This window comes from Populus alba, chromosome 9 (assembly GCF_005239225.2).
Source record: "Populus alba chromosome 9, ASM523922v2, whole genome shotgun sequence".
Lineage (NCBI taxonomy): Eukaryota > Viridiplantae > Streptophyta > Magnoliopsida > Malpighiales > Salicaceae > Populus > Populus alba.
The window spans coordinates 834520-978698 of NC_133292.1; the positions used below are offsets into that span (position 1 = coordinate 834520).

General features: G+C 32.8%; 7 protein-coding genes, 1 non-coding gene and 1 pseudogene across 21 annotated transcripts; 3 read left to right on the forward strand and 6 right to left on the reverse strand.

Moving 5' to 3' along the window:
- Window positions 1-216: 216 nt before the first annotated feature.
- LOC118034611 (protein DECREASED SIZE EXCLUSION LIMIT 1) lies at window positions 217-8792 on the reverse strand. Of its 4 annotated transcripts, none has more exons than XM_035039948.2 (14): window positions 8474-8792; window positions 8330-8392; window positions 8185-8256; window positions 8021-8077; window positions 7142-7347; window positions 6131-6186; window positions 5938-6031; window positions 5106-5172; window positions 3760-3842; window positions 3594-3685; window positions 2393-2499; window positions 1806-1869; window positions 689-842; window positions 217-595 (listed from the first exon to the last, which is right to left on the reverse strand). In XM_035039948.2, exons 1-13 carry the CDS (start codon window positions 8575-8577, stop codon window positions 816-818), a joined length of 1092 nt encoding a protein of 363 aa, XP_034895839.1. In that variant the 5' UTR covers window positions 8578-8792; the 3' UTR covers window positions 217-595; window positions 689-815. The 4 variants fall into 4 exon arrangements, with proteins under 4 accessions (XP_034895839.1, XP_034895838.1, XP_073267549.1 ...); XM_035039947.2 differs by having other exon boundaries at window positions 689-852; XM_073411448.1 differs by lacking the exons at window positions 217-595; window positions 689-842 and adding an exon at window positions 2799-2953 and having other exon boundaries at window positions 1852-1869.
- A 5393-nt stretch (window positions 8793-14185) lies between these two features.
- Window positions 14186-17397, reverse strand: LOC118034621 (uncharacterized). The gene is made up of 9 exons (XM_035039960.2): window positions 16907-17397; window positions 16615-16801; window positions 16351-16484; window positions 16134-16246; window positions 15783-16026; window positions 14977-15129; window positions 14797-14876; window positions 14637-14686; window positions 14186-14534 (listed from the first exon to the last, which is right to left on the reverse strand). Exons 1-9 carry the CDS (start codon window positions 17312-17314, stop codon window positions 14404-14406), a joined length of 1500 nt encoding a protein of 499 aa, XP_034895851.1. The 5' UTR covers window positions 17315-17397; the 3' UTR covers window positions 14186-14403.
- A 7486-nt stretch (window positions 17398-24883) lies between these two features.
- TRNAC-GCA (transfer RNA cysteine (anticodon GCA)) lies at window positions 24884-24955 on the reverse strand. The gene has a single exon. It is a non-coding gene; the product is annotated as a tRNA-Cys (tRNA).
- An 8648-nt stretch (window positions 24956-33603) lies between these two features.
- LOC118034607 (vacuolar protein sorting-associated protein 41 homolog) lies at window positions 33604-41649 on the reverse strand. The gene is made up of 19 exons (XM_035039942.2): window positions 41307-41649; window positions 40956-41228; window positions 40688-40867; window positions 40283-40543; window positions 39415-39547; window positions 39235-39325; window positions 38699-38801; window positions 37831-37934; window positions 37657-37750; window positions 37414-37569; window positions 37268-37330; window positions 37062-37127; window positions 36459-36659; window positions 35728-35805; window positions 35499-35618; window positions 35319-35399; window positions 35126-35211; window positions 34315-34396; window positions 33604-34230 (listed from the first exon to the last, which is right to left on the reverse strand). The coding sequence occupies exons 1-19, from the start codon at window positions 41550-41552 to the stop codon at window positions 33799-33801; spliced, it is 2850 nt and encodes a 949-aa protein (XP_034895833.1). The 5' UTR covers window positions 41553-41649; the 3' UTR covers window positions 33604-33798.
- An 18080-nt stretch (window positions 41650-59729) lies between these two features.
- Window positions 59730-60799, forward strand: LOC118034602 (L10-interacting MYB domain-containing protein-like; annotated as a pseudogene).
- A 3858-nt stretch (window positions 60800-64657) lies between these two features.
- LOC118034606 (uncharacterized) lies at window positions 64658-92272 on the forward strand. Of its 8 annotated transcripts, XM_035039939.2 has the most exons (25): window positions 64660-65191; window positions 67136-67303; window positions 69963-70037; window positions 72279-72357; window positions 72694-72758; window positions 72970-73059; window positions 73193-73282; window positions 73413-73499; window positions 73826-73909; window positions 74640-74759; window positions 75000-75028; window positions 75124-75256; window positions 76108-76584; window positions 76840-77366; window positions 77477-77540; window positions 77658-77754; window positions 77893-78065; window positions 81576-81701; window positions 82418-82488; window positions 89655-89717; window positions 90191-90263; window positions 91202-91321; window positions 91441-91518; window positions 91715-91765; window positions 91877-92272. In XM_035039939.2, exons 1-25 carry the CDS (start codon window positions 64931-64933, stop codon window positions 91976-91978), a joined length of 3303 nt encoding a protein of 1100 aa, XP_034895830.1. In that variant the 5' UTR covers window positions 64660-64930; the 3' UTR covers window positions 91979-92272. The 8 variants fall into 8 exon arrangements, 7 of the variants coding, with proteins under 7 accessions (XP_073267322.1, XP_034895830.1, XP_073267320.1 ...); XM_073411219.1 differs by lacking the exon at window positions 69963-70037; XM_073411220.1 differs by lacking the exons at window positions 69963-70037; window positions 72279-72357 and having other exon boundaries at window positions 72699-72758.
- A 4970-nt stretch (window positions 92273-97242) lies between these two features.
- Window positions 97243-107622, reverse strand: LOC118034627 (serine carboxypeptidase-like 51). 2 transcript variants are annotated; one of them, XM_035039967.2, is made up of 13 exons: window positions 107206-107622; window positions 107019-107113; window positions 106822-106929; window positions 106496-106742; window positions 106365-106408; window positions 106186-106253; window positions 105993-106098; window positions 105692-105903; window positions 105530-105599; window positions 104944-104994; window positions 104530-104582; window positions 104238-104373; window positions 97243-97529 (listed from the first exon to the last, which is right to left on the reverse strand). In XM_035039967.2, exons 1-13 carry the CDS (start codon window positions 107357-107359, stop codon window positions 97401-97403), a joined length of 1473 nt encoding a protein of 490 aa, XP_034895858.1. In that variant the 5' UTR covers window positions 107360-107622; the 3' UTR covers window positions 97243-97400. The 2 variants fall into 2 exon arrangements, with proteins under 2 accessions (XP_034895858.1, XP_034895859.1); XM_035039968.2 differs by lacking the exon at window positions 97243-97529 and adding an exon at window positions 97797-100856.
- Window positions 107623-113120: 5498 nt separating this feature from the next.
- LOC118034626 (protein RGF1 INDUCIBLE TRANSCRIPTION FACTOR 1) lies at window positions 113121-114945 on the forward strand. 2 transcript variants are annotated; one of them, XM_035039966.2, is made up of 4 exons: window positions 113121-113243; window positions 113335-113511; window positions 113615-113836; window positions 114379-114942. In XM_035039966.2, the coding sequence occupies exons 1-4, from the start codon at window positions 113241-113243 to the stop codon at window positions 114592-114594; spliced, it is 618 nt and encodes a 205-aa protein (XP_034895857.1). In that variant the 5' UTR covers window positions 113121-113240; the 3' UTR covers window positions 114595-114942. The 2 variants fall into 2 exon arrangements, with proteins under 2 accessions (XP_034895857.1, XP_073267328.1); XM_073411227.1 differs by lacking the exon at window positions 113121-113243 and having other exon boundaries at window positions 113254-113511; window positions 114379-114945.
- A 3804-nt stretch (window positions 114946-118749) lies between these two features.
- On the reverse strand, window positions 118750-122036 carry LOC118034625 (beta-glucuronosyltransferase GlcAT14A). Of its 2 annotated transcripts, XM_035039964.2 has the most exons (5): window positions 121625-122034; window positions 121059-121385; window positions 120347-120422; window positions 119812-119927; window positions 118750-119536 (listed from the first exon to the last, which is right to left on the reverse strand). In XM_035039964.2, the coding sequence occupies exons 2-5, from the start codon at window positions 121174-121176 to the stop codon at window positions 118992-118994; spliced, it is 855 nt and encodes a 284-aa protein (XP_034895855.1). In that variant the 5' UTR covers window positions 121177-121385; window positions 121625-122034; the 3' UTR covers window positions 118750-118991. The 2 variants fall into 2 exon arrangements, with proteins under 2 accessions (XP_034895855.1, XP_034895854.1); XM_035039963.2 differs by having other exon boundaries at window positions 121059-122036.
- Window positions 122037-144179: the final 22143 nt, after the last annotated feature.

The following is a 144179-nucleotide window of genomic DNA, read 5'->3' on the forward strand; positions in this document are numbered from 1 at the left end:
AAATGTGTAAATAATGAATTATAGTTTATTAGTTGGAGCATGACATTCTTCAAATGACAACAAAGAAGCTATCTAATATAATGAATTGATTACACCCATCCCTGCTAACCAACTCCCCGGCAAACCTTATAATTCCGAGAAAATTATAGTTTCTAAAATGCAAATAAACCATAATAAAAAAAAATCATGAAAATTATAGTAATGATGACTAAGAAGTGAAAAAACAGTGAATATATTAAGATTGTGATGAGAACATTGCTTTAATTCTTTGCAAGGGGCAAGTTAACACCACCCGGTGTCCTTTACTGGAATCAATAGCAAATCCATTGGGTCTTCTGGTATGAGATCAAAGTCCAACTATGTATTTGGTGATGGACAAAAACTCATGATCTCGGGGTTTTCACCTAGGAATGCTATTAATGCCGCTTTGACACATTTTGACATCCTAAAAGTATATAGCAACAGCATTCCACAATGGAGATAGTGCCAAATTAAGTTGTTTTCAGCCCATAAGAACTTCAAATGCTTGTTTACCGTACAATTCTCTATAACCGCCATAGATGGAGACATGCAACAGGCAATAGATTCTTCATCTCTACAAGAATACCAAAAAAATGAAGATAAAAAGACAATCTTTCAATGCTTTCCATAGCACGAACAGAAATTAAGGAAAAGAACAATGCCATACCCCTGCTGAGATAACTTGTAACTATGGGTCCATGTTGGATTAGCATACATAAATACCATGTCGTCTCAAGTTTGGGGAGGATACAGTTCCCACAATGCAATTGTTGTGTCTTCTGAAGCAGAAGCCATTAACTTGCAATCGGTTGAATATGTAACTGCATTGCACTGCAATAAATGTATTATGTATACTTTCATAGATGTAACAGCAGTAAGAAGTTGTGTCAGAGTAAACCATTAGAAGGAGGACCATACATTACCCAAAATCAAGTTAAAACTCTAAAAAGGCTTCTTGAAGATAGAAATTGACATCTTGGTGAAAAATAGAGGGATCAAATTCATTATTTATCATAGCACACAAATATCTCTTTCCTATTTTCACTGCTATTGCTAAAGAAAGCCCTCTACTATGCTGCTGAAAATCTGATAAAACATAATATGCCATGCAACAAAACAGGGGTGGCCTGTTCTATGAGTTCATATTTTTTCTTCAATCACACAATATTTAGCAATTAGATGAAGTCCTGTGAATGAGGTATCCAGTGATTGCTTAGTTTGGTTGAGCATGAAGAGAACAATCTATAGATAAAGTACATTGTGGTCTCTTGTGGGTTATTTTCTCCAAATGGGCATATATGTCTTGAGGATAGGATACTGGGCATTGTTAAGTTGATTATAAGAAGAGAAATTTTTCTATCAATTTAGGCTCGTATCCGTTGAAAGTTTCAAGGTGTTTTCATCAATGATGCATTCCCTTGTTAGCTTTGATCACCGTAAAAAAGATGGCACACTGTCATATGGACAAAGTTCCAAGCAGAAGTAAATTTATTTTTGAGAGAAAAAGCTACCATATAAGAGAGGGTTCAATTAAAGAGTGACTAACAGGAAGTTCAACAACTCTACAAAGCAAGTCAAGACACAAGAAACATCTAATAAGCATGATCACACATTCACGCAAGTATGGAAAGTCAAATTGAATGAGATAAAAAGATAGTGATGACCAAAGATTCCATTCTCACATTGAAATAAAGAGTGAGTAAAATGCCAAGCCCTTGATTACATAATCGTTACTGAAAAAAAAAAGGTGACATTGTTGCTAATAGGAATTTGGATTTAAATACCGTAGCATGGTGATACTTCAGTATAGCCAAAGCATTTCCTTTGCGATAGTTATATATCCTGACTCTGGCATCAAAGGAAACACATGAGAAATAAGAAAACTAGGACCCCACACTGTACGAGCTGGTATATGTATTATTACCAATCATAATTTTGGTCGCTGATATGTTCTCATATTAGTGCAAGTTGCTGATATATTTAGTGTTCCGAGTTGCTAAAAATCAAAATAAATATAATCAACTCAATTGACAGAAGTTGCTGAGTTAGGTTTAATGAGTTTTGTATAATTTTGTATTCCAATATTTTAAATCTATCGATGAAAATCCTTTGTTTGAATATATCTTCCTGTGACTTCCACAAGCAACTCATGATGGATCTTTAAGGACTTATATGAGATCAATTTGAGCTCAGAACATATTACCTATCAAAACATAGTCAAAGTAAAGATGCAAGATTCAATAGCCAATACCTATAGGGAATATTATTGTTTTTTCCTAAGACTACATGATTTACCTTATAGCTGTGAAACTAGAGCTGTCCCAAAATTACAACAAAAAAGAAGCATATTCTATTCATTTATTTTACCGACCTGTGGTCCCAACCAGCAGTGGCAGCAATTTTGCTATCTGGTCGAATTGAGGTGCCTGATACACCAGGTCGTTCCAAGCTAATCTCTTTCTTCATCACACAAGAGCCCTGAATTAAATAATGGACAATTCAATATGAGGTTATATAATGACACCTAAAATGTGTACAGAAATCAGCAAATCAATCAGCTGGAATTAAGAATAAATGTTTGTGGAAAGAGAAAACAAAAGAATTTCCTTTGCCATAGTTATATATCCTTACTCTGGTATCAAAGGCAAGACATGAGAAATAAGAAAACTAGGATCCCGCACCGTACAAGCTGGTACATGTATTATTACTGATCACAATTTTGGTCACTGATATATTTTGAATTCTGAGTTGCTAAAAATCAAAATAAAGATAATCACCTCAATTGACAGAAGTTGCTGAGTTAGGTTTGATGAGTTTTGTATAATTTTGTAACGTCTTTTCTTTTAATATATCTTCCTATGACTTCCACAAGCAACTCATGATGGATCTTTATGGACTTATAAGCGATCAATTTGAGCTCAGAACATATTACCTATCAAAACATAGTCAAAGTAAAGATGCAAGATTCAATAGCCAATACCTGTAGGGAATATTATCATTTTTTCAAATACCACATGATTTATCTTATTGCTGTGAAACTAGAGCTGTTCCGAAATTACAATAAAAAACAAAGCATATTCTATTCATTTGTTTTACCAACCCGTGGTAAACCAAGTTTCTTCTCAAAACCAGTTCATACTATATCTGACCATTATAGATATAATAATGTCACTCGTGGAAAGGCTGTTTATAGGAACGGGACGAAGCTCATCCCTCTGTTCAATGTAAACAGGAAAGCTGCCAACATTGAAATGAGGCAGACCGTACCAAAACCATGATGCGCACATAGACAGAGGGGCATAGGTGTCATATGTTCTCAACCAAAAAAGAAAATTGATGGTCTGAGTTATTATGGTCAATAATACAAAAGGCAGAAAAAATGATCAATGAATTTTGTCATAACCTGCAAATCGAGAAAAAAATTAAAAGCACATGATTGCTCAAACTTGTACCAAAAGAAAGGTCACATAAAAATAAGAATTCCATCCATCACTTGCAGAACTTTCTTATGCCAAGAAGTGAAAGATTATACGAGTAGATGAACTTCATGAATCACGAACGAAGAAAATTACCACAGAAACATCCAAACTAAATAGGACAATTTTGTCATCAGCAGCTCCTGAAATGCCCCCGCTGCACAACCCATCGACGCATAGGCTTAGAACTGCAGACAGAACATGCAAATATTCAACTTAGTTGTGGGGAAAAGGTGAGAGGCCTCCTGGTATGAGGTTCTACCTGGCTCTGTATGGAACTTAACAGAATTTACAAAAGCCCCTGGATTTCGCATATCCCACAAAAGCATGGAACCATCCTCATAACTGCCACAAGCAGGGAGAAGGAAACACAATTACAGTACAGATATTGAACTCGTAACTGACAACCAACAAAAGGTAAGATAAAAATTCAGTAGTTTCATTTCACTTTAAGGGACTTGATACTCCTTTAGCTATGATTTAAATGTTAAAGACCTGAAGGAGACAAATTTAATTCAAATCTAATTGGTTATAAGAAATATTGAGTGGTGAATTCTCACTCCACTAATTGTTTATCTGCACTCAATATTTTGGAGAAACCTATATAACGTTCTTTTATATGATTTTTCACCAATAAAACATTTATTTGCACATTCATGTACCTCAAAAAACAAGTCTACTCGAGAAGAATAGAACAGCCCAGAGAATTATATAATTATTTTACCATGAAACTCCCCTTTCTAGTTCTACAACATTTTCTAAATAAAATGCTTGCCAACTCCATGGGCTAAGGCTTTTGCATATAGGACTTTTTTGCAAGAATTCCTCTATTTCTTTTTTGCAGATTTGCAAGTGCCGAGCATTCATAACAATGGCTGTCCATTGGTTAAGTTATTTCTCTTATTAAAATCTGATTCATATGGTAGACTAACCATGTAGAATTTGTTGATTCACAAATTCAATTTTCTCTTCGATTTTAGAGGATTCAGGCTACTCTTTTATTCTTTTAAAAGCTACCTCTTCCTTTAGACAATCAAGGAAGTTTTGTTTTGTTTCTATAATCTCTGATAAGAGATTAATTTGATGTGGAATGGTGACAGTAATGAAGGGAAAATGTATTTGAAATCCTAGGATTTCTGAAGTAATACGCTTATTTGTAGTACAATTAGTTGCAAATCAAATCTAAAACAAAAGAAGTATTCATTCATTCAAAAATCAAATCTTGTGAATCATTCACAGTTGTGAATTTGTTTCCACACAATTTTCTTTTTCACAAATTACCACTGTTAAAATTATTTCATAATCCTTTCAAAAAACCAAGCTATTTGATCAACTTGATCCTCTGAATCATCACTCAAGACAGTAGATAATCCTTAGATCAATTCTTCATCACAGATGCACACCATCAAGTCTCAAAATTTCACCTCTCGTAATTATCATTTTGTGTGCACAAGGAAGAATATTGCTTAATGAATAACATGGGTAGAATCCCAAAAGTTTTGATTCATAGGAAAAACGAGCAATATGACTTTTAGTAAGTTTTAAACATGCCAAACTACTAAGGTACTCAGTTAAGATTTAAGAAGAAGAGAAAGGAGAAGTATATACCCAACCAAGATATACAGAAATCCCTGTGATTCTGATGGTAGAAATGCTTGAACTGCCATGCACATTCCTGCAAATAAACACTTGGTAACAACTTTGTTGATGTCTATATGTAGAATAAGGCATGTAATACTTTATAATACAGAAATCCCTATGATTCTGATGGTATCCAATCTAATTGTGTATTTAACCACTGGAAGTTCTGCTATGAAATTTTCTTTTTTTTTTCTATTTTAATTATCAATATGTGGGGTCACGTCCCTACTCTTAAGACTTGTGATAGCACTGATATAATTTCATATCCAACATGATCACACATAATAAATATGTTTTTATGTCCATGCATAAAAAGGCATCTGATGACATGGATAAAATTTCTATTATTGGAATAAAAATGGATCACGATTGGACAATAATCCCTCGGTAGGCCATTGATGCATAAAAAGGAGACTATGATCAGGATCCATTTTAAAATCCCAAGAAACAATTCCTTATAAATTAACTGTAAAAACAATAAGGTATTTCTCACTTGCCAATTAAAATACAGTTTCCTTTTCATCAATCATAAAACCCAAGAAAATATATGAATAGACACAAGTTTGGATGCTGTTGATTTGAGAAACTATAATACCATCTACACTCTCCAAAAAAGAACACTCATCTTAGAAAATTGTTCCACAAACAATAAATTAAACTATTATCTTTCTCTCAGTTTAGAAGCTAGACTGCATATCTTATTAGCAATACATCATTATCAAGTTACTTTGGAGAAGGTGATCCAAAAATTTATGCCGTATTACCATTCTTCAAAATTCATATATTGGCAGAAACAAACCTCTTTTGGTAGTAGAAATATTAGATGAACCACCAATGCAGCTTTGAGGCAATCTTGCAAGCCTTTCTGCAGTATTCAGATCCCATATCTCAACCTTTACATATTTGAAATACAGAAATTATGAGCAACTGGGCAACCAAAGATTCAAAGTAGTAATTATATGGCAAACGATACTCTATGTATGCCTGTTGACCTCGGAAGACTGCTCCCCTGCCACAGCAATGTACTTTGGTCCATCAGCATGCACATCTGATACACATCAATTTGTTAATCCTTATAACAAGAAATTATGCAGCAACAAAGACCAATACAGAGAAAATAAAATAAAAAATAGTATACTGGAGCAATCACTTCCTGGGAAATCTAAAAACATTTTGTCACTTCATAATGACTGATCTTCTGCACATAAAATTCTTAAAATAAGAGTGATCTTTTTTGTGGCACTGAAAATGTTTGCCATGGAAAGCTAGAGAATTTGGATCCAAAGATAAGTGGTTGGTGATCAATTTAATTAGCCTAAACTATACATTATCACCCACAAAATAACACATTGCTTGAGCCCGACTCCATCAACAACAAATCCCAAAACTGAACAGTTTTAAGCAGCAGGCTACTTTCCATATTCATAGGATAGTATAATTATATTTCAAACTTACTTACACAACCAGTACACACCCCCAATTTTGCTTCTTATTTCTGATTTTCTTAAAGAAAAGAAGTCCTAGATTCTCCTTCACATGGCTTGAAAAATAAAACTATCAGCACTCCTCCTCCTCCTCCTCCTCCTCCTTTTTCAGGTAGTAAGTAGATAATAATTGGCTCTCAAGACATCATCTGGTACCACATTCAGGATGCATTACAGACTATTTTCCTTCATCCTGGTAATTAGCAACCAAAATCCTAAAAAGTTTAAATTCCAAAGCTAATTTTGTCTCTTCCGCGTATTTTTTTAAATCAAATGATGACAAATAACATTGCAGCTGTTTTGCCATTTAATAATTCTCTACATCAGATATCCTAACAGCTGTAGACCTGTATCATTCAAAATGAATTTCATCTCTAGTTAGAAGGCATCAACTAAATCAGAGTTGGTTGCCAACTTTGCAACAGTATAATAATTAAGGCATATATAAATAAGTAAAAGGCATCAAGTCTCACAGCATCCCACATAGTAGCAACATTAAGAGTCAAAAGTTGGGTAAACCTTCAAGGGGGTTGGAGCACTCAACTGGATCTTCTTCATAATTTATTCCTTTATCACCCAGAGAATTGGTATCAACAGTTTCTGTAGCATCCTTCTCATGTTTATAATTTGGCCCTTCACCTTGCCTCACACTAGAATTAGGCTTCTTCACTAAAGAGAGCTTGCAAAAGTGGTAAGCGTTTGTTTTGATAGTTAGTGAAGGTTCCCTGTCAAGTAAAAGAAAATCTGAGCTTAGCTTAAGATAACATTCAATGATGATCATTATTAAGTAATGTGAGACATCTAAGGTCAAATCAGCCAGTATAATTTCCAAGATCTAGCAACTTATGCCAATGCCTAAACACATACATGGTTGTTAAATATTTTCAATCATACTGATAAGAAACGTCAAATGCTTAAAGAAGGGAATAGACACAGGCATCAAATGTCTCGCTAGATGTTATTATTCAAATACTACCACAAGATACATTCGTTAGTCAAGTTTTTTTCCAATAAAAGTCAACAAAGCGGATAATAAAAGACACAATTACCCATTCTAACTTGAGATAAAAGCCTATACTAATAGGTTGTTTCCAGTATGACTAGTCCACTAAATTTTCCAAAACAGAGTTGAACTATGCCCAAACAAACACATTTTGACATGCATCTTCAACCATGTTTAGTTGGCTCAAAACTCAAATGATAGGAGAGATTAGAAAATGCCACTTCAAAAGAAGAATGATAGCAATCTTGTTTGCTGGACCATGCAAACATATCACAACCACACATAACTGGTTTAAACAAATAAATAAAAAATCATAAATTCTCTGATAAATCACAACCACACCATGTATAATTCATCTGGCAATTAAAAAAAATATACAAAGAAAAGCTTGCTACCTCGACAAACCACCATTGTCAATATCCCAGCACTTTACAGTTCCATCCCTACCCTGGCTACAAAAAAAATCAAAACCATACGTCCAAAAGAACCTCATGAAACATTACACAAACCTCAAAAGTAAATAAATTATCAAGAAAACAATATAATTAAAAAAAAATACCTGATAACTTTGTTGTCACCAATCAAAGGACTCGCAGCCACAGATATTATCCCATGAGCCGCACTATGCACCCTTCAATCCATACAAAATAAACAATCAAATACCCAGAAAAAAGAGGCTTAAAATTAATTAATAAAATGAATACCGAGAAGATGATACAGTTCGATGCTGTACAGTGTCCCAAATCCGTAACTCTCCGTCTGTAGAACTGCAAATAAATACGTACATGTATAGATAAGTGAAAACATTATATAATTTTTTTTAAGGAATAAAATAGTGAAAATCCTACCCGGTGAAAAGCAAAGGTTTAGAAGGATGGAAAGAAGCGTCCATAACAGAGGCGCGATGGCCTCTAAGGACTGCAACTGGATCAGGTGCTGGCCTTTTGCTCATTCTTTGAATATTGTATACTGTATGGTGTAGCAATGGTAGAGATTATTATTCGTTGTTCGAGAAGCCGCCTCGCCGTCACCGTGGTTGTTTCCGGCGTTGTTTCTGGCTGTCGCTGCTGCTTCAATTTCTGGCGTGGTTGAAATATTTTGAGATTTTTTTGTTTTGGTTTATTTTGGGCTTGCTTTTGTGCTCGGATTTTCTAATTGTACCCAGTTTTGTCGCGCACATAATTAAACATTAGGTACATTTATTTACTGGAAGTATTTAAAAAAAAATAAAAAATTAAATTATTTCATGATATTTGATAATATAATAAAAAATAAGTCTAGTGTTTAGTTATATTATGAAAAATAAATTAGAAAATAACTTATTAATATTTTTTTTCAAGTTTATTAAATAATGAGAAATAAATTTTATAAATTAAAAAATTGAACAAAAATGAAATTGAAAAAAATATAATATCATAAATTATCTCAAATAAAATAAATAATAATCAAAATAATAAAGATCAAACAAATAAAAAAATTTAAGATGAAGAAATTAAAATAATAATAATAATTAACATTTCATAAATTATTTCAAATGAAATAAACAATAATTAAAGCAATGGTGACCAAATTTGATAGATAAAAAATTTCAATTAGAAAATAATAAGAAAAAAACAAATAACAATTATAAAAATACGAATCAACGTTAATATAAAAATCAAATTATAAGGGGTGAAATTAATATATATATATATATATAGCAATCAAAAAATTAAGAACCAAATTTGATATAATTATCAAATAATATAATATTTTTAATTTTTTCACAACTTTCGTAAAGTGTTTTATGCTCAAAATAAAAGGAAAACAATTTCCTATAAACCAAGCCAAATTTTTCTTTGACTGGAAAGTGTTTTTCGTTAACCAACTTTTCTAATGACAAACAAACACATGAAAGTTTGGAAAATGATTTCCATAAAAAATACAAGGCATGGCATTAAAATTAACTATAGGTGATCATTTTTTGTTCGGTTTGATTTTTATCAAGAAAAGTAAACAAACCATTTAAAAAAAAAAAAACAAAATCAAATCAGAATCGGTTCAAACCAACCAGTTTCGGTTTGGTTATTTTAGAACAAAAACTGTTCAAACCAGTTTATCTCGGTATTTTCGGTTTGGCTCGGTTTTTTCTAGTTTGGCTCTGTTTTTTTTGTTTGGGTTTTATTTGATTTTTTTGGTTTCAGCCTTATAAAATCAAAACCGAACCGATCAGTTTTTTTAAAATTCTAATAGGTTTAATCGGTTTTTTTTCACGGTTTGGTTTTTTCAGTTATTTTTTTTCTAGTTTTCTTGATTTAATTGATTTTTTAGTTTTTTTGTTTACCCCTAAAATTAACAGCAAATCAAAAGCATGTGGTTTTTTTTTAATGTGGATTGCATTGCATGAATGAATGTTTGGAAAAGTAATAACAATTATTTTTTAAAAGTTATTTTTATTTAAATAATATTTTTTATATTTTAAAATTTATTTTAATATCTGTGTCAAAATAATTTAAAAACACTAAAAAAATTAATTTAAAGTAAAAACATTCTTAAAAGTTCTTAAAACTTTGGTTAAAATACTATCCTAAATGAACATTAGATGTAAGCTCATTTTACTATGGATTATGATAGTTTAGTAAAGATTTTATCCTTAGTTTGTTAACAGACTTAATCATCTTAGAAGGGTTTTATTGGTTTTCAACTTTGAGTTTTCAAAATCTCAAGGCTCCAACTGCGTTTGTTAAATTAGCAAAGCATAGTTTAAATTTGCTTGTCTCACCTTGAGTGGCTGGCACCATTGTTGTTAAAAAAGCGTTTTAACTCGTAAAATCGTACGATTTTACAAGTTAAAACCAGCAAAACGTGTAGAAACGGAAGCAAAACTCGAAAATGGTCAAACTCGCATAAAACCGGGTCAAACTCGCATAAAACCGGGTTAACTCGTAAAAAACGTTCAAAACGTTACGATTTCACGAGTTCACTAAAATGTCACGCGAGGCGAATGGAAAATTAGAAATGAAACAAATTTGATACTCCGTCTCACTTTCTCTATCTTGAAGAACAACAGAACCAGTATCAACAGCTGCAAAAGAGAACTCGGGATCTAACAAGCTCTTAGTCCTCTTGGATCTTCTTCTTGTAGGATTCTTTGATGACTCCGTCTCACTTTCTCTATCTTGAAGAACAACAGAACCAGTATAAACAGCTGCAAAAGAGAACTCGGGATCTACCAAGCGAGTACATCTTTTTGGGTTTTCTCTTAGCCCATAAAAAACAGCCTTCTCTTCTTCTTGTCCTTTTTCCGCTTCTTCCTCCGAAGATGAAGTTGATTCAGTATCTTCACTAGCTTCAATATGGAACTTTCAATGAGGTGGAAGAAGGAGAGGATTCGCAGAGATCTAGCGGGGAATCTTCTTTTGGTTCTTCAAAGACAAGCAAGATAAGAGACAACTGGGATGAATTGATTGAATGTCTTTTTGACAGAGATGTATATGGTCACATGGCTCTCAAGAAATCACAAAGGGATGGGTGATTGATCATGGAGAGGGAGGGGATATGTTTGCTGCAAAAGACATCAAATTGAAATTATATGTCCCTTGATTCTTGAGTTGGCAAGGAAATCCATATCATAATCTATGCTTCTGTTTCTCTTCGGTGTATTTGCGGGTGGATTTTCATCTTGTAGGTTCTTTTGTTAGGCTGGATTTATTGCAAAAACAAAGAGGTTAAAGAGGGTTATGGTATTTCTTACCTTGTTCTCTGTTTCACTCGAGTTCCTAAGAACTTAGGTGTCTGTTTTACTAGTCAAATTCTCCATTCTATCTTGCTCGGTCTTTGTGGTGCATGTATATTTCTTCAATGAGCCAACAAAATCATTAGTTTAAGTTTAAGAACTATGGCTTCCAGCTCATATAAACTTTGATTAAGAGTCCTAGAGTGGATTGGTGTTTCCTCATGTGGTATTTTAAGATGTTTAGATGTTTATTTTGTGATTTTACGATTTTAGTTAAAATATTTTATTTACGATTTTATGATTTTTAATTAAAAAAATTTACTTTCGATTTTACGATTTTACGATTCGAGTTTACGAGTCGAGTTTATATTGGATGTTCCGTGTCGTGTCAAAAAAGCGTTTTTAACAACCTTGGTTGGCACTGCTTTGATGAGGGAGTCAGACCTGATTGAAGAGTTGTTAAAACTCTGTTTAGGAAGGAGTGTCTGCAACAACAAGAAGACTTGTCCCGTGTGGTGGGCATTGGTTGTGTTCCATGGAATAATCTGAAAATGTCGAAAGCAAACTTTAGGAAGAAATCAATGGCTTATTAACTTGTTTACCATAGACGACACCATTGATGAAGTCCTAAAAATTCAACTAGCTTAGGAATAGGGCTCTTGAGTTGGTTAATTAGTTAATCAATCAGTCCTAGCAATCTCATACATTCTCCCTAATTGAGGTAATTGATAATTTATACTTGGTGCTTGGTAGACTAAGGTGGCTTGTGGTTAATACATGTAAAAGATCTTCTTTGATAAAGGTAAGGACTCTTCGATTCTTAAATAAGTATTTTTTAGAGAGAGAAAATACAAGAATATTCTAGAGAGAGATGATCTGAAAATATATATGCAATGGAGAAAGAAGATTGTGAACTTTTATTCTGAAGATCTCATGGTGTATTTATAACCCATTAGTCTTGTTCTTTTATGAAAAAGAGGGTTTAAAGTGTAATATTACCTTGAAGCATTTAATGATGGATAAATATCTCTTACATTTATATTAATGTTTGATCAGAATATGATAGGTCCCTTTGAGTACTTTTATACACCTAAAAGGTGTAGTGAGAATATGGTCCAAGATGTTAAATGTAGCTAAGCTTATAGAGGTCGAGTTTTTCACTAAAGTTAGACCCAAGGGAGGCTAATCATTCCTCTAGACGTCCTAAGAGAGGATGATCATTCCTTTAATGGATCAAGGAAAGATGATCATTCCCTTGGTTATGCCCAAAGAAAGATAGTTGTTACCTTAGACTTGGGCTTGATATTTTGCCAAATTCATGTTATCTTGAACTCGACTAGCTGCCAAGTTTAAGTACCTTTTAACATGTTTACTAAACCCATATTGTCTTGGACTTGGCTAGCTTCTAAGTCCAAGTGCCAGCCCAATTCAAATGACTTGGTTCTGATATGTTTGTCAAACTCATGATGTCTTAGACGCGGCTGACTACTAGGTCCAAGTGCCTTAAACATGGTAGACTGTCAAGTCCAAGAGCCTTAGTTGTAGTATGTTTGCTAGACTCACGTTGTTTTTCACTTGATTGATTGCCAAGTCCAAATATCATGAGTTTGACATGTTTGTTATATTTGCATTACCTTATTCCTTTAAATGTGTCAAAGGAGGATGATCATTTTCTTAAACGTTCAAAGGAAGGATGTGCATCTCCATAGACATGCCAAGGTCTTGACATACTGTCAAACCTAGCGTGCCTGGAGCTTGGTAGTAGCAATTGGGTCTTGCTAATGCTCGACCTAGGGTGCCCGAGTTTGGCACACTACCAAGCCCAATCATGACTTGGTTTTGTTCGTCTAAAACCCAGCATGCTTGAGACTTGATACATTATCAGAGTATGCTTATTTTCTTAAGTGTTACTAAAAAAAGACAATCATAAAAGTTTTTTAAACCCATTAAAAGTAAATTTATCAACTAGCGACTAGCATGTGGAAGCATTGTATGTGAGTATTTTTATATCCTCTCGTGAATAGATGTTGATGGGGGTTGATGGCAGAGTAGGTGTTCAAGTGTTCTCCTTTCTAAGTGATGTTTTTTGTGGAAGTTGGCCTTGGTTATGAAAGAGTTCCCTGCAACCATTAACCAGGTGGGACAAGATTAAGTATGTTGTTCAAATGGAGGTACTTTCTGACATGATCAATGAGGGGACCTGACGAGTCCAAGCAGCCTTAGAGTTTAGGTTATTAAATAAAGTCTCAAAGTTGATTCATTTATATGTTGTAGTAAATCACTTTTTAAAATCTCTTTTTATTTAGTTGTATATAATTAAAACTTCATTCACTCTTCTAATATATTAACTCAGTATCATTATCATTATCAATTAAGATCCCGAGTCTTTTAATTTTATCAACTTTGTTCATAATATGAATATGGCCATGAAACAATATCACCACCTCTCAGTCAATTAACTCCCATAAATAAATAAATAAATGCTGAAAGAAGTCAATATGCCTTAACAAACAACTTTTGCATCAAATCATAGTAATTTTTTCTTTTATAAAAAAGATTCTCTTTTTGACTTAGCTCTAGCTTGGTTTTAATCAAAATTCTCCTCGAAGTAGCAGTATTCATGAGCCACCCATCGTTCTATTAAATTTTTAAAATAGTTTATTCTTTGTCACTTGTTTTCTTAATGTTTAGTTCTTTCGTCTTCGTTCATTCGTCCTTGGAGACTTAATTTATACACTAATCCTTGAACATATCAAGGGTGCTCTATATATCTAAGAGAACATTAAATGGAATTGTTTTATATAGTTTCATCTTGAGCAACAATCAGCTAAGAACTCTGCAGGCAGAAAAAGAAAAGGAAGTCATAATATAAGGATACGAGGAACTAAATGTTCGATAAAGAAATGTCATCTTGCTGGTGCAATGAAATACAGTAGAATTTGTGTAAAATTGATTTCTACTGCTCAAGATCATACATATAAATCTAAACTGGGAAAATTAAGAAAATGGTATGGTTTCAATTTGCAGTGCCTTTTGTCCTCTTTTGGTCTCCATGATTCATGTCTAAAACCTGCTTAGATCAGCATAGTACTTATTAATCCACTCTTTAATAATCTTGATCTCTGTCTTTCGCTGTGCGACCAGCCATTCTGGATCAGTTTCCTTTGCAAATAGTATATCCAAGCAATGAGACCCTGCAATTAAAGTAATTCATCTAAATTTATATGAACTTCCTTTTAAAAATTTACCTCTTTTCAATTTATCATATTTTATTCTTGCTTTTCAAGCGTGCTTACCATTGACGGTCTTAACAGCAACAACAGTGTCTGAAATGTTCTCCAACACCCTGGAAATTGAGATGATGGAACATGTTAAACTTGGACTGGTGATTGTAATGACATCCCATGCCTCAAAATCATTGAGTTATGTCTTTTCCCAAATTTGTTTGTTTCTTACCCGCCACTACTATAAGGATCTCTTAGCCCATTCGAGAAAATGATATTGCTAGCAAACCTTTGGAGAATCAGTCTTATATTCTACATTCAAAAGAAAACAAGTAAAGAATGATTTAAAATTTGGGGGAAAATGAACAAAAAAAAAAAAAGTGTAAGAATTCCATGAGTTGAGGAAACTTACGTGGCCTCCGTAATAAGTAGTGACCCAATGAAAACGAGGTGTAACATTGTATAAACTCTTGCAGTCCTCTATGTAGGCTTTCAAATCGAAAGGATCAGGTGGAAACATGGAGTCATTGCCATAACCAATAGGTATCACCATCTCACTACACGTCTAAATTAACACAAAATTTAATTTGTCAAATTAAAGTTTTTAAGACTTATTATGTTAATTTGAGAGATTTTATATATCACTCTATTGAAGGTAAATACAAATATAAAATTTAAGATTTTAAAAATTTATTTTCAAATTCCAAAAAACTTACTGAAAGTTACTTTTTTTATATCAATGTTTGTGTTTGTTTTTTTCCTTAAAGTTGGCCGCAAGCATGGGACCGTGAGTGGCCACAACCACCTCTAAACTTTTTGAAATTTTCATATATATCCAAGTTTTTATCCCTCGAAACTTAAGAAATCCCATTTACATCCCCTTGATTTTTAATCCATTAATTTGTGCCTAAAGCTCTTCGGCTTCCTCAGCCCCCCAAGTATTCTTACTGTAGTTTGTCACCGGAAATATCTATTGGTAGTCATTATTAATTAGAGTAGTATAAAATTTCCTACTTAATTCAAATATTGTAATCCAATTAATTTCCCGTTGAATCTTTCTTGTAATGCACGTTTAACTTAATTAATGACAAAATTATTTTAAGGCTTAATCAATAGTTTCTGTCACTTTCCTAACCAGCATCGCCAAACTTAATATCGTGAAGTATGTTACAAGGAGGAGTTACTACACACACACGCACGCACGCACGCACACTGTACCTGCCATCTCCAGCCCACGGATGTTTCAGATTGGTTAGTGGGTTCATTGACGTAGCATGACCTGTTTCCTTTATAAGCAACAAGACCACCAAATACTCTGCCAAGAAGATCATCCCCAAAACCACCGCCATCTATGCCGCCACAGACCTTGTTAACCGGATATGTTGGTGGCTTATTGTACTGAGCAGCACTAGCATACGTTGAGTCCAGGTGGTTCTTGAGCTCACTGGCGTCTGTCAAGGGACTGCATCAACGATATTTACCAAGGTTTTTAGCATGTAAAATTGCATCGAATATTTATTAATTAACTTTAACAAGCTTTTAATTAAAAAGAGCAGCTACTATTATTACTTGCAAGTCTTAAATTTCTTGCTGAGGATTGAGAGACCATCTGGTTTTGAAGCAACTTCATCAATTTCTTCCCATGACTTTCGTATAGTCTGGTAGCAAGTCTCACTGGCTCCCTGCACACCCAACACCACATATTTAACATTTTATTAAAACATTATTCATCTAATTAATTAGAGAAATGAAACTAAATTAAAGATGAAAGCTCAAAATGTATTACTCTAAAATCCTTGCTGACAAGAGCATAGTATCCATATTGTGGCGTAATATCATCAAAATAAAGAACCGGTGCCGATGAGGCAAGAGCTCCAAGGGCTATGTGAGGGTATTTAAGCCGAAACCATGAAGCCAGCACTAGTTAACATGGAAAAAATTTTAAGGAGTTAGATAATAATGATGATGATAAAAAATAATAAATAAATCAAAGTATTCGTCAATATTAATTGGTGTGGTATTCTTGGACAATATAGCAGCAGCCACCTACTTCCACCATATGATCCTCCAATGACGATAACCGGAGAATCTTTAGCCTGTAATGTTTTCTTTATGTGAATGATTATTGCTGCATAGTCTGCTATAGCTTGAGCTGAGTTGAAATATCCTAGCGTGCTTGCATTCTTCAAGGCTTCTTCCCTTGATCCAAATGGAATTGATTTTCCATAATATCTATGCTGATATCATGACATTAATGTATAAAAATCTTTATTATCACCTATTTTAAGCCTATTTCTATGAACCAAAAACAACATTTACAAGTGAAGAGAATATATCCGTACCTCAAGATATACCAAGAGAGAACTGAATTCCACAGCGGTATCAACGAGAAATCCAACTGCATCAAGATCTTCATCAATGGGTGCTTCTGCGCCAAGATATACTAAGATTGGGGCTCTAGCATTGGCACCGCCCCAATACTTAGAATTGATCAAATAACGTTGTAGAAATGTGTCATAGCTTTCAGGTCTATAGTTGAAGTGATCAAGTGTTTGGTTGTAAAAAAAGGTTTCAAGATCTTCTCGAACAGATTCACCCAAAATTTGATCAGGGTGGTCTAGCCAAACTCTCGGTCCTATTGGACTAAGTCTTGGAATAGTACGAAGCCGTTTTGCAGTTGCAGTTGCAGTGGTCAAGGAAAACAGTAAGGGAAGAAGAAATAGGCTTTGAAACACCATGGCACGATGCATTTGTCTAGCGGCTAGTTAGCTAGGTTTTTTGTCGAGGTTTCTCATGTGATTTAAAGCTTGTAACAAGGACATCCTTAAAAAATAAAATCCCGTTTACTTTGAGACGACTTTAGACTTATTACACGCTTATGCTTTATTGCACTCATGGATCACAGAAATTGCAATGATTAAGCTTTGAAGCTTCCACAAAATATTTCATAATGCTAATTTTAATGATAATCCAGGATTTATTAATTCAACAACCCCAATTATAAAATATAAGAACATATCTACACGGCTAACCACGTTTCAAACCATGATTGGCCATAAAAAAAAATATCTGCCGTTGTTTAAAACGTTGGGAACCGTGCAATTTATTGATTTTCTTCGGTGTAGTAATTATAGTACCAATGAACTACAATTTCTTTAGCTATTATATAACGAAAAGGAGTTATTTTATTGTGTAATTCAAGATTCAACATAACCAGAAAAAAACACTGATAGAAAAATTCTTTCAATATATTATGATGATTTTTATCAATATAATTTTCAATCCTTTTATTTATTGGTAAGTATTGATAGAAAAATTATACCAAGAAAATAACGAAAGGTATCATAATGAGATTTAAAAAAGCAAATCATATGGTAACGTGATATTTTTACCAATAAAATAACTAATGAAGTTATTAACGGAATAATTATATTAATAATGTCGTCATTGATATTTAATTTATGACTTGGTAATCGACCCTTCTCCCCCCTTCCTTCATTTCTTTTTTTTTCTTATGTTTTTTCTTCTTCTGCAACAACCAACCATCGCCTCCCCCTAATCTCAACACAATTTAACCTCCCACAACAAATACGACCACCACAACGTTTAATTTGTCAGCATCTGTATTTTGATTCAAATTTTATTAAGAATTATCCATTTTAAGTTAGCAAATCTACCCCTATTTTATTTGAACTCAATTTTAAAATGTTGATTTTTATTTTTTTTGTATATTTTTTGTAGTATATGTATTTTGTTTGAGTGTTTACTTGTTTTATAGTTTTTTCTCTTATAAATTTGTTGTATATATTTATGATTTGTACATATTAAGGTTTCTTTTAGATATGTAAAATTATATTTATTTATAAATTGATGAAACTTATGTCAAATTTTTTATTAGATGTTTTGTGATGAAATAAATAATGACTTATTTAACGAATCCATTTATATTTTATCAATTTTATTGCCAAGTTGAAATTTTTGGTAAATGTGTAGAAATTTGAATTTATGTAGATAATTGATAATGAATTAAGAGTATTGCTAAAATAGATTGAATAAGTTTGAGCCAAATCAATTTTTTACAAATTAATTAGTTAACGTAGTTAATTAATACATATTGCCATCATTATTTTATGTAAATTCAATATAAGCAATTGATAATCGTTCATAAATGTATAGAGATTCACCCCCAAGGGTTGCGGAGGATGGATTATTGTAATGGAGTCCAAGGTTTTATTAATTATGCAGTATCTAGTCCGAGAATATTAGTAAGGGGGTATTAGATGTCCATGCAAGAGGTGTACAAATAAAAAATTTCTCTTTCCAGATATTGTGACGATGCACCTTCTGAAAAAAGAGTTCATGGAAACATATTTTGTGTTGGTATGCACATAAAGAATCATATATTCCTCACAATACCATGGTAGACAAGATGGTTGGGTTAACTTTTAGTTTTAGCAACGTGCATGAAGTTGTAGACGACAATAGTAATTCTTCTAGAAATATGATTGTAAATGCGAGGAGAATGAATCAGGGCAATAACGATCAATTTTCAATCATAGATGAAGAACTTAATGTAGACGGAGTTAGGTTTTTTTATCTTTTGAAAATTCTGACAAACTATTATAGGATTGTAGCACAAATCACAGTAAATTATTAGTCGTTGCACAGGTGTTCAACATCAAGTCGGATCATGGGTTGAGTGAGGTCGATTATAACAGAATTGTTGAATGTGTGATAAGCATTTTACCTAAAAGGAACATGCTGAAAAAAGTTATATGCTGCTAAGTCCATGATGAAACTCTTTGGTCTAGAATACCAGAAAATTAACATATGTCCAAACTTATGCATGTTATACTACCTTGAAAATGCAGAGTTGACCAAGTGCAAAACATATGGTCATTCTCGTTATAAACCTATGACTGACAGGGGAAGGACTTTTGTCGTATACAAAAAACTTAGATACTTTCCAATCACACCTAGATTGTAGAAGTTATTCATGTCACCAAAAACTGTTGAGCATATGACATAGCACCAATCACATGATATGGTAGATGGAATGATGGTGCACTTTTCCAATGGTGAAGCCTGTAAACACTTTAATAATATGCATCTTTAATTTTCGATAGAGACTAAGAATGTTCATCTTGGGTTATCTACAAATAGATTTAATACATTCGAGTGATTTGCTGCTCCTTACTTTTATTGGTCGATGATATTCACGGTTTACAACTTGTCAATAGGGATATGTATGAGGCCGAAGTTCATGTTTCTATCTACGGTTACATATAATCCTAATAGTACAAGTCAGAATATATATATTTTTCTTCGACCATTAATTGATTAGTTGAAGTAATTGTGATCATCTAGAGCTTTGACTTATGATGTATTAAAGAAACAAATTTTTATGATAAAGGTAGCTTTAATGTGGATTATTAATGATTTTCCAGCTTATGAAATGGTCTCGTGGATATACACATATTAATAAAGATTATATAAATGAAATTAATGTACAAGATTGCGATGGATATAAGGATGGGTCAAATGATGAAAAAAAGAAGAAGAGAATTCTGATTAATTTACACAACATAAATGTATAATGCCATAAACTATAATGTAATATTTATCAATGAAATTCATTCAATGTAATGACAATAATTTTAATTTATTATTAAATGACAATGAAATATTTATTTTATTATTGGAATATGAATTGTGTTATTATGTTGTGTGTGCATTTATGAATTTAAGTATTTGTAGCATAGATAGATAGAAAATAAAGATACAATTTGACATCAGACACTATTTTACACCAATGAAAAAATCAACAGAGTATATATTACATATGGATATACCGACAAAATGTATTTGTTGGTATATTCCAAAAACCATGGAAATCATTTCCCTTTACCCTAGCATTATTCACAATGTTCATTACATATGGGTATACTGACAAGATATGTTTATCGGTATATTCTAGAAACCATGAGAATAATGTCCCTTCACCCTAGTACTATTCATGATGTTCATTACATATGGGTATACTGATAGAATGTGTCCATCAATATATTCAACAAACCATGAGAATTGTTCCCCTTCATCCTAGCACTGTTCACAATGTTCATTACATACGAGTATACTAATAAAAATTTATCCATCTATATATTCTAGAGACTATGGAAACTATTCATTTCTCAATATGGTGATAATTAATGATCTTTTGACTATTCACTTTTTTTCCCAACAAAACCACTGATGAAATGAAAAGTATTCAGTAATATTTGGAGGAGCTTTCTAAAAACATTTATGCAAGTTAAAAAAAATTATTTGACTTTACAAACATAATCACCAACAAAAATATTGATATTTAATTGCTCGTAGGTAATCCTATCGATCAAAACTAAAATAAAAGACTGGAATCATGACAGATCGGGGCTTTATCTTCTTCTCTCACACACTTGTTTCTCTCTCCTTCTCTTCTTTTCTCTTCTCTCTGTCCTTCTTACCCACGATCAAACATTATCTTCTCTTCTCATCCTAAGGTATGTTGCCTTTCTTCATTTTTATTTTTTTTTGGTTTATTAACAATGTATTTTTTTTCTTTTTTGTTTTTTTAATTAAGAGACAAAATAAAGCACTTCATTAAGTAATAATTTTTCATTCCTTTTTCTTATTTTTTTGTGTTTTTGTTTTGCATTGTTTTTTTTTTTGTAATTATTTTTGTTCAATTTTGTGTTCTTAATAATTTTATAAATTAATAAATGACATGGATTTTTGTTGTTATTGAAATAACTTTTGCATTATTTTGTTGAATTTTAGTTTTGTTTTTCAAATTTTTTGTTCAATTTCAATTAAATGTGTAGGATTAATTTTAATTATTATTTTGTATTTGTTCCATTTAGAATAAATTTTTTTATAAATTTAGGATAAAAAATATTATCACTTAGAAATAATATTTTTTTTAATTTGTTCCAAATAGGGGAGATGTTGCCGATTTTTTTTTAAAATAGAAATCGTTTATTTTTTTATTCATTAATTTGTGTAGATGCCTAAGTGATAGTCTATTGCAAACACAAGGACATGATTAGTGTCAATTTTTCTAGCAGCGATGTTGACGAGTCATTAGGTGCCAATCAAGAACAGACACCTGAGGCACACATCAATCCACGACATGGGCTCGTCGAATGCGATGCCGTAACATTGAGGGGGAGTCCCTTTACAACAGGATTCATTTACCCTTAAGCATAAGGCTTAGTGGAATGATGACTTTTTAATATAAGTTTATTTTGCTTTCACAACGACATGTTTAATAATATTAGAAAAAAGCAATATTATTTAATGAATGTAATTTCAGATTTACAAACATTGAAACTAATAGAACAATAACATCAGTCTTTAAATTGTCGATAGAAATTTCATTGTATTAATTTTATTATTAAAATTTTCCTTTTATAAATTTTTACTTAAAGGGAAAATTTGAATAGGAGAGAGCTGATAATAATGTTGCGATAAAAGTTTGAGAGAATCACATTGTAATTAGATAAAATCGAATTAAAGATAATTTTTGTATTCCAGTTATTAAAATTTGTCACTGTTGTTTGTGAAAATTAACAACAATATTTTTAACTTGATCAATTTAACCCAATTAGGTAAAATCAAATTAAAGATAAATTTTTTTTTATTCTAGTTATTAAAATTTTATTTTTCATTTACTAACAGGTAATTAATTTATATCATACAGGTTGCATGATTTTTTGTACGTGAGGAAAAAAAGTAAAAAAATATGTGAAATAAAGAGAGACATAATTAATTTGTATCCTATAGGTTGCATGATTTTTTTGCTCACTTTGTCTATCTATAAATCCATCGGTATATTTATTACCAACAAACTCATCGACAATCCATAAATTATTGATGAGAGTTTTTTCAATTAATTGTTTTCCATCCTTGAGTCCATCGGTAACATACGTACTGACAGAATACTAATGTAAATACTAACAAAAGACTGCTAGTGTAAATATATATAAAAAAAATTATCGATAAAACTGTTAAATCTAGTAATGTAAAAACTCTTATTTTATTAGAGTGAGTTTAGATGATCTATATTTTTTAACATTGATATATTTAAATAATAAGTTCCAATATGAAAAATAGATGTTTCCACTGTATTACTAACTAATTAATTATATTTTATTTAATTCATATTTCATAGCAACGTAACTTTCATGAAATATCTTTCTCTTTCTTCTATTATATGAATTTAATTTTTAATTTTATCCAGAAAATATCATATGTTTCTCAACAAAACTTTTGTTATATGATTCAATAGAATATTTGTGTACATAATTAAATCTATAAAGTTATATTCGATCTAATAATCTATATCCAACACATAGATTATGCAACAACTCCGGCTGTATATATGATCCTAGGATTTTAAGAAATTGGAAAATAAAGCTGGCATTGCATTCCTTGTACTGTATAATTTAATTAGCTGTCATTGAGATTAGTGACCATAATTAGCTGTCTTTGTGCATTCTACATGAATCAAGTAACAACAACACGCGGAAGGCATCAATTCTGTGGTCATGCCCAAGATTTATCAGTCAAACACCTCACTTGTTGAAAAGCGATAACACCTCAAAAAATTAAGAAACCGTTTAAAAATATGGTATAAAATTGTTTTTAAAAAAATTTAAATTTTTTTTATAAAAAATTTAATATAGTTTGTATTTCTGAATTATTTTGATTTGTTGATATTAAAAATAAATTTTAAAAAATAAAAAAAATATTATTAATATATATTTTAATATATAAAATTATTTAAAACTACTGGTCGCACAAATATAGCTGAGGTATGGAAGTAATTAACTACGCAAGGAAACGGGGAGTACAGGTGGCATGCCGGAGGCATAATTGAATGGTGGAAGCTTTTTGTAGCATCGGCTGCAGAGGGCACTATAGATGGAGGATAGTCAAGAGTGGTGTCACTCACACGATGGAATCGGAATCATGAAGCTTATACTGCGCCACCAAGAGCACCGCACCCCACAAAACAAAAGCCTGTCGGGGATGAACTTTTTGACCAGAAATCTTTTCACTCCAGTTCCTAGACCAACCGAAAGGATCTTTTTCAAAAAGAAAAAAAAGGTATCTAGCAGTCCCCAACAATTAATCTGCTTTCACACTAGGAAATTTCATCTCTGTACCTGCTCAACTTGTTTCAAAAACACTGTTCTGAAGCAAAATTAAAAATTGATTCAACTCACTTTTTAAATTAGCTCTTCAGCCGTCTCTCCTTGATTTTCTCAACTTTTTTACTCTGATTTTTCCTCAAGGCATTCTAGAGCTTCGGTCCAGCTGGTATTTGTAGGAATATTTTGTCTTATTGTCTTTTTGCTGGTTTGTAAAATCTGTTTGATGAGATTTGTGAAGTGTAATATTTAAAAACTTTATTGTAAAGTGAAAAAAATAATCAAAACATAGGAGGGTGGGAATAATTTATCAAAAAAAAAAAAAAAGACTGGAAATTGTGGAACACGAAATGTTTGGAACAATTCTCATTAAGGAGTCGCATGAAGATAAATAGCGTTAGTGTCCGAATCCTTTGATAGCTTTCAATTGTGGGAAAAGCTATAAGGCATTCACACTCACACGCGGGCCGCGTGTAATCACATATCATTATTCCATTCCAAAGACACAAACATGAATTGAAAACACGGTGTCTCTTTTCCAGCTTTAAGGAAAAGCTACAAGTGATATTCCACAATATTAATACCCTCTTTTCTTTTTGTTGAGGAACACGTGTGCAGAAAATAATAATTATTTTTTTTGTTTAAACATGTCACTGTCCAATAATTAGCATTATTTCTAGAGATTAAAATTCGAAGAATAAAAGTGATGACACTTTTTCACAATAGAAGTCCTTATTTGTAATAAAGGTTCAAATGTTACTAGCTTCATTAACAGGTGCAAGCCACCAGATTCCATATTGACAGCGCGATGTACCACGACAATAAACAGGTGCAACCGCAGTACACTGTCTTGACAAACGGGCACTTACAACATTAAACAAGAAAGTTCACCAATTTACCCCTCTATTTATGTTAAATTGATAAATCAATCCCCTAAAATAAACTTCCACGAAGCCCCTACACTTGTCAGTAGGATTGTAAACAGTAGAGTCTCTCTCTCTCTAGGATAAGCTCTTCAAAATTTATTTGCAATCTAGTCCAACTGGGGATAAACTTGAAACAGGGACGGATTTGACATATTATCACAAATAAAAGGACCAAATTGGTTTTCCAGGGGAAAAAATCATAAGGGCCCTACCGGGTTCGAACCGGTGACCTCTTGATCTGCAGTCAAATGCTCTACCACTGAGCTAAGGACCCAACCTTTTTGTTAAAAGAAAATAATTTTTGATAATTGAATCTGAACCTGGATCGTTTCTAACATTGATTCAACTGTTTCGGTAGTGCTTTCTATACGCAATCTTCATTGCAGTAAGAAACAGAGATCATCAACAAATTTAATTTTTCGAGATAGAAAAGGACTGAGTACGTTCTATTTAATTTTTTTTCCCTAAATTACCCTTCAATATATTGATTAGCAATTGGTAAATTTAAATCTTTCATTTTTTATGGAACAAGAAATCAAAGAGATTAAAAAAATATATATATAATAAAAAAAAGACATTTAGATGGAGAGATAATGCATTTAATGTCTTTGAAAAGTAACCACCCGAACAACTTTTCAAGTACAAAAGGTTGAAGATGATGAACAATACCACATGACATGTCATCTAAAGGATTTTTTCTTATTATTTTTTTTTTTATCAAAATGATGTGTTTTAATCCAAAACACATCATTTTGGTCAAAAGAATACCAAAACGCACCGTTTATTTAAATAAAACTGTGTCATTATGATATTTAGGGTTAATTTAAGTTTAAAATCTTATATTTCAATTTCTACCATCAATCTTTTGATTTATTCAATCAAGTCTTCAATTAAATTTTGATTATTAGAATCAATTCAACTTTACCCCTACTAAATCTTAAAATAAGTCTATGAATTTAGTGCCTTTGTCAATTTGGTCATTTGTCTCATATATTTTTGATTTCGTCCTTGATTGACCATTAAACTTCTAATTTCTTTAATTTCACTATTAATTTCATGCAGTTAGGTCCCCAAATCCATGCTCCTTTTGCTATTTTTATTATGTTGTTTCTCTACCAGAAAGTAGCATAACTTTCAAGTTTATTTTTGAAATGATCCATCTCCGCATGTAATTATTGTTATGTTAGTGGGTATAGCAAACAGACTTTAAGGCATGCAGATTATTATTTTTAAAGTATTAATTGCCCTCACTATATTTCTTGTAGGGTTAAAAGCAATATACATTTAGAATATAACAAAGTTATAGACAACAAATTTCTATAAATTTCTTAAGAATTTTTGTTTTTGTTTTGATAAACATAAATAAAGAATTTGTAAAGAAAAAATAGGTAGAGAAAAAGATTGTTTTCTAATTAATTCCTGCCAATATGAAACTGATAATTATATAAAAAAAAATAACACATTTTAAAATCAGCGTATTTGTGGAATTTAAAGACACATCTCTTCAAACTAAAATGTCTATAACATTTTAAAAAAACAACTTTTCAGATAAATTAACTAAATAGCTTTGCAGGAGGTGCCATGCATAATTAATAATATAAAAAATTATTTATTTTACATAATATCAAATACCCAAGTGTCAACTGTAGCTGTTATAAATGAAATGGATAAGGGAAATATGAGTAATATTCCTATGGTCTATATATTATATATTACATGGATATGAATTTCCCTCCAAATCTTCTTTCTAATATTTAAATTTATTGATTTGATGTTCCTTACATTACAATAAACAACAAAACATTTCACCTTTCCAATAAGAAATAAAATTATCTTTGTTCATCCATCTCATATGCAAACTATTTGATAACAATTAGATAACTATTCTCAAAATAGCTTCTTTTGGAGTGGTTCTCGTATCATTGTTAGAAAGCATATTGCTATTTAATATTCGTACATGTTACAGGACGGGCTGAGCTCTGCCTCTCAGCAATAGCTTGGCCTTTTAATGTCATTATTCTAGTTTTATCAAAAAAGAAGAATGAAACTGGTCAAGCACTTGGCCTCCTCGGAAAGAAATTTTGTTGTAAGATACTTGATAAAACTTTATCAATCTGGCCTCATATTATTTCCTCAATAGAATCTAAAAATAAGAATATCCATTTTTGTTGTCACTATTACTTGCAGGCTTAGCATTGCAATCATTGAAATGTTTGTTTTACTCACATGATGATACATTCTTGTTTAATAAAATAATAAAAAAAAAAAACAAGGTAAAATAAAAATTATTTTGTGGCCGCTTTTATTGCAAGGCCTGTTATGGCTAACTAAGCTTGGCATGGTACTCGACAAGCCAAAATGCAATAATTTTATTCTTTTTGTCTCGTAATGCTACCAGCCAGTCAGGATCGCTCGAAGTAGGAGGATAAAGATCCAAACAATGGGATCCTAATCGCCAAAAAAACATAACAATCAAAATTATTGTACCTAACAATGAAATTCAGACACTTTTCGCATAACAAAAAAAGTATTTATTAGAATAGTTTTTATGTGAATGAAAAAGAAAAGATTTATATCCTATATTGAAAAGAAATATTTTTTAATTTTTTTTATAAATATGTATTTTTATTATATAGTGAATTAAGTGAAAATTATTGTAAATGCGCTCTTCTAGTGGGGTTTTTTAAAATTATTATATAAATATTTATAATATCAAAAGATGACACTTGACACTGCAAATTTAATTTGTCAGTGAAATTAATTATTTTTTGAGTTTATTTGTTTAATTTTTATAATTAATTTTGAGTTTTTCTTCTGATTTTCATAATTAATTTTGATATTTGTGACTCTTGGGATAAAACTGAATAATGACAATTCAATTTAATTAAAAATATAACAGTCATATATAGTTAATTAATAGTTATATAGTTTCATTATAATGTTTTAAGTTTATATAAACTTGTTACTATACCAATAAAAAAATATTTTATTTCCTTTTTCCTTTTTTTTATTCTTTCATTTCAAAGATTTAAAAGATTTAGTTGTATCCTAAAAATATTATCTTTGTATAAGATAAATAAACATCTTAAAAATAGTATTTAATTGTTTTCATACCCAAACAATTTACTGATAGTACGGTACCTTGTTTTGTATATAAAACAACAACACTATCTGAAATGTCCTTTGAAACTCTGCAGTTGAGTATATATAAAAAGGAACGAATGAATGAATTGGAAAAGAATAAATTCGCAATATGGCTAAGTAAAAAAGGATCAAAGTTTGATTCCATACCCTCCAACACTCCATGGGTCTCGGAGTCCATATGAGAAAATGATGTTGCTTGCAAAATTTTCTAGTATAGTTTTTATGTCCTAAAAAGATTTTTAAAACAGTGACATTAATTTGTTGCTGAGATAAAAGTTAGGTTTATGCTCTGAATTTCAGAAGGAAAAGCTTACGTGTCCACCGAATTCAACTGTGATCCAATGAGATAAAACAATACATTGAAAAAGTCTAAATATCGCAATATGGCTAAGATTGATCTTAAAAAATAAAATAAAATAAAAAACAAATAAACACCCTAAGAATCCAAATAAACCAATTTATAACCTTAAAATCCATAAATCAGTTAAAAAACACAAAATTAAATCAGATAAAAAAAATCTTCATTAACCTCGATTTACTTTATCCATTGAGATGGAAGATCAAAAACACTTTAATGACACTCTTCTTGTCAAAAGAAAATTCATCAACACCAAAATTAATCTTTTTCATCACCAGAATATGGCCATAGTCTCCTTTCTCTCTTATACTCTATTTTTCAGCCACATTCTCTCTCCTCTTAAATTATATGGACTAAAACATAAAAAAAAAAAAAAACCAAATTGAAAAGTTCCTATTGATGTTGGGTTATTTGAGCTTGGGTTAGCAATACAAATAAGTGAAGTCTTTGGTGATATTTACTGTTAGCCCATAGGCCAAGTTTAAACCCAAGTTCCTATCTCTTAATTACATGGGAAAGTAAGCTTATCCTATATGATCTTCAAATTGAGAATGTGATCTTTTAAGATTGTTTAACCATGCATGCATTGAACTTTCTACAAGAAGTTATGTTTGTTTAAATTTTTAAGCTTTTTAAGTGTTTGTTTGTGTTTCTCATGAGTAAAAAAACAAGTGATATTAATTATTTGTCTAGTTTTGTTTTATCAAAATCATTTATTTGGGTCTCAACTATATCATTTTGGTGTTTTTCTAGGTTTAGAGGGTTGTTTCAAGTATATAATGTTGAATCAAACCATGTATTAGGATCCCTTGTAAAAACTGAATTAAAGTTTTTTACTTGATATTTTAGCAATCTATCAAGTTTTGTATCTTCTTTATAAGTGGTGGAATTTATCCCTTAACTTTATTTCTCTAAAGTGATGATTTGATTTGTATATTTAGAGTTGTAAGTTAATCGTATATATATCTCTTTGACTTTGTACTTTAAAGTGGTGAGCAAAAACTATCACTTGTGTGAGTGATATATTACTTTTCCATATTTATACTAACTCGATATCAAGTTGGTATCAGAGCTTAAGATTTATAATCATGGTTGTTCATAAACATTATTTGCAAGAATTTAAGAGGAACATTCATGCTATAAAAATGGATGAAATGAGAAGGTAAATCCAGTAACTCTAGGAGTGTCTTGAATGATATAGGAATCGAGATGATGATGATGATAAGAATAACACTGAAATCAGTTCCTCTAGCAATAATGAGAAGGATGTTAGTCATTTTCATCACAAACCACATTGTGATGCTAGTGACAGTTCTTCTTCTTAGTATAAAAAAAGAAAAAAAATATAAAACCTTATTAAGATTCTAATATGAAAATTGATATTCTTGAATTCGAAGGTAAAATACAACATGACAAGTTAATTGATTGGCTCTAAATTGTTAAGATGGTTTTTGGTTTCAAAAAGTATCCTAATGAAAGAAAAGTGAAGTTAGTGACTATCTCAGAAAATATGATTTATTATGGTAGGAGAATATTAAGAAGAAAAGGGTTTGTAACGGTAAAAGCAAAGCAAGATCAAGTCTTGGGAGAAGATATATATATATATATATATATATATATATATATATATATATATATATATATATATATATAAAGAGCTTATGAAGAGATTTTTGCTTGAACACTACGATAAAAGAATTTTCTCAAGTTTCATAATATGAGGCAATAATAACCATATAAGTATACTATGAAATTTTAATTGCTAATGCTAAAGTGTGATATTATTGAACTTGAAAAATAAATAATAGTTTGATATTTAGGTGGGTTAAGAAAAGAGATATCTAATATGGTTCAGTTGCAACTTTATTGGACATTTAATGATGTGAGAAGACTAACTAGAAAAAAATGTTAGGGCCAGTCTAACTAGAAAATGATATTACAATAGTGAAGTCTTTTGTTTTTAAGGCTCTAGAGAAGGGAAGTGTTAGGGCTAGTCTAAAAGCAATTGGTTCCTCAAGTTTCAATTCAAAGAAGTGTTTTAAATGTCAAAGGTATGGGCATATTGTTTTTTATTATCAAAATCACAAAATCATTGTTATTATAGAGGAAGAGATAGCTAGGGAAGATGAGTTATTAAATGAATTGGATCAAAAAGATGAATTAACTTACATTGATCAATATGAGTTACTTATCATTCGGTAAAGTTTAAGTGATGTTCATGAGAAAAGTGAAGATTAAGTTCATTGCAGAAATTTTAATACCTGTAATACTGCAAATGGGAAAGTTTATGACATGATGATTTATAGTGGTGCTTGTGCTAATATTGTATCTACTGATATAATGAACAAGTTACAGCTCAAGATAGAAGCACACCTCAACCTTACAAATTGAGGTGGCTGGAAAAGAAGCATGAACGAAAAGTAATGAATATGTGTCTTGTTTCAATTTCCAATTGGAAAAAGTATTCTGATTAGTTTTAGTGTGATGTAATATCTATGGACGCATTCCATTTATGTTTTTGGTGATCCATATCAATATATTATGAATGTTCAACATGATGGCTTCAAGAATATTTATTCTATTGTGAAAGATGGTGTAAAGATTATTGTAGGTCCTTATAAATCTGTATTTATTTCTAAACCTTTTAAAAGGGTTAAAATATTTTTTGTTACTTGTTTTGAAATGAAAAAACTTGTTGATAAAATGCGTTTGGCTTATGCTTTTGTTGTTCTTGAGAAATATGTTGAAATGAATGAGTTGCTTCTAGAATTGCAACATTTGTTTGATGTAGTTTGTGAAGAAATACCACCTGAACTTCCTCCGATAAAGGATATTTAGTATTGTATTGATTTCATTATAGGTGTTAAGCTTTCTGACAAGGTAATTTATCGAATGAGTCCTACCAAACATGTAGAGTTACAAAGATAGGTTGATGAAAATAAAAAATACATGATAAACACCTTAAGAGTCCTAATAAGTCAATTTCTAATCCTTTTTCACTTTTTTTGCTTTTGGCCTTTATTTCATGAGATTTTAACTTTTCAATCCTAAACTTCATTTGTTTTAGATTTATAGTCTCTAGAATTTAAGAAGAGAGAGAATGTGGTTGAAAAATAAAGGAGGAGAAAGAAAGTTCTCTGATGGCTATATTTTAATGATGAAAAAGATCGATTTTGATGTTGAAAGTTTTATATTGACAAGATGAGTGCTATTGAGATGTTTTTAAGTTTCGATCTCGCTAAAAAAGTAAATCAAGGTTAAAGAAGAATTATTTTTTTTATTTAATTTTGTGTTATTTAACCAATTTAGTAGTATTTTGAGGTTAGAAATTGATTTATTAGGTTTCTTAATGTGTTTATCAAGTGTTTTTAGATGAAAATAAATTGAAAAAAATAATTATTAGGTCTAAAAAAACTCTTGCCTTCACTTTTTGACAACATCTACAATAAAGAAAGAAAAAAAAAAAGGTTTGACTCCTTGTTTATGTGTTAAATTTTATCTCTACTTTTTCTAATGTTTTAATTAAAAAATCAAATTCTATTGCACAAAAATTGAGCATCAATTCAAAGTAGAGGCATTCTTCGACACTATAAATACAATGAATCATATGAATTGAAAGGAATTACCAGGTTTTAATTCATCTGTACATAATGTGAGTGGGAGAAATAAAAAAAATATTGTTGAATCGAAACAAATAACTAATAAAAGACCTTAAAAAAAAAAAAAAAAAGGCCACTCATGTACACTATTCATGTCCTTAGTGCACATAAGTGCATGGCCATAGTAAAAGAAATAGGGAAATGTTGTTTTCTTTTAGTTCATAGTGTAATAATATCATCCCCTCCACCTATATAGTTAAAGATAAATGAGCTAGATAAGTGAGCTAGTATTAGCTCAACCTCAAAAATTTCAAAGTATATTTGATATTGGGGGTTATAAATGGATGTGGATACATTGCAATTGAATCATATGAAAATCTTAGTATATATTTTTAGGATAGGTCCAAGTCTAAGAAAGGGTTTGGTTATGCTAAGTGATTTATTTGATGAAAAAACTAATAATTTTTAATTTGATTGTTATATCACACTGAAATTTTATAAAAGATTCTATAAGCTCTGCTCTATAAGAGGTCTACAAGCCTCACTAGCTAAGGTTAGGAAGGCTTTCAAAAAAGGCCTAGAAGATACTAATTTTGTTAGTTTTCTTGTTTTCTTGTTTAATTTTTTATTTTCAACATTAATTTTGAATTTTGTTTTTATTTTGAAATTGTAATTTCCTTTGTTGTTAGGGTCGGTTTTAGACTTGTTTAAAGGATTGTAATTCTTTTTAGGAAGGCAACAATTAGAGAGGAGATTATTCAGTAATAATGCACGGTTAGGATTTCTTGTTCTAGACCCTGTTTTCAGAAATTATCTTCTTTTGTTCTTTGAGTCCTAATCAGATTTGGTTCGATTGAATGTGACAAAACTCTCGAGTTTATGGTTAATATGATCTAATTGGAGGTTCTGTCAATGTATGGCTGTCTTGGTCAGCGACCTTCTCATCAATGTCGCTGAGCTTGGATGTGTTCCCAACACAGATACAGGAGTACTAAGAAGAATTAACACAAACAACAGAACAAATGACAATGATTTTGCCACTTTCATCAGTTGAAATCTGTAAATCATTAGGTATTACTTGGTGGTGATATTCTGAAGTTTCTTGTCTTCAGATTTTGTGATTTTGTTTACTTCATTATTACAACATTACGGAGCAGCTTATTCTCAGACCTTTCCAATCAAGAATTCGCAATCTTGTTGTGACACTGGTGTTTTAATGATCTTTCAAGAGCAGCCGAGGTTTATGTGCCCTAACTACCTGTTAAGAGAGAGTATTCACACACCAAGATTAACAATGAACCACTCAAGATTGGGTTCCTCTCTTTAAATCTCCAGTGTGAAAGATCACGCATTGGAGCCAGCCATACAAAAACACGTCAATCACGCCCCTTATCAGGTTAGAGACTTTTGTGAAATTTAGTTAATTGAAATCTTCCTTATTTCCAACAAACCAGATCTTAGCATTTGAAGGGAAAAAGGAGTTGGAAAGGTAGGGAGAGGTCCCTTGTTAGGACTCCTAATTTTCCCTGCCCACCCCACAGATCATTGCATCAACAATTCGGGCGACTCCAATAAAACGTTTGAGGATAACTCGAGAATTTTCAATCACAATGGAGTCAAATTGTTAATAAAATTTCACGGGTCACGGATTCATCCAATTCCAATCTTTTATACAAATTTAATAATACAATTGAACTAAAAAAAAAAGGCAGCAAATGCGCATACATTGAAATCTCCACAAAACAGCCTAAAAAATAATAATTTAACCTTTTCCGAAAATAACTACAATCCATATGATATATCAATTGACAAAAAACTAGCTCAGCCAAAAATTGAACAATTGATGAATAGCACAACATATGATATATATGAACAGGAAAAAAATAAAAGAAATCACCACCACGAAAAATAAAGCTAAGACTCACAACCACCACCACCTCACCCCCACCACCCACCCGGAGCGAAAAAGGAAAGAGATAAAGAAAAGAAAAAAACTATAGGTAACGCATTACTATCTCAACCTGCAGCAGTAGTACATAAGATGCATCTCAACCGAATTACACCAGAATCGTTGTTGTTTCCTTCATCGGAGTCATCCTCATCATTGCTATCATAGTTATATTCTGACATCCTGGAAGTGGCTCCACTCCCTTTTTTTCCACTTACAGTATGCATAGAATCCATAAGACAAGACATGTGATAAGCATGACAGCAAAAGAATACGACAACCGATACATCTAGTATAGAGAAGGGATCAAAGCACATGCAACATCTTGTGTCTCCCCTAGTTTTTGACTTAACCTCCATGGCTCTTGCACCTACTGTTCTCCAAATTGCTTGAGAATCCCCTCTGCCATCCCTTTTCACTCGAGCTTCTTCTTCATTGCTTAAGCAAAGAGCCCGTCTTGCTTCTTTGTAATATTTGATCAAGAGATTTACACAATCAGTCTGTATGTCTCAAAACAGCATCAGAATGTTAGCAAGTAGAAAAAATTGTTCTATTCAGATGAAAAGGTACATGAAGCATGATACCTTGAGAATATCATTGCACCCATGTCTCAGAGACGTTTCAGTTCTGTAATCGGTGATAATTTTGACAAGACGATCCCTAAGCCTGAAAACAACATTGTATATAGTTAAGAATTACACATGATGAACAGTGTCATCTTGAAGCATAATCTAATTAGCATTTCCATACCCAAACAGACTACAAGGAAGCTAATAGGAAATCAGTCTATCATCAAACATGATGAGCAAATATACAGCTTCCTTTGTGTAGTTGGCTCGGAACTTGGTTCTTAATGCTAAATAAAAACTATTGCAGCTTTCAAAGTATCTAGGCTATTTTATATGTAACACTGATCAATCATAATGAATTTCGCATCCAAAAGGGAGAATAGAAAGTATTCTAATTTGATTAGGACTATGGTTTCCTTAAATCCTACATAGAAAACTGGCTAACTTGGGGCAGGCTATTTCATATTGGATTTTATTAGGTGGGGGGGTCATCAGGAATCAGAATTCCATAGGAGACATGGGGATCATGTGTTTGCAGGTTTAGTCATGTATAATGCCTTCTGTCAATCTGTTTTTGGTGACCGACTTCAGACAAAAAAAATTTAGACTTCAATTATGGCCCTTCTTGTATCTTCTTAATAAGGTTATTTGCAAGCTAGCCTCATTGATTCTAAGCCCTGGGTAATTTACTTTAAAATACATTGGATTACAATGCAGTTAGATGTTGTCCTTGTTTTTCAAAACAGCTAGATTGCAAAACTTTCATTTAAGAGCAGGGGAGGATTGAATGAGACATTAAACAAAACAAGTTATCAGGTGCACTAACCGAGGTATTTCCAAGCCATTGGGGACCATATTTACAATGTATAGAGGATCAAGATTGCCAACGGTGTGCTCCAACAATACCCCTACCTGCCAAGTTGCAGAAAAGAGAAGGAAACTCAACAAACATATAGATATTTTGCATGACAGAATGTGTGAAGAACAACAGCAATTGGTAGAACAAGTCCTAAACGTACCATTTCAGGTTTGTGAAGACATTGCCTAATTAATTCTTCCCAAAGATCATCATCATGCTGCATAGTTACAAATTCTACAGCCTGCAGCCACGATAATGTTTTTTCTTATTGCTGCCAATTCTCACAACAAAAAACAAATAGAAGAACATCTGATGGTTTCAAGCCAAATACAATAAATACCTCTTCAATGTCCCCTAATTTGTTTATGATGACAGCTAGGGCCTTTTTTGAGTTTCCCATTCTTCCAAGTATGAAGACTTGCTCTCTTAAAAGATCTCTTTTGACACAAATGTCATATGCCTGAGATGTGAAGAGTTCAACTGATCAATTCATTAGTAAATAACTACAGGAAGAATTGACATCCATTGACATAAAACATCATTATTGACAGTTTATTGACTGTTCAAACCTTCTCGAGGGTGTAATGTTGGCTGCTCCGGAGAAAAGGAAGTAGCATTTTCAGATCATAATCTGCATAAAGCTCTACCTGTCTCGATAAAAATAAAAAGGTCACATCAATCATTACCTATTGCAGACTGCACAGACATGTCAATCATTAAATATCGAGCAGCTAGAAATAAGACCAAATGCTGAGACATTAACATTTTTGTCAGCAATTGGAATGGGATGAATCGTTTGGGAGAAACCCCTGTCATGGTTCCTCTCAGCAATTAAAAATGGATCTTGTAGCTTAAGAAAGAATAAAAACATGACCCTTACTAAACTGAAGCTTGACAACAAGATGCAGAGTTGCGGAACAAGTAGCTCATTTTTTACGAGTGACTTGATCGTGATGGCACTTAAATTCAAATTGGCAGATAGAACAGCTAAGACAAAAATGATATTGTGACAAGGTGCCATGTACAGTTTACTTGTATCAATGACATCCACAACACATTTTCATGGCATGTCACTATGTATAAATCACTGTAATAAGAATGAGTGAATGTCTCTGTTCATGTCACTTCAATTTTGACACTAAGGTCACAGCATTCAAGATTATCATGTCCTTTTCTACTACTAATAGTAAAACTGTAAAAGTAACCGAAACCTTTACAAAAGGAACTATTCATTGAGTTTAACACATTATAGATAGAAAAAGAAATAGTGTCAAATATAAATAGCCAGCCTTCTCCATACCTGCATATCATGAAAATCCTTTCCAACATGTGGATTTGCTTCAAATAATGCATGAAGATATAAATGTAAGAAATATTTTGAATCACACTTATTGCTGGCATTCAACAGTTTGGAGACAACATCAGGAGGAGAAATTAAGTCCTTGTTCTGGATCAATAGAGGAACTGCGCACTTGCAATCAAGCATCATCAGTTGGACAACCTGTAATTGAACAAGCACAAGCAAAAGAATTAAGAGTGAGTCAATCACATAACGAAATAAGAACAGGTTGAATAATTAAAAAAGCTAGAAAGCAAAAGGAAAAACCATCAATTTTTGCAATAACATGCAGAAAGCATAAAATTTCAGATTCAAAATATCAATAATAAGGCTCCTTTGAGGTTAATTAACTAGCAATATATATTCGTGACAGTCAAAATGTCAGCAGGACTACAGGCATCTAGTAAATATCTAGAAGGTTGTTTTTGGAGACAAAAATTTAGGCTCAAACTCAACATTTCAAATGGAGATACAAATCCAATCTTACATAACAATGACAACAGACTAGGACGACCACAAAAACAAAACATACAACAGCTACTTCACCTTATCTAGCAGTCATACCTTTTCGCGGATGGCATCATTTAAGTCGTGTTTTTCAATGAAATCAAATATATCTGGCTTCATAAGCTGAAAGGTGAAAGCCAACAAAGAAAACAAATAAGAAAAATATGTCAAATAAAATTAATGCAACACCTTGTTTCCTGAATCATCGTAAACAGACAAAACCACTGCTTTGTTTGTGTGCATATTCACAGGAACATACTTACATCAGCATAAAGTGAAAAGGCTTTCTCATATTGCCCATTAATTACATATAACTCTGCTAGTGCCTGAAATCAAAAGGAGTTGTGATTAGAGATATGCAACATCAAATTTCAGAAATCAAACAGCACACACCAGTTCTCTGACCAACCTCCTTGAGTGCGTCAGTCATTGAAGAAGTATTTAGCTGAGAATCTATGGCAGATATAACAGGCAATGCAGAATAAATCACAGGTGGCCAAGATTTGACAGTTGCCAGTAGATCTTTATGAAAAGACGGATTTGTTGCCAGAGCTACAAGAGCAACCTGTGCATTGAAAATACCTAGATCATGAGCCAATGCAATAGAGAAGTTATAAAAGGAACTGTGTGAAGTTATTTTCATTCCGCTAACCTCATAGGCAGTATCACGAAGTCTTGGGTTTTCTGTTGGCATGAATGGGACCAACACAGGAAGCTGACGCAAATGAGCAAAATGGAAAACCCATCTGCAAAAGGAAGCCTCTAGTCAGTTATTAACAAGGAATGCAGAGGAGACATCAAATTACTTGCTTTTCTTAAATCTTACCTCTCCCAAGCTGAAGCAGACCCTCGCAACAATTTGGGACACAAAGATGCAGCTTCACCATATTTCCTTTCCACAATCAAATGATCAAGATAATTGGATCCCACCTGTGCTTATAGCATAAAAATTTAAGCCATTACTCACTTCAAAATAAAATGGATCTCAAAGGACCACATAGGACAAAAAACAAATTAACAAGAAGATATCTATCCCGCATGCTTCTTTTTCTAAAATGAAAGATAATCATTACATGCAACTGCAGCATGAAAGCTTTATAACCTAAAACTGAAAGAACATATTGACGAAAAGAAACGAGTGGGTAAAACAGGGCATCACAATGCTTAAGACTTCAAATACCACCCAAATTGAAGAAACCATTATCCAGAAGAACTGTTTACTATGCATGCATCAATCAATATTGTGCTTCCAATCTTTAAATTCCTGGAAACCAAGCACAAATAAACTGAATGCTTAGCATTATCACACAACGTGTGACTATTGAAATTTACGAGCACATGCAAAGGAAAATTAAAAAACTAGATTTATAACCATAAAGAAAAATGAAACAAAACTCATTTGATCATTTGTGCGCTGATAAGGAAGAGGAGAGGGGAGACAGCTGTATTTTTAAAAAGCAACAGCAAATTATATGCAGAAATTGTTAATTCATAAAGGTGTACTTAAAGAGAGACAATAATGAAAAAATTTAGTTTATGTACTGTAGCAAAAAGGTCTTCCTCTACAATCAAGATCAACAAAATGTTGTCATTTATTCAACTATAACAGAAGTTATATGTTGTATTTGTTGTACGAGACATGGCAAACCTCTAAATCTTTTAAAGTTGTCTAACAGATAAATAAACCAAAATACCTCATCAATGAGTTCACTCCTGCCCTGACCTGCTTCAACTGCTTCTAATGCTTTTTCATGCCAACCATGTTCTAGAAGCCACGCAATATGATCTTCAGTATCCCTAACATAGAAAAATAAATTAGGTTCTCTTGAAAACCAAAAGAGAAAACAAAAACAAACACATGCCCAGGCTGGTGGGTTGAGGAAGTTGTGGAAATTCAGATTGTTTTGATAAATCCAAGCTTAGATGCTTAAAACATAATGCTCATGATAAGCTCATGCTTTGAATCATAAGGTGTCAATTTGGAAGGGTGAATGGGTGAGTTAAATGAACAAACTAGGCACTCACAACACTGTTGATACATTACAGGAGAATAATTCAGGATATAATTCAAACTGCCTATTCTTGAAAAGACAGCAAGAATCATTTAGAACTGAAAGGTGTTCTAAAATTAATTTAGAACACCATCAGAACCATCAATACCTACGAGCTCATAGCAAAGAAATAAAATGACTCTTCAAAAGCTAAAATATGAGAAAGAAACAATGATAACCTAGGCTTTGCAATCACCACATCCTTTGGGGATACGATATAGTATAATGGTTCATCGCCAGCAGCCCATTGACCACCAGCATAGCTGCTACCTGCTTTAACATGAAAAAGTAATGAAGCTATTCAAATGTAGTCCTCTAGTATAAAAGACCATGAATTTCAAATAATCCAATATGTTAACCTGAGAAAGGAGCATGCGCAAGGGAATAGTCCTTCGCCTTGTAATGCTCAAAACGATGTACAGGTAGGGCATCTGTTGCAAGTTCATCATTATTCCATGTAACTACACGTACTTCTGGTCTCTGTGCATTGCCCTGATTAAAATATATAATTTAGCAAATACAGTTTCTACCTATTTCCACAAAAGTGACTTGCAAACAGGTTTTCATCTTTTAAAACTAAAACATTTGCAGAAAGGAGCTACATCACACTGGGAAGAAACATGTCATTATCAACAATCCATTCATAAGCATGCTAACAACATAAATGAAATACAGAAAACATAGAAGCAAGCACTGAAAACCAAAGATTAGGTTCTGAAGAGAACAAGATCAATTAATAAAAACTGCTAAACAGATAAAATATCTACAAGAAACATAAAACTCATGCCTTGTCCTGAAACAAGTAATTGTCAGAGAGAAAAGGAAGAAGCCAAAAAAAAGCAGAACCCTCAAGCCCATGGAAGTGCACAACTCAATGACATAAAAAATGGTTCAGATTGCTAGCATTTTCAAGATGTAAAATACTAAAATTTGAATTTATGATGTTTAAAAAGATGTAGCAAAGTCATGAACCTTAAAAAAACTGTAAAAGCTTGAAGATAAAATGACCCCAGACTAGAATAAAGACCTCAGGAATACACGTACACATATGCAGTGTGTATTTCTCCATAAATGTTTTTTTACTGTTGTCACGGATCTAAACAGGTGAAGAGCTAATTTCATAATAAATTGCTGTCAAGATTCATTTTTTATCTGCAAGAGATGAACTAAGATATGGATCAGAGTTCATAATTCAATAAAGTCCACATAGAATTAAAGAGAAGATACCTGTCTTGATGAAATGGTGCTACTACAATCCTTCTCTCCATCTTCTTCCACAGGAATATAAGCTAGAACAACCAAAGAATCACCAAACGGAGCAATTCCTGAAATATAATAGGTGGTTTGAAATGAAGCCACAATATCCACCTGGTTCATACTAGACATTGGAACATGCCTATATGTCCCATTGGCACCCTTTTGCTCATTAGCTCTTATCGATGCTATTTTCACAAACGTCCCCCACCCAATAACCAAGAGAGTATCATCCTGGATGTGATGGGATGCCACAAAGCCAGAGAGCAAAACATTGTTGTTAATTTTGAAACCAATAGATTCAAAAATATAATAAACACAATGAAAAGAACAGTTGGAAGTATTCAATCAACTTACAGGGTCAACATTTTAACTAACCTGCCAAACCAAATGAGGGAGCAAAAGCTCAGGACGCGGACTCCCCCGCGGTCTTTCAATAAAAGTTATTCTTTGATCATTAGCGGCATCATAAACTTTCACACCCACATCGTTAGCCCACGCAATGAGACTCGTTCTCCACTTCACAGCATGTATTGGACCTTCACCAGAGTGCAAAACCTAATTGCAACAAATAAATTCACAGCAGCATTCAAATAACAAAAACCAGACTCTCAACCAGGTACACAATACTCATACTAGTCCATACCTGGTCGCGGTAGCCTAGCCATTTTTTGGAATTTAAACACAATTGACCAGCTAACCCACCAGCAACAAATCTTTTAGATGTTTTTCTAGAATATCCAGGGTCTAAAGCGATTGCCCTCATCGGCCGATGATATTCAAACTTCAAAACCTTCTCGTCGGTGAAAAGACTATTAATTACAACAGTGCCATCATCTGAACAACTTCCTATATATTCTCCTTCCACATCAAAGCTAAGATCATTAACCACCGCCTTATGTGCCGCAAATTCCTTAACCTAAATGCAGAAATTTGACAAATCAATAAGCAATTGTCTCGAAAGATACAGAGAGAAAGCGATAGAGTGAGGTGTAACCTGGTTGCCGAGGAAATCGAGGATGTGAACGGTGCCGTCGAGAGTTCCAAGAGCGATCATACGTTCGGCAACAGCTATACACGACGCCGCATCACTGGATAAAAGGGTAGGTATGCTACCTCCCATTCTTTGGTACTTGAGTCTCGGTTCCTCTTCTTCCTCTTCTTCCTCTTCTTCGTCTTCCTCATCGTCTTCTTCTCGCTCGTCATCGCCGTCAACGCCATTCTCCGACGGAATTGGAGTCATTTGGAGGATTGTAGGGTGTGTTTGGTAGATAAAAGAAAGGAAGGAAGAAATGATTGAGACAGAGAGATCTGTGTGTTTGGTAGATAAAAGATGGTGGTAGTGCTGACTCTTCTTTTTTCGTTGAACAGTTGTAGTTAAGGAGTAAATTATACCTTGGCCCTATAATTTACAATATGTAATCTAACTAGTCCCTTTATTTTAACAAATGATTATTAAACCTCTATTGTTTGGGATTTGGATCCTCTCTCATGTTTCTAAGAAAACATAACAGTTCATGTTAGCTTTGAAATCGATGATCTATTTTTTATAAGATAAATAGCACATGAGAAATTAAATTGCTTTCATTTTAAACACGTATTAAATCATTTTCATTTAATTTGAGTTTATTAGTTCATATTGAATTAAAATGAGAAAACATAACAAAATGGAAAATGAGAGAGGATCTAGATTTATATTCTTATATTAATCGAAAAGTTAGACTCTTTGCTTATTTTTCATACTAAAACGTTGAATTTATACCAGTTTTTTCATTGATTTCTGTTATTGAATTTAGTCAGATGATTGATTGATTACTTTTAAGACTACAAGGATCAAATTGTTTGTTAAATAAGACTACAAAGACTAGCTGATAATTTAATCTGGTTTAATTATTAATTGACAAATCGACAAAGAAGTGGTGACGAATTATGACGCCACCTGTCTACTGTTTACTATTTTTTTATTTTTTTTTCAACTCGGCACGGACCGAAGTCATTTCTGTCTGGACTAAAAAATGCCCCTTCTGTTTGGGGTTTTCCTTTAATTATATGTGTCAGTTGGTAAGTTAGCACATTTTAAAAAAAATTAATTTATAAAATATTACTCGAGTTAAAATAATTAGAATTTTAGTATAGCTGAAAGTTTCGTAGATTCTATCTATAATTTTTTTAACAGAACTGTCCAGGGATAGTTTATTTTATTATCAACTCTTTGCAAAAAAAAAACAAGTAATTCGTACCAAATAATCAGTTCTCCATTATTAATATACAATTCACATAAGTAGCATTAATATATTAAATCACAAATAATTAACATATGCTATATTTAAAATAATATAATATTTTATTAAAAAATTAATTAATTATACATTTATTTATAATTATCGTAACATATAATAATACGGAATTATATATAATAATCTTCTCATCCCGTCAAACTCAAGATGAGGTCTGGAATATCCATGTAGATTTGAAAAGGACTAATATCGTCCTAGATCGTGAATGGTCCCAAGATGCTCGCGAACGTGCCAACATTCTCAACACTTTCACGATAAATAATCTCATCTTCCGCTAATGCTATTAACTTTAAAATATAAAATCTATATAACCTATCAGAACATATAAAACATTATCTCAAATAATCAATTGAAACTAAACAATTAACTTTAAAATAAAAAAAAATGAATACATTTGTAATATATACCTGATACGGCTATTATGCGCCCAACCTATCCCAATAAAACTCGTGGACATGAGTGAGATTTACTACGGAATGTCTAGCCCTACACCATATGACAAGACAAACCACAAAGTTAGTTGTATATTTTTTTACATTCCAGTTATATAAATAACATGTCTCCTACAATCAATTATATTTTTTCATTACCTGAAACCAATGGAGAGTGGCATTTGTGATGCGAACCTCGTGATAACGCAACCCACAATCAAGATTAAGATATGATCCTGTAAAGCCGAAATAGATCTGGTAAAAGTGTGACACAATGAAAAACCTACCCCAAGGCATCAACACTATTGGAATGAGTAGAATGACGCCATGAAGTCAGTTAATCTTTGATAAGTCAGATTTCAGTTCATTCAAGAACTGAAGAATACAAGAATCACTCTCATGCATTAAAACTAAAAAATTCAGAAGTAATAATCTTTAAAAGCTGCCGAAATTTAGGTTACATGTGTTTAAATAGTTCTTAAAAGTAACCCTAATGGATCTGTCCTTATGGGCTGAACTAACCCAAAAACCCTAAACTGAAAACCCATAACTTGATCCAAACAAACCTTGGATCTTAGCTAAAAAAAAAAGTTTTAATAAAACCCAAACATGAAAGAAAATAATAAAAACAACTAATTGGTCATTAAATACCACCAACCCTTCTTTCCTTGTGTAGTCAGGATGAATAAGGAATCCTTATAAGAAAAGGATTTTGAAACATTAATGAATCATTGCCACACTTATAGATTATATTGCAACTCATTAAAGATCCTTATGCAACTAGGAAATTCTCAAAACCAGCTGCCACATCATTGCAGGAAAAGAATCATAACCAAATAGAAAGTCCACAGGTCAAATAGAAGTAAATAACAAAATTCTAACAACCTTTGTTGACCAGTATTGCGGTGCCTTTCCTAACTCTGATTGAGTTGAAGTTTTAACCCAAAGTAGGAAAAACTGTCTGGAGAGTCCACATAAAATATTAGACCGATCCAACGGTCGGATTGATAATTATGATTGTTGTCGTAAACCTGGACTGTTGCGCTTTTTATGCCAAAATCCGAACCTGACCTTACTTGGGTCGTATCACAAGGCTGAATTGTATCACTTTGAGTACCAATGTCAATCATGTTATCACCATAGCTCTCTCTAAACGCCCGATATGAATATACTCTCATGACTAGAGCTATATTAATGAATATTAAAAATTATAAATTAGTATTTAAAAAGTCATTAATTCTAGTAATCAAATAATTTAAAATACATATACCTGAAGAAATAGAAAACACCAAGTAATTTGTCTTCTCCTTTTTAAACATACTTTGCATAGTTGCCAGTATAGATATACAAGCATGGCTCCCCTTAACTGTAGTTCAGAATGGCCCAAAAATCATCAAGTACCATCAGAAAGTACAACGGAACTACAATGCCAGCAATACTTGTGAAAAAAAGTCTTTCAACATGTGTAATATATATGCTCGAGCATACATAACCAGCTGGTCTGTTGTTGCATCTACTAGGGGACATAAAATTAGCGTCCAACCATGTCAATGTGATGCAATCGGCCCTATAAACACTGGCTGGGGATATTTGTCCTAATAGATGATCATATAATGAATCTCTATCAATCAAGCCTCCATTGTTGGTCACAAGTGTCCTATTTATGAGAAGGCTAGTTAACATCGCCATATCTTAGAGTGTTAGTTTCATCTCAACAACACGTAGATGTGTCTGGAGCCTTTATCGCTTCTCCAATGCTGCAATTAATGCATGGTTAAGATATATGCAAGGCAGTTGACTGATCTCATAAAAAACTAGTTTCAATAACATACAAACGCACACATTCATACAACTCCATCAAGGTATTTTGTCTACATGTCACTGGATTACCGTCTTGAAAATCAAACAACTTAGTTAAATCATCAATAAATATCATTAAAATTATAATAATTTAAATATTTATCTGGCCTCCCCACTCCAGATATCATCGGAATGATGTTAATCCTGCATATGTAACACCAACCTATCATAAGGACTAGTATAAACAGCAAGGTGGCCCTACCTATCAACACTTCTAGAAGAAATCGAACCTTATCTAGTCTGAACAATGTCTATCTCAAGGTCCTGTATAAAAAAATTATTAGTATTTGTAATTTAATTAAAGTTGACATGATTTAAAACAAATATAAAACATAACATACATTGTCTGCTTTCAATATTTTTTTTATTATTCTATATTTTTTTTATTAGGTGGTAATTCAGTCAAGTGTGAAATGTAGAAATTAATGATCAAAATTTCTTATTATTAGATGATATGACTTGTTTTGCTTTAAAAAAGGGGATAAATTAATGTAATTAGGCTAGATAAAATATTATGAGAAGAAAATTAGGACTTGTACCCATGTTATTGTGTTGGGAATTAATTATTAATGAGACATCAATGTTGTGGATAATATTTTAAGTTTTAGTCGTGTTTGAATACATGACTTTGAAGTGATGAGGTGAGTAAATTGGTGATGTAATGAACTTGCAGGGGTGGACGAGACTACATGAACCACTCGACAGACTAGTTTAGCTAGCGGAACGCAAACACTAGGTAGGTGCTTAGCATCTTGAATTTTTAATCTTGAAATTTAATTATATTCTTGCCAAACATAACTTCTGTGTATCCTGATGTTATTTTACTTATGTTAAATTATTTGTATGATGAATGGTTAGCTAGTTATCCTGGTTTGGGTATGGTGTCCTGGGAAATGAACTACAAATGAAATTAAATTCCTAGCCTTGAGTAAAATGTTAACTAAATTGTTTCTAATTAACTATATTTGTTTTCTAAATAATTGTGTGGGTCCATCCTAGTATTGTGCTTTATTGTAGCTTTAGGATGTACTTTTTGGTACATGTAGTTCTTTAGAACATAATTATATAAATGTCTTTTTTATGTATAATTTGATGACTATTTATATGTATATGTATGACTATTAAATTGATTGGTTTTGCTAACTTTTAATTTGATATGTAATTATTTCTACTTATAGAAATCGATGCAATTAATTAGTAGATGTTCCTTGTATTTTAACATTAGAATGGAAACTTAAATGTGATTTAAGATTATAAGAAACAAGAATCTAATTGTTGTATGAAATTAAATTTATTGTTCCTTTTCATTTAGTTAGCATGTATTTTTCTTTAATGGTTATAAATAGAAATGTGTAACAATATTTATTATAAGATGATTGAATAAGTCTAAGACGGTTGGATTGTTGATAAAGAATAGATTGGTGTTGTATTGAAATTATAGATAACTTGGGATATACCATTTATAGGGGAGACTTTGTTGATTTTTTTTACAAAAAAAATTCCTTATGATCTTGAATTCTAGTGTATATTGTTTAAAAATTAGAGTTGTTATAGTTGGTATTAGAGCCCTAGTTGAGGTTTAAGAAGTGAAAAAAAAAAATCATAATTTTTTGGATTATTCCAAGATGGTGCAGACCAGAAAGACTGCGGCTACTGACCTCTCCCCAATAAGGGATGAGCACAGGATAAAGGATTTGTTGATAGACAACAAGAGGATCTTTTAGAGGACACTACTTCGAATGTGCTCCCGAAGTCATATTAGAGAAGTGCTAGGGGTCAACTAGACTTCAGGGTGAAGACAAATCTAGATAGGTTAATGTATTACTGCCTAAAGGATCTGGATTGCAGGAACATGGAGTTATACCCCTACAAACAACAACGCCTATACCATATACAAACCTTGCTTTCCTGGCATAGATTGTTAGAGCAATCATCGAGAGTATATCAAGTATAACAGCTCAAGTATCACCACCAGCAACACCAGTCGCTCCGATTACCTCTGTACCAATGGATAATATAATTATGTTGGTGAGGACATTAAAGAGTATAAGAGAGTTGAGGTGTGAGCCCTTTTTCGAACGAGTATGATATGAAGATTATAGGCATGTGGCTATAAAAGATAAAGAGTAATATGGTACCTATGGACTGATGAGTAAGTTATGCTACCTAGTTATTGTCAAACATAGCCCAATCATGGTGGGAGGTTATAAATTCCCGGAGGACTACAAAGATTTGTATTTGGGGCGAGTTTAGGAGACAATTTGAAATTCAGTTATTCTTTTCTTTCCAATTTAGGGTAAAGGAGCAAGAGTTTTTAGCATTGAAGTATAAGGGCATGTTAGTACTAGATTACAGGAGGAGGTTTCATGATCTCTCTCTATTTGCCCTGTAGTTCACTTTCATTGAGCAATAGATTATTGACAAGTTGTAAGTTGAATTGCACTAGGAGCTGAGATAAGGACCAATTGCTTTACTATTTGAGTCCTCTAGAGAGCTTATTGAGGCAGCTCAGGCCCTTGAGTCATGTATCAGTGAGGGTTAGTAGGGCCAAATTGGATTTGGTAAGAGGAAGGACATTGATTTTTCTCATAGTAAACCTCTTTTCCACAAGAAAAGGAAGTCCTAGTTTAGAAAAAATAAGGGGGCAACATCTAGGACACTGCAAAGTTTTGGGATTAGGCTTATTAGGGGTCAACATAATGGTGGAAGTAGATATGTTTGAGGGACTTTAGAGTAGAGGTTGCTCACATACCCTTAATGTTTCCTATGCGGACATAAGCACCATAAAAGACTGTTTTGTTGCACCTAGACGATGTTGTGTATATCAAGGTGAATATATATGGAGAGAGTGCCCACAATTGGGCAAGGAATGTTATTACTATCATGTACAGGGACACGTTAGGAAAGATTGTCTTAGGAATTCAAAGTTCATACAAGTCTAGTCGCGGGCTCAAAGTCAGCAGCAATCAATCATAGTAGATCGATCGATTAGGTAGAAACAGTCAGAGGCTAATAGAAATCGAGGCCAATTTAGAGCCTAGGGTAACTAAACCCAAGGTCGAGTATTCACTATGACACATGAGGATGCTTGGGTTACCATAAATGATGTTACAGGTACCTTGCTGTTAAATCACCTACATGTATATGTACTTTTTGATATGGGAGCTACTCATTTCTTTGTTGCATATAAATAGTAGGAAATCTGGGTAAGAGTTCACATAAAGTTGATAAGTGGTTTACTAATATTATTCCTCTAGGAAAAAGGTAGACATTGGCATGGTGTATAAGGGTATTAAACTTGACATTACGAAGTGTAAGTTGAGTGTGGATTTGATACCCTTACAATTACACAGTTTTGATGTTATATTGGGAATTGATTAGTTAGGTAGATATAGGGCCCAAATGGATTGTTTTGCAAAAACAATTACCTTCTATGGACCTATGGGTAGGAGGGTAGTTTTTAGGGGAGAAAGAAATGTTATACAAGATTATATTATTTCAGCTTTGACTACATATAAAATGGTGAAAAGGGGATGCGAGGTTTATCTCCTTGTGGTGATGAATTTGAATAATAGGAACGATGAGTTAGCCAATCTTTCTATAGTAAAAGAATTCTTGAATGTGTTTCTAGAAGAATTGCCGGGACTAACCCTATAGAGAGGAATTAGAGGTTTCCATTGATGTACTACTGAGTATAGCAGCTATAGCTCAGACACCATATAGAATGACATCAATGGAACTAGTTAAGCTGAATATATAGTTGCAAGAACTGTTAGATAAAGAGTTTATACGCCTCAACAACTCACTTTGAAGAGCTCTAATGTTATTTATAAAGAGAAAGAATGGAACTATTTGACTTTGTATTGATTACAAACAACTAAATAAAGTGATGATAAAGAACAAATACCTGTTTCCATGAATGAGAGCCAGGGTATTTTTGAAAATAGATCTAAAATTAGGGTATTATCAGTTGAAAAATTCAAGATTTGGATGTGTTAAAAAATTACCTTTTAAAATCTGATATGGACATTACAAATTTTTAGTGATACCTTTTGAGTTGACTAATGTTCTTGAGATATTTATTGATTTAATAAATAGGGTTTTTTGGCCTTATTTAGATATGTCTATTATGGCGTTTATAAATGATATATTGGTGTATTCTAAGTCTTATTTAAAGGATGAAAAGCATTTGAGAGAAGTTTTACAAACTTTAAGGGAACATGAGATATATGTCAAACTGAATAAATGTGAATTCTGGTAAAAAGAGGTGACTTTCTTAGAATATGTCATCTTAGCTGAATGAATCTTTATGGATCCAAGAAAGGTGAAAGTTATGTTAAAGTGGGAGGGGCTCAAAAGTATTATGGAGATTTCTAGTTTTCTTGGGATGATAGGGTATTATCAGAGGTTTATTGAGAGATTTTCCACAATAGCGACTTTGATCACCCAATTGAGTTGGAAAGAAACAAAGTGAGAAGGGATATCAGAATGTGAAAATAGTTTTCAAAAGTTGAAGAATAGACCCACCATTGCTCTAGTGTTAGCTTTACCCTCCAGAATAAAGGGATTTGTAAATGATGTATCCTATAAGGGTCTAGGGTACGTATTGATGTATAAGAGGGCAATTGCCTTTGCCTCTAGATAGTTAAAGCCACATAAGGTTAATTATCTAGTTTATGATTTAGAATTGGCTACAATGGTATTTACCTTGCAGATTTGAAGGCATTATTTATATGGTTCACATGTTCAAATCTTTACTAATCATAAAAGTTTAATATATTTGATGATCCATAAGGAATTAAATATACTGTAGAGAAGATGGATATAATTAATTAATGATTATGACTGTGTTATAGACCATCATCTAGTTAGAGAAAATACGGTGGCGGATGCTCTTAGTCGAAAAGAAAAAGGTTGTAATGGAGAAATATAGTGAATTAGATAAAATAACCATTACAAAGTTAAAGAGGATTGATGCTTATTTATAAATGGGATTTTAGGAATCTTTGATGGCATAATTGATGGTACAATTTGTATTGTGTGAAAAAGTACTTAAAGTTCAACAAGACGATGCCAAAGTAAGCAAGGTGAAAAGTAAAATAAAGTTAGGAGTTGAAACTCTATTCTAAATATGTGATGATAACATGGTAGTTATGGGAAGATGAATGTATTTGCCTAAAGATAAAACTTTAAAAGATTAAGTATTAAAATAAGCTCATGAGTCTCAGTTTGATGTTAATCCCAAATGCACCAAAATGTATAAGGACTTCAAAAAAATTCTAATGATGGCCAAGTATGAAGAAGGAAGTAGCAGAACATATAGTTAAATGTGGTATTTGTTAGCAGGTGAAGGTGGAGCATCAAAAACTAGTGGGTCTCTTATAACCACTATCAATACCTCAATGGAAATAAGAAGACATTGGTATGAACTTCGTGTCAGTACTTCATAGAGGAAAGAAAGGAAATGATGTTATTTAGGTAATAGTGGATAGATTGACAATGTCTATCCCTTTTTGGCAATAAAGATGGCGAATTCGATGGATGAATTAACTGAACTGTATGTAAATCAAGTGATAAAACTTCATAGAGTTATGGTATCAATTGTATCAGATTGGGGTCCTGGATTTACCTCATAGTTGTGGCTTAGTATCCAATGTGCATTGGGAACAAAGTTACGTCTAAATACAGCTTTCCATCCATAGACAAATGGGCAGTCAAAAAGGACAATTTAAACTTTGAAAGATTTGCTGAGAGCCTGCGTTTTAGAATTTAAAAGTAATTAGAAGGATCATCTTCCACTCATAGAGTTTACCTATAATAATAGTTACCAATCTATTATGAGAATGACTCCATATGAAGCTTTATATGAGAGAAAGTATCAAACTTTGATATGATGGGAAAAGATAGGCAATAGGAAATTGGTTGGACTTGAATTCAGAGTTTTAAAACCCGGATCGGCCCGGCGGGTCGACTCTGGACCCGGTCGACCCGGGCCTAAAACCGGTCCAGGTGGAGGCAGAAACCCGTTTGAGAATTGGCCCGGAGAAACTCGGTCGACCCGGGACCCGGTTCACTCGGTCAAACTCAGGCAAGACCCGATTAATTTTTTTTTAATTTGACAGTCATTAAACGACGTCGTTTTGGCCTTTTAAAAGGCCAAAACACTGAAGACTGAAGTGAAGAAGAAGAACGAAGCAATATCAGTTACAATTTGCAAATCTAATTAACTCAACTCTTTGAAACCCAGCTGAGAAGCAGAGGACGTCTTGACTATTGATCGTTGTTTTTTCTCTGCGAAAAAGGTTTGAATCTCCTTCTTTCACTCTTTGTTTTCTTTATTCTTGGCTGTTGAAACAATTTGTTTTCAAATATGGAATTAAGCACAATAATAGCAAAACACCACCAGTCAGTCTATCGAACAGCTGAACTGCGTGCCTTGTCTCTTTCTGATTTAACAATGGAAGAGACCGACGCTTCTACTCCCGGCGAGAAAACCATAAGCAAAAAGTTAGTCTCTCTCTCATTTATTCTTACTGAAAATTCTGTTTTCTATTTTTTTTCAGTGATGGATTGATTGTGGCTTTTGGGTATGTTGCTACTCTTATAGTGCACTGAAGAAGAAATTAAAGAATAAGAAGAAGAAGAATAGAGACGCCAAAAAAAGACGTTCTCTGCTCAGTAATAAGAAATGAAGTGTCAGGTGTCGATGGTGGCCGCAAAGAAAGTGCAGTGTCTTGTTGATTTTTGTGGCTTCCTTTTGTCTTTTTGAATTTTAGTTGCTCCCTTTCGTCTTGTAATTTTAGTTGCTTCCTTTAGCTATGTGCCCTGAAAATTACCCTGAAGATTATATATTTCTTGCAAGAAACATTATGCTCAAATATGCTTCTCCTTTTTTGCTTGATTGTCTTCTGTGTCTCATATACATAATCGTGGTTGTTTTTTCGGGTTGACCCGGGTCAACTTGAGTCAACTCATCTGACTCGTGACCTGATCACTTGATCGGGTCAATAACCGGGCCGGGTTTCAAAACTATGCCTGAATTAGCTTGGTTACTTCAGAAAAAGTAAGGATTATCAGAGATAGAATAAAAGCAGCCTAAGATATATAGAAAACTTATGCAAATACTAAAAGGAGGCCTCTAGAGTTTATGGTCGGAGATAAAGTTCTTCTAAAGGTTGCTCCTTTGAAACATATGTTGAGATTGAAATGAAAGAGAAGCTTGCACCAAAATACATTAGGCCTTTTGAGATCATATGAAGGATTGGGCTTGTGACTTATAGATTGGCATTACCACAATATCTAGCCAAAACACACGATGTCGTTCATGTTTGATTGTTGTGCAGGGCCAAAATAGATTCCTCTTAAATTTTGCTACAGATTCGTATAAAAATTGAGGAAGACTTAAGCTTAAAAGTGAAATCTATCAAGATATTAGATTGAAGTGAGAAAAAACTCTGGAATAAAACAATTCCCATGATTAAGATATTATGGAAGAAATCTCAAGTAGAAGAGGAAACTTGGTAAAAAGAATAAAAAATAAGAAGGAATCATTTTGAATTATTTGTAGTTTTAGGTATGAACATTTAAATTTTGAGATGATTTTTTTCTTAAAAAATAGGAGAGTGTAAACTCTGGAAGGAATTTCAAAGTTAATTAATAAATGAATAAACAAAAAAAAATAAGTAACAATATTTGTATAAACTCTTGGCAATTTTAGGAATGACGATAGTCTCGGGAGTTTAAAGCGAAATGTTATGTATTGGTCAAAAAATTGGAAAAAGAAAATACTTGAAAAATTTAATGTAAGTGATATATATAGAATTGAAATTAACAATGTGTAATTAAATAAAATTCAAACCAAGTAAAATTTGTTATAAACAAGTGTCAAGTTTCGGGAATTTTATCCAGAAATTATATAAAAAAAACACATCTTAGCAACCTTTATATGGTCATTTAGGTTAGTTCCCTTAAATGCCTTCATCTTGTGCTCTAACGCAGCCAATTTTTCCAAGCCATCTTCTTTTACAATTTTGTTCTTTTAAGATTCCTTCATTATAAGATCAATGGTAAACGACATTTTTATGGGATATACTGGTTGAGCAAATTAATAATACATAACTTGTTAAGATTTAAATAACACCTCATTTGCCCTCAGATTCTGCAAATTTGCGAGCAAAGGTTCAGGCTGAGCTATAAACTTTGCTTCTCTTAATTTAGATCTCAAGGCCTGTTTGAGTAGACTAGTAAGCCTTACGACTTTTTCTCTAAGAATTTCTAACTCTTTTCGGCGTTGAGCTTCCAACTAAGCTCTTTCTTTGTTATCCATTTATCTTTTTTGCAGTCAAGTGTTGTAGGTGTGTTTCAATAGGGAACCTATATTTCAACCCACTAAAAGAAAGTTATGCAATCATACACAAGTGATGATGTTATCAACAAGGAAAATGTACATTAAATATGGACTCGTCTTTCATGTGGTGGCAATGGTCGCTATTTATAGATTTTAGGAACATGATGTCGTTATCATGTTAACAAGGGGATCTTTGTCTAGTTTTACTTAAGTCTAAGCTTTCAGCTTTCAATTTAAGTTGATCCCCTTTTGTCAACTACAACAACTCAAACTCTTGTATCCCATGTGATGACCATTTTCCACCCAATGGTCTTAGAATTCAAGATACCGCATATTGGGCTAGCTATAATAAGATTACATAAGGTACAACCTAGTAGGTGAGTTCTGGTCATTTAAGTGCATCAAAAGATATGTCACTATCTAGTCTCAAAGGATCACTCGCATGCTCAGTGATTATCCTCGAAAGGTTGATATGAGGCTTACAAGTAGTGTGATCCTAAGTAATATCATATCAGTAATTCAACCACTATTAAGTAAACAATCAAGCGAGAGTTGGATGGTTTTATGGGTTTTGCCCAGGTTAAAACCATTGGGGTACTGTCACTCCCTCACTTATCATAAATTTCAACATGTGTGCTTTTGAAGTGATGCACGACAATAACGATGCATGTTTAAATAGTAAAAAATGATAACAATATAAACATAACATAACAAACATTTAGCAATTGATAGACATAAGAAAAAGCTTAGTCCTAGAAATTCTTAGTGGAGTCATCATTCTGTCACACTTTGTGTTAATTGATTAAAAAATTTTCATGGAAAAAGAACAAATATTTGTCATCTTGTTCTTTAAAGGAAACGATATAGTTTAAGGAGTCATCACATAGTATTATGGTTACTAGGAACCCTAAATGGTCAACAGAGATTCAATAATACAAGATTGGTTACGTGAAAGGAAATATATTATCACCCCTTAAGCGTCCTACCTAAGAGAGGCTGCATTACCGTTTTTTATCTTAAAATTGCTAAAAGTTTGTTTTTGTCCCATTCTTATGGTTTTCCTATAATATTATTCATAACTCTAGCGTCAATGAATATTCACCCATGAATATTTCCAACACTAGTGTTGGTAAATATTGTGTATCCCAAAATGTATAGTGTTCCTAACTCTGGTGCCAATGAATAAATTCACAAATTTTGTATTAAATAAAAAAAAGGAAAAGTATTTTTATATTTATTTTTGTTTTTTTATGTTTTTTTGTTATTTATGTAATCCGGTCTTAAAATTTTTTAGAAGAGAAAAAGAAAGAGAGAGATAGAGATAGAGATAGAGAAAAACCATTGTTACATGCATGCGTGAGTAATTCACACATGCATGTAACAATAACAAAGTTAATTGATTTAGCAAAACAAGAAAAGAAGAGGAACTTACCTGATCGTTGTGAGCCGAGGACAATGGCGATCAAGGCGTGAGGTTGTTGGCTGAAAATAAACTCTCTCCTCTACTTCTTTTTCATCTTGTGCTACCTGTTGTTCTTGTTTGTGTTTGTCTCCTTTGTTGTTTTATGGTTCCTTCTTCTTTGTTTGTTCTTGTCCCTTTCCTTGGTTTTTTTACTTGTTCTCTTTCACATTCCCTGTCTTTATTGAGAAGAGAAGGTTGTTGCAGCTATGGCTGGTGCATGCTCACAATGCATAGAGGAACTGTGATTGTTGGTGATGGTTGCGTGCCGGTGTAAGACGCAGAGAAGAGCTGACTGTTTGGAATGTGAAGCAAAGCTCCTAACATTATTGTGGCTCACAATTTAGTTGGTCTTAAGAGAAGTAACTAGTATGTGGGGGAGAATCTAGTAGTGATGGGGAGAAGCCTAAAGAGGGAATGAGAGGATGGGGATTTGGCTTTCTGAATGTCATAAGGCGGGGTTGAAAGAGAGGCAGGTTGAGATTAAGGCTACAAGGGTTCTTTTCTGCTGGGTCTATAAGATGAGGGAGATGAAAGGTGGTCTTTTAAAAAAGGTAGATAAGAGGTAACAAGGAGGAATTAAAGTTCTTGGTTAGGGAAGATGGAGTTGTTGATGTTAAACCAGTAAAATATGATGAAGATTAGGGGGCGGCAGCCCGTCTAAGGATGATAGGCTTTAGGTTTTTGTTTTTTTATTTGGCATTCTTCGATATTTTTATGTAATGTCTCCCCAGGGTTTCTTGTAATGGCCTCCCCCAATGGTTTCTTGTAATGGTCTCCTATTTGTGCATATGTACTAAGATTTGTATTTATAGTGCAAGAGTCTTATTGCATATGGGAAATAAAGTCCCAAACAAACTCATTATTTTTTTAAAAAATTTGAATTTGATTAAGAATCAAATTTAAAAAAGAATAACTATTATTATCTTGATGATAAGAAGAAAATGACAAAACATGTTGTAGTCCCTAGTTTTTCCATAAGTTGACAAATCACACTTTTCATCAAAATTAATCCCTGGTTTTTTAATTTTAAAATTTAATCCTTGTAAAATTAAATTAAAACCCAACGGATCGAAATTGGGTTATAACAAGAACTAGGGAATCTTCCACCCGAAAGTAAACTATTAGGCTATAAATGGATCTTTAAAAGAAATATAAAAGTTGATGGCAATATTGATAGATATAAAGCTGCACGTGTTGTTAAGAGTTTAAATAACAAGAAAGTGTTGACGATTTTGATATATATTCACTTGTGTCAAGAATAACTTTCATACGAATATTAATAGCCATTGTAGCTATTAATAGGCTTGAAATACATCAAATAGATGTAAAAAAAACCTTTCTTAAAATAATGACCTTTATTATAAAGTTTACATGGAACAACCTGAGGGATTTGTTGTCAATTGACAAGAAAAGAAAGTTTGTAAACTAGTCAAATCATTATATGGTTTTAAATAAGCACCTAAACAGTAATAAAGAAAAAATTATCAAGGTTCTATTGTCAAATAAATTAAAAATCAACAAAGTTGGTAAATGTGTTTATGTGAAAAACACATATAAAAGTTATGTCATTGTATATCTCTATGCGAAATATATTCTTATTTTGGGCAGTAATTATCACATGATTAAGTCTAATAAGAAAATGTCAACTAAACAAGTTTGATATAAAATATTTGGGTATTGCAGATGTCATACTATGAATAAATATTTCTTGAACATCTAATGGATTGATATTGTTCTAATCTTATAATGTTAAGAATATTCGCGACAAATTTTTTAAAGGCGACAACAATATTATAAGAATATCAATGGACTTAAATATCAAATTGTCAAAATATTAAGGCAAAAAATAGACCAATTAGAATATTCTCGGATAATTAAGAACTTGATATATGTTATAAACTAAATAAGATTTCATATTGCTTATTCGGTTATCAAACTAAATTTTTTTTTTAAATAATCCAACTATAGATCATTAGAAAGCAATATGAAAAGTATTTAAATATTTGAGATATACAGTTGGCTATAGGCTGCATTATACTAGTTACCTAGCTATTTATATATTTATAAAATTCTATTTCTTTAAATATTAAATAATAATAAACAATAACCTTTTTATTTAAGTGGACACATGTATACCACATGTTTAATTGTCGAAAAGTAGTTTTTTTGTTAAAGTGATTTTCATAGAAATTAACTTTTTTTAATGTTTGATAGTATCATGAAAAATAAGTCAAAAAATATTTTTCAATGTTTGACTATGTTATGGAAAATAAGGTTGAAAATCAAATTTTAATTTTTTTTCAAGTTTATTAAAAAAATAAAAAATCAAACCTAATATGTAAAAAAATTGAAGAATGATGAAATTAAAAAAAAATTATTTTATAAATTATTTTAAATAAGACAAAAAAAATTAAAAAAATAAAGATAAAATTTGACAAATAAAAAAAATTAAAGAGGATGAAATTAAAAAAAATTAATTTTATAATTTATTTCAAATAAATTAAATTGCAATAAAAAAAAATAGAGATTCATAGATAAAAAATTTATTTAAAATAATTAAAAAAAATAATAAAAAAATACGGATCAAGATTGATATGAAAATCATATTAAATTAAATTCTTAGGAAAAAAATTGAAACAAAATATATAACAGATTGAGGACGAAATTTGTTATAATAAAAAATAACAAAAATATTTTTGAATTTTTTATAATTTTTTTAAAAATATTTTTTCATAAAATAAACTTTTTTAGAAACAAAATCAATTTTTGACTAAAAGAATATTTTTTATTAATAAATAAATATATAAAAATTTAAAAAATAATTTTCTATCAAACGGAGCTAAATCTAAAAAAAACCTAACTTGGGCAGCCATTGACTCTGTTTGGCAACGCGTTGTTGGCTGCGTTTCTTTAAAAACGCATTTATTAAGTGTTTGGTTGCAGGTTCTTTAAAAATCAAAAAGTGTGGGTCCCACCATTTATATGTGGCAGGACCACGATTTTGGTGAAGCAAAAAAATACTACTTTTTGCACAAATTTCAACCTGTGGTTGGAACTCTGTAGACGTCTTGTGGCTAATTACCAAAACACACACAGATCTGTTCTCGTTCAATTCATTTCCCTTCCCATTTGCTCTTCTCCTTCTCATTTTTTCTTCCATCTGCATTCATTTCCCTTCCCATCAGCCCTAATTACACAACAACTCCACAGTAAAAACCATTACTGCTGCTAACCCAATAAACTGATGGCTTCGTCTCTCTCTGCACATTCAATTATCATTCATTTCTCTTTAACAAAAGGAAATGAAGAACAACAACAACCCTCTGCACCAACCCCGAAACATATATATAGATCGCGTTTTATTCAAGCTCCAGAGGTCAAATTTACATCGGGTTAGTTCACTGCTCTGTTCTTAGTGAAATTTTAAGTTAATTGTTGCTTATTTCAGTGAGATCTGTTTATCCCCTTTTGTTTAGTTACTTTTAGTTCACTCTCAATAGTTTTATATACTAATTTTTCCTTTGTTTCTGAAGCATCAACACAAAAAGAAGACGTCGATCAACTTGTCTTCCTGCCTTCAACAACCCCACCACAGATATCAACACCTCATCTGCAATTTCCAACGGGTATTCTGCTTACTTCACTGGTCCTTTAAGATTTTTTAGATTTTTTTTTTGTTCATTGTAGTGAAATTGACCTGTTTATGCTCATTTTAATTCACTAGTATTTTACTTTCGGCAGCCATTACTGCTAATTTTTCATTGTCTTTATTCCTTCAATTTATCTGCAGTTATTTGTTTGTTTGGTGTGTTCTGCTGATTGTTACCAAATAATTGTAATTAGGGCACAATTAATTTCAGTAGCTACAGTAGACACATTCCCTACTTTCTTTGCTAAAGTCGTTTTGTGTAATTCTGCATATTGCTAACAATAGTGTTATATATATATATAATTATTTTAAATGTTTATTACATAAGTAAATGTGTATTACATAAGTTATATATATTATTTTTAAATGTTATAAGTTATACATATAAGTTAAATGTTTACTATATATATATAATTATTTTAAATGTTTATTACATAAGTTATATATATTATTTTAAATGTTATAAGTTATACGTATAAGTTAAATGTTTACTATATATATATATAATTATTTTAAATGTTTATTACATAAGTTATATATATTATTTTAAATGTTATAAGTTATACATATAAGTTAAATGTTTACTATATATATATATAATTATTTTAAATGTTTATTACATAAGTAAATGTGTATTACATAAGTTATATATATTATTTTAAATGTTATAAGTTATACATATAAGTTAAATGTTTACTATATATATATATATAATTGTTTTAAATGTTTATTACATAAGTTATATATATTATTTTAAATGTTATAAGTTATACATATAAGTTAAATGTTTACTATATATATATATAATTGTTTTAAATGTTTATTACATAAGTTATATATATTATTTTAAATATTATAAGTTATATATATAAGTTAAATGTTTAGTGTGTGTGTATATATATATATGTTAATAAATGTACATTAAAATAATAGTTATATATATATATATAGAACATCCCCTGCTAATTGATGACAAACTGTTATAGGATTATGGCACAATGGCTAGGTATTTAGGTTCATGAAAAACCTTCTGTTAAGTTCCTTAGTTTACACTACACAACATGTAATTTTTTTTGAACTAGTTCCTTAGTTTCTTATTTTCATCCCTTATTAGCATTAAAGCTTTATTAATCTATATTGAATTGTGTTTTGAATTCTATCTTGCATTGTCAACCATTCTGCTATATATAATTTATTTATTTATGTTTTCATTCCTTGTCAACATTCAACCTCTTTTTATTCTTTGGTTGATCTTTTGCTGCACATGTAACTTCTTGTTCTATTACTATTGTATTAGAGATAATTAGCATTCAATCTCTTGTTCATTTGGTTATTTGTTTGTTTATTTTTTCATTGCATTGTCAACCATAAGCAATGGATGGGTCTGACATACATGACAAAGCTTCTTGGAGCAAGGCAATGCTGCACACGTTTTGCGACATTTGCATGACAGCTATTGAGAGAGGCATGAGACCAAACACACATTTTGACAAAGCTGGCTGGAAATTTGTCATACAGTCATTCAAAGATCAGACAGGCCTTTCATTATCAAAATCTCAGCTTAAAAACAAATGGGATGGGATTAAAAAGGACTGGAGGGTATGGAAGAAATTAATAGCTGAAACTGGAGTTGGTTGGTCTACTGAACTTGGGATCATCTCAGCAACTGATGAATGGTGGCAATCAAAAATTCAGGTTAGTTTGCTTATTTGCAATAGCCTCATAATTTTTTTTTCATGTTGTATTACTTATTCACCTAGTATCATTCCTAAGTACATCTAGCTGTCATTGCACAGGAAATGCGAGGAGCAAAGAAGTTTAGGCATGTCGGCATAGAGCCCTCGTTGTGTGCCAAGTACGATATCATGTTTACTAACATAGTGGCCACGGGAGAATATGCTTGGACTCCCTCACAAGGACTCTTATCAGATGAAGATAATGTGGCTTCTGGAATGAGGAATACAACCAATGAGGATACTAATATGGCAGAAGGAAGTGGCGACTCTGAAGAGGATGCAATCCCTGATTTCACATGTGATGTTAGCAATATGGTTGGTGGAAGCAATGTCGCAAACAGTAGCAGCAACCCCAGCAGTTCAAAGAGAAAGGGTGCACATCAACCTACACCTCAATTGCGAAAAAAGAAAAGGGGAACTGGAATGGGAGCAGTACTAGTTGCACGTATGGATAAACTTGTTGAGATTGTCTCCATGCCTAGAGGGATCACAGCTCCTAGTTGAGATAAAAAAGGTTGTAGTATTGAGGAGGTAATGCAAGAACTGCACTCTATTAATGAAGTTGCATTTGGTAGTGCATTGCATACCTTTGCAACTAAGTTCTTTTGTGCGAGGAGCAAGAGGGAGATGTGGGCTGCAATGGGTTGTATTGACAAAAAAATGTCATGGCTGAAAATTATGTTTGACCAACACAGACAAACTTAGATGGACAAGGTCAGTTTTAATCTTTTAACCCTATTCCTGTCTTTGCATTTATGTTAAATTCTGTATACAAGTAATATATTAATTTGTCTAAAATATTTTCAACTGGTTTTGCAGACTTCCTGTGCTGCAATTTTTGCTGGAATTAGAAGGAGTTGCCCATGTTTTGGTGTATTTATATAGCTAAGTTTTTGGAACACCACAACCATATATGTTTTGCTATATATGTATGACTGAATAGTGTTGTTGGGTTGCAATTTCATGGATGTTAATTTCTGAATTGTAGACTTTAAATATGTGGATGTTTAACTTTGAATGTTATGTTTAGCTTGTTAAAGTACTCCTTTTTAGTTTGGTTACTTGAAGTTGAATGGTTTGAAGTTGAATGGTTGGTGATAATATTGTATGAAACTGTTGAGACTATTGCTTGTTGGTATCATACTTTGAATGTTTGGTTAGTTGCTCTGGAATGGAAGGTTTAGGTTGGTAATTTCAAAAATTTCAGTTGGTGTATGCCACATTTGAATGTTTAGTAACTTGCTTTTGAATGGTAGCTTTTGAAAGTTAGGTAACATTTTTTGGAATATTACATCAATTCTTATGTATTTGTATATAAATAGCAATAGCATTGGAAGTTATTCACTTCCATATTGACAATTGCTTGGTAGAAACCGAATGTGTTTTAGTACATTTGAATCAAGAATGGTTGTTTGTAATTGTTGGTGTTGCTGATTGCTGCTATTTATACATCAGTAATATGTAAGTTCCATCTAATTTCATTTAGTTCCATCTGTAACATGTTAGTTTCTAAGGTTTTCAAACGTTTGTTTATGGAGTTCATTGGGATAGTGAAGGGTAGAAAATTGTCAGTTTTGGGAATTAAATTTTTTAATCTCTTGATGTTTATTGGTTTTCCAAAGTCAGGTTAGTTTTCATTTAGCTCCACACGCAGAAATCAGTTATGGGAATGGAATTTTCAATTCTGTATGGTTCAAAAAATCTTTGTGTGAGTTGTTCATGGCTGTTTAGGGAATTAGACTTTTTTGATCTTTTAAACTTCTATTTTTGATTTCTTGATGTCTATGGTTTTTCCGAAGTCAGTTAGTTTCCATCTAGATCAACACACAGAAATCAGTTCTAGAAATGCAATTTTGAATGATCTATGGGAAATGTGTGTGTGAACTGCTGTAAATCCTTTAAGCAGAGTCATGTCACTGCTTCTGTGCTTCGGGTTTTGAATTTTATTGCTGATCAGAACTGCTTTACTGTTGAGCCTGTTTTTCAGAGTGCATAGCTTTGCTATAATTCATCATCTGTTTGTGGATGCCCAATAAGAGTCATCTGTTTGTGGATGCCCAATAAGTTGCATCTTACACGTTGAATTTCCTTAGTTGCTTTCCAATTGAATATTCTCTGAATTAGAAATTGAGTGAATTTTTTTGGGATGTTAAGGCTTTGAACAAATCAGGAACGGTTTCCTTCAAAGTTGTTTTTTTTTAAAAAATTGACATTTTGGTAGAAGCTTTGGGAAAATAACACAAGTTGAAAAAGTATATGGGAAATAGCACACTTTGAACACAATCACCATTGAAAAAATTGGCTTTGTACGCCAGTAGTGGTTGTTTCCAAAATACATTTCTTATGTAAATTAATTAATTTCTTTTTAACTTAATTAATATGTCCAAAAGTTAACTAAATTTTATGAACATCAAATAGTCGGTTATTTACATGACTTCAAAATTTAACTTAATTTAACATCCAAAAGTTAACTTAATTTACATGCTGAGCAAAATTTCATAAAACATGAACAAATTAAACAATAAAACTTATTTCGGTTTGCATCATCCATTTGTGTTTTTTTGTAAAAAAGTAATACAATTTTCAATTATTCACAATTTTTTTTATGGCATGATAGTTATGGATTCACACTGGTTTTCAATACTGTTTGATGGGGATTATGATGATGTAATGAATAACGTTGCCGATTACGTTAATTATGGAAATTCTTCTATAAACAATGGAGATTGCAGTGGTAGTAACAGTTCTGATACTGACGACGACAACGATGACGATTCAGATGAAGAAGGTGAGCTATTTTGGGAAAGGGAGTTTGATGATCAGAAATTGATTTTATGCACGGCAGGTGCCATAGCTTTATATTATAATACATATATATATAAGGAGCCTTGTATGGATTCATACAACACTGGAATGCAATGGTTGATAGAAATTCTACGTGGACATTGGACGCGCTGTGTAAACATGTTTAGGATGGATGCACCGACATTTCAAAGTCTGTGATTTAAACTTGAAAACCAATATGGGTTAACGTCATCTAGAAGAATGTGTGTTTTTGAAAAAGTTGGAATATTTCTTTATACAATAGCTTTAGGTGCTTCCAACAGGGAAGTTCAAGAGAGATTCCAACATTCTGGAGAAACAATTAGTAGGTACTTCAATGAAGTTCTTCGATCAGTTTGTTCACTTGCTACAGATTTAATTCAACCTGCAGATCCCGGGTTTGTAAACACACCGAGGGAAATTGTGAACAATCCTAGGTACATGCCACATTTCAAGGTAATGCCGTTAATCGTATTTGTTAATGGTGATTTGTATTTCATGAATTTGTGAAAATTAATTTTTTTTGTCAGCTGAAATTGATGTTATTTTGCTTGTTTATCATATATTAGAATTGTGTAGGAGCTATCGACGGTACACATGTACGTGCATGTGTTTCTTTTGAAAATCAAATTCCATTTATCGGCCGAAAAGGTGTGCCGACCCAGAATGTTATGGCTGCATGTAGCTTTGACATGCAATTCACATTTGTTTGGGCGGGTTGGGAAGTTAGTGCACATGATACACGAATTTTCCTCGAGGCAATTGACAATCCACGTGTAAAATTTCCTAAGCCACCAGAAGGTAGTAATACGTGTTTATGTGTGTCTGTATATATGATAAGTAATGATATTTTGTTATTTTGTTTTTTCAATTTTCAATTTAAAACAATTATATGTTTTTTCAGGGAAATACTACTTGGTTGATTCAGGATATCCTAATGAATATGGATTTTTAGGTCCATATAGAGGTCAGAGATATCATTTGGAAGAATTTAGGAGGCGAGGACAACCACAAACTCGTGAAGAAATTTTCAACCGTATGCACTCTTCATTACGTTGTGTGATAGAACGAACATTTGGAGTTTGGAAAAAAAGATGGCGAATTCTACAGAATATGCCATCCTTTAATTACAAGACATAAGTTCAAATTGTTGTCGCATCCATGGCAATTCATAATTACATTAGAAGAACTTCAATGCAAGATGTGGCATTTATGGAGTTCGATCGCCATCCTGATTTTGTGCCCGATGATTTTCTAATTGACGTGGCTTCACAATCACAAAGCCAAGGACATCAAAGGCCTTCGCGAATGGATTACGTACGTGAAGGGATTGCTGCAAGTTTAATGACACAATTATAAATTATTGTTCTAATATATTAGGTCTATTTGCAAAAATTTATTGCTTGTAATGTTAATTTTATGAGATTGTTCATTAGTATTATGATTAAGTCCTTTTAGGTAATTATACAATAAAAAAAATTGAACCACAATTTTTAACCAAACACATTAAACAACTTTTTCTTCAACCTTAATTTTAACCACAGTTTTAACCAAACATATATTTTTACAAACAAACCTCAACTAAAAATACTTTTTTATTAAAGTACTTTTTTCATACCACAACCACAACAGCCACCACAATACCAAACAGACTGATTGTGAATTTGTGATCCCTAACCCGATGCTACTATAATTTATAATTACTTCAAAAAACTATAGAAATCACCCTGAGCGTGAGAAATAACATTTTTCAAAAGTCAGTCACATCTACAAAAAGAAGTCCACAAAGGAAAAATTACGATTCGTTAGCCTATAATATAATAAATAACTATAGCTCTGGAGTTTATACTACATGGTAAGAAAGTGGAAAGCATCACATCGGAATTCAGTCTCAAATCCAGAAAAAGAAAATGGAATCGAAAGAGAGTAAATAAATAAATAAATAGTGTTTAATTTAAATGGGTACTGTTATTGTTGTCCTAGTAGTAAGGATAGATCTCAGAGTTTGGAGTTAAAATGCAGCCGAATCTGTTCCCATTCGGTAGCGTATTCGGGAACCCGTTTTTGTTAAATGCTGATTTAGGAGAAGACGGTGTTCGTTTTGGATTTGAGAGTTCTAGATTGTTCTTTTTGGTCCCCTTTTTGTTGTTGCAAGGCGGAGGCGGAGGAGGAGACGACGGCGGAATGGATTTGTCAAAAGTTGGTGAGAAGATTTTGAGCTCTGTTCGCTCTGCTAGATCTCTTGGTCTTTTGCCTCCCGACGTTGATCGCCCGGAGGTATGTATATATGTATTGTTATTATTATTATTATTATTATTTAAATTAATGCTGTTTGCATTTGCTAATTTGATTAATTAATACTAATTCTAAGTTCAATGTTTTTGATTTAATAGCGATTTGTGAACCCTAGCAAATGCAATCTTGAACTTTGTAAAAGAATAAAAAAAAAATTAGGAATTTTTTATAGGAAGAAAGCTTGTTAACCTGACACGCGTGTCCAGTTCCTCTTAGTGGAATTGAATGGGGCGGTACTAAACTTCCTATTAGTAAATTGGGGTTGGCAGGCAAATGTCTCATCCTTTTGACTGGTATTTACTGGATCCATGGTGGAGAGAGATATTGTTAGACGTGGAAGGTCATTTTTGCCAAATTTGGGGTGGAGCCTGATGTGAGTAATGGAGATTTATCAGAAATGGTTGACATACTTTATGCTGCCTCCGAGGCTTTATGTGAGCAGTGGAAATTTTGCTCGTTTAGGTTGATTCTTGGTGTGGCATGTCACTAGCAGAGGACTGACTCTCAAGTCTTCTTGTTTGTTAGGGATCAGATTTATTTTTGGGTCTACTTGTTAGTTAATGATATTAATGCTTTTATAGTTAATTCTAAAAGTAGTTAGTGCTGTTCATGGGACTTTCTATTCAAAATGCCAAGATTGGGATTTTGGAATTTATGCTACTTCTCTTGACATGCTTTTAATGCATTGGAGATTTATGAAAAAGATGGTTTTCATTGGAGGTAGTCTTGAAATGGCTGTTTTAATCATGCTCTTGTCACAGGAGTTTTTTTTTTTTTATTTGGGGGGGGGGGTGTTGGGGGTTGACAGCACTGCCTTTTGATGGAAGCTATTTGGAAGGCAGTTGCTCCTTCCAAGCTTGTTTTTTCCCATCTCTTCTTTTTTGTTCTTTTAGGAATTGATGTGTTGGGGTATGTTGACCACTGACAATCTTGGAAAAAGGGATAAAATCTTGATCAGTAGAATTTTCCTTTATAAAAGTGTAGCTGCATGGATTTGCCACTTTTACCATTTTTTCTTTGATGCTGGTGGGAGCATGTTTTGAATGACATGGGTTCTTTGGATGCTTATAAGGTTAGTCAAAGTATGGAAATGGAGATGTATCCACGTCTGTACTGATTACAGCGTAGTTTTGATCTGATTCCTGTAGTTATTTTCTGACTATTGTGCGAGGAGCCTGATAGAAAGTCTTCAGATCTTTGGAACAGGGAGCAATATTTAGTTGACATTCCTTTGGCTATTAATTTTGCAAATTCCTGTCATGCATATTGGTTTCTTATTGTTGTTTATGGGTTCTAGCTAGTAGTTTTCATGTTGAAAAAAAATAGTAGAGAAAGAAAAGTGAAAGTAATAGGGACCTGGTGAATGCTAGTGGTAAAGGTCTATTTCTCTCTAGCTCTCTCTCTGTCTTTCAACTTTTCCTTAAACAACTCTCCTGTGGAAGTCTGGTGGCAAATTGGTAAAACTCTGAATTTTCTGCATCAATGATTATTCAACATGTATTGTAAACACCCATCCAGTAGGCCTTGATTACGAGTATGAGCTATACCATTGAAAATTCCCTCTTTCATTCAAAGATATACAATTGTTTATAACATGAATCTTTAGTTTCTGAGATTTAGTGTCGCATCACCAGTAAGAGGCTTCTTTGGTTCAATCTTGAGCTGGTTGTTAAATTTTACTCCAGCGAGTGATTGGCTTTCCATCTCTCGAACTACTCACGTAGACTATTATTTTTTTGGAACAGATATAGTAACAGTCTTTGTCATTTACTTATCCTCACTGTTAATCTGGAGTTCTTTCATTCAGATTGCTAAAGTTGTGCAAGTTCATACTTACGCATGGTTTAACTTTTAGCTGGTGTGACTCTCATGCACAGGGTTGTGGAGATTACTTAGGCAGATTTTGATTCTCATTTCCTTTTTCAGGTTCCAGCCCGAGCTGCAGCAGCTGCCGCTGTTGCTCATGTGCTTGCAGGAATGCCTCCTCATCAGCGGTTTAATCTTCCTTCAAGTTCTGAAGAACTACGATCAATATATGGAAGCAGAATACCAGGTCACATGGTGGAGGAGCTGGAGGAAGACTTCTATGAAGAGGTTTCTACTTGCGTTTAATTTTCTCCTGTTTTTATGTGGTATGTCAATAATGTTTTCTTGAAAATGGTTTATCTGTTTGAGAATGCTTTCTATAGTTTGTTCTTAGCAAAAGACTTATTGGTAGAACATCACAAGCTAATTTACTTTGCATTTTCATGATGTGCTTTCAAAATTTTTTGTATTTGTGATAGAGTGTAATCAATCATGTTATTAAATGCTCAAGCTATTGGCTAGTCTAGTAATTTCCTAAAACCAGGAGGTCTTTGTAATATTCCCTTGGTTCAAAAGCAAAACCCAACTATGTCTAGTTTAATCTTTGAAAAAATCACTTTATTACTTGGGAAAATTTAACAGCAATTTGATAAATGCTGATCAAATCACTTTTATTACTTAGGAAAATTTAACAGCAATTGGTAAAGCTGGTCAAACAAGTCATCAATTCATTGTCCATAAGTGCTGTTAGAATTTCTGTTAGGGCCACATAACCTGGCTCATTTTATTTCTCCCCTCTCTTTTAATCTAATGTCAGAAGATAATTGTCAAGTAAACAATTGCATGACTTAATATTGAGAAGAGCACAATTGGAAGGAAAACAGTTGAATTTCTTGCTGCATTGAGACACTATTGAAATGTTGAAAAAAAAATTGTCACACAATAATTCATCAATTGTAAGACTTTGAACCCCAAAGCTTCAAAACTTCTCATTTTTCCAACCACTGGAATCACATTTAGTGTTTGGTTATAAACAAGCTAAAGGAATCTTCTCTTTCCTTGTGTATCACTTTTTATAGCAAACTTGCGGAACTTTTTAAGCACATCATAGACTGCAATAACTGCCTGATAAAAAAATACAACTTCAAACTGAGAGCTTTTAGAGGCCAACTCTCTCTCTCTCTCTCTCTCTACACACACACACACACACACTAGTGGATGTTGTAGAGTTAATCAATTTGTCAAATTTAATGGTGAGGTTTATTTTAAGGATGGTGAGATTGGATAGCTCTTCTTGTGATTAAAAAAGTTCACATTTGGTCTTCAAATTCCATGGTAATTTGCTGGTCATTTTGCTCCTGAATCAATTGGTTATTGGTTAGGTGTTTGGATCTTGCTATATTTTTTGATGTTGGTTGGATTCGAGATCACTAGACATGAGTGGTTGATGGTGAAATTGGCGTATTGACAAAGAGTGATGAAGCAGTGGTGATTCAAGATGGAATTTGTTTGTGAGATTTTTTTTTAATGTTTTTTGGGACTTTTAAGGGAGAGGATCCATTAACTTTTTGTTTCATAAATTTAAGAGAGAATGCCAATTTTTTATTTTCTATATTTGGAAACATTGAGAGAAAAACCTGTTAGATGACAAAGATCAAACATTGACATGCTGGCACAATATGCACCCTCTTAACTGATTGATTAGCCTTTGATGCTGGCTCTTATTTGTCAAATTGTAGGTGAACAAAAATATAAAAGAGGTGCATTATTGACTAATTGAACTAGATACAAGCAAATGTATGGGTTTTTGGCCTCATATAAGTCTTGTGTAAGGTAGCATTGTATGTGTAAATATAGTGAATTCTCTATGAATCACTCATTGTCTGGCCACAAGAGAGATGTGTGCCTCAGGTTTTGCTAGTTGCAGTGGTTCAGATGCCATAAAATCCAGGGGCAGGGGTTCTTTGAAGAGCTAGAAGTGATGCTCTTTATAGACAGTTCCATCAAGTCTCTTTTCTTTTAGCAACGAAGAAAGACCAAACTAAAGAAGGTGCCAGCAGGGGCGTGTTTATCCGAACTTGTATCACCATAAAATTATCTTGTTAATGACTGCTCATGTTGAGAATAGCATGGCCATTATGGTAGCTCTTTATTTGACCAGCAACCATTTGATGAGGCAATGCCATATTCTTTTGTGTAATCCTACATAATGATCAAGCTGCACGTGCTCACATTAATGAGCGAGAGATGTTTCCATAATTTTTTTGGCAAGTTGTTTTGTAGGTGTCAATGTTGCAACTTAAGAGGGATTACATGTAACTCTAAGCATGGAATTCTTAAGAATGAAACCACCATTTGTCTTAAACTATGAGAATGCTATGGTTAAAATTTCTATGTTTATCACTTTTTTGGGTTTTGTGGGAAGGTAAAATTTTAAGAGCTTGTGGGAATGTGCCATTTATGCAGTCTTATGGCGTATGTGGTTGGAGAGAAATGTTAGATAGGAATCAGTTTACAAGGAGAATTGTTGTGGGATGGGTAGCTTTTCTCTCTACTCTTCATTTCATGCTTTGTTATATCTGGGTGAATTTCCTTAGCTGATAATGATAATGGGATTGGGGTACTCTTTTATATATATATATATATATATATATATATATATATATATAACCTTTTTTAAATTTTTTTGTTTTCATGACCTGGAAAGTGAGTCACCATCCAACATGATTTTTATAGTTCTTTTCAGCCAGTCAGTATAATCTTCATTCATAAAAAAATACTATCTTTTGCTGTGAGTTGTGTGACAAACATATGAAAATGTACCCTTTACACCATTGTGAAACTTTCTGATTTCATTTATGCTTCTTAGAATAGGAGTAGTTGCTTATGCATCGAGCTAAAGTTTGAGCTGATTTACTAAAAGGCTGCTGGGTATCATCATGTGCAGGATTTTGATCCAGTTAGGCATATTCTAGAGCATGTTCCATCTGAAGAAAATGAATTAATGTATTTTGAGGAACAGGTACCTCTTTCTAGAAAAATAGAATTGATATTTTACTCTGTTTGCATGTATTGCCATGATGTGTGTACCGAGTGTTGCACCATAATTAGATGGTCTTTTGTAGTAACTCATGGTATATATGATTATAATGTCATTATTGTATGTTCTACATGAGAAAACTGTTGGATTTAATGAATCATGAAAATATGAATATTCACCAAAATAAGGTGGTCCAAAAGTTGCATGTAATTTGCACCATGCAATTGTGTCTTTCGTGTTGTATTCATCACTTGTACATAATTGGAAGAGAAATATCCAGTACTCTTTGATTAAATTCCTATAACATGTATGTGGGGTTCACTTAAGATAACTATCCCTGAACCTATATGCAAAAGGGAGGCTTATAATGTTTAAGTATACACATTGTCTTTTGTACTTTTTACTGATGATATTCTCTGAGGATTTGGGCACTCTAGAATGACACAAGGACTCTACATTGTGAGTTTTGTTCCTGATCTTCTTGCTAGTTTGGAGGATTTTATATTCTCCCAGCTCCCACATTCATTTGTAAATATTATCTACTTTTCCTTGTCTAAAAGAGGAAATATTTGAGACTATACGTGTAAAATATGATTTGTTAACTTTGGTGTTCAGTTTGGCCCAAAGTACCTGAATTTTGATGATTTGTCAATATTTTCTGGGCAGATAATATGTGGTTGGATTTTCTTAAGTTCATCATGCTTATTGATCTTCTAACACACATACATTACAAGCAACTTATTTTGTAGACAAGCCTAAAATTTGAAGTGTTCTTTGCTGATATTCAACTAGTTTCCCTATGCTTGTTGCTTTATTGTGAACCCATCAATAATGTGATGATGACTTCATAGTGAACTATTGCCCAGTTTTTCATGAGGTTTATTTCTGGTATTCAGGCACCCAAAGGGGAACGTTTCATTTAATGGACGAGACCAGGGGCATGCCTTGCCATGTTATTTATGCTTTTTGGATGCTTTATATGCATGATAACCAATCCCTAGTCAAATGCACTAATTGAGTCTACATTAGTTTGATTTCTGGTGCATGGAACCTAAAGTGGGATAAGTAAAGGGGAACCTGCAGCCACAAATTTTGAATTTCTGGGAATTCATCAATTCTTATCTAAATATTTTTGATTTTCACTTTTCATGGAATTCAAAATCCTTAATTAAAAGAAAAAAAAATGAATCCCTGCTAAAAATTGAGAGGTGTGTATATATATATATGTATGTATGTATGTATGTATATGTTTGAGTCCTATTCTCCACTATTGCCACTTCCATCAATTACTATCACCATTCCCGCCACTTCACCACATTTGTTTCTGTGCCCGTCGCTGCCACCATTATTGCCATTGGTACTGCTACCACCACAGCTATAATGACCGTGATGGTGGTGGCAGAAAGACATCATGGTTATGGTGGTGTCAGCAATGACAGTGGATGCAATGTGGTGGTACTAGGAGAGGTAAGTGGTGACAAAATGGTGATAACAGAGATAATAACTAAAATGGAGATGACTAACATCAGCTAATGCTAGCTCTCTTGTTCTTAACGTTGCTACCAACACTGCTTTCACCCAATGCCATTTGCCACCACTGTCACTGCCTTAAGTTGCTTCTGCCATAATTACCTTCACTGTTTGATGCTTATTCCATATCCCATAAACTACTGAAATTGAACTGAACTAATAATTACCTCCAGTTCAGTTCAATTAAACTTCTGCAAATACTCTAAAGTTGTAGAACACTCATTCAAATCCTCAAGGGGATAATAATAAATTGTGATTTCCAACTCTTAGATATTTACCTAAAAGAATGTGATTGAAAGTGTGTGCACAAGTACAGAATTAGTCTGATTCCATTCAGTGAACTGGTTCTCCTGATAGGAAGTTACTTTGACCATTCTTTCTTTGCTTTTGTGCAAAGTACATAAAGCTTATACGACTCAAGGACAAGTATAATATTGTTGAGAGTTTGATGATGGAGTTTATGCTTTTATTCATCAATATTATGGCTTTGATTTTGTTCTTTCCCCTTACAGATTCACAGAATTCCATACTCTTGTACACACGATAGCTGTCTGTTCATGTTTAAAGCTCATTGCCAGTCTAAACTACTGCATAAAATATGTTGATGCACTTCGTCATCACACAACATTGTTTTCTCAAATATTTTTCTCCAATTAATTGACTGCAATTTGACATGGATTCTTCTTTTTGTAGGCCACTCTTAGAATAGCTCAACTAGATAGAGTAGCAGAACGTTTATCCCATCATGTTATGGAGCATCATGAAGTAATGGGTGAGGTCTTATTAGATTTCATTTAGAAGAGAACATTTTGCTGATATTTCTTTTGATCAACCAATGTTCTTGCATGTACATTTATTAATTGTAACATATCTAATTCAGAGTTGTCTTGACAAGGTTTGCATTCTTCATCCTTGTTAAACTCCTTTCCCACTTTTGTATTAAACGATTTCAGTGTTTATATGAACAAGTTGTAATTTCCCTTGTCATTAACTTATTTCTTATAGGTAGGTTTGTTTTTATAGTAATTTCCCTCGCCCATGCATTTATATTGAACAAATAGAGAAAGACCTGCTTTTGAATGAGACATTTATAATTGCTTTTGGCCAGTGAAGGGGATGAATTTGGTGAGGGAAGTAGAGAAAGATTTAAAGGTTGCAAATGTCATCTGCATGGTAAGCATTCGTTGTTGTTTTCCTTACATGGTTAACGAGCCTTAGTCAAGAATGATACTCGTAAGAAATGCGCACATATTTTTTTAATTCATGATGTGCATGCCTGTGGGCATGTAATTGTAGTTTTGAGGATGCTATTGTCATTGACGTCTCATTACTGTCAGCATTGCTTCTCTTTCTGGATCAGGATTTCCTTTATTTTGTTTTGCAGAATGGTAGAAGGCACCTGACTTCATCAATGAATGAGGTTTCAAGGGATCTTGTAGTGAATTCTAATTCCAAAAAGAAAAAAGCTCTCCTGGTATGTTCATCTTCCTGGAGACCCTAGGAATAACATTTGAACATTTCATTTTTCATATTTTATTTTTTCAATCCGAAGAAGTTGATGCTTTGAGCTCCATTTGGTAGATATAAGTTGTCCTTTCCTATTTCAGGACATGCTTCCATTATTAACTGAGCTTCGTTGTGCATTGGACATGCAAAAAGCACTTGAATCCCTGGTTGAAGAAGGAAATTACTGCAAGGTTGGTCAATGTATCTTTGGCTAGTGATGTCTTATGGTATTATGGCCTTTAGCTCTTCAACTTCCATCTCTTCTAACAAATTGTTTATTGTGTGAAAGAGAATCACACTAAATTCTGTTTATTTTCCCAGGCGTTCCAAGTCCTATCTGAGTATTTGCAGCTATTAGATAGTTTCTCAGGGCTTTCAGCAATACAGGAGATGAGCCGTGGGGTTGAGGTGAATATAAATATGAGTTAAACATGCATCTATTATTCTCCATCAAGCTTTGGTAGTACATTTTTTTATGTTAGTCTGAAAAAAAATACATCTACTATCCAAACCGAATTAGTCTCCTTTTGTTTTGTCTTAAATAATGCATTTATCAAGAAATCCAAGTTCACTGTTGATATTTCCCTATTTTCTTTATCATGCTTCATTGTTTCACCATTTTATTGTTTGTCTTGCACGTTTATTGTTAGTAGAAGCTCACATTGGTGAAGTGAAAAACAATTCTACTTGAGTAGCTCTTCCCTATTCTTGTAACTGTTTTGATTTTCATACAGGTTTGGTTGGGGAGAACCCTTCAAAAGCTGGATGCACTTTTGCTGGGAGTGTGCGAGGATTTCAAGGAGGAGAGTTACATAACAGTCAGTATATTGATCTTTTGTTGTGAAAAGGATATTTTTCTTACTCCAATTTCCACATGCATATAGTTGTTAAAATTTCTGTTTTCATGAATTGTTTCATGTAAATTATATTCAATGCTTAATGTTGTTTTTATCTTTCTCATTGTAGCATATTTTTTCATAAGATGAGTTTTATATAATATCACGTGTATGATTAATGTAACTATCATTCTGGATTTGGGACATCATTTCCTCTGTTAACTGGAAACTGATGGTTTAGCTGTTAAAGTTTCCGGGGAATTGTATCTGAGACTGAGGAGTGGATTTCACTACTCCTTTCCAGCTAGGGATTTCTCTAAAGGGGTCAACTCCACTTGCATAACCATTAGACCATCCAGTAAGAAAAAATGATAGCTTACTCTAGTTCTTATCTAACCACTCCCCTGTCCTTTTTTCGGGTAAACATTTGATTCTATTTCTACCAGACATTAGGTATTTGAGTTTTGAACCAGCTCTTATGCACCTGAACAAGAAATTCTTTTCAACAACTTATGGATTGGTAGTATTACAAAAAACTTTTGTTTCCTCCCCCACTTGCATATTAGGTTCCTCCTTATTTTTATCTATAATAAACATGATTAGTCACAGTATGTTACCTTGGCAAATTGCACTCAAAGAATCAATATAACTACTTGGAGTTTTGTGTGAAAAATTTGTAGATTCAAATGATTGATTGTTACAATTTGAACAGGTAGTTGATGCATATGCTTTAATTGGAGATATCTCTGGTCTTGCTGAAAAGTTTCAGAGCTTCTTCATGCAGGAAGTTTTATCGGAATCCCACTCTGTGTTGAAGATTATTGTACATGAGGTACACTCATAATTAAGATTTTATGCTTGACAATAGCTTCTCAGAATTGGAAGTAGTGGACAAGATATACATGGCTCAGTTACGAGTTTCAAGTCTAAAATCCTCTCTCACACGCACACTTGTGTGCATTTAATAATGCATTCTTTGAGGTTTTTAAATTTTCAACTTTTCTTCAGGGTTTTCCCCTTAAAATTCTCCTTCCTTTACATCTTTACTCAGATCACTGATTAACTTACGCAGGATCTGGAAATACAGATGCAGAACAATAGGTACTTTCTTTTCACTTTAATTGTGCTGGTATTGAATTCATCATAACCCTCAATTATTTTTATAATTTACATAACATTTTTTTCATTTCATCCAGACTTACCTACAGTGATCTATGCCATCAGATACCTGAATCTAAGTTCAGGATGTGTTTATTGAGAACATTAGCTATCTTATTCAGGTTGATGTGTTCCTATCATGAAATAATGAGCTTCCAACTGGAGAGTATGGTAAGACTTAAGTTCTATCTATTCCCTGTTTCTGTTTTTATTTTCCCTATGTTTTCTGGGATGTTTTCAGTTCTCTCCACAACAAGGTCAGCGATTGCAAACTTTGATGGTTAAATTTTGTACCTTTAAACTCTCTTTTCCTATTTATGCTTTAGCCATTTCTTGTTTGTAAACTTTGGATGATTGCTTAAATATGTTTCTTAATTGGCATTGAAATAGTTGTTGGGCGTCATTTAACTTAATGGATCATCTTGAACTGTTAATGCTTTTGGCGTTGTTTCTGTATCTATAGTCTTGTTTTTTTAGTTATTTTTAATAATTAATAATTTGTTTTTGTTTTCTCATTTTGACGAAACATTTTATGGCAACACTGTTACCAATCTTAGATGAGGCACATTCATTTTGGACAACCTAGATTTCTTACATGAAATGAAGCTAAACCATCTAAATGTAGATCTTTATGCCAGCTTATAGCTTCTTAAATCATGAAATTTTATTTCTTCTGTCAATTTAAAGGGTGGGGGATAATAAAAGCAGTATGAGTTTGAAAGCTTTCCAAGATCTACATTTAGATGGTTATGCCAGCTTATAGCTTCTTAAATCATGAAATTTTATTTCTTCTGTCAATTTAAAGGGTGGGGGATAATAAAAGCAGTATGAGTTTGAAAGCTTTCCAAGATCACCGCAGACAAGTTTCCCCCTCTTTTAATTTGTTTTAATTAAAACATATCCTTTTGTATCTCTTATTTAGTTGTTATAACTAACATTGGTTATTTAACATCAGTTATGTCTTCATTTTCATGTGATTGTTTCTCTATTTTTAACGTAAAAAAGAGTTAAATGTTTTTCAGGATTTGGTATTTCAAGCATCTGATATGAAGCAAGATTCCTTAGGAAGCAATGGATCTCTTCCTCAATCTGTGGATGGAATGCTTGGTTCATCTTCTGTTGATGAATCTACAACAACTTCTATGTATCAAGATTGCAATTTTGATGTAGATGAAACTAAAAGTAATGGCGGTGAAGCACCAAGCAGCGGATCCCCTTGGTATCATCTGCGAAAAGAGGCGACAACATTTGTTTCACAAACGCTTCAGAGAGGACGAAAGAATCTTTGGCAGCTTACAACAAGCAGAGTATCAGTATTGCTTTCTTCTGCAGTTATTAGCTCTATGAGTGTGCACCAATTCTTGAAAAATTATAATGATTTGAATGTATTCATCTTGGCTGGGGAAGCCTTCTGTGGAGTTGAAGCAATTGAGTTCAGACAGAAGTTGAAGGCTGTATGCGAGAATTATTTGCTGGCATTTCATCGGCAAAATATTCATGTAAGTTGTTTGCCAGGGTTAGTTTGTTATACAATTTTAGTTTTCTTTGCTTGTACCCCTGCTCTGTTTGTTGCGTGATACTTTCATGTTTCACAGCGTGAAGCTTTCTGTCAATAAATTCACTTCTTACTTAATTGTCCTGGTACAATAGCATAACTTTTTTGTGATTCTAATAAATTTTTTCTTTTCCAAATTTTGAATATCTGCCTTTTGAAACATAATGAGAATTTTAATATTCAGAATTGTTTTTTTCAGGCACTCAAAATGGTTATGGAAAAGGAAAGTTGGCTGAAATTGCCACCAGATACTGTACAAGTAATTAGTTTTGCTGGGCTTGCTGGCGATGGGGCAGCCCTGATTGTTCCATCTCATGATAACTCCTCTAATGCAAAATTGCATCATTCTAAAAAATCATTGAAATCTGATGCCAATAGCAAGAAAAGTGGATTTTCCTCTTGGATTAGAAGTGGAAATCCATTTTCGCCAAAATTAATCCCCATTTCAGTAGAAGGTCACAGTTCTTCCCTGCTTAATGGGGCACCCGCTGGTGAATATGATGAACATGCAAATTATACGGTGTCTCCCCAAGGTAGTGGTGCAAGTCATAAAAGTGGAATGCCCGTTTCAGAAGATGAAAATGAAGATCTACTTGCAGACTTCATCGATGAGGACAGTCAACTCCCAAGTCGAATTTCAAAACCAAAACCTTCTAAAAGTAACTCTTCTCATTGTAAAACGGATGAAATATCTGCACAGACAGGATCATCTCTTTGTCTTCTCAGGTGGAATGCCATTTTGTTCTGTTAACTGATAGCTATTTATACATGGATGTTATAATCTGCAGCTATGCATAACTGTGCTTTACTGAACTGTGTTTATTTGTGGATGTTAGGTCAATGGACAAATATGCAAGGTTCATGCAGAAACTAGAAATAGTAAATGTTGAGGTTTTTAAGGCATGTTATTTCATCTACATTTCTTGTTTCCTTGTCCTCTATTTATTTGAACTTAAAAATCTAATGGTATTTTTTTCTTCTCTAAATTGTTTTTCCTGATTCAGTATATTTTTGCAGGGTATATGCCAGTTGTTTGAGATTTTCTTCTATTTTGTGTTTGAAACATTTGCTCAGCAGACCTCTAATTCAAGTGGAAAATCTGACTCTCTCAATTGTAAGGGTTTCTTTTTTCCTTTAATCTTCCATCCTGTCCTATGCTGATCAATTCTGATTCATTCATTCACCCCTAATCACTATAGCTGCAACTATTTTGAGCTAATGTGTACTCATAATTCATATCTATGTTATGCAGATCGGCTGAAGACAGCCATATCCAGAATTACACAAGATTGTGACCAATGGATAAAACCCCAGCTGACCCCTGTTTCATCCTCATCACCCACATCTTCGAGTACACATATTCATGGAGATGTAACACCTGCTAGTCCTTCAAATCATTTGCTAGCCACATCCTTTGGTCTCAAGGTATTTATGCATCAATTGTCTTGGAAAAATAAAGTTTTTCTGAATAGAGAGATATTTCCAATCCATTGTGTCCACCTACACAAGATTACTTGAATTATGCAAATTTTTGTATCTCTAAGCAATGATGATGGAGAACCAAGAAAGACTTCTATGATTCATAGTTGATCATTTAATTTATTATTCAAGCCTCTTAAAAATTATTAGAAAATTTTATTTTTTGGACCCTTTTGGTTTATTTTCTGTTGAATGTTTTTTATTAGGATTTTATTTTGTTTCTTATTTAGTAGTGTTGGGTTTTGGTTTTCTATTTAAGAATTCTTATTGCAACTTGTTCTAGGGTTCTATCATGGTTACTGGTAGGGGTGAGCAAAAAAACTGAACAATTGATTAAACCGAGAAAACTGAAAAAAAAATAACCGAAAAAACTGAACAGAAAAAAAAAACGAATTAACCGATTAGAAAATTACAAAAAAATTCCGGTTCAGTTCGGTTTCTAAAGTTTGAAACCGATTAAACCGAACCAAACCGAACTGGTTCAACCAGGCCAACATTTAAAAAAAAAAACAAGTATAAATAGTTTTTAACCCTAAACCTAAATGCATTCTCAGCTTGTCAGCCACCCCCTCCCTGTCTCTCATCTCTCAAATCTTCACTTCTTGGACATCTGATATTCTTTTTTAAACAAAGATCTGACGTGATTCAATATCAATTATCAATAAAAACTTCATTTCTTTCTACCTGGCCACTTTAAAATGAAAATCAAACTTTCTTTAGCTTTAATCTAGGCCTTTCAGAAAGTAAGTCAGACACTCATCTCAGGGACATGACATGAACTATAGCTTGAGGCCTTCTAGTAATCTTTGCTTTGTGAATGGAATGAATTTATAGTGTTGAAAGGTGGAGCAGATCTTGGTCTTATGGACTAGCTTTCTAACCATCCTGAATATTGACCCCCACGATTTTGTCTTCTTCTCTTCCAATCTTCCATGCTCTCTGTCTCTCATCTCTCAAACTTGCCATGTCAGAGGCGAATTGTTGATTATTCTTCCATTTGGCTGGCTTCATTAGGACTACTAAAGTTTCTTCGTAAACGAAGTTTCTTTGGTTAGTTTGATTTGTTGGCTTCTTGGAATGCAAAAGGCCTTTTAGTTAGAGAGCTTCGAGGATATGCTTAAGAGTTTCAAGATCTTTTGATGGGGATTCAATCCTTTGCTTAAGGGTTTCATCTCTTAAATCCCTTGTGTTGTGTTTGTTCAGTTTCAAAAATAAAAGTGCTGAAAAATGTGGTCAATAATTTCGGTTTGAACCGGTTTGAAAGGGAAAAAAACCGAACCGAAATTAATCGGTTTGAACCGTTTTTCGGTTCTGTTCAAAAACTTGAAAAAAAAATCAGTTTAATTGTTTATTTTGATCCAAAACCGGACCGAACCGAAAATGCTTAGCCCTAGTTGCTTGTGCTGTATAAGAGCATCTATGTTTTAAGTTTCACGAGAGCCATTGTATGATGATTGGGGATTGACAATAAAAATGGATAGAGATATTGTTTTCCTTCCCTGTATCACTTGTCTGGCTGGTTTCTCATGTTTGTTATCTTTTTTTGTTGTCTCCTTTTTTTGGTTTAGAATTACAATTGCAGTTGTTTTATGGTTGTGTTTGCGTTTGTGGTACCATGGGTCATTTTGGCATTCATAATTGTATTACTATTGCAATTTAACTAGAAATGATAAATACAAATAGTTTAAAATTTATATTTCTTAATTTCATGAAGAAAATTCTTATGTGCTTACCTCATTTATATGACAATATTTTAGTAATTTAGCTTAGTACAATTGAAAGCAAAGAGATTCTTAAAACACTTTGCAATAATAATAATAATAATAATAATAATAATAATAATAATAAATCAAGATTAGTAGTGGCAAGGCCTATGATATTGGTATGGACATAACGTGGAGGAATTTCTTCATAATTCTTAGCATAATAATGTTTATTGCATTATTTCATTAATGTTTAAGATTTTTAGGTTTGGAGGAGTTTAAGATGTAATTTGATAAATCAAGTATCACTTTTAATCTAATTGTTGGATCGAGCTTAAATCTTGACAAAGATTCTAAAGGTCTTGTTTCCTGTTAGGTTAAAATTTCATGATCGGAGATCGGGAAGGTCTTCAAATAAGGCCAATAAGTTATTGTGCAAGATTGTTATTATTTACCTTGTTGTATTTGAAATTGTTTCCTATTTATATTAGGACTTTGAATGTAATTAAGATTTTACTAATGAATCTTAATTCTAGATGAATTCTAGTAGTTAGGTAAGTTTTAATTAAGAATCCTTTTCTAAAAGGATTTTAGGTCTAACTAATATAAATATGGATGTCTAGTTTATTTTGACAACATTCAATTACAGACTATTCAGACTTTTAATAAAATACTAGAGAGTTTTCTCTAAATTTCTCTACAGCTTAGGTCTGTAACTTTAGTTCTTGAGAACCCTAGCGTCTGTCCAAGCTATATGCCATGTTAACCCTACCGTCTCTGATGGATAGAGACGGTAGCAACCCACTTCATGTTATAGGAGTGGAGGCCTTTTAGGGTGCTGTGCGAGCTTGAGAACATAAACTAGATCATTTTGCACTAGCTCACAAGCAAATAATGAATCGTTTAGAGCAAACCATAACATATCTAACTTGGCTAATGGGAGACGCAAACATGAATCACAAAGAGGAGAGAAACTTGCTTGGAGACTTACCTTGAGGCAGGTCGAACCTCGTACCTATTATTGAATTTGATGAGATTCCTTTATATGATGGAAGATTTTTGAAGAAAAAAATAAGTTATCTGGTTGATAGAGTTGAAAGCTTACTTTTATTTCAACAAGATTCCTTATTATAAAAAAGGACTTGTCAAACACAAGCTTTCTTACTATGGTGCTAGAGAATAGCAGTTTGAATTTCTAGACTTTCTAACTCATATTGGTAGGTTTTTAATTTCATCTTGGTAAGATTTGAGACAATCTTTAATTTTAGAGTTTTTATAAGATGATTATGAAGAGATTTTATATTGGGTAGATAAGAAATTAGTGTTGTAATATGTTTGGCTAGTGTATTGGAGTTTTGGCTCTCCTGAATGTCCCATGGCCATTATTTTTGTTCACGTTATAATTCAGTCTTGTCAAAAGCAGATTTTGCATTACAATGGTTTGGTTAAATATTTTGTCAGTGTGCTCCTTAACCAGAATTCGAAAATTAGGTTTATGCTTGTGTGGAGAGAGGGCGGGGGTGGGTTGCTCAGATGAAGTGGTATGATATATGTGATGCATGAAAACAGATATAGCTACACAATTATATATTTTCTTCTCACTTTATTTGTTTGTTTCAGTATAATGAATGTGCAGTGGCTTCTTGATTACTATGAGCTCTCAATTGCTATCCGCTAAATTTGGCTGTTTGGATTTACAAAAGAACTGTTCTGTAACAGGAATGCCTACAATAATATGACAATTGTATTGCAGGAAAGATGTGCTGCTGCTGATGCCATATCTCTTGTTGCTCAAATATTACACAGATCTAAAACTCATCTTCAGTCAATGCTTCTTCAAAATAATCCAGCTATAGTGGAAGATTTTTTCGTCATACTGGTATATTTCCTTGTTTTACTGCATTGTGGAGCATCATATCAGCCATGATGATTTCAAATCTTGCTAAATTAATTTGACATTGTATTGATGGGAAGTTGTTAAATTGGATATTTGGTATCTCATATGTTGACACAATGAGTTCCGTAGGAGAGAAATATGCAAGTATGAAATATGCCTGTCCAGGTATTATTCCATGTCCAAATTTAGCAGGAAAACTATCGGACATCTGTAAAGTAAATTAGTTTTCCAATTGAATACCAGAGCTTGGGAGTTTGCTTACCTATCCATATATGCACACCATGTTCTGATTGTTCCATTTTCTAGGTTGTATAGGTCAAAAAGGAAATGAGCAATGGTGGATTCGAAACATCCAAGTTTTGAGATTGTTGTTGGTTAAGCGAGAGGGAGGACTTGATTGGCTTCCACCCTACATTTCTTACCATACCTATGCCATCTATTTTACAACGTGCCCATTACTTGAACAGGCATACTCATTTTATTCTCTCTCTCTTTTCTTTTCCTTTCCTTTCAACCCTAATGAGTAAAGTTGTCCAACAACATAGTTTGGACCATAATCATATCCCCTTAGCTAACCTTCACGGATTATCCTTTCTTCTCAGCTTGTCTTTGTCTTTACATGAAATATGTGCTTTTGGTCCTTAATTTAGATACAAATGTTTTCTTTCCTTTACTGTTGACAAGTTAGCTTTTATCAGGTGGATTCTGTACCAGATCTTACAGAGCACATACACAGGACAACTGCAAGATTACTTCTTCATATCAACGGGTAAGTCCAGAATTGAATAATGTTGATCAAGCCCTTTTAGATTTATTTAACCATCAGATGCTCTTCTACTTTAATGAACTGAATAATTTCCATGAATCCTTATCGGATGCCCATGGCCATCTCCAATGGAATTTCTCACTACAGATACTAGCTTATGACTTTTATCCTTGTTTTAATACACATTTACATTTGATGGTACTGTTAATCTTTTGTGTACTTCAAACTACTCAAAGGTTCCCCTAAGCAGCCTTTTGAATGGCAAGTCAATTCCTCTATCAAATAAAACTTGCATAACAATAATACTGGCAACCCTATTAGCACTAAAAAATCCTTGAAGTTGTGATTTGAGTCAAAGAATCAGCCTATAGCATAAAATGGAACCGGCCTTCTGCCAATTAAATAAAAATCACAGCTTGTTAATGGAATCAAAATTAGGAGCCAAGGGAAATATGATGCAGGATCATCTGCAAATCCTATTTACAGGGCATGAAAATTTCAGCAGGGGGCGGACTGACCTAATTATCATATTTAATGTATTTGGTGATTAGATTAATCAGTTTGTTATCAGCAATGGAAGCACATCAGTCTTGAAACTCTTAAGGAGCACTTTAAAATTGCTTGAGTGAGGAATGCACATAATTCGAGACAATGAAATCTGAATTTTATATAAAGGAGGAATTGCAGCATCAAACAGGTGAGCTGTGAAAACTTGCAGGTATTAATTGTTTTGTCTGTGTCACACAATTGCTTACAAAATATACTAGATATTTATGATGCTTAAAATCAGATTTGAATGGTTTGCAACTTCACTCAACAAGAACCTACCTTGAAGAACTAAAGTTATACGCAATGATCACTTCCACCTTACATCTATAAAAAGACGCGATGAGTAATATAAAATCATAATGAAGTTGATCAATCTTTCAAAGAGTTTGGAAATTCAATCAATCACAAAAGATAGCAAAAATTTGTTTTTATTAAAAATAGTCTTTTTCTAAAAGGTCTCTGCAAAAACAATATTTATACTAGAAATTATTCTTAGTCTAATAGGATATCCCTAATAAATAATAATAATTCGACGAGTCAAAATTTAAATAATGACCCTAATATCCTTAAAATTTCTAATAATAACTAAAAGATAAATAAAACAATAACCCAACTAATTTAAATAAGATTTATATCGTTTTCATAATCTACTGGTAGAATCAAAGCTCAATTTCAAACATATGGTTCTCTGTTGTCTTAATGAATTAGAAGGCGTACCATCTAGAAAACTATGGATGTTTACTTTCCAATGCAACTAGAATCACATTAAAATTTCTTTTGTAACTTCAATTACGACCAAAACAGTAACGAAAGGTTAAAACTGGTAGACTTGAATCGTCTTATTCCAATCTTTTTGTAATGTCTGAATGCCCATGTACAAATCCTTGTTGAAGATGAATTAAATTAATCAAGGTTTGTACTTTATTATTTAATATTTTCTTGAAATCTACCTTAGCTTGTGTTTTGAAGAAGCCCATTAAAAAGTCTTTTTGAATCTCTTAGTCCTAAGTCTTGTCACTAGACCAACTTGAACTTTTAATGGTTTTTTTGATGTTGCTTGGATCGTATCATTTCTTCTCTTCTCGAAATCATTTGTCCTTGAATCATCACCTATATCAAATAAAAAGACATAAAAAATACTGAATGTAGCATTAACATCATACGCGTCTAGTTGATCCATTTCTTAGGCTTTGTCATCAATCCTCTCTATGATCTAAAAATGATTATCTTCTTGAGGCATCAATTTTGCTCTTCTTTGTTTAGGAATCCTTTCCTTTTTTATATGCACCCAAACTCAATCTCTTCCTTTTTTATATGCACCCAAACTCAATCTCCTAGTTGAAACCGTACTAATTTGTGCCCTCTATTAGCCTTGCATGTTAGTCATTTTTCTTCTTTATCTGTTGCCGTATCTTTGCATATAAATCTTTCACCACCTGTATTTTTTGATTACCATTAAGACAAATCTTTTCATTGATATGTAAAATAATAAAATCTAATGATGTTAAAAGATTAAAACCATAGAAAATCTCAAATAGTGAATAATCAGTAGTAGAATGCACACTATAATTATATGTAAATTCAATAAATGACAATCTTTTCAATTTTTAAGATTCTTTTGAATGATAACTTTTAATAATTGAGTTAAAGTCTTGTTTACTACTTTAGTTTGAGTATCTTTTTGTAGATGATAAGTAGTAGAAAATAAAAGTTTAGTTATTAATTTACCTCACAAAACCTTCCAAAAGTAGCTTTAAAACTTGACATCTTGTTTAAACGCAATTCTTCTTGGAACACTATGTAACCAAACTACCTCTCAAAAAAATAGATCAGTTATATTCATTGCATCACCAATTTTATACCTCTCTAAAAAATAGATTAGTTATATTCATTGCATCACCAATTTTATGGCAAAATATGAAATGTGTCATGTTAGAAAATCGATCTACAACAAAAAATATGAAGTCTTTCTTTCCTTAACCTCGATAAACTCAAATTAAAGTCTATGAAAATATCAACTCAAGGTTTCTTAGGAACAAGTAAAAGTGTATATAACCATTCATACAAATTATATTTAATTTTAAAAATAGTTTTTCATTTATCACAGTTTTTCATTCTAACATGACGATATCTACTTTTAAGATCAATTTTGAAAAACAAACAAGATTCATGCAATTCATCAAGCATATTATCTAATCTTGGAGTAAGATATCTATATTTTTTTGTTATGTTAATGATTGTTCTACAATCAACACACATTCTTCAAGTTTCATCTTTCTTAAGTACCAAAAGTATAAGAACAACACATGGATTAATGTTCTCTCGAATGTACCCCTTCAACATTAACTCTTCCACTTACATTTATAACTCCTTTGTTTTCTTAGGAATTACTTTTATAGGCTAGACTCTTAGAAATAGCCAAACCTAGTAGTAGATCAATCTGATGTTTTATTCCTCTTAACAATTAACTTGGAATTTTTTTAGAAATACATCTTCAAATTCCTGAGAAACACACACCAGGAACACATGAATAAAGTTCCTTAGTGTTAAAAGTATGCCTTCTTATACATGAATAAAATCATAGGCATATGAGAAAAATAAGTACGTGTAAGATCACTTTTTTTAGCATAAAAATTAAGGTGTTTCCCTATTTTTACTACATCTTTTCTCACCCTTTCTCTCTCCAAACTTGGCCTTCCCTTCCTTTTTTATTTATTTATTTTATTTATTTTTTTTTTTATTTTTGGCCGAAGCCTTCAAATTTCACTCAGCCTCACATCCTCATAATTATTTTGTAATACGACCTGCTCAATTTATATTTTTTTTAGCTTCAGCTGATCTTCATACACTTGTCTAGGTGATTGAAAATGGTGCAAGCGTGTATGTTTTCCCATCCTTTTTAACTGTATATCTATTTTTAAAATTAACATGCTTGATTTTCTTATCAAATTATCAAGGTCTCCCCAACAGTAGGTGTGCAACATTTATAGGAACATCTCATAAAACCTCCTCTTATATCCTTATATCTCCCTACTGAGAATGAGATTAAAACCAATTTAATTACCCTAACTTCTCCACATTCATCTCAACAATTGAAACTTATAGTAGTTAAATTCAACTTTTTAACCAAAGTTGTGCTAGCAACATTAGTGTAACTACTATAATCATTACTCATCCTACATGCTTTATTCTTGATATGACATCTAATATGAAAGATATTCTTCGTTGTGCTCAACATCTTCTTCACTAACCTAAACATTCAAAGATATTCTTATAACCAAGGATTCACTATCAACAACATATTTAACATCAATAGCATCTTCAAGTGTTGGCATGCTTTCTTATTCAGATTCATCACTATCTGACTCTATTTCATCAACATCTTTTAAAACCATAATCCTTTTATTTGGATATCCTGATGCATAATGTTGTTGACACCTAAAACATTTAATCTTTTGCATATGCTTCTGTTGAGTATTATTTCTTCCTTGTTCTTTATTGCTACAACCTACTTTTTAACTTATGAGGGTTCGGCAATTTTAGATATTGTTATTAACTTTGTTTGTGCATTACTGTCTCTCCTGAAATTCGACTTCCAACCTTGAGAAGATTCCAAATAGCTGCCTGGTCTTGCTCTACTTTGTTTTTTAAACTGTTTTTTCACTTTTATAGCCACATGTACCCCGTATTCAATTTTTAAATAATGTTGCAATTCAACCATATTAGCAATATCTCTATTTAAACCATTTAAAAATCTACCCGTTATGGCTTTCCTATCTTCAGAAACATTAGCTCTAATCATAGCTATTTTCATCTCCTTAAAATACTTATCAATACTTTTATTACTCTGATATAAAGATTGCAATTTATTATATATTTCTCTATAATAATGATTAGAGACAAACCTCTTTCTCATGATTGCTTTTATTTTCTTCCATATGTCAATGAGTCTTTCTCCATTATGCTTTCTACATGTAATAAGTTGATCTCACCAAATATAACATAATAGTGAATTGAATTACAAGTTTTACTTTTTTTTTTATTCTTTTGAATATCAATGACAATCAAATAACAATTCCATATTTTTTTTTCCAATCCAAATAAGCCTATGAATCATTTTTTCTTTGAAATGCTGAAATTTTAAGTTTTATGTTACCCAAATTACAATCTAAATCATCATGATCATCAAAATTCTTTTCTTGGTTGAAATTTCTATTTGGTCAAGATTCTCTTAGTGGCCATATATAAGAGATTTTGGTGTGTACAAAATTTCCTTCCATGATTAGCTATATTCTTCTTATCATCACCAGAGTTTTCAGCTACTTTTATCTGGAAGAGAAAATGCTCATTTAGTAGACCTTTAACCTTATTTTCCTTGCAACTATGAATATTATGTCTACTAAAGTACTAATCATCTCAATATTTAATTTATCCATCTTTCCCATCAAAATCTCAATCTTTACCTCCAACCTATCTTGTCTTTTTACAAGATCCTTCGCCTTTGATTGTGTCATTCTTTTTGATGATATTGTGAATACATGCAATAAAGGTTAGTAGCAAAGAAAAATTTCCTCACACTCCCTCGCGTGTTTACACTCGATTTAATGTTACTCCACTTGTGTTTCACACAACTCAATCGAGCTTTTTTATTGAATAATCTTATCATGCCTTTTACCTTACTATTCCTTTACTTGGATTCTTAAAGGTAACTTAATAATTTATCAAATAATCAATCAAAACAACGTAATGATTTTATAATAATGAAGACTAAGAATCAAGAAATATACGAAAATAATAAAAACAAAACTTTTGGAAAAGTTTACAAATAACAATGTAAATTCGTGTGAAATATAATAACAAAAAGAAGACACAAAATAAAAGCAAGGAAGTTATGTTAAAGATTAAAAAAAAAAAAAACCTCACTAATTCAAGAAGTCAAGATTAAACTTCAAGAATTTCAAGAAAACAACTAAAATAAAGCAAGAAATATCTACACTAGCCAAATTTTAATGAAAAAAGGCAAGATAATCCAAGAAAAAAATAAGAATTCAATCAACAATACCAAGATTTGGTGTTTACCTATTCGGAAAAATCAAGAAAATATTCAAGAAACTTTAAGCCAACTCTAAAATTTAAAGGCTTGTATTCGGTTTTGACCTATCTTGTCAATTCAACCAATTCTTGCAATGTTTCCCTAATTTTTTTTTTATCCACACAATTCAGCAAAAACAAGATTTTTTTTTTTTTACTATAGGCTGAAATCAAGAAAGATATAAGATAAAGATCAAGATTAAGAACATACTTTTATTTTGATGTGTTCGGAAAAAATCAAGAAACTAAGCAATATTTTTTTTTTTTTTTTATGTAGGGTTTAACACAAACTTTGAAATAATACCCTAGCTCTAAGTTTAGAAAGAAAATCAAGAAATGATACAATCTAAATATTAAAAGGATATAACTTGATAATAGCACAAGCTCTAATACCAACTGAAGCGGGCATTTTCCAAGAAATGTTGAAATTATATTTGAATGGTTTGCAACTTAACCCAACAAGAACATGTCTTGGAGAACTAAAGTTATATGTAATGATCATTCTCATCCTATGCCTATAAAAAGATGCGAATGAGTGATATAAAATTATAACAAAGTTGATCAATCATCTAAAGAGCTTGTAAGTTCAATAAAGAATTTAGTATGAGAATCACGCAATCAATGCTGATTTCTTTATTAAAAATTAGTCTTTCCCTAAAAAGTTTGTACAAAAGAGTATTTATACTAGAAAGAATTCAAAGTCTGATAGAATATCCCTAATAAATAATAATAATTCAATGGACCAAAATTTCAATAAAAAACTCTTAACATCTCTAAAAGGTCTAATAATAATAACTAAAAAATAAATAAAACAATAGTTCAATTAATTTAAATGAAACTAAAGTCGTTTTTGTAATCTGTTAGCAAAATTGAAACTAAACTTCAAGCGCATGGTTCTCTTTCATCTTAATGAATTAGAAGGCGTGCCATATATCACTAAAAATCAATTGGAATGACATTGGAATGTAGCTTTAATTATGACCAAAACAGTAACGAAAGGTTAAAATTGATAGATTTGAATCTTCTTATTCCATTTTTTTTTTTGTAATGTTTGAATGTCCACTTACAAGCCATTGTTGAACATGAATTAAATTAATCAAGGCATGTATTTCATTATATAATATCATCTTGAAATCCACCTTAGCAAGAAATCAATTGAAAGATTTTTTAAATCTCATAGCTCTAAGTCTTGTTACTAGACCAACTGAAACCTCTCACTGATCTTTTAGTATTGCTTAGATCGCATCAAATTATCTGTTTGAAAGGCATACTGATAACTACCTAGATAAACGATGAATCTTAACTGTTCACTGCATGCACAAGATGCCTTCAACTGGCTGGTTTTCAATGCCTGCTTATACTTCAGATGATCAGTTTCCCATGTAAAATACAATCTAAAATTTAGATTCCACGAGCCTTGGTTACCTATTAGCCAAAAAAAATTAGCTGAAGAACATATAATATTTCTATAGTTACAATATTTGTCTGGGTCATTAATACCATCTTTGACGCCAAGCACTCTTTTACAGGTATGTTGATCGGATTGCTAATGCTAAATGGGAAGTAAAAGAGCTTGGGCTAGAGCACAATGGGTTTGTTTCATTCTTTCGTTTTATGTTAATAATCAATTCATTAATATTGTTCAAGTTTATGATCTCATAACTTCCATACCATTTTTCTTTTGTTTCGTCTAGTATTTGTAGTGCAATTTGTGCTATCAATCGAAGTTTTTGATGCACTGGTCTGTTCACCAACTCCGGTTGACTTAGGGTTGAGTTTCTGTTTGATGCTAACCCATTGCTTTGGAGCATTTTTTTTGGTCATGACCTTAGTCCTCTCCCTTTGTGCTTTGTCCTTTGTGACACCCCATGCTTGAGCTTGACCTATTTTAATCAATGGAATTAGGGCTTCATGTTGATTATGTTAGCTTTTGATTTTTGATATATGCGGACATGATTTCTCTTGCAATTGTTTAATATGTACAGGGATTACTTTTACAATAATTATGTATCTAGCAGAATATACTGCTATCATTTTATAAACTCCTTTTGGGTTATATTGACAGGTATGTCGATTTACTGTTGGGAGAATTTAAGCACTATAAAACGAGGCTTGCACATGGTGGTATTCACAAAGAGGTAATGGCTGATCTGTGTCTCGTGAGGAGCAGCATCCTCAAAAATTTTGAATACAGAATGTACAACTAAAATTTATCATTTGTTTTCTTGCTAACTCAATATTTGGTAGATTAACATCTGAAGGATCATGATGCTTTACATCCTGGATACACGAGCACTTCGAATGCATGTGTCTCTGCACATCTACTGATAAATAAATGGGTTTATTAGGCTGGCTAATTTTCTGGTAGTAACTCAGTTAACAATCCTCCTAATCACTGACCTTTCCTGATATAATTGGCATAATTTTCTTGTGTTGCTGTACTCTAAACATGAAGTACTAGCAAATCTTGGATGTTTAATGAGCACTTCACATACAATAGTTAAGTTCTGTGTTTCTTAACAGTGGGGAGACATGATGTCAACTTTTTATGTAACACTAGTTGGCTTGGGATATGTGGAATTGATTCTTTGCCTTCTGTAGTGAGCAGTGGGCAGGTGGAGGATTTTTTGCAAATGTTTTTGTGGGTTTTGGGAGGGGGAGGTCCTTAATCTTTTATGGATGTGCTATGTTTATTGTCTGGATGGAGAAATTACTCTTTCCAAAGAAGTTGTGGTGAGTTAGAATAATCTACTTGGCTTTCTTGTGGTCTTCTAACTGTAGGGGCAGTTACAGGGGTGTCTTTAGCAATTATTTAGTGGGACTGCAGTGCCTTTTTTCATGGTTTTGTTTCTTGCTGCTTACTTTTCTTTATCTTGTCATGATTCACGATCTTTGCTTTTGTATTATTTTCTTCTCATTATCTAATAACATATTCCTTTATCTATAAAAGAATTATTTAACTAATAACTTCCACTCTCGTGACTGACTCTGTTGTAATTTTGTACTACCAAAAATGTTTCTTTTCATGTTTCAAAATGTAAATAACTAACTAGTTTAAGCTATTCTATCTTCCTAGGTTCAAGACCGCCTTTTAGAATATGGTCTTGAAATTGTCGCTGAAACCCTCATTGAAGGTCTATCACGGGTGAAGAGGTGTAGTAATGAAGGACGAGCTCTTATGTCATTAGATCTTCAGGTTCTCTCATAGCTGTTACCAAAAAAAAAAAAAAACTTTTTGTGTTTCCTTTTTGCCCCTACTTCTTTTTGCACCTCCTGAGAAGTGATAAATTTATGTGCTATCTAAAATCCTTTCAGGTATTGATCAATGGCCTGCAACATTTTGTCCCTGTAAATGTAAAGCCAAAATTACAAATGGTTGAAACTTTCATAAAGGTAAGACCTGGTATATTCTATCCGACAAGTTCTTAAAAGTATGTTGGAGGAGAAATGTTTTAGTAGTGACGTTGGAGGCTTGCAGTTTGACCAATTTGCCTTGTTTCTTGGATGCATCGCTCAGTTAGAAATGCCTAGGCAACATATTCATTATCAAGGTTATTAATCGGTGTTCTCATTCTATCAACCAATACAGGCTTACTATCTTCCAGAAACTGAGTATGTACACTGGGCTCGAGCTCACCCGGTAAGAAATATCCTGCGCTGGCATTAAGGAAGGAAGTGCTCTATAATTTTCAATATACTTTTACTGTTTCAATCTGTCTATTAATAGCACAAATGCACATTTCCCTTTCAGGAATACAGAAAAAATCAAATTGTTGGGTTGATCAACCTCGTTGCTACAATGAAAGGTTGGAAGAGGAAAGCCAGGTTGGAAGTGATAGAGAAAATCGAGTGAGCTGTGCGTGACTTTGAACAGTCATGCTAGGTTTTGGGTATATAAAATCTTGCACTCCACTTTTTTTTTATTTTTTCCCTTTTTTGTAACATGAATAATGTATATTGCAAGAGTCTCATGTCCTTGGTTATGCTAGGTTGTATATCGTGTAGTATATGGTTTTACCCTAGTGGGAATGTCATGTAATTTTGAATCACATTATAGTTGAAACTAGTTACATGACCCGCGCGATGCTATGGATTTTTTTTTTTTATATATATATAAAAAATACCAAGAAAAGGCTAAGATTTAAAAGTGTAAGGTCTTTCTACAACGCTATATCTAAGAATCTTGGGTTTTGGTTGTAACGCCTAACCCAAAAGTAATATTTATAATAACATTAAATATGCATGACCCAGTAGGTCTAGTTGCAATACCAAAATCAATAGCCTTGGATGTGAGTTTGACTGTAAAGTTGTGTCATAAAAATATGATAATTAAATAAATTAATTAAAAAGAAAAAAAAACTAATAGAAAGAAAAAAGCTAATGAAGAAAAAGAAAAAAAAATCTGAATTAACTGGATTAACTCTTTAAACCAGGTTAACCTGTCAAACTTTGGATTCGTGTTGTGAAAGTTTGATAACTTAATAGAAAAAAAATTAACGGGTTGATCCAGAATTAACTGGGCTAACCTGTCAAACCAGGTTATTTGTCAAACCTGAGAATTAACTGGATTAACCCTTTAAACCAGGTTAACCCGTCAAACTTTGGATTCGTGTTGTGAAAGTTTGATAACTTAATAGAAAAAAAATTAACGGGTTGATCCAGAATTAACTGGGCTAACCTGTCAAACCAGGTTATTTGTCAAACCTGAGATTCGTGTTATAAAAATTTGATAACTAAATAAAAAAAATTAAACAATAACAATCTAAATTAAACGAAAAAAATTAATTAAAAAGATAAAATAAACAAAAACAAACAAAAGACATGATTGTTACTAATGAGGAAAAAAAAAAAGAAAAAATCTAAATCAACTGAGTTAATCCGTCTAATCAGGTTAGCCTGTCAAACCTGGAATTCACGTTATGAAAGTTTGATAACTAAATAGAAAAAAAATCAACGGGTTAAATGAAAAACAATTAACAAACTAAACTAAACAAAAAAATTGATTAAAAAGAAAAAAAGCAAAAAAAAATTTGGGTTAACTCGTCAGACTAGGTTAACCCCTCAAACTCGAGAGTCGTGTTATGAAAGTCTGATAACTAAATAATTTTTTTTTCCACATTAACAAGCTAAATTAAACAAAAAAAAAATTCATTAAAAAAAAAACACAAAGAAAAAGGCAAAAAAAAAAAAAAATCAAAACAGTTGAAACAATACTGATATATAAAAGGTGTGGGAAAAGCTACAATATTTTCTCTACACCTTTCATAATATTACTTAACAATAGATCTTGTAAAACTATGTTAATTAATCAAACACTTTTAAAATTGTTCTTGTGGTAAAATTTAGTTGCAACTACATCTTACCACTCTTCTAAATGGATCCTTGCTTTGTCATGCAAAGCAAATCTTTTCTTCCCATTCTTTGCCCTCTGAACTGCTGCATTATTATGCTGTGCAATAGTTGTCTTTTCTTCCCTTTCTTTGCTTTGTTTTCTACTGTAGAACAGAGGTAAATGAAGAAAGAACTCATGAGGAATGGCATGTCAACTTTGCAGCCACAATGTTTGATTGCTCCATTTCTCTGGTCCTCTGGATTCTAGCGGTGTTCAGTTTTAAAGTACAAAAAGAAAACGTTAATTGTTTTCCTATGCGCATGTGACCGAAGAACAAGATCAGCCCGTGCAACAAGGGAGGAGAGGGCAGTCACAAAAAAATGTTGTGATCTCTGGCAGCCGCAAGGCTTCGATTTGATTTTCCACGGCAGTGTTCAGCATCTCAGATTCGGTCGACCAATTAGATATCTACCACAGTAGATGGATGTTAAGGACTTGCCTTGACAATTTGAGGGAGAAGAGGGTTATGCAATTTCAGCAATTGTTCTTCTCGAATGATCAGCTTCCTGGTACAATGCTCATCATTTTATACATCAATACAGCCTGATTAACTACCTCTGACAACTAACTTCCTAACTAGCTTTTAAACGAACTACTAACAATCAACTAATTGTTTTCGTGCATTAATTATCCTTCTACGAGTACAATTGTTGCTTCTAGTAGTGCCTAAACCTTATGTTGGTGCTTCCTTTTTATTTTTTCTCTGCACAATGATCAAATGATACCCCCATCAATCCTCGGCTTGTAACTATACTCTCCTGTTCAAGAGACTCTTGTCCTCTAGAATATATGTAAAAATCTAGAAATTGTTCATTGAGTTTTTCCTGATAATCTTGAAAATCTTATTATGAGTCGTCCATAATAAAGACCCTTTGTTATAAATCTTGATGTTGTTCATCTCCTTGCGGGTGTCAAACAAATTAAATTGATCTTTCGTTGGCACAAAAAAATAATAATCTTGAACTACAATTAACCCTCTACAGAGAAAAGCTTAACAATCAAATAATCCTTCCAAATATTATTCAAGCTCTCGCAGGAAGAAGCATGCTCCTCCTTGGTGATCTCCTGCTTATTAAGGAACTACCACCCATAAGAATCCTTTTTAATCTTCTTCTTATTGGACTTAGTCTTCTTTTCCTCATCAACTTCTTCAACATCACCTCCCTCTTTCTTTTTTATCCATCATCCACATAATTCTTAGCTTCTTGCATCTTCACACCAAAATACTCTCCATCATTCCATCAAACTCTCCACTTTCATAAGGTCTAGACAATAATTCACAATAAACAAAATCCTTTTTTATCCAAAGAATCAAATTTCAATTCATTTTCTTTAAAACCTACTACTTGTTTTCTCTCCAAAAATATATAGTTAAATAAAAGCAATTTACCTTCTTGAAAGTATTTTGATCCATTATAGTAATTTCTTGATGTGATGAAAATTAAATATAAACATTTATTCTCCTTATAGGTGGTTAAACATATATATAGTATTGATAGCTGAAATAACATCTTGCTTTTAGAGGAAAACTTGATTTTTATTATGAAGCATAATAAGTTTTGTTATAATTCTGAATAAGAGGAACATCTAAAATAAATCATATTTATAAATCTTATGCACCAAGTTGCAAACATATTTAACTTTGCAAGGTTCAATAATTTTAGAGCAACCATGCTTGAAAGAAGTTGGACTTGAATCATCCTGATAACTGGTTTCAGCTTGGATTGATTTGGCTGGTGAAAGAATCACCAAAGATGATTCTTTTGAACCTCATTGCCTTTTTGCTTCTTGGTTGGTTTTGAGGATTAGAGGGTTGCTAACATGGGTTCCATTTGCAAGTAAAGTCTTTGTTTTCCACCGTTGTTAATTGTTTTGTGTAGTAACAAGCTCTGTTTGGCCTTGAAAAGTTGCTCTAATACCAATTGTTAAGGACTTGTCTTAACAAATAGTTGTTTAGAAAGAAATTTGAGGGAGAAAAGAGGAAATTAGAGAGAAGAGAGTTATGAAATTTCTACAATTGTTCTTATATTATTTCTTGAATGACCAACATTCTGTACAATGCTTGTTTTATACATCAATATCGCTTATTAACTAGCTATAACTAACAGCTAGTTTCTCAACTAATTAGTAACAATCAACTAATTCCCCTTCACGTGCATAATTGTTGCTTTTGGTATTGCCTAAACCTTTCTTTTATTGCTTCCTTCTTTCTACATAATGATCAAATGATTCCATCAATCCTTGGCTTATAGCAATATATAAGTGCTATCATTTATTGTATTTCTTTTATTATCATAATTTCACGTAAAAAAACAAGTCTATGCATGAAGGTGGAAATCTTGCTCTCCTCTCCTTTCACCTTTTCGTTTATGGTATAGATTATGATCACTACGCTCAATTTCAAGGCCAAAAGGCAATACATAACAATTGGTTTAATTGTTTTTTTTTAATATAAATTTTAATAAAAAATCAAAGGAGGAGTGGATTTTGCTTATCCGTTCTCATAGTATACAATAAATGAGAAGGGATTATGCTTATCCTTTAAAAAATCAAAGGTGGAAATCCTGCTCTCCTCTCCTTTCACCTTTTCGTTTATGGTATAGATTATGATCACTACGCCCAATTTTAAGGCCAAAAGGCAATACGTAACAATTGGTTTAATTGTTTTTTTTTTTAATATAAATTTTAATAAAAAAATCAAAGGAGGAGTGGATTTTGCTTATCCCTTCTCATAGTATATTATTCATTAGAATAATATTTTTTTTAAAAAATATCAATTACATTATTTAATATTATGTTTATTACGGATTTGAATTTTTTTCTCTCAATTTTTGTTATATAAGGTTATTCTATTCTCATAACTTGGATCATATGTTTCATGAGTTGACTCAAGTTTTTTTTTTCTTTATTATTTTCTTAGATTCAACCTTCAATATTGAGTTGATTGAGAATTAAACTTTCATGATTTATTTTAATTTTTTTTATATAAGGGTATTCCCGTCTCATGAATCAGGTCACGAGTTTTATAATTTAAATTAGGGGGGTTGAACTTCATAATTTTTTACAATTTACTTCTTATAATGTTATTTCAGTGTTATGACTTGGACCACGAGCTTGATGAGTTAATTCAGTTGATTCAAAAAAAAAATTTCATTTTTTATTGACTTTGTTTTTAAATTTCATCATTTTGCATTAAATTGATTGATAATTATATTTTGTTTATTTGTTTTAATTTATTTTTATGAGGTTATTCTCATTTCATGACTCTGATCACAGGTTTAATCGCGAATTATTTCAAATTGACTCAAGTAGTTTTTTATTTACTTTTTATAATAAAAATATCAGACAATTCCAATTTTTTATAAAAATCAATCCATCCAAGTAAAAAAGCTTTTCAATCAAAATATAACGTGGAAAACATAGAACAAGAGAAGGTCTCCTTTTTTTTTTTTTTTGAAGAACTTTGCACTTTATATTTAAAAATTAAGTAGCATGTCATCGACAATGTGATCAATGTATAACTTTTTTATATAAAATTCAATTTTTCCATTGTCCTTTTAGTAAAAACATATGGACGGTTAGGCATAGAATCCTCTTTTTGTAATTATTTTTTATTTAGATCTACACTTCAATTTCTTTTTTCTAGGAGCAATAGTTTTTTCTTTCTTTTGAAACACCACTAATGGACATTCAAATTAACTGAAAATTTAACAACAGTGGAAAAATAATTGAAACCAGAAAATTAAATTATTTCCCATGAAAGAAGCAATCAGATGCAAGCTCTACAACAACAACCATTTTATCTATATAAATATCTTTGTTTTTGTAGTTCTCCATGCATACTAGTTTATGCTTGTAATTGCTTCAAACTGTGTACGACCTCTCACCAAACTTTTCTCATTTCATGCTTGCTTTTCTGGTCTTTCTTTGTAGAAGCAGCAGCCTCTGCTGCTGGTGACTGTGTGATTTGCCTCACCATTTTTAATGCAATGCAAGGTTGGTCTACTGGTACCTGTAGCCTCGCCATTATAAAGAAGATGAAAAAAAACAACAACTATGCATACACTTTGAACTTTGAATTGGAAATATGAATCACCTTTTTAAGATAAAGTAAGATTATCCATGTCTGTACTATTCCTCTCAAGGTTTGTTAGTGTACTATTTTTCTTTTCATTTTTTTGCATACAATGGTTACCATGTATCTATTTAATGCTGCTGACATCATGATTAGTACTTTCACCATTAATGCATACCTAGGATACAATTTTATTTTTTTGTATTTTAAAATAGGAAAAATAAAGACATCTAAAAAAATAATTAGAAAATGAACAAACTTAAATGAGTCGTGGATACTATTTGTGATACGCAAGTCGTAAATAATATATTTACGACTTGATTCGAATTAAAACCCAACATTCTTTTTTTTTCTCTCTCTTTTTTCTCTCTCCCCCACTCTTTCTCTCTCACCATCGGTCGAGATCTTTCTCCACCATAAAAAAAACACCCCGTAGCATCTTTAAACACTCCTCTCCCTCTAAAACACTCATTGTTCTCTCTCTAGTAAAACTTGTGGCATCCAAGCTTTCTTTATCTACAAGCAACAACTTGTATTACATTTTCTGGCCAAACCAGCAATCACCGGTCACCATCACCACCCACATTTCACTCCTAGAGGTATATTAAACATTCCCATCAATTAATTGATGTAATTTATATTTAATTAATGTTAATTTGATTTTATTGAATGTTAGGTTTTGAATTATGAATTAGGTTAATTAGATGTAATTGAAATTGTTAATTAGATATAATTATGTTATTTTGTTTAATTATTAATTGTTTTAGGTTGTTGTTGATTGTGAATTAACAAAATTATTTGTTTGAAATGTTAGTGTTGATTATTATGTTATTTTGTTTAATTTTTAATTATTTTAGGTTGTTATTGATTGTGAATTAACAAAATTATTTGTTTGAAATGTTAGTTATGTTTAATATCAGACATGTCTCTTAACGAATTATCAAGAATGTTATGTGATCGATGTGGCTAGAATATGTTTGGAATAGAAGTTGAAATTACTTGGAGGATGTTGCAAACAATGGTTAGTTAAGCTCGTTATATTTGTGTACCAATCTGTAGTGATAAGAGTGTGAATTCAATGTTTAGGTTTGCTAGGATTAATGGGATTAGTATGCTGGAACTTTACTTAAATAACATACCTAGACGAGGAAACTCTTCTAGTATGGAGTTGGCTCAATTTCTAAGTAACTCTAAAAAAACTACATAGGCATCATGAGCAGATAGTCCATCTAGGTTAGGTGGTAATGATAATAGACAAGTGTTAGTATTGAAAATTATTAATATGAAACCTCAGTTGGGTATGACATCTGTTCTATATTACTATGGAGAATCAGAATCAAGTGATGATGAAGATGAGTGTCACATTGATAGAGTTGTGGTTGATGAGGATGATGGGGATGCTGAGGTAATTAAGCCTGTTAATCAATACATGACATCTCTTGCTCCTGAATTTGAGGTTGTTAGTGTGGATCATCGATATGGATGCAATGATTGGGCTGATAATTATAGGCATTCAAGCTTATTAGTTGATGAATTAGAGGTTGGGAAAAGATTCAAAGACAAGTCTGAAAGTGCTAATGCAATTAAACGATAACATATAAAGATTTTTTTTTACAATTGTTAAAAGAGAGTTAAGTATAAGCATTACAATATACAGAGTACTATGGAGAGGGGCATAAAGTCTTTTATTGGAAGGCGTGGGGCATAAAGTCTTTTATTGAAAGGCGTGAATGACCAAATAAAAAATATTGAAAAGGTTATTTGGTATACACGAAGAGTGATTTCAAAACCTACCTAGAATTCTACTAGCCATCAGAGATTCAAATCTAGGAACAATTATCACCTGAGATTATAAAATGGTTGATGAGAATAAATTTTTTTTTGCAAGAGTGTTTTGGGAGTTTTGTGCTTCAATTAATGTGTTTTAATACTGTTATCTTCTAATTAGTATTGACGACACTCACCTTTATAGTAAGTACAAAGCTAAATTATTGGTTGCAATTGCTTATGATGTGAAAAATAAAGTTTATTTATTGTGTTTTGCTATTATGGGAGAAGAGACGAACAATAATTGGAGTTGGTTTTTGGATTTGCTCCATCAATATGTGATTGAGGGACAAACTAGGTTCTGTATTATACCAGATAGACATTTGACGATAAAGATTTCCATGGAACATATTTTTCCCAAACCTATTTGATATCATCAATATTTTTTATGACACTTTGTGAGTAATTTCAACACAAAGTTAAAAAATATTTCCTTGAAAAATATGTTACATAAGAAGTGTGTACGCCCTTCTAAACAGGAGTTTGACATTTTATATGAGAAGTTGGTAAAGACAAATGATGCAATCAGAGTATGACTAGATGTCGAACCTAAAGAAAAGAGGGCAAATATTTTATGATTATGGTGGTCGTCGTTATGACAAGACGACAAACTTATAGGAGGTTTTTAATAATGTTTTAAAAACTATTTATGGCTTGCTTGTTTTAGCTATAACATATTTTTTTTTAGATGTAATAAATATTTTGTGGAGCGTAGAGAAAAAAATAAAGACTTTTTAAGTCTTGATGTGTTGTGGTCTTCAAAGGTCCTAGTTAAGATACTTGTTGATGCGACAACTTCAATATCACACATGATATCTCTTTTCTTTTTATCTTAAAGGTGATATATTTCAATCTGAGACACCTCTAATAGCTAGTGTTACAAGAGAAGTGCGAGACCATGCTCATATTAACATCAATCAAACAACTTGTTCTTATGGTAAATGATAATTGTATCATCAACCATGCTCACATATAATTTTATGTTGCACTTTATGAAATATGGACTATGTATAATTTGTAGATGAATTCTATTCCAACAAGTCATATAAAAATGCATATAGTCTATATTTTTAACTTTTGCATGATACGTCATTATGGCTTGCATATACTGGTCCAGATGTATATGGATGTCCAGTTATATGGTGAACATATAAGGGTCAAAGGAAATCCACTCTTTTACATAATGTGATGGATGCTAAAGAGGGACACTTATTGAATAGATATGGCATATGCAGTCAAATGAGTAATAATAAAAAAACTTATGAAACTAGATAACATATGTTATTTTTTTAAAATTATGTCAATTTTAATTTAATTGCAAATGCTAAAAAAAAATTTTATACAAGACCTCGAGATAGATATGGTTTGGACTAAATGAGGTTCAACCTCTTTTAGGAGTCTCGACAGGCAGGGCCACCTTTGTTACTAATGAAGGTCCTGATGATAGATCGATGTTATTTATGTAGGATCAACATCGTTCCAATGATATATGGAGTGAGAAGGTCAGATAAATATTTTAAAGATTTATATTGATGATTTAACTAAGTTGTTTGATATTTAGAGCGGTGATTCAATGACACCTAGACAACAAATACTTGATGGAGTTGCATGAACATGTGCGTCCAGATGTTATTAACGTCGGTTTTTATGAGATCATTCAGTTGCGGCATGTAAATTTTGACCATGCATTGATTGTAATATTGATGGAGCGATGAAGGCGCGAGATGCACACCTTCCATCTACGTGTTGGTGAGATGACACCAACACTCCAGGATGTGGTGATAATGATCGGTCTTCTAATAGATAAGACATTTATGACCAACAATAAAGGTTTGATTGATATAGATTTGTTATGTGATCGTCTATTAGGACAAGTGCCTCCAACCAATACTTATAGGGGCGACTGCATCAGGTTGACATGGTTGGGCGCTAATTTTAATACCCTTATTAGACGTGACAACAAACCAGCTAATTATGTATGCTTGGGCATGCATATTACACATGTTTAGAGGACTTTTTTCATTAATACTATCGAAAATGCAGTTTCATTGTACATTCTGATGATTCTTGATGTTTTTTGTGCCATTTCAAATTATAGTTTGGGGGAGCCATTCTTGCATATTTATATTAACAACTAAGCAAAACATGTTTAAAAATAAGAAGACAAATTGCCTGGTGTCTTATATTTCTTCAGGTATATGTATTTTAAATTATTTGATTGCTAGAATTAATGAAATTTTAAATACTAACTTGTAATTTTCAATGTTCATGAATATAATTGTAGCCATGAGAGCATATTCATATCAGGCGTTTAAAGAGCTAGGGTATTAACATGATTGACTATCACTTAGAGGCCACTCTCAATTGGTTTCAGGTAATAATAAAATGTAATTGATTATAGTTAACATGTTATTTATATAAATTGAATGTAAAGAAATATACTAACTTTGTGGGTTATCTTGTTAAATGGTGTGTGGCTAGATATTTTACAGTAAATCTCAATCATGTCCACGAGTTTTATCAAGATAAGTTGGACACAACAATCACATCAGGTATATATTACAAAAGTAATTAATTTTTTTTGCTATTTTAAAGTTAATTATTTAGTTCAATTTATGTTTTGAGATAAATGTTTTTTTTTTATTGACCCGAGTCAATCCATTTGACCCATGATCCAATTATTATATTGGGTCGACCATCAGGTCGGGTTTAAAAACTATGCCTAGGAATGTCCATGAGTTGGGATGATATTGATCCTCCTCAAATCTACATGGATGTTACATACCCAAACTCGAGTTTTATGAGTTGAGGAGATTATTAGATATAATTACATGTTAAGATAATTGTGAATAAATGTATGGTTAGTTTAATTTTTATTAAAATATTATATTTTCTTAATTGTTAGTGTACATTTTTTATTTACAATTTAATATATTATGTGCTGCTTACGTGAATTGTATTTTAATGATGAAGAACTTATTATTTGTGATTGTGCAAATTGCTATTTTTTTGGTAAGGAGTTGATGGTAGAGTAGACTGCTCTTGGATGCATCTGTTAAAGGAGTCGTATATACCATCTACGAAATATGAGTCGCATATGACATTTGCAACTTGCATGTCGCAATGTCACATGTGACTCTCTCAATTGTGTTAGATTTCTAATTATTTTTCCTCATGTGTTATTTTATATATTTTTTTAAATATGATAACTTACCGAAACACTCCCTGAAATACTATCATTACAAATCATAACTTTTATTTATTATAGATTACTAGAATGACTTCAGTTACTTCCGTTCATATAATTCAGTAAAAACAATGAATTAAATTTAACCAAAGTAATGACTAGAAATCTAGGAAGTAAAAGATTGAAACCCCAGTTTCTTAAATGCATGTGAAAAAATAAACTTAGAATAATATTTATAAGACCTAACCCAAGATTGACCCAACTCGGGACTTGAGTTATGGGTTAACTTGTAGATCAATATATTAACTCAAATTATATTCTTTTTAAACCATATTGTTTCAAGGATTTTTATTTTTTAAGATAATCAAAATAAAAAACAACAATGATTTTGTAAAATTTTAAAACCATGCTTTGAACATATGGCTAGAAATTGGTGTACAAGATTTTTTTAACTCAAACCAATGGACACCTACACCCACCATGGTGGGTTAGCATGACTTTTCAAGCAACATGAATATACTAACTCACTCCATAATTAGTATGTGGTGTGCATGAAAGTGAAATGACAGATAATTGAGTCACACGTGACTTTTCAGCAAGTGGGGTGGCCTAAGTTTAAAAGTCATAGCAGCCTCTTAGTGCTTTCAATGTGGTGCCAATAAAACATCATCATTAACCTTCAACCTTTTGGCACATTTTATTATTATTATTATTATTATTTTGGTATTTGCGTCTAATTGAGTGTTTTATTTTCTTAATTATAGTAAATTAACTATACACATTTTTTCGCTAATGAAAATAAAATATGATCAGTACATGAAGAATATTTTTAATTTTCTATATTATCTCTTATAATTTTTACCTTCTACAAAATAAAATCTTTTAAAATGTTTTGAGGTTAACTTATTATCAATATTTCACATTTATGATCATATAATTTTTCTTATTTTTAAATAGATTTAGGTATTAATTTTTTTAAATTAAATAATTAAGGACTTACAGTTAACAAATCAAATTCTAAATGTTATTCTTACACCAAAAACCGATACATTTCCCTAATCATTTATCTATTTGATTCTTGAAATTTTTTTTTCTTAACTTTGTTTATTAAAGAGATATTTAAAATAAAAATTCTAGAATTTATAGTAATGATTACAAAGTCTGATTGTGAAACGAGAAAAACTAAATCCATTAATTTTAAAACACCTTTTTATTCTTCAACTTCTTTTTCTTATCTATTTTATTAAGATAAGCTTAAATTCACGGCTAAAACCAAGCTCTATGAAAAAACTCTATGAGCTTATGACTTTTAATTTTAATTTTTCATTGAGAAATAATAAATTCATTAATTTTCTAAAATAACTTAAAATAAATAAAAGAGTTTATTGGGAGGGGGGGGGTTGATGATTCTTATAAGATTTGAAGGTTAATACTTACAAGATTTTTTTCTATTTTTTTTTTTTAATTCCAACTCAGTAATTTTACATTTGTTAATCATGAAACTATAATGCTTTAATTATTTAATATATTTGAGGCACTCCCTTGTACTATCTTCTGTGATGACGCTAAAGTCATGATAATAATTGATTCAAGTATATTAATAATGGAGGGATGGTACAGTTTTGACTTACAAAGTGGCCTGCCCCAAGAATCCAGAAGAAGTTGAGGTTTTTGTACGACTTGGTAAATCCTTTTGTGAGCTGTCGTTCTTCACCGCAAAGCAGAGGAGTTCTGTTCATGCTCAGATAACTATTGAGCCCTTCCCACCTGAAAAATGTATTATCAGTCTGATGATTGCACAATATATATATATATATATATATATATATATATATATAATATATAGAGAGAGAGAGAGAGAGAGAGAGAGAGAGGAAAGTAGTAATGATAATATCGAATAAAAGAAAAATAAGGCACTCTTACTTGAGTTTGTCAACCCATGCTTCGGTTCCCTTGGTTGAACAGATGAGATCAAGCTATAACAAGCAAGGAAATAAATTTATTATTTTAAAGATGAGAAAATTATCTATACAATCATCAGATTAGCTTAATTAATTACTTGTTAATCAAAAGTTAAGCCTTTTTTTTAAGATTATTTTAATATCACCTCCCGGCATTATTATATGCTTTTGAAAGAAATAAAGAGTAACTTACAGAATCATAAGAGCACATGGACGAAATTATAATTTTATCTAGTTTGCTTTTTAATAAATAATAGACGTAAGATATTTTAATATTCACATTAATGATTTATAGACATATGGATGATGCACGTGGGTGGACCATGGGGACCCTAAACCATTCCTCAAGGTCTATGCTCATGGAGAGAAATCATACTTGCCCACTGTATATAGTCACATTCACTCCTTTAGCTAGGAGTTCATCAACCTACAAAAGACAAGGAGATGAATATATAAAATAACTTTAATAATAATAATAATAATAATAAATAAATAATAATTCCATTGGGTATATACATATAGCTAGATCCCATCATGAGTTATGAGTTCAGTTGAATTGTCAATTTCCTCCTCCGTCGGTTGCATTTAAAATGGGGGAAAAAAGCAAAACATTACTTAGAAAGAAAACAAAATATTCTTCACCAAGTATAAACTTACAGTAGTTAGAGTCTCGAAAGATAGATTTACATTTAGAACAATTTACACTATAACCATTAAATATATATTAACTTTAAAAAACCCATTTACATTAACAATAATTTAATTTTTATTTTTATTTTTTTAAGAATAAACAGCAAGGTTTTAATAAAAATATTGGCCCAGATAACCAAGCTCTTTAATGAGCTGGGGATATACTCTCTGATGATATTATTTGAACTTTTAACGGTTATCAACATAACCATGAAATTCTGGGATCTAATCAGCTTGACCTAGTAATTGAACAAAGAAGATTAGGACATCACCTCATTAATTCTCGGTCTCATAAAATCGCCTGCCAGCTGGTTGAAAACGTTAGAAGACTGCTCTCCCCATCTGTAATCAAACACCGAAAACTTTGTTCAGTGATGGATTGATTAATTTCTTCTTGGATGATAATTAATTACTTGAGCAAGAAGGAAACATACGAGAAATTAGCTGGGATTATCTTAAGCTTTCTTTTAATGACCCCATTCATTATGCTATCAAGATCACCGACACCATCTCCTGGAAGTGATGACCTCTGAGAGCTGATATATCTCGAGTAGCTCTTCATTGCGTTTTTTTGCGATAATTCAGCCGCAGCTGTAGTTAGAGACACTGGGTCCGATCCCGAATCCAATAAAAAATTATAGAAATCCTGACAGTATTGCCACAAAAATATATAGTTCAAGTTGTTGGTTGAATTCTCATAAAAGAAATGAAAATTAAGAGAACAGCGAAGAATACCACAGAATTGCTGTTAGCACTAATCACTTCCTCAAGCTCAGACCAAGAATCTGTTGCGTCAGCATACTGGCCTTCGCGGATTTGCTGCCTAATCTTCTCAGCCAGGCTGAATTGTAAAATAGAAGATGTTAATGGTAAGACAATTTGTCAATGTTTAATTTGTTTTCATTAAGAACACGGCAATAGCTTGGACCTGTTTGCCTTCTGAAGTCCGTTGTTGTCGAGCCTCGATAAATCTTTCAGAAGAGGACCCCATGAAAGCTGGAAACTTCAAATTGTAATATCAGAATCCAAAAATGCAGCAGGCGAAATAATCTTTTCTCTCTAATTAGCACGAGAGATGAAATACGCAAACAAGACTAATAAACTTGCCACAAAATCTTCTGGTGAGATCCAAGTGTCACCCAACGCTACTCCTGCGTGTGCAGAAATAGCTTGTAAATTTGTTTCGATCGTGTTTCTTTGACAGAAGATTGATTGGCTGGCAAGAAATTAATGATTACCTCCAAGTATAAGCTTCAGTTTTCCTGCTTCAATTGCTTTTAGAGCTGATAAACCAAGAGTGACAGCAAATTTGCCTCCATAAGACTCTGCTACAATATACAAGGGACTCTTTTGAAGGCTCTCATTCCTGTTAAATACTTTCTCCAACAGAGTAGTTAGATCACTTGCTGCCTCGTCATCAGTTTTGACAAACAAGTCTGCATCACCCTCTTCCACAAAACTGTATCCTGTGCCAACAGGATTATCCTGCACAATCCCCTCAAAGAATAAGTCAAATAGGAGAGAAATCCCGAATATATATATATATATAGTGGATGAGAATTACCACAAAGAGCAGATCAGCCACTTGTAACCATGTCGAATTCCGGGGCTTCAGATAGGTATCCAGCGGCCCAATTTCTTCAAAATTCCCGATCCCAACACCTGATCCTCCCTGTTTTGTCAAATCAAACAGATGTATACTATACCTATTGGTTTTTCACTTTAATAAATGATACCAAACATTAGTAATTAGGTACTCACAGGTCCACCCTGCAACCAAAGAATGATTGGCCATGGTTTGGATGAATCTTCAACCCTGTAAGGACTCCTATAAAGCCACCAAAACATGTGTGCTCCTGTTTAACACAAACCAAGATGGGCACATTTTCAATTACCAATAGCATTCATACATTTATATAAAGAATGAAAACTGGAACAGTTTGCTTACTTGGTCTAACTTCTACATATCCCCATTCTTCTGATCCATCATGGGTTCTTGCACCAGTGGCTACCTTTTTTCTTGAAGCGGCAGTGACTGTTTCTCCATTAAGCAAAGAAACCAAGAACACAACAGACAGAAGAAAAAAACACAACTTTCCCATTTCCAGAACCCAAGCAGACCAGTAGATGCCGACTTCACGGACTGAACAGAATCATGTAGTAAAAGAGAATAAAGATATGCAGGGGAAATAATACGATTCAAAAGAATTGTTGTCTGTAATAGAAATAACAAAAAAGCAGAAACTTCTAAAGACAAAATAAAAGGGTGTTCAAAAAATTAGGAATCCAGAAAGAGACTCTTTTTCATCTTTAAAGGCAAGTTGCGTAAAACAGTAGCTAGTGTGCATTACAGTAGCCAAAACATAGCTGTCAAAGCGGAAATTAACATGATGAACCGGGTTTTCAAACCATCTAAAACCTCTCTCTTGCTTGCTCAGAAACCATTCATTTTTTGCTAAAAAAAATCAATTTAGATATCAACATCAGATGCCAGCAAATTACTCAATGTCTCCAGGCGAATTTACGTTTTCTTTGAGAAAATCACGGTATGTTTCTTTTTCCTTCTCTACGAGTAATCAGAGTATCTTTTTTCTCCTGATATTTAACATTCGTAGAAGTAATTTGATTTTATGGGGTCAAAAGAATCTAATTCTTTAAATACGGATTTCATTCTAAAATAATCAAAATTTTCCATGCAAAAATAGAGCTAAACTCTGTCCATTTTTCTTGCTTAAACTTCTTATTGTTACTTTCCATGATTTGCTTAGAGCATCTCCAATATGGAAAAAATCATTTAAAAATGCTAAATTATTGATATAGCTTTTTAAATAGTGTAAATATGATTTTATTTTTATGTGCACTTCAATGGAAAAAAAAACCATTTTTAACAACCAATTTGTACTTTAATATTAATACTTTTGGATTTTTTGAGAAGAACTTTGAGAAAAGTTGTGGAAATAAAATATGAAATTTTTAAATAATTTATTTTAATGTTTTTGGCTCTATTAATAGATATATGGAAATGATTTTTCTTTAACAGAAAAACCAATTTGGCTATTCGCTTGACTATTCCTGTGGAGCTGCAAAATCAAGGGGAAAAAACTAAAATTAGTTTTTTTTTTTTATTTTTAGCTCTTCATCTGCCTTTTCCATTGGAGATACCCTTATACACATCCGTGCATCCCATTGTTTAGGATTCAGAACATACCTATAGAAACGATTCAGGTCTAAACTAATTCTTTTGTGGTTACAAAAAAAGGAAAGAAACGACACCTTGTTTTCACATTGCAAGTAAGAGGTAGCCTTGTCTTTATTAGGTGGATATTGTGGATCTACAAGTCTTTATTAGGTGGATATTGTGGATCTTCAAGTCTTTACCTTCTTCTATATGAAAACGAATATTGTTATGTGGAAATTATGTTTTCACATTGCAGCCTGCGTGAGTGGTGCTGAAGATTTCAAGGGGGTTTTGAATAAAAAAGCAGATTCGAATGTATAAATAGAAAAAGACAAGTCATAATACGAAAAATCATATTCTAGGAGATGGGATGGGCTATCAATGATGTGTCGTGGAGAGATTGTGTCGGCGAAGTTGTTTTTTTAACTGTGAAGCGCGGAAAGGGACTTTTAGAAGAAAGGATGGGCTTTGGATTGGTGCCTTTTATACTTCATCAGTCTTTGATATGATATTATATATTTGGTACTACTTCTAGCCGAGAAAAAAGAAATATCTTGAATTGTGTTCGGATCTTTCCTTGGATGGTGCGCTGGGCTTTGGATAATTTTATCTTGCTTAGGCTTGGAATTCATCAACTCTTATAAAATAATTCTCTTATGATAAGAAACTCTTATGTCTGAGCTAGTAAACCAAAGTTGGAAATATATATATATATATATATATATATATATATATATATATTTCGAGTTTTAGAAGATTAAATGATCTTAATTTTTTTTTCCCTGAAGTCTGTTCATATTCTAATATTATCAATGATGTTTTGTTTAGACGAGAAGATAAGGATTGTCATCAAGTTAAGTGTGGTCACTCACTCAACAATTAGTCATCAAATCAATAGTTTTAAATTTTGGCCTATAAAAGGAGGTATTTGCCATATATTTAGGTATCTTGGTTATTCATATCAAGATTATGCTCTTTATTTCTTTATTTATATTTTTTTAATGTTTAAGTTTTATTTCATGTTATATTTTCCTTAATCTCTTGTTTATACTTTTCATTTCATTTACTATACTTATGTTCTTACGTTGTTTATTTATGTTTCTCTTCTTCATTATGTTTAGCTAAGTTTATTATGTCAATGTGAAAAAGTTTCACTAATGGTGTTAGCATATGTATAATATAAACTCAACATTGACTTCAACGTTATATTCAAGAAAGTTTGTTATTAACATGTCTAATCTTTTTATCTTACTAATTCTTAATACATTGCTTGTTAAATGGTTAATCTAGATTTGTGTTGTATAACACTTGGTACAACAAATGCTTGGCACTTTCATAATCAACCGTATGGTATAACCTACACTTGTGCTATGAAAGGAACTTGATTTTTTGTTAAAATAAGTTAGCATCATGAATTTTTGATAATATTTAAAAGTTTGGTGTTACTTAAATAAGATAATTAATATGATCATGTTAAAAATTTATAATGAACTATTAAGGATAAATCATACGATTGGAACCTCCTTTGTGTGTGATTTCCAGTTGATTAATAAAAGGAGTTTATACTATACTTATTTACTATTAGTGGATCCTCTAACCTTGACAATTGCTTTTATCTTTGATTAATCCTCACATTAATCTTACATCTCAAAGTCCTCTTTAACTTATTATTATTATTATTATTATTTATAATTTATATAATTAACCTCCCTGTGGTTCGACCCCGGTCTTACCGAGTTATTTATTATTTCGACACTCCTGCACCTGGGATACGACATCAATCTTTTGATCGTGTCATAAGCTACATATTATTCACTAAATACTTTAATATAATAAGTTTGTTTGTATTATTGTACATCATTAAGATTACTGAACTTAAAATCTTTATGTGTATGTGTAGAACTATATGTTTGAAAAAATATCATTTTAGAGTATTGTTTGTGAATGGTTGAGATCTATGGTAAATGAATCAAGTGTTGAAAGGTTAAGATACATGTGTTAAACATCATATTGACTTGAAACGGGGGAAATAGTTTGGTAGATAAATAAAAGGTTTTAAATTAATTTATGTAAACCGATCGGCCATTTGGGATCACTAGGTGAACTGGTCGACCACTTGAAAGATTGAACAGTAAAACTAACTACAATCCAATTTGGTTGATCAAACAAATCAATCGATACCACTAATAATGAACTGTCTTGGAAATCAATGGAGTTGTATTTTGTAGAAGTATGAAACCTTGCTAAATAAGAAGGATTCATGATAATATATATAATTCCTTGCACTTTACAATTAATTATTTAAAAGTATTCTTGGGAAAATAAGGACATTGCACAATTACCTCTAATAGACGGTAAAATAGTAATTTTATTATATAAACCCACAACTCATTTGTTTTTTGTGATTGGAAAGTGCTTTTGCAAAAACTTAATTTTTTTGTTTCAAATTATTTTTTGTGTTTTTAAATCGTTTTAATATGTTAATGCCAAAAATAAAATATTAAAAAATTATTTCAATGTATTTTCAAGCAAAAAAATACTTTGAAAAGAAATCACTACCACAATGTCAAACAAGCTTTAAATCAATATATTTCCATCATACAATTTCCTCGAACCGAGATTGCATCTTATTAAAATATTTACAGGCTTCACCGTCAAAAGGGTACCCCAGCATTCCATCTACTGCATCATATGAATGATGTTATCTCATGTGCTCGGGAATCTTTTTGTGACATAGATAGGTTTTGCAATCTAGGTGTGATTGAGAAGTATCTAAGTTTTATATGTGCAACAAGAATCCTTTCCTTGCCAATTTGAGTTTATAACGAGTATGCCAACATATTCTGCACTCAATCAACTCTGTATTTTCAAGGTAGTACAATATCCAGAAGTTTGGACACATGTCAACTTTTTGATATCCTATAAAATTTCATCATGGACTTATCACTATAAAATTTATCTTTCAACCTCTTCCCTTCAAGTAGCTTTTTGCTCATTTAACAATTATGTTGTAACCAGCCTCATGAACCATTATGGTGAACACTTATCCAACGACTAATAATTTGTTGTGATTTGTGCACTCATCCTATAATGATTCTTTAGTCTTTAGAAAGATCAAAAAACTTGGTTACGTCTATATTAGATTATTCATCTACTATTAGACTTTGACCGACATAACCCTAATGCATTCTGATCGCATCCATAACCTATAAGAATTACTATTGTCATCTACAACTTAATGTACGTTACTAGAACTAGAAGTTAACCCAACCAACCTTTCTATCATGGTCTCGTGAGGAACATATGGTTTTCTGTGTACAAACCAACATAGGTATCTTTTTATGAATCTTTTTTTGTAGAAGATGCATCGTTACGACATCTGGATTAAAAAAAAATTATTTTTACACCTCTTACATGGATATCTAATATTGCCCCCACTAATATTTCTTAGATTAGATAGTGAATAATTAATAAAACCCTGAACTCCATTACAATAATTCATCATATGCAACCCTTCGAGTGAATCTCAATACATCCATGAATGATTATCAATTACTTATGTCAAACCTATATAGAATATTGATGACAACATGTATTAATTAATTACATAAACTAAATAAATGACAGAATATTGATTTAACTCAAACTTATTCAAACTATTTTAGTAGTACAACTAATTCATTATCAATTATTTACATAAATTCAAATTTCTATATATTTATCAAAAAAACTCAACTCAACAATAAAATTGACCCGTTAAATAAACCATTATTTATTTTATCACAAAACACCTAAGTCACAAATTCAAATTAAATTTCATCAATTTACAAACAAATAAAATTTTACAAAATGTTAAACATACCCTAACATTTACAAATTATATATTCATACAACAAATTTATATGGAAAAAGGCTATAAAACAAGTACACACTCAAACAAAATACATATACAACAAAAATATATATATATTAGGGGCGTGTTGTTTGTTGCAAAGAAAAATGGAGGAGGAGGAAGAAGAAATCGGGGGGGGGGGAAGCGTCACTTGTCAGGTCATAAATTAAATATTACAGATGGATTTACTAATCAATTTGATGGAAAAATTTAAATCTGTTGATAATTTTATCTTTAAAAATGACATGTCATTATACTTCTTGACCTTTTTTTTTTTATTTCTTATTTTCCTATTATAATTCCCTATTTATATATACCAAGAAAATATTTTTATAGGTGTTTAATAATTGATATTACGAAGATAGAATCAATCAAATAAATCCATCATAATCTACTGACAGAAATATTATTTAAATTTATCTATTTGTATTTGTTAATTTTCTAGCATTATAGAATTAAACAAAAAGTGTAATAATTGAGATAGGTTAATTATAAGATGGAGGCTTGAAAAAGAAAAGTACTTGTTTTTTTAAAAGGAAACATTCTTGGAGTATCCACGTTGGCTGCCATATCATTGTAAGAACTCATTCTTAAAAAATAGCATTACTCTTTTTTTTTTTTTTTTTTAATTTCTCCTATATTCTTTCCTTTCATTATTTCTTGATTTTATTAATCCAACGATAGGATAACCCTTTTAACCTACCCCCATGGATCTCAACCGTTACATTAACCTTGTGTTTTAGCATGCTTTTACATACATTCCTTGTCCTCTTGGCATTTCCTTTGTTTTGTCGGTATATCTTAAGCATCTCTTTTATTTTCTCTGAACCCTCCACACCACCCTCTCTCCCTTCCTGGAATACACGTTTCTTCACTTCTGGTGCCTCCATTGCTACATTGGTCCTTCTCTCAAATGGTAACAACAATGGAGTTATTTTGATTTTAATTTATACACATGAATCGCTGACCCGGTTGATGGTTTTAATATATCGGGTGCTTCAATACAGGAAATGGTGGTACCACCATGGCTTGAATCACTACTGTCGGCTGCATTCTTCACCATTTGCCCCAGGCATAGAGAAGCCCCACGTAGCGAATGCAACATGTTCTGCCTTGATTGCAACACCGATTCCTTCTGCTTCTATTGCCGATCAACTCAGCACAAGGATCATCCTGTTATTCAAGTAATTCATCTTTTATGTTCCGGCGAGTCATTATTGTTTCCATTCTCATCACATGAATGCAGCATCTCTGAGAAATATATTGTGTGGGGATATGTGAAAACAGATCAGAAGGTCATCGTATCATGATGTTGTTAGGGTTGCTGAGATTCAAAAGGTTTTGGACATTAGTGGAGTTCAAACTTACGTTATAAACAGTGCTAGAGTTCTTTTCCTTAATGAGAGACCACAACCTAAGAGTAGCACTAGTAAAGGAGTCTCTCATTTATGCGAAATTTGTGGGAGAAGTCTTCTGGATCCCTTTCGTTTCTGTTCTTTGGGATGTAAGGTCAGTTCTTAATTTCTTCTCGTTTCTCTCATCAGATTTCTACCGACCCTTTAGTTCCTTTCAAAACTGTCCCGCATTGTCATTCAAAACTAGGACAATTGTTGTTATACCAAAAAGCTGCATCTCTTTTTTGATTTCTACCCTCTGCATACCAAATTATTATCACATAATTTTACCTTGTAGTTTTCAATTAGTGACATTGTGGGTGTACCAAGATTTGAGAAGTGTGTTTGGAAAGCAGCTCAATGTGTTTTTTAGAAATACTTATTTATTTTTTATTTTTAACATTATAGTCTCTTCAAATTATTAAAAAAAACTTCTAAAATTTATTAATTTAATGTTTTTAAATAAAAAAAAACTGTTTGAAAAGCATTTTAAAAACAAGCTGCAATATGCAAACAATCATCAAAATTTCAGTAGTGATCATGATTGGTATTGATCGGAGCTGGCTAGATTAATTTGCAAAGTTTCCTGTTCCTGATGGACTTGTTATTTTGCTTGGATAACGGTTTAAACAAAAGTTAACTTGGTATTTAATCCAGCTTGTAGGAATAAAGAACAGTGGAGATACCAACTTTAACTTAAGCACCAAGAACGAGGAAATTAGAGATGGAAAGGCAAGAAGATTGCCATCAAAGGAAGAAGAAGAATTGCGTGAAGGAAGCCAGCAAGACATGTACAAAAGCACGCCAATTCCACCACATTCTACTTCAAGGAGGAGAAAAGGCATCCCCCATAGGGCACCTTTAGGACCCTAATCATTAATTAGCATGCTTAAAAACTCTTTTATATCCAGCTCCTTCTTCACAAGCCAGCATACGGAGGAAAGATCGATAAAATTTGATATAAACAAATTAGAGTAATTATGGATTTCAAAGTTTTAACAAAGAAAAATAATTGTAGTTTACAATTAAGTGGGTGGATAATAATGGTAGCAATAATGTCTGGGGACATGCAATGGTGTAAATGTTATGTCCACACATGAACGGTTTTTATATAAAGAAAACCCACAGCTCAGCTTTTTTAATTACAAGTTCATGAAAGGTGCAAGAACACACGATATTGCTAGATGCCAAAGAAATGAATTTTGATGGCGAAATTCTTTCTTTGAAAAAATACATTCCTTTGTAGAGTTTATCCCCCGGCCCCAATATATATCTGTCCAAATTGGAGGTCAATTCGTATACATTTTGCCATTTAAAGCTTCCAAACCAAAACTATAATCAAGTGAAAAATTCAACATAAATATTGCTGAATTTAACACAAAAAGATTGGAAATTAATAGGGTGTGTTAAACTATTGGTGTAATAAAAGAGTATTTATTGTAATTCATTCCTTTTTAATTAAATATTACTTCTTCTTCTTTGCACACATGCACCTCCTTTACCTTTTTAACTGTTATCATCTATTAAATTTTGTAACGAAGAGTTCAATTAAAAAGGCATCATTCTGTTTTTTATTTTTTGAGTATTTTGAAAATTTTATTATTTTTTTTTAATATACTGGCTGATATGAGAGATTTTTAAAAAATTATTAAAAAATATAGATTTAGTATTAATTAATATGTAAACTCTTCATAAAAAAATTTACTAAGTTTCTTAAAAAGTCATCATTCTTATTTAATGAACTTTGATGCGATTACCTTGACCTAACCTAAATTATATATAATATCCATACAATTAAAATAAATTACATCAATAAATTAAATATTTTTTTATTTTTTTATTTTTTTTCTATTATAATTATTATTATTTTATAAAGATACAATTACCAACAATATTTGATTCACGCCACAAATATTAATCAACAACAATTATTGACATAAACAGGGTTACACGCACAAACAATAGAAATATTCATCACTTTTCTCTTTTGTTTGAAATTGACCTTGGGGTAAAAATGTCATAAAAATGGCTGGATAGGTTATAGATCTTCTAGGAAGAAAAGATGTACTGGTGGTGTGGGAAAAATCGAGAGACCAATTATAGGGTAGATGGGTGGAAGGGTTTGTTGTTTTTAAAATGGGCAACGGCTGGGTTTATGTGAGGGAGATGGTTAGTGTTGATGGTGTTGTGGGAAATGGAAGGGATTTTCTAGTGTTATTGTGGTGAGGAAGATGGTTACTCTTGGTTTTGGTTCTTGTCCTCCCGTCCTCATGTGCTCGTGTTTTAAAAATGGAGAGGGAACTGAAGTTTTGGAATTTCAATGCTTGGAAACTTGGGGTTTTTTTATTTTGATCGCTGAAATTTGGATCTTGATTTGATTTGCTAGAATTTTAGAATTGAGGAGCTGAATTAAAAGAATGGAATTTGGGTTTAATTGCTGAGATTGCTTGATTCAATTGGATTTAGGACTAAATTGTATTAATTTGATGAACCCATGGGACTGAATTGAATCAATTGGAAACAGTTGGACTAAAAATATAAATTAAATGGGCTGGTTTGAATTAATTCAATTCATTTCAAATGTAGTGGAATTAAAATTATGTAATCTTGAAAAATCTAACTCCAATTTTGGTTTTCTTCTTTAATTATGCCTTCAATTTTTCAAACTTGGCTATTTATTTCAAAGACTTCCTTCAACCTTTAATTTCTTTCAATTTTAGCCAAATTAGATCAAATTAAATCATTTTCTCAATTTCTTCTGCAATTCAAACCTCAATTACGGCTCAAAAATTCTTAAACTTGGTTTTTCTTGTGATACTCAATTATTGCTCTAGTTTCAAACCCTAGATATGCATTTTTTGTACTTTTATATTATTTTTTTGCATTTTTATATGATTATTTCTAACCACACATAAATTTAATAAAAATGACCAAGATAGCAAAAATTATTAAAATCAACTAAATTTAATCAAAAAGACATTTTATTTTAGATTTTCAGTTTTTTTAAAAATATATATAAAAATAGAGGTTAAAAATTAAGTTATGAAATCAATGGATGACACATCAAGGATAAACAGGAACTGCCAGCTAATCGTATGCCGGATGACACATGTTATCCTTCATACTAAACCCTTCCCTAATCATGAAAGTGCATTTGCTACAGTCAGAGGTGAGGAACAATGTCATAATATCATGCTCCAATAAAATTATGGTCCGATATAGCTACAACAACAGTACGAGGACTCTCTATGGGCCCCCTACTTTACTAAAGGAGGTTGTTCGTATTGTAGCCATTCCAAATATGTAATAGATATTTTTTTAGATTAATATAGATATTTATATAAATTTTTAATAACTTAAAATTTATGAAACATAATCTTTAAAAAAAAAATTTAAATTTTGAACAATTAATCTATACCCTTTAAAAATAAAATATATAATAGACACTTGCTTTCCTCTCTGGTGAGAGAGCTATAATTAACAAGTAAAAAACTGATGAGTGGGGTACGTAATGGTGATTGAAAACCATTGATTATGGTCTCTTCAAGTTCATTCATCATGATGACAATAAAAAGCACTATAGTTGTATTCCTTATCTATGGCTAATATCATATATATATATATATATATATATATATATATATATATATATGATCCCACTATCCTTAATTCCCTCTTTGTTCTCATATTTATAATACTAGTGGTGTTTCTGTACAAGTCACTAAATCTAGTACATTTAATTTGACTAGTACTTTATCACTAGAACATACATTATTAGTTCCAGACTAGTCTAGCAATCTTTTCTTAGTGTCTTGCATCATCGGGAAAATAAATTATTTATAATTAATGTATTTGCATTCTTATCCTTTATTAGAATCTCAATAGTAATAAGATTATTGGGTGTGTAGACTATATTATGTTAATAATATTTGTTCAAGAAAGTATTTTTCTACTATAAGCTCGGGTCATCGTTTGAAAAATTAGATATTGTTATGCCATCATTAATTAGGACATGCATCTTTTGGTAATTTAAGACATTTATTTTTAAGTTTGTTTCAAAACTATAATATTTTTTTTTATTTTGTGTGATACTAATGTTTTGGCTAATAATCGTCCTTTTTTTTATTCTTTTAGTTTTAATAAGACATTAATAAGTTTTTCATTAGTCCATTTGAATGTATGGATCCATCTCTAGTTTTATTTATTTTTTATTATTGTTAGTTTATGATTTTTTTTTTTTTTTGTGATTGTATTCACAAGACTTGGTTATATTTGATAAAATCTAAAGGTGATGTCTTTAATTATTTCTATGAATTTCATAAAATGATTCAAACTTAGTGTTCTTCCATCATTAAGACTTTTCAATTTGATAATGATAGATAATTCATTAATTATTAGTTTTATGAATTTTTTAAGATAAATAGTAATATTCATGAAACTACATGTTTTTATACTCTCAGTAAAATAGTGTTATTGGATATAAAAATTGTAACATATTAGAAATAACTCGAGCTAGTCATGTTGGTGCATGTATGCTATTTTATTTTTAGGATCATGTTATAACCTTCATTATTTACTTGATGTATCATGTTCTTAGTTGCGTGTTTATTTTAAACACCATTATAATGTATTTCTTCTTATGTACACCTACTTTTTAATTTGACATTAATAATTGACTCGGGTTTTTTATATTGTGTTGCCTTTGTTAGCTTTCCAAAACATGAACATCCTACGCTTGATATGTGTGCATTAAAGCGTGTTTCATTAGACGGGGTACAAGTGTTATCAAATTATGTTAATCAATATCCTATGCTTGAACAGTGTCTCTTTTCGACCTTCTTTACTTGTAAATTACTTATATATTTAACAAAACTAGTTATTTTGTCTTTGTTCGTTTTTCAAAAGCTATATTAAAATCATAATTTTAAACAATTTATTTCCTTTATCAATTCTATCTTATTTTGAGAATATATATATTGAAAAACAAAATTAAGAAGGGAAAAAAAAAGCGCGCGCAAGAAGTGGAAATTTGACAAAGCAAGAAAGCATTACTATAAGGATTAAGTAATTAATTCAAAACTATATGGACTAAATTGTAAATAAATCTTCTAAATATGGGCGGTTTTCTTTCTTGTTTCAAGAGAGAGAGAGAGAGAGTTCCCACTCCTCTCATATAGCCTGCTTATTTGGTGTGTTAGCAATCTACAGGCAATTTCTCATCAAACAGAGGAATCATCATAACCTATGTAAGGGCAAGAAAGCCTTGGTAGCTATTTCATCTTCGAAACAGCAGGCATCATTTTGCAGTGTGTCGAGTTAAAATCATCCGCTAACAAGAGACTGCTCATCAGGCGCTTGAGCCTCTGAACACCAGGGCCAGGCTTAAGCTCAGTGGTGTTCTTTAAATTAATACGAGGGAGAACTGTACTTGCATTTCCTTCATCAGTGAACCATCCACCAGGCACAAACCCATCGGCTCTGCGTCCCGGAAGGTTAGAATCAATCTTGTCAAGAACCGGGTCGTCCTTGCCAAACTTCCTTGCAAAGGGAACATTGCTCTCAACCATGCTCTCATAATCATCTACTGTGAGGAAATGAGGGTGTTGCTTAGGAGGGTTGTCCCAAGATATGAAATGAAGGTCATGGTTAACAGTGGTGTTTCGGAACTCATCAGCATTGCAGATTACAGTGTGGAAATATCCCTCAGGTGAAGAGAGAAAGTTTGCATAGTACATGAGGACTATCCTTGGGAGGTTGTCCCATCCCCACAGGCAATACTCCACAAAAGGTCGAGAGAGCATCATCCAAGCAGAACCTGAGGAAATCAGTACCACAACTAATTTTAAAATTCTCTCTCTGTAAATATACACATAGATAGATGAGCTTTTTGCAACTTAATTGCTTGTACCGTCTCCTCTATGGCTCTATTCCTGTACAATTCAAGTTCAGTCTTGAAAACGTTGGACACTTTATTAGCTTAAACTGGCAATTTAATGACATTTCAATCTCTACATGCTCAGAAGCTCATCCAAATAATTTCTAGGACAAAAGAGAGTTGAAAGATATGTTGTTAGTTCTTCTATATCTTACCAGTAAACAAATTATATGCTGTTGGCAACCTCCTTTTCTCTGAGATCCAAAAAACCTCTGATTTTGGCTGGCTATATAGCCCTGGGTCTATTATGACTGGCTTGGCTCTTTGATCTCTGCAGGGTTCAGAAAAATCCAATTTTTAGCAAAAACTTAAACACAAAATTGAAGATGAATACTCCCCTCCGCACCCTCCCTTAGGCTATGTTTGGATAAAGTGGAAGGATAGAAAGGAGAGAGGATGGAATCATCCATCTGGTTGCTCGGTACATAAAAGAGGAGAAGGATGAGAGTCAATCCATCGAAGTTGAGAGCATTAAGAGTTGCAAAAAAGGAAAATTATAGGAGGCAACTCGCCATATTAGAAGTACAAGTAGGGAAAGATTGAAAGGATCCTTTTGATCCTCCCTTAGGCCTCCATCCTTGTTGTTCGACACCCAATTCCTCCTCTCTTCCATCCTTATCCAACCTCACGCCGCAAACATTCCAAAAAGAAAACAGAGAGAAAGGTATAGAGAGCAGATAAACCACATACTTCTTCCATCCAATGTCACTGGTATGCTCGATGAAGTTAAGGTCTCTTGGAATATCAAAGAGTGTATGAAGAATATCTGTGAGGAAGAAAACAGAAACCACAAGTTAATGCCATCAGAAATCAATCTGGGCTTGCACAGAGCACAATTAAAACTTCCCAAAATTCTATAGCTAAAAAACTTAATGAAATCAGCTGTTTGCATGTCAATGAATGCATGGTAAAATAGAATAAGCCTTGCCATCGCCAGGTTTTAAAGTTATGAAGTTAAACTATAATTTGTTTATTATAGCTACGCTAGCCGATGATTTGAACTCACCAATATGAACAAAAAAATAACCCTAAAATATCGATGTAATCAGTAGCGAGAGCAAATAGTGCGAACGGTAGCTAAAAAACTACGCAAATTTAATACTTACTTATCCTGTTAACATGGAACTGTGGCCATCATAATCAAGCCAAGAAAACAACAGAAGTTATGTTTTTGGCTAAGCTAGCAAGCAGAATTGATGTTAACAGCAAAAACTAGGAGATGGCCATTAAAGCAAATGGATTTCTAGGTACTCCGTTCTTCCCCCTTCTCTTAAGAAAATGAACAAGGATATATATAATATATAAATCACCGACTCCCAAGGAGGACCAAACCTACTTTACTTATAATCAAGTACTAATTAATTGACAACGTATTGTATAATATAAATTATGCATTTATTACCATCTTGAGTCATCAAAGGATAATCAGAAGCGCTCAAATTGATAAACCAATCCCAAGATTCCCCATCATCAATATCCTTGAGCAAAATTGCAGCAGCATGAAGCGTATTGCTAACCATGGTTAGACCTCTGTAAGTTACCAAATTGGATCTCACAACCACCCTCACATTTCCCACCTCCTTGAAAACCTTCTCCTCACTCACCCATCTCGCCAGCTCCAACCTCTCCTCCGCGGTGGCCTCCAAGTCCAAATGCACAGCATACTGATTCCTCGGATGGTAGAGTGCTTTTAAAGCCCGTTTCAAGCTCACTCCATCTCCAGCAGAACCTGAAATTGAGTAGGCAAGGCGGGGTACTTTATGTACGGGAGAAGAAGGTGAGTTTTCCAATTTAGGTTCCACAAAGCGTGGAACCTGCTGGAAATGGTATTTGTTGCTGTGTGATTTGTATAGCAATTGAGGGGAAGATGAGAATGATGCTATGGTAGTAAGAAGCAAGATGGTTGAAGATAATATTAACAGTAACAACCATTTCTGTTTCTTTTGTTGCAGAAGCAACTTCAAGTACTTGTTTTCCATTCTCTAACTTCGTTGACTTTAACTAGTTTTCAGTAGCAGTGGTTGTAGCCTTGTAGGAGTATAATTCAGAACCAAGACCAACGGAGGGGCGGTGGAAACGTGGTGTGCCAACCGCCACCGGAGGGAGGATACCGGAATCTTAAAAAGGCTGATGAAAGAAAGACGGTTGACTCATCATAAAGACCACTGCCGTCACTTTATTCAATTTCTTAAAAAAGACATGTATATATATATATATATATATATATATATATATAATAACAGTCACATCTACATCAACAAGATGAATTTAGCTGGAGGGGGGATTTGTGGGTTGTCATCGTAAAGGGACCCGATGAGCACCATGATTCTTCTTCTTCTTCTTTTTAATTTAGATTCCAAGCTTAAGAGCTGGATCTTAATTCCTAATAGATGAGGAAAGAATTGTATGCTTTCTATATAATTAATTTAATTTTTCTAAAATTACCTTAAACTTAGTTCAAAAAAACATAAATTACCTTAAAGATTATTAAAAAAAAAAAAACAATCTTTTCTTTTTCAATTAGAGAGAAAATGTAATATTTTTCAAATAATTTTAATTTGATATTAAATAAATATATAATATATATTTTAAAATAGTCCAACCACTTTTCCTATATTTTTCTAAGTTTTTTTTGGTATTCAATGGTTTTCTTTACATGTCATTATTTAATTTTTTTTTCATGCGTAATTCTTTTTTAATCATCGATCCATAAAATCCTGACATGTGATTTACAAGATAATGAAATTGGATGGAATGAAAAATACCTTGATAAAATAATAAAAAGATAAAATCTATTAAAAAAAATTTGCGCCAATAAATCTTTAGAATATATATAAAAAATTATAGGGAAAACATATGATTACCCCGAAGCCATAATTTAACCGGTTACAATTGACATTGTTGCATTAAAATAAAATGATGGCGTAATGCTAAATTTTGATTTGAAATAATGGCCTAGTAGAATATTTCAATCCTTCGTCTTTCCAAGTGATTTATTAGTTTTTTTTTTATCCAAGTTCTTATAGCATATTCTAGGTGTTCTTTTTTCAGTATTTTGTACACATTATTTCACACTTCTTCTACAAAGATTCACCAAAGTCACATGTTTGTGTTTGTGTAGCATTTTGATTCTTGAAAAGGACAGTCCTCCAAATGAGAAGCTTGCTGCTTGTTGAACCCCTGTATCTCCACTTATTTGAACGACCTTTGTCTTAGTCTCACAGTTCTTGAACTTTAGGATAGTTATGAGGTGAGTTTTTATTGTTAAATAATTATCTCAGTTCAATAACTTAAGTTGTTAGATAAAGTTTAAGATATAATTTATATTATTCTCTAACACACCTCCTCAAGTGAAAATTCTTTAAACTTAAAACTTGCACAAACTTACAGTACCTTGTGCTTTATTTTTTATCAAATAAATAAAGATGGTAAAATTCAAACTTGTGACCACTTGATCATTAAGACTCTGATATCATGTTAAAAAACCATCTTAATCCAATAACTTAAACTGTTAGGTGAGATTCAAGATAAGATTTATATTATTTTTTAACACTTGCTTCATTATTTTTGGTATAATTACTTGTGTTGTTTTACTTTCAAATTTATTACAACATTTTAGGTTTTGCGGAGTTCTGAAAAAGTTTAATATTCAATTTGATAAAAATAGGTATAAATTTTTATCCAACCATTTGATTGGAATGAAATTTTGTTAAATAATTCTAAATATCTAATTATATAGAGGCAACTAGAAAAATAAACCGAACAAAAAAAAACCAAACTAAACTGGAAAAAAAAAAAAACAAAATCAAATCGAAACCAAACCAAACCCATTAGAAAAGTCTAAAAAAAAACCCAAAAATAATGTTGTTTTTGGTTTTTACTATAAAATAACCAAACTGAACCGAATCAAAACCGGTTCAGTTGGGTTTTAGTTTTTAATTTAAAAAGCCAAACTAAACCGAACTGAAATTGGTTGATTTAAACCGGTTTTAGTTTGGTTTTGGTTTTTTTTTTTTATTTTACAAATTTCGGTTTGCTTGTATTTTTAGGTAAAAACCAAACCAAACAAAAAATGATCACTCCTAGGTAGGCCTATGTTTTCAGCTCCCCCCTGTAGCTGAACATAAGCAACCTTGAGAGTTTCTCTACATTCTGAGTAGCATTCTCCTTCCTCAACCTGGGCACCCCTATCTTGTCGATTTTAACTTAATGTTGTTTTTTTTTTTTTTTTAGCATTTTACAAAATTTTAGTTTGGTTGTATTTTATGGGTAAAAATCGAACCGAACAAAAAATAATCACCTTTAGGTAGGCCTATGCTTTCATTTCCCGCTTGTAGCTGAGCATAAGCAGCTTTAAGAGTTTTTATCTTAGCATTCTGAGCAGCATTCTCCTTCCTTAGCCTGTGTGCCCCTATCTTATCAACACACTACTTCTTAATAGCTATTTTCATGGCTTTACTTTCTTTAAACCATCAACTTTTTGAATAGACATACATCAAAAAAGTCTAAACAATTAAAAAAAAAAGTAATCCAAGTCTTTAAAATTAATCAATTCACAAGACAAAAGATAAATTTCTTAAGGACTCTTCCTACCTAAAAGGCCATGTGCCTAGTATTAACTAAAGCATTGGTAGCTAGGGTCTATCAACGCTTTAACATCATAGGGAAAAGTCAAAAGTTTGTCCAAGGTATTCATCACCTCTAATCCTTCAAGCCCAAGGGTAGACCTCCTTTAAAGAATAGTTTTTATTATGCTCATTTCTTCCAAACTTAGGTTAGGAAAGCTAAGAGAGCACAATCCAAGTTTAACCTCAAGAAGAAGTCCTCCAACCCCACGACATAAGGCACTTGAATTGCGGACTTAGTGAGCATGAGGACTAGTCTAGTTGGCGAAGGGATCACCTTTACATCAAAATTAGAGTCGATAAAGATCCTTCTCTTTTTTTCATTAGGAAACAACCTTCAAGATAATTGAGGTTGGAGTTGGAATCTTGGGACGTCCCGATATGGAAGACACTTACAAACCTTTGTAAGAAAAATGAGTACCCAAACTCATACATGCATATGAAAGCATTCATGATGAAATTGCCCTTAACATGCTTATTGGTGACTTGGGTAACACGATTACTAGCCTTCGGTAATAAGACCATAAAATTCCCTGGTTGTTTAGAGTTGGCCAAGGTCACTTATTTATAAAACATTGTGCATCTACCTCATTCGAAGGTGTCCTAAGTAATCTTAATTGTACCTTAAGGTTTGGAACCTTTTAAGGGAAAGTCTCATCTCCTTTTTTAGTATAAGAGGGTTAAACAGTGTCAATTTCAAATCTAGAGCTTATTCTAATTGTTATGATCCCTAGCACGCACTTTTAGTTTTAGGTCTGGAACTGAAATCTTTCTCACGAGATGTAGTTCCTTTGCTTTTTCTATACGTCATTCTTAAGAAAATTTAAAATAGAAAAGAAGATATTAGTATATTTTGCGCTTACCTAGGAAACAATTCTTTTGCAAAAATAAATAGAACTATTCTTCTTATTTAAAGCTTCGATTGTAGGAAGTTTAAGAAAGAAATTTAAAAATATTAAAAAAAAGGCTTATATACATCATCGCCTTCTACTCCTAACAGTGAATAAAAGACATGTGGCTTTCCATTATAACCCTAAAAAGGCTAAACACCTATTGCATTGATTACACGCCGCTAAATAGTCTTCTCAATAATATTTATTTTGCCTCCCCATGACAATATTTAAAATCAATATGGAAAGGCCCTTTTTTTTATGGGAGACAAGACAAACCTAACCAATTGTCTCTCAAGAGACTTTTCAATTCTTTTGTATGAAATACATAAATATTTGGGGGATAACTGATGAGTTAGTATTATTCTTAGCTTGAAAAGAGCTCAAACCCATAATAGGGTATTAACCTAATCAAATTAGGTCTGGCAGGATGCAGACCCTAAATACTTGGGTTTGGTCATGACCTGAGCTCAAGTCTCTGTAAGTCTAGTAAGATGCTAGACTCAATACACTTGAGTTCAACATTAAGTTAAGCCTAAGACATCATGAGTCTGGTGAAATGCCAAACCTAATAAACTTGGGTGCAACTAGGGGCTATGCTCTTGTTACTGTGTGTCTAATATCTTTCCAAACTTAACATAGTTGAGTTCAGCCATGAGCTGAGCCCAAATCACCATGGGTCTTATAAGATGCTAGACCCAACATGTTTGGGTTCAGCCATAAGTCAATCCATCACCATAGGTCTAACAAGATACAAGACTCAATACACTTGGGTTCAGCCATGAGCTTAGTCCAAGGCATCATGGTTCTGATAAGTAGGAAGATTCATTTCTCCTAGGTTTGGCTACACACCAAACCTAGTCGATCTTAAAAATCCATATTAAGACCATAAAATTCCATCTTAAGATTATTGACATGATACTTTCATGTTAGAAATAATTATCTCCCTACACTTGTAGGTGTATAAAAAATCTCTCAATGACCTACCATGTTTTCATTTTATTAATAATCTATAAGAGATATTTATCCATTATTAATTATGTGTAAGGAATATTTATCGATCATTAATGCCATCAAGAGCTAATGACTTTCTGGTCTTTCTACTCCTTGAAGATGACAAGGCTTGGGGCTATAAATATCCCCTCAACCTCTCAGGTAAAAGGTTCATTTTTCATACTCTCCAAACTTATATATCTTAGTCCTTGGAGCATCAATCACACAAAATTAAAAACAAACATTCTTGTTCTTATAATCTAAAGCTCTTTCTTTCATTTATTATCACCCCCACTAAAACTTATTGACTCTATCGTCTAAGGGTTTTTTAGTCCCACTAATAAAGACTGTTTTGTAGGCATTAGAACTTTTACCATCAATATCTGATTTACTAAAGGAAATATTGACATAAATATCTGATTAACCACTATCCATACACTAAATAACCTTATTCTTGATCATAATGAATTTTGGGACATCATTATAGGTTTACTAGGTTCTTGGGAACATTTTTTCTCTTTTAAATGATGTTTGTTCTGCAACTTCTCCACCTCTGCAGTTTGCTTTTGTTTCTCCTCTTTCTCCCTTTTGTTTTCAAGCTAATGTTTCTAATAATATGGTCTATTGGCTTATCAAAAAGAAATTGGTATCTCCTTTCCCATCTTCAGCTCTTACGTGCTTCATATGGACACTTTTCTAGGTTTCATAGAATTGTTAAATATAAACAAGGCAACAATCACCGATATCATGCATCAATTTAAATAATATTTAACCTACTTTTTATATAAATTATGCAAAAAAAAATTTATTAATTTAATCAAAAGAAAAATTAAAAGAATAGAGATTGTCCCCTACATAGTATGAACACGGAAAAATATTATAGAAAAAAGTATTATTAGATCATTGTCATTTATTTAACTAATACAACAAAAAAAAGTATCATCATTTACATAAATATATGAAAAAAAAAAAAGAGCAAATACCAATTGTGCATTTTCGATTTTCATTAAGTTTTATTGATTTTGCTACATAATTGGATTACAATTAGTTTATGAATTTACAAATATAAAGACTAAGCATTATTGTCAATTGTATATGCAAAAACTAGCATATAAAATACTTAATTGTATAAAATACCATATCATTAACTTGATTAAAAGAACATAGCAAAACTCCCAAAAAATTCCGACAATTTTCCAATTTGCAAACTCATCGAATTATAAAAAGAGAAAAAAAAATCTCCCTCGCTAATGTATTATATATATCAAACAAAATAAAATGTTTGACAACCTATTCTTCTCTGGTAGCATAATACCATCTGTTGTCACTAGATTAGTACTTAAAAGTGCATATTTATCAAGGTTTTATATCATTATTTTGCACTTAAAGTGTCTATAACTCCTTAACTAAAGCATGTTTTACAATAACAAGTATAATACTATAAAATGCCTTAATATATGGTAAATGTTCATCTTAAATGCAGGCCTATCACATAAATCAAAGGATTGATTGATGAATTCAACTACTGAAATTTGTGAAGATAAAGAGAGTGTGAAACTTAGAAAAGAGATGTTGGTGCAGTCCAAACTGGAACACTGTTCGGTAATTGGGTCATATCTCGAGTTCTAGATGTCCAAATGACCTCAAATTTTTACACAGATTCAGTAAGACATAGGCCTACAACTTTCATGTTTTCATCAAGATCTACGAAGGCCGTTTTCAAGTCCAAATTATAGCAACAACGAAGAAGTCTGAATTTGTCCTGCAACTCAAACACTGTTCAGTGTTTGGCCTATATCTAGAGTTCTAGAAGTCCAAATGACCTCTATTTTTTTTTCTGGAAAGCTGAGTCAATTTCCTACAACTTTCATGTTTTCTAGTGGACCCATTTCGGATGGTAGCATTTTTTTTTTATTCAGACAATAAGATAAGGATTTTCACCAAGTCAAAAGTTGGTCACCCACTCAACAATTAGGCATCAAATCAATAATTCCGAATTTTGGCCTATAAAAGGAGGCATTTTCCATGTATTTGGGGGCTTGGTTGTTCAGATCAAATTCATGCTCTTTATTTCCCTCTTTATATTTTTTTCTAATTTTTAAATTTTGCTTTCATTAATATCTTGTTTATGCTTTTCATTTCCTTTCCTTTACTTAGTTAACTTGTATTTTCTTTATGTTCTTGTTTTGTTTATTTATGTTTCTCTTCTTCATTATGTTTAGCTAAGTTTATTATGTCAATGTGAAAAGGTTACACTAATGGTGTAAGAATAAGTATAGTGGAAACTCAACATGGACCTTAATGATTAATATTAACATGTCTTATCTTTTTATCTTAATAATTCTTAATACCATGCTTGTTAAATAGTTAATCTAGATTTGTGTTGTATAACACCTGGTACAACAAATGATTGGCATTCTCATAGCCCAACCGTATGGTATTACCTACACCTGGGCTATGAAAGGAACTTGATTTGTTGTTAACATCAGTTAACATCATGAATTCCTGACAATATTTAAAAGTTTGGTGTTATGTAATTAAGATAATTAATATGATCATGTTAATAATTTATAATGAGCTATTAATGAGAAATCATCAGATTGGAACCTCTTTTGTGTGTGGTTTCCAATTGAATAATAAGAGTTTATACTATACTTGTTTGAAATACCATTAGTGGATTCTCTAACCTTGACATTTATTTTTATCATTGTTTAATCCTTACATTAATCTTTCATCTCAAAGTTCTCATTAATTTTTTCCTCTTCTTTTTATTACTACTACTACTACTAAAAATTAACCTTGACATCGCGGCGGCCCTAAAAATTAATTTTAAATCTTTGGAAAGAACGGATTTCTGGCATCCTGTTCTTTCATGGGAATATTCTTGTTTAAGGAGTCGCCACCTAGTATTATGGTCACTAGGAACCCTAACTGGCCAATAGAGATTCTATGGTACGTGACTGGTTACGTAAAAGGGAAGATATTATCACCCCTTAAACGTCCTGCCTAAGGCAGGCTGCATTGCTATTATTTGTCATTTATTGCTAACATATATTTTTTTTTTATATCATGATGGTTTGCATATAATATTCCTGACTCTGGCGTCAGTGAATATTAAACTACGGGTATTTCCAACTCTGGCGTTGGTAAATATTACGTAGATATCAGAGTGAATAAATTTAAATAATTACCTTTTTTAATCCTCACTCTGACGTTGGTGAATAAATAAATAAAAATCAATGTATATTTTTATTTTTTGTTTTTTACTCATGCAGATTATTTTTTATTTTTACGTAGCTAAATAAAAAAAAAATACAATAAAATAAAATAAAATAAATTTTTATTAGTATTTTTTATTCCTGACTCTGGCGTCAGTGAATAAGCCAATGAATTTATTTTATTTTTATGTTTTTTTTTTTTTGCATGCAATTCTTATTTTTAGCTAGATAAAATGCAACGAATAAAAATAATATAAATTTAAACCGGTGTTTTTTTTATTCCTGACTCTGGCGTCAATGAATAAACCAATAAATTTACATTATTTTTATTCGTGCATATGCATTTTTCATTATTTTTTATTTTATTTTATTTTTTTTATATTTTTTTTTTTGGCTGGGCTGGGCTAGACCCAGCCCAGCATGTATATTTTTGGGGCTGGGCTGGGCTAAAACCCCGCCCAGCATATAATCTTTGGTAGGGCTCAGCTCAGCCCACATGGGCTGGGCTGAGCCCAGACAACCTAACCCGGGTCACTGTAATTCCTTTTAATTGGAATTGTAACAGTTGGATCTCAATTAAATAAAAATTCCTTTTAATTTTGCCCTTTTCTGGATAAATCTCAATTAACTCCCTCAATTAGTGCAATGTTTACAAAATAGTCTTTAATTCCTGGATTATTCAATTTGGTCCTTAATTAATTCTTTCAATTCTGCCCTTTTTTTGATAAATTTCAAGTAAGTCCCTGAATTTATTTAATTAATTAAACCAAAGTTTAATTAAGTCCACAAACTTAATAATTCTTCTAATTTCATTAATTAAACTAATCCAAATTTTAAATAAATTTTCAAACTTATCAATTCTTCAATTTCTGACCAATTTATTCTCAAATCTGATATTTTTATCCCTAAACTTCAAAATTTGTTGTCTTAAGCCCATTCTCAAATATATATATATAATCATTGATTTTATATTCTTTATAAAAAATTGGGTTATGACAGTTGCCCCCTCTTTATAGTATTTACGATGCAAAGATATTGAATTTTTTTTTATTTTCTATAGCTTTGTGCCGTGAATTTATAAAGAAAAATAGACACATAAAGAACTTTTGCCTCTTTTTTAGAGTCTTGAACACTTCGAAAACTAGAGATTGACATATGACTTTTATAGAGAAAACAAGTCATTTGGAAGATAACCCCTTTTTTTTTTTTAGTCGAGGGCTCGAAGGTGCGCTCGAATGGATAAGACGAGGGCTCGAAGGCGCGCTCGAATGTAAGACGAGGGCTCGAAGGCGCGCTCGAATGGAGGTAGGATAGAAAATGCACTACCTTTGATGGTCGAGGGCTCGAAGGCCGCGCTCGAAAAATAAATAAGACGAGGGCTCGAAGGCGCACTTGAATGTAAGACGAGGGCTCGAAGGCGCGCTTGAATTGAGGTAGGATAGAAAATGCACTACCTTTGATGGTCGAGGGCTCGAAGGCGCGCTCGAAAATAAATAAGACGAGGGCTCGAAGGCGCGCTCGAAAATAAATAAGACGAGGGCTCGAAGGCGCGCTCGAATGAATAAGACGAGGGCTCGAAGGCGCACTCGAATGTAAGACGAGGGCTCGAAGGCGCGCTCGAATGGAGGTAGGATAGAAAATGCACTACCTTTGATGTTCGAGGGCTCGAAGGCGCGCTCGAAAATAAATAAGACGAGGACTCGAAGGCGCGCTCGAATGGATAAGACGAGGGCTCGAAGTCGCACTCGAATGTAAGACGAGGGCTCGAAGGCGCGCTCGAATGGAGGTAGGATAGAAAATGCACTACCTTTGATGGTCGAGGGCTCGAAGGCACGCTCGAAAATAAATAAGACGAGGGCTCGAAGGCGCGCTCGCTCGAATGGATAAGACGAGGGCTCGAAGGCGCACTCGAATGTAAGACGAGGGCTCGAAGGCGCGCTCGAATGTAAGACGAGGGCTCGAAGGCGCGCTCGAATGGAGGTAGGATAGAAAATGCACTACCTTTGATGGTCGAGGGCTCGAAGGCGCGCTCGAAAATAAATAAGACGAGGGCTCGAAGGCGCGCTGGAATGGATAAGACGAGGGCTCGAAGGCGCGCTCAAATGTAAAACGAGGGCTCGAAGGCGCGCTCGAATGGAGGTAAGACGAGGGCTCGAAGGCGCACTCGAATGGAGGTAGGATAGGAAATGCACTACTTATGATGGTTGAGGCTGAAAAGTGGTGGAAAAATACAGAGATTTTTTTTTTTGTGGCCTAATTCTTTATGGGCGGCCTGCCCAGGGTGAAAAATTCTCAAAATTGAAAATTTTTCAAAAGCAATTTCAATGTTCGCCATTTCAAAGTGGCCTTCCACTGGATGGATTCTGTTCGAATTTTTTTCTAATGCAGAAATCATTGCTCAATGTCTCAAAGTTTAGATGATATGCATGCATCTTTACCTGATTTGAAATATAGGCCCCCATTTCTTCACAATCTTCTTGTTGATTAGTTGGTGAGATCTTGCTATCTGATTTGAGTCATCTTTGTCGCCTGACTTCCAGCCCACTCGAGTTGGCCCATGTAAGTCCACTCCCAAATTTGTTTGCATAACTCAGCATTTATGGTGCCCATCGTGACCCACTTGCTTGTTAAAGATTTTCTGATTCGTCAAATAATTTGAGAGGATTATTCATTACCCCTCGTCTTACTGCTAAAAACATTCGGTATCACTTGCTGAAAGGAATCTAGCTGTCTTTTGTAAACCGAAATGCCCCCTTGTCTGGTTGAAGGAAATTACCATCTCCTTTTCTAGAATCTTTCCTTTTAAATGCAATGTTGCCCCCTTGTATTGGTTATTGCCCCTAAGTGTGCTTCTGTCAGCGACTTAGATAAATAAAGGTTTTAAGAGGCCATTCTCTCATTTCTCTCCTTTTCAGTTTGGTGGAGGAATATGGGTCTAGAATGAATCTTGAAATCTTGATCTTGCATTTTGAAAACAAAAATTATTTCGATGTGAGTCAAATAACAATTTGCTTTTGAAATCTTGCAACTCCTTTGTTATTTTCTTTCTTGGAACATAGATTATTTGCTCTTGTGTTTGGTAATGAGGTCTTCGGTTAATGAGATGACCTTTTGTTTTGAAGTGAAGGGCTCGAGAAAAAGCTCGAGGTTTTGTAAGAGAAAAAATTGTCTCTTTTTGAACATTTATTTTTATCAGCATGAATAATAATGAGTAGTTTATTCTTGATGTCATGAATCTTATGAAAAAGTATTCTTTGCATTTTGAGAGCATTGTTTATTGTTCTAGATTGCTTGCTTGCTTGATTAGAAAAGACTTCTACAGGTACGTAACGTAGGCTTTGGTTTTTGGCTATGAAAGAAAAAGGATTCATAAGGCTCAAAGAGTGTTTCAAGGTTTCAAAGACTGAAGATCACGATCAATAGTTTGACTTTTGACGTCATTCATATTTTCCTTTGTCGCTCTTCTTTGATTTGCCCCTTTTTTTTTCTTCATTGCTTCGCTAGAGCATACTCATTTTATATTGGTTATCACTTTTTCTTGTGATTTGGGCATGCCCCCTAGTATTGGAGTTTCTTGGGCTCTTTTGCCTTTTGGCTTTCTCACAGCTTTACCCTCCTTCATGATCATCGAAATTTCACTTTCCCCTTGCTTCGCTAGAGCATACTCATTTTATCTTGGTTATCACTTTTTCTTGTGATTTGGGCATGCCCCCTAGTATTGGAGTTTCTTGGGCTCTTTTGCCTTTTGGCTTTCTCACGGCTTTATCCTCTTTCTTGATCATTGAAATTTCACTTGCCCCAAGTGTAAGGTGTGATCTTAGTCGGGATTTTTCTTATGAAATTATTCAGGCTCAAAAAGGGTTTGCAAGGGATGTACTTATTTTAGAATGTGAAAGGAATAACAAAGATGGCCTTTCCTCATTTCAAGCGCAAGCAGCTATGATCAATAAACTTTGACCTCGGATAATGTGATGGTTTATTCTTTGCAAAGATGCATTTCATGAGTTATGAGCAACCAGTTCACTACATACCATTATTCATACATTTAAAAACACATTATTCAAGAGTCATGGGGGTAAGGGGTGTTTTTTTTCTTTTCCTCTTTTTTGTTGTTTTTTTTTTTTTTTTTTTTTGAAGTTTGGTCTCCTCTATGAAGGAGTTGCTTGATTCACTTGTCATTCTACAAGTAGAATGTCAAAAATATCATTTTTTTTTTAATAAACATCAAATTACTTTTGAAATCAAAATGCCAGATCAAATTTTTTTTTTCAAAACTCCAAGAAGGAAACTGATTTTGGAAAAAGTAATGAATTGAATCTATGAGATCATGCAAGGCTTCAAGAGTGTATTTACTGATTCTTTGATATCAATAAACGTTTATGAAAGAGAGAAAAGATATGCAAAGTGAATTTCTTGGCCAAACTTTTATTGATTTGATGAGAACTTATACAATCATGGATAATATTTCTTTACGGAATCGGAATTCACTGGCCTACTCAAATCTTCTCCATCCATTCCTGTCAATATCAATGCTCCTCCAGAGAATGCCTTCTTTACTACATAGGGACCTTCATAATTGGGTGCCCATTTGCTGTGGTTCTCACTAGGTAGTAATAGGATTTTTCTCAATACAAGATCTCCTTCTTTAAACTCTCTTGGTCGAACTTTTCTGTCATATGCTCTTGCTATTCTGTTTTGATATAGTTGGTGGTGACAAATTGCCGCTAATCTCTTCTCACTGATCATATTTAGCTGTTTATATCGTAACTCAACCCATTTAGCCTCTTCTAGCTCAGATTCCATCAGGACCCTTAGAGAAGGAATCTCTACTTCCAATGGCATCACTGCCTCTATTCCGTAAACTAGTGAATAAGGTGTAGCCCCAGTTGATGTCCTTACTGTAGTTCGGTATGCATGTAGAGCATAAGGAAGCCATTCCTGCCAATCTTTGTATGTAACCACCATTTTCTGGACAATCTTCTTTATGTTCTTGTTTGCAGCTTCAACAGCACCATTCATCTTCGGTCTGTAAGGGGATGAATTGGAATGTTTGATTTTCCATTTAGAGCATAATTCCACAATCATCTTCCCATTGAAGTTCTTGGCGTTATCAGTTACTATTCTTTCTAGCAAACCATACCTATAAATTAGGTCTCTCTCGATGAATCGCTTGACCACCTTCTGAGTCACATGAGCGTATGAGCAGGCCTCTACCCACTTTGTAAAATAATCAATTGCGACCAAGATAAACCGATGACCATTGCTGGCTTTTGGATTAATAGGCCCAATCACATCTATTCCCCACATCGCGAATGGCCAAGGTGACACCATATTGAATAAGGGCACTAGGGGTGCATTGATTTTGTCACTATACACTTGGCATTTATGACATTTTCGGACAAATTCTATACAATCCTTCTCCATGGTCAACCAAAAATACCCAGCTCTTTGCATTTGTCTCGCCATCATGTGTCCATTTGCATGGGTGGTGCAAATTCCTCCATGCACTTCATACAATGCTTTATTGGCTTCTGATCTGTCCAGTCATCTTAATAAAGTCCCATCAAATGAACTTTTGTATAAGATTTCTCCATCTATAAAATATTCCATTGCCATTCTTCTTAGAGTCTTCTTATCTGTTTTTGAAGCTTCAGAAGGATATTCCCGATATTGGATAAATCTTTTTATATCTGCATACCAAGGATTGCCATCTACTTCTTCTTCTACCGAACAACAATGAGCGGGAGAACTTCTGATATCAATGCATATAGGATGTACTCTGATACCATAATCGATTGTGGCCATGGAAGCCAAGGTTGCTAAGGCATCTGCAAACTGATTCTTATCCCTTCCTAAATGATTGAACTCTATCTCTTCAAAGTCAGCCAATTTGGAGAGATATTCTTGATATGGTTTCAATTTCTCATCTTTAGTCTGCCATTCCCCCTTTGTCTGGCAGATTATCAACATAGAGTCTCCATATACCACTAATTTCCTTATCTTCAGTTCCAATGCAGCTTCCAATCCATGAATGCATGCCTCATATTCAGCTGTGTTGTTCGTGCAATTGAACTGCAACTTAATGGAGATGGGATATTGTTTTCCTTCTGGAGAAATTATTACAGCACCAGCTCCATTACCAGACACATTCACCGCACCATCAAAGTACATGGTCCACCACTCCATTTCTATTACTAGCACATCTTCATCAGGAAAGTCAAAGTTTAATGGCTCATATTCTTCAATAGCATGATCAGCTAAATGATCCGCGATTGCGCTTCCTTTCACGGATTTTCTTGTTTTGTAGATGATATCATATTCAGCCAACAACACTTGCCACCTAGCGAGCCTATTTGACATGTATGGTTTTTCAAAGATATATTTAATAGGATCTACCTTTGAAATTAATCAGGTGGTATAGTATAGCATATACTGTCGGAGCCTTTTCGCACTCCAAACCAAACCACAACATAGCTTCTCAATCATGCTGTAACGAGATTCACACTCGGTGAATTTCTTACTGAGGTAGTAGATGGCTTGTTCCTTTCTCCCAGACTCATCATGTTGGCCAAGTACACAACCCATTGCGGATTCAGTCACTGTTAAATATAAAATGAGAGGCCTCCCAGGCACAGGAGGCACCAATAGAGGTGGTTTCTGCAGATATTGTTTGATCTTATCAAAGGCTTCTTGACAGTCTTCATCCCATACTCCAGGGTTTTTCTTTCGAAGCAATCGAAAGATTGGTTCACAAGTGACTGTAAGTTGTGAGATAAATCGAGCAATGTAATTTAAACATCCCAAAAAACCTCGGATTTCTTTCTCAATTCTAGGAGCTGACATAGCTTGTATGGCCTTCACTTTATCAGGATCTACTTCTATGCCATTATTGCTCACCACAAATCCCAATAACTTCCCAGACTTCACCCCAAATGTGCATTTTACAGGGTTCAACTTTAATTGATATTTTCTTAGCCTTTCAAATAATTTCTTCAAGGCTGGGATATGGTTTTCCTCATCTTTAGACTTAGCGATCATATCATCCACATAGACCTCAATTTCTTTATGCATCATATCATGAAATAGTGTCACCATTGCTCTTTGATAAGTTGCCCCAGCATTTTTTAGCCCAAATGGCATAACTTTATAGCAATATGTTCCCCACGGGGTAACAAATGTTGTTTTCTTCTTGTCTTGCTCGGCCATTTTAATCTGATTATACCCATAGAAACCATCCATAAAAGAGTAAATGGAACTCTTAGCAGCATTATCCATCAGTACATCTATGTGAGGTAAAAGAAAGTTATCCTTCGGGCTTGCCTTGTTCAAATCTCGAAAATCCACACATACCCTGATTTTGTTGTCTTTCTTGGGTACTACTACAATATTAGACACCCATTGAGAGTAATCGACCACCTCCAAAAATCCAGCATCCCACTGCTTGGTTATTTCTTCTTTCACTTTGATTAATATATATGGCCTTGTCCTCCTTAACTTTTGCTTAATCGGCTTACAACCTTCTATCAAAGGTAATTTATGTACCACAATATCAGTATCCAGACCAGGCATATCGGCGTATGACCAGGCAAAAACATCAACATATTCTTGTAAAAGAGCGATCAATTCACTTTTTACGCCAGTAGAGATTAGCTTTCCTATTTTCAACTCTCTTTTATTATGTTCTATGCCCACGTTTATCACTTCTAGTTCTTCTTTTGCGGGCTTCCATGTATGATCAGATTGTTCCACTAACTTTGCGAATTCATGGATATCTTCCTCACCAAACTCCTCCTCATCCATGGCAATTATAGTTTCATCAAAGTTAAGCCAATTATCCACAATGCAATGAGTTTGTGGGGTGTACGACAATCCACTTTTAGATTTTCTGAAAGCGGAAAGTGTTTTGGTTATGAGTGTATATTTCTGGGAAAGTAAATAAATGAACAGAGAAAAAGAAAAACATGATTGAAAGAAAAATATGCATGATCTCATTGAAATTTAAAGGATAGAAAGGCTCAACCACAAAACCTTATTGCCAATCTCTTGAGCCATGATGATTTGGCAAGGCACAATTATTCAAACAATACCAATAATGAAAAACAACGAATAAGCAATCAAAACATTACTTTTTGAAAACAATTGGGACTTCTTGAATTTCCCAATTTGCTAACTCTTCTCCCTCGGCCAGTTTCCTCACGAATTTTGATGAGCCGTCTTCCAAAACACCAATAGTCAGCTGGGGCAACTGCTCATAAGTACTATCCTCTTCCTTTAGATCTTGTTCACCGAAGTTTTCAAGATAATTAATAGTAGCACCATTGAATTCTTTTCTTAGTCCCCTCTCATAATCCTCTGTTTTTATCACATATGCCGATCTTGGAAATGTTACATGGATTGGTGGGATCTCTATTCGATCTTCATCTGGTTCTCTTCTCTCAATCCGGGCTATTCTCTTTTCTCTTCTAATTTCAGCTGCTCTTTTGAAATCTACTTTCCCAGGCTTAAACCCTAAGCCAAACCTTTGATCCGCACACTTCATTTTTATCACATTAACCCTATCAGGCATTCCGATAGTGTGGTCATATTGAAATGGCAGTCCATGCTTCAAGAAGTATTTAGCAGCCATCTTTGCTGCTTAAGAAATTTCTGGCTTCCTTTGTATCGTATTTTCGGGTACCCATTCAGCATTTACAACTTCAAATGCATGCAGATTTCCATCCTTACTTTCTTCAGTTTCTATGTAAGGGATCGACACATTTTTCATCATCGACAAAGTTTCTTCCGCTCTCACAGTCACCAAATTCCCATTAATGATGAACTTGACTCGTTGATGTAAAGAAGATGCGACAGCTCGAGCTGCATGAATCCAAGGTCTCCCAAGTAAAATGCTATATGACGGATGAATGTCCATAACTTGCAATGTGACTTGGAATGGTTGTGGGCCAATGATTAATTAAACATCAATACTCCCAATGATTGGTCTAGGTGACCCATCATATGCCCTGGCAGTCATGGTACTTGGCTTCATGTGAGAGGCATCAACTGGCATTTTATCAAGTACATGTCTCGGCAATACATTGAGAGCAGAACCATTATCTATAAGCACTTTAGCAATCACACAATCCTTGCATTTCACTGTGATATGCAACGGTTTATTATGACCAGTCCCTTCATGATCCAGCTCATCATCGGTAAAATAAAGGTAGTTGGTGGCTTGAATCCTACCCACCAAATGTCCTATGGAGTCTTGTATGATATCTTGAGGAACATATGCTTCATTAAGAACCTTCTGAAGGGCATTCCTATGCAATTCTGAACTCAGTATTAACGACAACAAAGAAATCCTAGCGGGTGTTTTCTTTAGCTGATCAACCACACTATATTCACTGTGCTTCATTAATTTCAGAAATTCATTAGCCTCTTCATCACTTACTGGTTTATTAACCTCATCTGTCTTTGTGAATTCCGTCGTATCCTTTCCTTTAGCTTTTCTATGGTTTTCCAACTCTTCAGGAGTAAAACATCTCCCACTTCGAGTGAGTCCTCCTATTTCAGTATGGAGAATAAGGATAGGATTTTTGCTGTAAGAGGAATAACCATAATGATAGGGTTGGGCATTATAGCTTCCGCTACCCATGTTCGTAGGCTTCGTTAGTATCATTTTTGGCGGACCCTTTTCGGTTGGTATGTATCTACAAACTTCCACTTTCTTGTTACCACCAGTCATTGTTCCTATCAAATCATCTTATTTGTGTTTCATCAATCTTAACATTCCCAAAGTCATCATATCTTCCACTTCACAATGAAACTCCTCACACAAGTCAATATCATGCCCAAACTGCTGATGATATTTACAATATTCATTCGCATCCCCTACAGCTTGCATTCTGATTGGTGTCTTTAGATAATTGGTTTGCCTCAACATCTCATACAATCTATCCATAGTCACCCTTAATATTGCTTTACTTCCCATTCCTATCTCCAAACTATTAACTCCTCCACTTCTAGAAGCATGGTTTGGTAATGGGTTTGAGTTCATATTTGGGGATTCATCAAAAGAAATCCACCCAGCTTTGATGAGTTGAAGGATTCTTCTTTTGAATGCAAGACATCCATCAATATTGTGTCCCACGACACCATCATGGTATTCACATTTTTTATCAGGTTTATACCATTGGGGATATGGTGGTTGTAAAGGAGTTAAAGGAACAGGTACTACTTGGCCAATACTGAGCAACCTCTAATACATCTCAGTGAGAGACATCGGTAGTGGTGGAAGTTGTACTTGGTCTACTAGAAAATTTCTTCTAGGGCGGTATGCATTATTGGTTTGGTTGTTTATTGGGTTATTTTGGGTGTTTGTAGGTGAAGAGAATTTTATATTGGATATAGAGGGGGTAGGTGTAATACTGTTGGAGCTGTAATTATCTTGGTAAGTGTTCTTCCCTCTACTTTCCCTTTCAACATTGTGAACTTCCGCTTCTTTTCTTTTTCCAATAAATCCTGTTTTTTCAGTAGGATCCACAATCCTACCCATCCGAACAGCTTGTTCGATCCTTTCAGCTATAACAACCAAATCAGAGAAATTTTGTGCAGCACTACCTACCAAGTATTCAAAGTACGGGGCTTTGAAAGTGTTGGAAAATAAACCAGTCATCTCCCTTTCCGACAATGAAGGATTTACTTGTGCGGCTAATTCACGCCACCTTTGGTCATATTCTCTTACAGACTCCTTATTGCCTTTTTCCATGGCTTGCAGACTTGATCTATCTGGGGCAATGTCCATGTTGAACTTATACTGTCTAATAAAAGCTTCAGCTAAATCTTTCCATCCTTTAATCTTGGTATTATCCAAGCGCATATACCAAGCAAGAGCAGCATCACTTAAACTATCTTGAAAGAAATGGATCAATAACTTCTCATCATGGACTACTTCAGCCATCTTATTACAGTATGCTTTAAGATGGGTGATTGGGCATTGAGTTCCAATATATTTAACAAATTCTGGAACTCTGAATTTTCTGGAAATAACCACATTAGGCACTAAACACATTTCAGCAGCCTTTACCGGATCATACAAACTATTCCCCTCTATTGCCTTCATTCTTTCTTCTAAAGCAGCTAGTTTTTCCTGACCATTTTCCTCTATGATATTGTTCCTTTGAGGTTCTTCTTCTATCAACACAGTATGGGGGACCCTCATTGGATGTGCTGATTAAGTAGGTGCGAAATGAGCAGCATGTTGAGGCTCAAATGGCGGAACAACAGGAGGCGGAGGTGTAAATGTTTGTTGAGAAGATGTCCCTTCTCCAACTCTAGGCCTCAAAGCCTGTTCAAGCAAGCTGGTAAGCCTTGCTACATCCTCTTTCAGGCTTTCCAGCTCTCTTTGGTGTTGAATTTCTAGCTGATTTCTCTCTTCATTTTCCATTTTCTTTCATGAACGAGTATTATGAATACGTTTAGGTTGGGGACCTATATTTCACCTGTTATATGCAGAATATGACAATCTATAAGCAAATGTATATGATGCATGAATGTGAATACCACATATTGGATATAGACTTGCTTTTTGTTGGTGACATATGGCTGTCATTCTTTAGATATATGGGTTGAGCTTGAACTTGATATCATTGTTGCGATGCCAAGAAGAAATCTGCTTAGCTTTTTGACATTTGGGCTTTCAGCTATATACACATATCTTTGCATTGAAAAATGTGGGTTTCAACCCTCTTATTACTTATTCAGAAGCTTACAATAATAATAAAAAAAAAATTAATCTAATCTATTACAGGAGAAAAAACACTGCCTCTAGTAGCTATTGGTTTTAAAAAAGATCGGTGTTATCCATGCTTCTTCGATATTTCATTATATCTCCTCCCACCTGACGAGCTTCTACTCGTAATAAATGGGCTTCTGTAGCTGCTCGATTAATCTGATCTTGTAGTTCCCTTATCCTCTCAGTATGTATCAAGTTGTTTCTAGACAAAAAGTTATTGGCATTATCCAATGTTTGATTATGTTGCTTTATCACTTTTTGGTTTCCTATAAGTTGCACGGTCTTTAATTTTTCTTTGTCCAGCTTAGATCTCAATGCTTCCGCTTCAGCTTTATGACTGTTCATCTCTGCTTTTTGCTCATCATGCATTTTAGTTAAAGCCTCAGCTCTTCCCAATTGGTCTTTGAACTTAACAATGTCCGCTCGACGCATTTTCAATATAGCTTGTGTTTTGATGGCTAACTCTTCCCAATGCTTAGCTTTTTCCATGTAATACGTCATGTCCTGATTAATTATCTTTTGTGTTTCCAAGTCAGTCTTTGCCTTTATCAAGTCTTGACTACCAGAGTCCCTTTCTTCTTCAGTTATTTTCCTTAAACCCTTTTCTTTGGCTAGCTGCCGCTCTAAAGACACTCTCTGTTCCTCATTTGCTTTAAGCTCAACTTGTAACATTTTTACTTGTTTTCTTAATTCTTCTTCACAGTTTACTCTTTTTCTTCGAATGCCCACAGATTCAGAAACTTCTGCCATATAAGAGACTCCTCCATTTTGCCATTCAGGATACTTTTCACTAACTGTAGGATTCCTTAATCCAGTCTCCTTTTTCACAAGTACCAAAGATTTCCAATCCTGTTTAATGCTCTCCAAGATCTCCATGGTAGCTCCTTTGTATACTCCAGCAAATTGAGATAAACCAACCGTTCTTGGGATGCTTTGTACGCCCCCAAACTGTCTTGCAACTAAAGCAGGCGCATAGCTAATATATCCAGTCACTCCAATCAAAGGTACCCAAGGCTTCTTCCCGCAACTCATTAAGTACGTTACATTTCTCATCCAAGGAGCTCTCCAATTAAACTTGCTTCGTGGGATTCCTTGTAATTTTACCCCCCAGTCATCTTCAGAAAAAAATTTCCATTCACTAGATACCAATAACTCTAGTGGCCTTTGATCAAACCACCAAAAATTCCGGAATATTGGTGTCTCGGATTCTATATGACTTACCATCCAAATGAACAACAATGGCACACAACATCTCATAGAACCTTTTCCAGTCCTTTTGCAATGATTGAGGGACAAAAAAGTTTCAGCCAAAATCACAGCAGAAGGATTAATTTTAGTCTTCTCATACTCAACAAACAAATTGGCTGCCTCTAAACTAACAATTCCAGCAGATGAAGGGCACAAAATCAACCCAAATATTCCCAAAGCCAATATTCTGTATACTTCTACTTTAGCACATGGATTAGACTTTTTAGCAATCAACAACTCTTCTAGCCGTTTCCATCTCAAACCCCCGGAATTATTTTTTTCTCTATACAAACTCATTTGCTGGATTCCCAATAGCTTAGCAAGCTCCTCTATAGTATCCTCAGTCTTTTGATGAAAGTAAACCTTATGTATATCCTCAGGAAATTCTGTCAGAACACCATATTCTTCAATGGTAGGAACCATATCGACATCCCCAAATGTAAAACATTGATAATCAGGATCCCAAAAATGAATCAAAGCTCTTATGGCCAATGGCAGTACCGGCACATTTAAAAGATGCAAAACTCTCCCATATATCTTAGTAAATTCTATCTCATCATCCAAGTATTTGGTGAGTGGAATCAAACGAATGGCATCATTTATTACACATCTCACCTCTTTTAGCAGCGGTATCCCACTGTCATCCAGTCTAGGGCAATCTCCCTCGGTCATATGCAATGATTCAGATTCAAGCTCATACTCAATAGCGTTGACTTCTCGATTAACAACCATTATGTCACCCGAAATAATAATCCTGTTATGAAATGATATATGTTAAGCTTTACTTTAGTGAAACTTACATAGGGAACAACCTAAAGGGTAAGTTCTAGTCATTACATGCTTAGGGTAGGTTGCTATCTAGTCTTTGAAAGGTCTTTCGCATGCTCAGTGATCTTCCTCGAAAGGTTGATGTGAGGCTTACAAGTAGTGTGAAGATAGAGGCCCTGAATAATATCAGTTTAGGCATACCAACCACTATCGAGTAAACAATCAGGCGAAAGTTGGATGGTTTCACGAGTCTTACCCAGGCCAAAGCCATTGGGGTACCGCTACTCTCCCACTTAACATAAAGTTTGTATAACAGATATTTATTATGAAATGCGTGGTGTGTGAAGGCACAAATCTATATTCAATGTATATGAGGACATGAATAAATATGGATGCTAAGGCAATAAAAAAAATAAAAAAAATAAACTAAATAAAATAAAAAAAAACAAAAAAAACAACACAACAAACATTTATAGCAATTTTAACAAATAAAGACAAAGCTTAGCATTAGGTCCCCAGTGGAGTCGCCATTCTGTCGCACCCGACATCGCGGCGGCCCTAAAAATTAATTTTAAATCTTTGGAAAGAACGGATTTCTGGCATCCTGTTCTTTCATGGAAATATTCTTGTTTAAGGAGTCGCCACCTAGTATTATGGTCACTAGGAACCCTAACTGGCCAACAGAGATTCTATGGTATGTGACTGGTTACGTAAAAGGGAAGATATTATCACCCCTTAAACGTTCTGCCTAAGGCAGGCTGCATTGCTATTATTTGTCATTTATTGCTAACATATATTTTTTTTTATATCATGATGGTTTGCATATAATATTCCTGACTCTGGCGTCAGTGAATATTAAAATACGGGTATTTCCAACTCTGGCGTTGGTAAATATTACGTAGATATCAGAGTGAATAAATTTAAATAATTACCTTTTTTAATCCTGACTCTGACGTTGGTGAATAAACAAATAAAAATCAATGTATATTTTTATTTTTTTTGTTT

Coding starts and splice junctions, on each gene's coding strand:
- LOC118034607 (XM_035039942.2), bottom strand. CDS start 41,552: ATGACTCCAATTCCGTCGGAGAATGGCGTTGACGGCGATGACGAGCGA. Junction 40,544..40,687: donor TCCCTCATTTGGTTTGGCAG/GTTAGTTAAAAT, acceptor CATCACATCCAG/GATGATACTCTCTTGGTTAT. Junction 35,400..35,498: donor AATTAGGGGACATTGAAGAG/GTATTTATTGTA, acceptor TCGTGGCTGCAG/GCTGTAGAATTTGTAACTAT.
- LOC118034627 (XM_035039967.2), bottom strand. CDS start 107,359: ATGGGAAAGTTGTGTTTTTTTCTTCTGTCTGTTGTGTTCTTGGTTTCT. Junction 106,099..106,185: donor GGACTTCAGAAGGCAAACAG/GTCCAAGCTATT, acceptor TTTACAATTCAG/CCTGGCTGAGAAGATTAGGC. Junction 105,904..105,992: donor GTGCTAACAGCAATTCTGTG/GTATTCTTCGCT, acceptor CAATACTGTCAG/GATTTCTATAATTTTTTATT.
- LOC118034626 (XM_035039966.2), top strand. Junction 113,512..113,614: donor AGGATCATCCTGTTATTCAA/GTAATTCATCTT, acceptor ATGTGAAAACAG/ATCAGAAGGTCATCGTATCA. Junction 113,837..114,378: donor TCTGTTCTTTGGGATGTAAG/GTCAGTTCTTAA, acceptor TATTTAATCCAG/CTTGTAGGAATAAAGAACAG.
- LOC118034625 (XM_035039963.2), bottom strand. CDS start 121,635: ATGGAAAACAAGTACTTGAAGTTGCTTCTGCAACAAAAGAAACAGAAA. Junction 120,423..121,058: donor TCCTTTGATGACTCAAGATG/GTAATAAATGCA, acceptor TCTTCCTCACAG/ATATTCTTCATACACTCTTT. Junction 119,928..120,346: donor AGTGACATTGGATGGAAGAA/GTATGTGGTTTA, acceptor TGAACCCTGCAG/AGATCAAAGAGCCAAGCCAG.
- LOC118034621 (XM_035039960.2), bottom strand. CDS start 17,314: ATGCATCGTGCCATGGTGTTTCAAAGCCTATTTCTTCTTCCCTTACTG. Junction 14,687..14,796: donor GATCCTTATAGTAGTGGCGG/GTAAGAAACAAA, acceptor CTCAATTTCCAG/GGTGTTGGAGAACATTTCAG. Junction 14,535..14,636: donor TGCTGTTAAGACCGTCAATG/GTAAGCACGCTT, acceptor CTTTAATTGCAG/GGTCTCATTGCTTGGATATA.
- LOC118034606 (XM_035039939.2), top strand. CDS start 64,931: ATGCAGCCGAATCTGTTCCCATTCGGTAGCGTATTCGGGAACCCGTTT. Junction 91,322..91,440: donor TTATGTCATTAGATCTTCAG/GTTCTCTCATAG, acceptor AAATCCTTTCAG/GTATTGATCAATGGCCTGCA. Junction 91,766..91,876: donor ACTGGGCTCGAGCTCACCCG/GTAAGAAATATC, acceptor TTTCCCTTTCAG/GAATACAGAAAAAATCAAAT.
- LOC118034611 (XM_035039947.2), bottom strand. CDS start 8,577: ATGAGCAAAAGGCCAGCACCTGATCCAGTTGCAGTCCTTAGAGGCCAT. Junction 8,393..8,473: donor AAACCTTTGCTTTTCACCGG/GTAGGATTTTCA, acceptor ATTTATTTGCAG/TTCTACAGACGGAGAGTTAC. Junction 853..1,805: donor TGAAGTATCACCATGCTACG/GTATTTAAATCC, acceptor CATTTATTGCAG/TGCAATGCAGTTACATATTC.